Source organism: Diprion similis, chromosome 10, assembly GCF_021155765.1.
Source record: "Diprion similis isolate iyDipSimi1 chromosome 10, iyDipSimi1.1, whole genome shotgun sequence".
Taxonomy (NCBI): Eukaryota; Metazoa; Arthropoda; class Insecta; order Hymenoptera; family Diprionidae; genus Diprion; species Diprion similis.
In genome coordinates this window covers 7,511,120-7,633,452 of record NC_060114.1, presented here as the reverse complement: position 1 = coordinate 7,633,452, position 122,333 = coordinate 7,511,120, and the positions used below count along the sequence as shown (strand labels likewise).

Genomic DNA, 122,333 nt, shown 5'->3' with positions numbered 1-122,333 from the left:
CTATTCCGACGTAATTTTGCGAGAGGAATCGATTAAGCGCAGTCCCAATACGCTACGAGCAACGCTTCAAAAGTTACAGCCGAAAAACTGAAAATTTTCATCGTTATTTCTCTGCTGTTGATACGACGCTCTTTTTCATGTGTTTTTTGAGTTCCTAAAGGTCCAATTAATCTAAAGATGGTCATACAAATCGATCCCACGACCAAAAAATTTTGGCTCCGAAAATGAGCAAAAAAGTAAGGCTAACCCCTTTGGATTTTTCGCAAAAATTTCGACGATTCGGAAAATGTCTCGAATGAATTTTTCTAGGCACTATTCCGACGTAATTTTGCGAGAGGAATCGATTAGGCGCAGTCCCAATACGCTACGAGCAACGCTTCAAAAGTTACAGCCGAAAAACTGAAAATTTTCATCGTTATTTCTCTGCTGTTGATCCGACGCTCTTTTTCATGTGTTTCTTGAGTTCCTAGGGGTCCAATTAATCTAAAGATGGTCATACAAATCGATCGCACGACCAAAAAATTTCGGCTCCGAAAATGAGCAAAAAAGTAAGGCTAACCCCTTTGGATTTTTGGCGAAAATTTCGACGATTCGGAAAATGTCTCGAATGAATTTTTCTAGGCACTATTCCGACGTAATTTTGCGAGAGGAATCGATTAAGCGCAGTCCCAATACGCTACGAGCAACGCTTCAAAAGTTACAGCCGAAAAACTGAAAATTTTCATCGTTATTTCTCTGCTGTTGATCCGACGCTCTTTTTCATGTGTTTTTTGAGTTCCTAGGGGTCAAATTAATCTAAAGATGGTCATACAAATCGATCGCACGACCAAAAAATTTCGGCTCCGAAAATGAGCAAAAAAGTAAGGCTAACCCCTTTGGATTTTTGGTGAAAATTTCGACCATTCGGAAAATGTCTCGAATGAATTTTTCTAGGCACTATTCCGACGTAATTTTGCGAGAGGAATCGATTAAGCGCAGTCCCAATACGCTACGAGCAACGCTTCAAAAGTTACAGCCGAAAAACTGAAAATTTTCATCGTTATTTCTCTGCTGTTGATCCGACGCTCTTTTTCATGTGTTTTTTGAGTTCCTAGGGGTCCAATTAATCTAAAGATGGTCATACAAATCGATCGCACGACCAAAAAATTTCGGCTCCGAAAATGAGCAAAAAAGTAAGGCTAACCCCTTTGGATTTTTGGCGAAAATTTCGACGATTCGGAAAATGTCTCGAATGAATTTTTCTGGGCACTATTCCGACGTAATTTTGCGAGAGGAATCGATTAAGCGCAGTCCCAATACGCTACGAGCAACGCTTCAAAAGTTACAGCCGAAAAACTGAAAATTTTCATCGTTATTTCTCTGCTGTTGATCCGACGCTCTTTTTCATGTGTTTTTTGAGTTCCTAGGGGTCCAATTAATCGAAAGATGGTCATACAAATCGATTCCACGACCAAAAAATTTCGGCTCCGAAAATGAGCAAAAAAGTAAGGCTAACCCCTTTGGTTTATTCGCGAAAATTTCGACGATTCGGAAAATGTCTCGAATGAATTTTTCTAGGCACTATTCCGACGTAATTTTGCGAGAGGAATCGATTAAGCGCAGTCCCAATACGCTACGAGCAACGCTTCAAAAGTTACAGCCGAAAAACTGAAAATTTTCATCGTTATTTCTCTGCTGTTGATCCGACGCTCATTTTCATGTGTTTTTTGAGTTCCTAGGGGTCCAATTATTCTAAAGATGGTCATACAAATCGATCGCGCGACCAAAAAATTTCGGCTCCGAAAATGAGCAAAAAAGTAAGGCTAACCCCTTTGGATTTTTGGCGAAAATTTCGACGATTCGGAAAATGTCTCGAATGAATTTTTCTAGGCACTATTCCGACGTAATTTTGCGAGAGGAATCGATTAAGCGCAGTCCCAATACGCTACGAGCAACGCATCAAAAGTTACAGCCGAAAAACTGAGAATTTTCATCGTCATTTTTCTGCTGTTGATTCGACGCTTTTTTTCATGTGTTTTCTGAGTTCCTAAGGGTCCAATTAATCTGAAGATGGTTATACAAATCGATCCCACGACCAAAAAATTTCGGCTCCGAAAATGAGCAAAAAAGTAAGGCTAACCCCTTCGGATTTTTCGCGAAAATTTCGACGATTCGGAAAATGTCTCGAATGGATTTTTCTAGGCACTATTCCGACGTAATTTTGCGAGAGGAATCGATTAAGCGCAGTCCCAATACGCTACGAGCAACGCTTCAAAAGTTACAGCCGAAAAACTGAAAATTTTCATCGTTATTTCTCTGCTGTTGATACGACGCTCTTTTTCATGTGTTTTTTGAGTTCCTAAAGGTCCAATTAATCTAAAGATGGTCATACAAATCGATCCCACGACCAAAAAATTTTGGCTCCGAAAATGAGCAAAAAAGTAAGGCTAACCCCTTTGGATTTTTCGCAAAAATTTCGACGATTCGGAAAATGTCTCGAATGAATTTTTCTAGGCACTATTCCGACGTAATTTTGCGAGAGGAATCGATTAGGCGCAGTCCCAATACGCTACGAGCAACGCTTCAAAAGTTACAGCCGAAAAACTGAAAATTTTCATCGTTATTTCTCTGCTGTTGATCCGACGCTCTTTTTCATGTGTTTCTTGAGTTCCTAGGGGTCCAATTAATCTAAAGATGGTCATACAAATCGATCGCACGACCAAAAAATTTCGGCTCCGAAAATGAGCAAAAAAGTAAGGCTAACCCCTTTGGATTTTTGGCGAAAATTTCGACGATTCGGAAAATGTCTCGAATGAATTTTTCTAGGCACTATTCCGACGTAATTTTGCGAGAGGAATCGATTAAGCGCAGTCCCAATACGCTACGAGCAACGCTTCAAAAGTTACAGCCGAAAAACTGAAAATTTTCATCGTTATTTCTCTGCTGTTGATCCGACGCTCTTTTTCATGTGTTTTTTGAGTTCCTAGGGGTCAAATTAATCTAAAGATGGTCATACAAATCGATCGCACGACCAAAAAATTTCGGCTCCGAAAATGAGCAAAAAAGTAAGGCTAACCCCTTTGGATTTTTGGTGAAAATTTCGACCATTCGGAAAATGTCTCGAATGAATTTTTCTAGGCACTATTCCGACGTAATTTTGCGAGAGGAATCGATTAAGCGCAGTCCCAATACGCTACGAGCAACGCTTCAAAAGTTACAGCCGAAAAACTGAAAATTTTCATCGTTATTTCTCTGCTGTTGATCCGACGCTCTTTTTCATGTGTTTTTTGAGTTCCTAGGGGTCCAATTAATCTAAAGATGGTCATACAAATCGATCGCACGACCAAAAAATTTCGGCTCCGAAAATGAGCAAAAAAGTAAGGCTAACCCCTTTGGATTTTTGGCGAAAATTTCGACGATTCGGAAAATGTCTCGAATGAATTTTTCTGGGCACTATTCCGACGTAATTTTGCGAGAGGAATCGATTAAGCGCAGTCCCAATACGCTACGAGCAACGCTTCAAAAGTTACAGCCGAAAAACTGAAAATTTTCATCGTTATTTCTCTGCTGTTGATCCGACGCTCTTTTTCATGTGTTTTTTGAGTTCCTAGGGGTCCAATTAATCGAAAGATGGTCATACAAATCGATTCCACGACCAAAAAATTTCGGCTCCGAAAATGAGCAAAAAAGTAAGGCTAACCCCTTTGGTTTTTTCGCGAAAATTTCGACGATTCGGAAAATGTCTCGAATGAATTTTTCTAAGCACTATTCCGACGTAATTTTGCGAGAGGAATCGATTAAGCGCAGTCCCAATACGCTACGAGCAACGCTTCAAAAGTTACAGCCGAAAAACTGAAAATTTTCATCGTTATTTCTCTGCTGTTGATCCGACGCTCTTTTTCATGTGTTTTTTGAGTTCCTAGGGGTTCAATTAATCTAGAGATGGTCATACAAATCGATCGCGCGACCAAAAAATTTCGGCTCCGAAAATGAGCAAAAAAGTAAGGCTAACCCCTTTGGATTTTTGGCGAAAATTTCGACGATTCGGAAAATGTCTCGAATGAATTTTTCTAGGCACTATTTCGACGTAATTTTGCGAGAGGAATCGATTTAGCGCAGTCCCAATACGCTACGAGCAACGCATCAAAAGTTACAGCCGGAAAACTGAGAATTTTCATCGTCATTTTTCTGCTGTTGATTCGACGCTTTTTTTCATGTGTTTTCTGAGTTCCTAAGGGTCCAATTAATCTGAAGATGGTCATACAAATCGATCCCACGACCAGAAAATTTCGGCTCCGAAAATGAGCTAAAAAGTAAGGCTAACCCCTTCGGATTTTTCGCGAAAATTTCGACGATTCGGAAAATGTCTCGAATGGATTTTTCTAGGCACTATTCCGACGTAATTTTGCGAGAGGAATCGATTAAGCGCAGTCCCAATACGCTACGAGCAACGCTTCAAAAGATACAGCCGAAAAACTGAAAATTTTCATCGTTATTTCTCTGCTGTTGATCCGACGCTCTTTTTCATGTGTTTTTTGAGTTCCTAGGGGTCCAATTAATCTAAAGATGGTCATACAAATCGATCGCACGACCAAAAAATTTCGGCTCCGAAAATGAGCAAAAAATGAAGGCTAACCCCTTTGGATTTTTGGCGAAAATTTCGACGATTCGGAATATGTCTCGAATGAATTTTTCTAGGCACTATTCCGACGTAATTTTGCGAGAGGAATCGATTAAGCGCAGTCCCAATACGCTACGAGCAACGCTTCAAAAGTTACAGCCGAAAAACTGAAAATTTTCATCGTTATTTCTCTGCTGTTGATCCGACGCTCTTTTTCATGTGTTTTTTGAGTTTCTAGGGGTCCAATTAATCGAAAGATGGTCATACAAATCGATTCCACGACCAAAAAATTTCGGCTCCGAAAATGAGCAAAAAAGTAAGGCTAACCCCTTTGGTTTTTTCGCGAAAATTTCGACGATTCGGAAAATGTCTCGAATGAATTTTTCTAAGCACTATTCCGACGTAATTTTGCGAGAGGAATCGATTAAGCGCAGTCCCAATACGCTACGAGCAACGCTTCAAAAGTTACAGCCGAAAAACTGAAAATTTTCATCGTTATTTCTCTGCTGTTGATCCGACGCTCTTTTTCATGTGTTTTTTGAGTTCCTAGGGGTTCAATTAATCTAGAGATGGTCATACAAATCGATCGCGCGACCAAAAAATTTCGGCTCCGAAAATGAGCAAAAAAGTAAGGCTAACCCCTTTGGATTTTTGGCGAAAATATCGACGATTCGGAAAATGTCTCGAATGAATTTTTCTAGGCACTATTCCGACGTAATTTTGCGAGAGGAATCGATTTAGCGCAGTCCCAATACGCTACGAGCAACGCATCAAAAGTTACAGCCGGAAAACTGAGAATTTTCATCGTCATTTTTCTGCTGTTGATTCGACGCTTTTTTTCATGTGTTTTCTGAGTTCCTAAGGGTCCAATTAATCTGACGATGGTCATACAAATCGATCCCACGACCAAAAAATTTCGGCTCCGAAAATGAGCAAAAAAGTAAGGCTAACCCCTTCGGATTTTTCGCGAAAATTTCGTCGATTCGGAAAATGTCTCGAATGGATTTTTCTAGGCACTATTCCGACGTAATTTTGCGAGAGGAATCGATTAAGCGCAGTCCCAATACGCTACGAGCAACGCTTCAAAAGTTACAGCCGAAAAACTGAAAATTTTCATCGTTATTTCTCTGCTGTTGATCCGACGCTCTTTTTCATGTGTTTTTTGAGTTCCTAGGGGTCCAATTAATCTAAAGATGGTCATACAAATCGATCGCACGACCAAAAAATTTCGGCTCCGAAAATGAGCAAAAAAGTAAGGCTAACCCCTTTGGATTTTTGGCGAAAATTTCGACGATTCGGAAAATGTCTCGAATGACCTTTTCTAGGCACTATTCCGACGTAATTTTGCGAGAGGAATCGATTAAGCGCAGTCCCAATACGCTACGAGCAACGCTTCAAAAGTTACAGCCGAAAAACTGAAAATTTTCATCGTTATTTCTCTGCTGTTGATTTGACGCTCTTTTTTATGTGTTTTTTAAGTTCCTAGGAGTCCAATTAATCTAAACATGGTCATACAAATCGATCCCACGACCAAAAAATTTCGGCTCCGAAAATGAGCAAAAAAGTAAGGCTAACCCCTTTGGATTTTTCGCGAAAATTTCGACCATTCGGAAAATGTCTCGAATGAATTTTTCTAGGCACTATTCCGACGTAATTTTGCGAGAGGAATCGATTAAGCGCAGTCCCAATACGCTACGAGCAACGCTTCAAAAGTTACAGCCGAAAAACTGAAAATTTTCATCGTTATTTCTCTGCTGTTGATGCGACGCTCTTTTTCATGTGTTTTTTGAGTTCCTAGAGGTCCAATTAATCTAAAGATGGTCATACAAATCGATCCCACAACCAAAAAATTTTGGCTCCGAAAATGAGCAAAAAAGTAAGGCTAACCCCTTTGGATTTTTCGCGAAAATTTCGACGATTCGGAAAATGTCTCGAATGAATTTTTCTAGGCACTATTCCGACGTAATTTTGCGAGAGGAATCGATTAAGCGCAGTCCCAATACGCTACGAGCAACGCTTCAAAAGTTACAGCCGAAAAACTGAAAATTTTCATCGTTATTTCTCTGCTGTTGATCCGACGCTCTTTTTCATGTGTTTTTTGAGTTCCTAGGGGTCCAATTAATCTAAAGATGGTCATACAAATCGATCGCACGACCAAAAATCTTCGGCTCCGAAAATAAGCAAAAAAGTAAGGCTAACCCCTTTGGATTTTTGGCGAAAATTTCGACGATTCGGAAAATGTCTCGAATGAATTTTTCTAGGCACTATTTCGACGTAATTTTGCGAGAGGAATCGATTAAGCGCAGTCCCAATACGCTACGAGCAACGCTTCAAAAGTTACAGCCGAAAAACTGAAAATTTTCATCGTTATTTCTCTGCTGTTGATGCGACGCTCTTTTTCATGTGTTTTTTGAGTTCCTAGAGGTCCAATTAATCTAAAGATGGTCATACAAATCGATCCCACAACCAAAAAATTTTGGCTCCGAAAATGAGCAAAAAAGTAAGGCTAACCCCTTTGGATTTTTCGCGAAAATTTCGACGATTCGGAAAATGTCTCGAATGAATTTTTCTAGGCACTATTCCGACGTAATTTTGCGAGAGGAATCGATTAAGCGCAGTCCCAATACGCTACGAGCAACGCTTCAAAAGTTACAGCCGAAAAACTGAAAATTTTCATCGTTATTTCTCTGCTGTTGATCCGACGCTCTTTTTCATGTGTTTTTTGAGTTCCTAGGGGTCCAATTAATCTAAAGATGGTCATACAAATCGATCGCACGACCAAAAATCTTCGGCTCCGAAAATAAGCAAAAAAGTAAGGCTAACCCCTTTGGATTTTTGGCGAAAATTTCGACGATTCGGAAAATGTCTCGAATGAATTTTTCTAGGCACTATTTCGACGTAATTTTGCGAGAGGAATCGATTAAGCGCAGTCCCAATACGCTACGAGCAACGCTTCAAAAGTTACAGCCGAAAAACTGAAAATTTTTATCATCATTTTTCTGCTGTTGATTCGACGCTTTTTTTCATGTGTTTTCTGAGTTCCTTAGGGTCTAATTAATCTAAAGATGGTCATACAAATCGATTCAAAGACGAAAACTTTTCGGCTCCGAAAATGAGCAAAAAAGTAAGGCTAACCCCTTTGGATTTTTGGCGAAAATTTCGACCATTCGGAAAATGTGTCGTATGAATTTTTCTAGGCACTATTCCGACGTAATTTTGCGAGAGGAATCGATTAAGCGCAGTCCTAATACGCTACGAGCAACGCTTCAAAAGTTACAGCCGAAAAACTGAAAATTTTCATCGTTATTTCTCTGCTGTTGATCCGACGCTCTTTTTCATGTGTTTTTTGAGTTCCTAGGGGTCCAATTAATCTAAAGATGGTCATACAAATCGATCGCACGACCAAAAATCTTCGGCTCCGAAAATAAGCAAAAAAGTAAGGCTAACCCCTTTGGATTTTTGGCGAAAATTTCGACGATTCGGAAAATGTCTCGAATGAATTTTTCTAGGCACTATTTCGACGTAATTTTGCGAGAGGAATCGATTAAGCGCAGTCCCAATACGCTACGAGCAACGCTTCAAAAGTTACAGCCGAAAAACTGAAAATTTTTATCATCATTTTTCTGCTGTTGATTCGACGCTTTTTTTCATGTGTTTTCTGAGTTCCTTAGGGTCTAATTAATCTAAAGATGGTCATACAAATCGATTCAAAGACGAAAACTTTTCGGCTCCGAAAATGAGCAAAAAAGTAAGGCTAACCCCTTTGGATTTTTGGCGAAAATTTCGACCATTCGGAAAATGTGTCGTATGAATTTTTCTAGGCACTATTCCGACGTAATTTTGCGAGAGGAATCGATTAAGCGCAGTCCTAATACGCTACGAGCAACGCTTCAAAAGTTACAGCCGAAAAACTGAAAATTTTTATCGTTATTTCTCTGCTGTTGATCCGACGCTCTTTTTTATGTGTTTTTTGAGTTTCTAGGGGTCCAATTAATCTAAAGATGGTCATACAAATCGATCGCACGACCAAAAAATTTCGGCTCCGAAAATGAGCAAAAAAGTAAGGCTAACCCCTTTGGATTTTTGGCGAAAATTTCGACCATTCGGAAAATGTGTCGTATGAATTTTTCTAGGCACTATTCCGACGTAATTTTGCGAGAGGAATCGATTAAGCGCAGTCCTAATACGCTACGAGCAACGCTTCAAAAGTTACAGCCGAAAAACTGAAAATTTTTATCGTTATTTCTCTGCTGTTGATCCGACGCTCTTTTTTATGTGTTTTTTGAGTTTCTAGGGGTCCAATTAATCTAAAGATGGTCATACAAATCGATCGCACGACCAAAAAATTTCGGCTCCGAAAATGAGCAAAAAAGTAAGGCTAACCCCTTTGGATTTTTGGCGAAAATTTCGACCATTCGGAAAATGTCTCAAATGAATTTTTCTAGGCACTATTCCGACGTAATTTTGCGAGAGGAATCGATTAAGCGCAGTCCCAATACGCTACGAGCAACGCTTTAAAAGTTACAGCCGAAAAACTGAAAATTTTCATCGTCATTTCTCTGCTGTTGATCCGACGCTCTTTTTCATGTGTTTTCTGAGTCGCTGGGGGTCCAATTATTCCAAAGATGGTCATACAAATCGATTCCAAGACGAAAAATTTTCGGCTCCGAAAATGAGCAAAAAAGTAAGGCTAACCCCTTTGGATTTTTGGCGAAAATTTCGACCATTCGGAAAATGTCTCAAATGAATTTTTCTAGGCACTATTCCGACGTAATTTTGCGAGAGGAATCGATTAAGCGCAGTCACAATACGCTACGAGCAACGCTTTAAAAGTTACAGCCGAAAAACTGAAAATTTTCATCGTCATTTCTCTGCTGTTGATCCGACGCTCTTTTTCATGTGTTTTCTGAGTCGCTGGGGGTCCAATTATTCCAAAGATGGTCATACAAATCGATTCCAAGACGAAAAATTTTCGGCTCCGAAAATGAGCAAAAAAGTAAGGCTAACCCCTTTGGATTTCTGGCGAAAATTTCGACGATTCCGAAAATGTCTTGGATGAATTTCTCCAGGCACTATTATGATGTAATCTTGCGAGAGAAATCGAATGAGCGCAAGCTGAATAGGATGCGTGTGATGGATCAAAAGTTATAGCCAAAAAACGAAACACTCCGTTTTTTCATCCTAGTGCTGCTGGTGTTTCCTCTGTAACTCCTCTGCTGTTGGTCCCAACCCATTACTGCTGTTATTTCTGAGTTTTTGGGGTCGAAATACTGAAGAACAGGTCATACTTATCGATTCTTATACGAAAAATATTCGGCTCCGAAAATGACCAAAAAAGTAAGGCTACCCCTTTTGAAGTTTTGGCGAAAATATTCATGATTTTGGAAAGTGCTGGAATCAATTTTCCGAGGCACTATTCCGACGTCATTTTGCGAGAGAAATCGAACGAGCGCAGGCCGAATAGGCTGCGAGCGATGGATCAAAAGTCACTGCCAAAGAACGAAACATCATTTCCCTCATATCTTTGCTGCCGGTCTGTCCTCCGTCATTCTTTTGCTGTTGTTTCTACGCTTCTTTTGCTGCATTTTATGAGTTTCTGCGGTCCAATTACCCAAGAACGGGTCGTACGAATCGATTTGGAGACAAAATATTTTTGGCTCAAAAGAGTAAGACCCTTCGCATCCTTGGTCAAAATTTTGATTTTTTCGAACCGTGCCGCAAATAATCCTCACATGCTCCATTTCCTCGTAATTTCGCGAGAGATATCGATTGATTACCGTTCTGTTACGCCGCGATTAACGCATGAAAAGTCACAGCTGCGAAAATCAATTATTGCCATCGTTATTTCTCTGCTATTGGTTTTCACGCATATATTGATATGGTTTCTAAGTTTCTACGGGTTGAATCACTCAAGTTAATTCAGATATAATGCAAAATGCTGTGCTGAATTCTTTGACGCACAATGCCACGTAATTTTTTCAGAGGAATTGATTGTGCAGTCTCGACTCGCTGCGAACTAGAGATCCAGTAGAATTGTTGAAAAATACTCATGCGCACCAGGGCGCAAGAGAGATGGGGAAGGGAAATAATGAACTCATAGCTAAGAAGTTTTTTTTTCAGTTCAGTCTCAGTTTATTTATTTCGCTTCAATTCTAGTACAAGTGTTCGGCTGTCAGTGTATAATGCGTAACCAAGTTGCGTAATAGTAACAAAGTACATAAAAAAGTTTAAAATATCATCGAAAATTACATAATCAATCTGACTACTAACACATGAAGAAAAAGTCTGCAGTATACGTTGCATTGAGCAGTGTATAAACATTGTTATATGAAATAGTTATTTTTCTAGTTTGTAAACGCATTTCAGTTTCATCCCACGTGTAGGTTCAATGCCCCTTCAGGTTACAAGATGAATGATATTTTATTGTTATCATCCTGCGTAATCTGGAATAAAATAAATAATATCTACATGAATTTCGCCGTATTTACTTCGTATATTTTTAGGTCCTGGTCCCACGGTACTCCAAATGCTTGTTTTACCTCTTCGGGACCCAATTAGTCCAGAAAGAATTGTGTTAATCGATTTTGAGTCCAAAAGTTTTCCACTTGAAAATAAGGAAAGTTGATTTGAATTTTCGCATTTGAAATTTGGCAGATCTTTTGAAATCATTGAATTAATTCTCTAATGCACTATAAAAACGTAATCTTGGGAGAGGAATCGATTGCGCGCAGCCCAAATCCACTACGAGCAACAGATCAAGAGTCACAGCCGAAAAACGAAAGATTTTCATCGATCGTACGGAGTTAGTTTAGGACTGTGAGAGAAAAAAAAGAAAGTTTTAATCGACTGACTGTAGGTTGAAGACCGTGTGTACTTGTATATCGTAGAATACGTGGCAAATATTTCAAAACTAAGGTCGATGACGTGTGGCCTAGCCGCCACATTGAAAATGTTTTTCCAATGTGATGGTCATTCAGTCTCATTATTATTCATTCACAAAGCTGAATAACAATATCTGTCATTCTGATGTCATTCCCGAGATTGGAGAAATGTATTCAACCTCGTTATCCCAAATAACGATGTATATATAACATTATCTTTATTTATGTTACAGCGATACTTATAGTAACTATCACGAATGAAGTGAAGGTTGTTCTATGCTTGTTCTAAGTATTTCTCTCAACGTCAAAATGCACTTGTCATACGTATTGCATCGATCGCGGGTTTTCATGAGCGATCCGTTCGTGACAACGCTACGGTGGTGGATGTCTTCGACCTAAAGAAGTCATCAAGGAATTTTAATAATTATGCAAAAAATGGAGAGGAGCTCCTCATTGCAGTAAGGAAGTTGTTGGTTGGTAGTTTCTTGTTGAATTGAAAGTCACTGTTTCTAAGCAGATAACCGTGTTTCCTCCGCTAATTATGGCTTTTTTTACACCATGTAGCGTGCCTGATATCCTACTTTTGATTCTTATTTTGCAGATGCGGGATTCCACTCCTTTGCTGCTCCCTGGCTGTTTGTTTGATTCTACCAATTATTAACTAGTTGTCAGTAAGTAAAGTAGGAAATCTAAATTAACGTTACATTTGATCAACCAAATTAAGAAAATTGCAAAGTTTTGACAACAGTGGTGCCGCATGCTAATGCAAGAAGAGAAATAAAAATAAAAAAAATTAAAAATGCACAAAAATCATAAATTTACGCAATTGATCGGTTACGCTCCTAGCTTTAATGCAATGAAGTTTTTCTCAAAACTTCTATTACGTTTAACTACTTGGCGCTTTTCCCCGCAAATAATAGTTCGTAAGAGTGAGAGTATGTGTGCGACAAAAAAGCAGATATAAAGACATAGTTGTTGTGCTCTGATCAGCCCGACATAAGCTGACTTCACTTAACTCCCCAATTCCCCTTAACTTTTTCCCTTATATCATCGCAGCACCAGTTCTTGGTCTGCTTACATTAACTTCCTGTTTCGATTCACCAAGTCTGAATTGTCGAAATTCATTTCAACGATACAGTTGTCAACTTTCGTCAACTTGACCTTATGATCGGTGAGGATTTATAAATAACATTTGATTAAAATTTAGCAATTTAATTTGTATTCATATATGGATGGCTTCTTATCCTAAAACAGATATTGTCTTATGGATTTGACAGCAATTTGTCGAATGGTTGACGAATTTGGCGCAAAATTATCACTTCTCATCAGGCATAACTCGAATCGGAGTGTGAGACCTCCGCGCATGTTACAATCCTTGTGCAAACACATTTATGTTCTGAATAGCACTTTAACTCTGCCTTTGATCCATCGTAATTGTGAGGAAAAATCCAGATTAACGGAAGAGATAAGACTTCACACGAAAATTGTGAGAGGATTTCTTGTGTGTTAATGTCAAATAAAAAATAGCACTTATTCGCTTGCACTTGTGACACCGTCGTTAGATATCGCCTTGACTTCACCGCTTTGTTGATAGGTACGTTCAGCAATCAGAGCAAGTTTATCTGCCATTGCTTTCCCTGTTTGTTGAAGCATTTGCGAAAAGTGACCATTTGGATTTCTCAACAGCAAATGCGGATGGTCGAACTCCTGCGTAGAAAATGAAAACAAGTCAGTTTATAGTACTTTGAACATTTTACAGGCTTGGAAGACCAACTTGAAAATTTACACACCATGACACGGCCTGCTTCCATGACCAAAACTCGGTCACTGTCCATTATCGTGTTCAAACGATGAGCTATCGTCAGCACCGTGCAATCAGCGAATCTCCTTCTTATGGTGTTTTGAATCAAATCATCGGTGCTAGGAGGTAAAAAATAATCATATTGAGATACGGTTGATGAATATAAAATCAGCCTGATACTAGAAAGTATATCGATAATTACATTACATCAAGATACTAAACGTGACATGATCAATAGACCAACCTTCGATCAATATTGGCGGTGGCTTCATCAAGGACGAGCAATCGGTTGTTCCTCAGGATGGCTCTGGCCAAACAGATCAATTGGCGTTGTCCAACGCTGAAATTTGCTCCACCTTCAGCGACTCTGAAGTCAAGAGAAGGCATCGAGTCTCCAAGTTCTACTTCTCGTAAACTATCCCACAGCTTAGCGTCTGAGTACTGGTCGAAGGGGTCCAAGTTGTAGCGGAGACTGGCCGAGAATAATATTGGCTCCTGAGGAATGATCGAGATTCGGGGTCGCAGCTCTTGTAACCCTATCGACTTTGTGTCTATGCCGTCCAGAACAATTTCACCTTCTAATCCATCTCCAGTTAAACGAAAGAGCGCTGAGATCAGAGAGGATTTTCCTGCACCAGTCCTTCCTACTATGCCAACCTTCCATCCAGGGTTTATCTTCAGGTTTAAGTCCTATTCAGAAACGAAACCATGAGTGAATTGACATCAGGGAACTATTCATACGATAACACTCAGGAAATTCTCAAATGTACTATTTAGAACTGAATAAAGAGTCCGATGAACGTAATTTGAGATTCATTTTCACTGATTAAAAAAACCACGCTAAGGATTTTTCAATGCTACTGCATGAGACTATTTGACCTGTAGACCAAGGCAGAGCTCAAATGAGAACTTATGTGAAAGTTTCATACACATATCCATATTTTTTTTCTCAGCCATACCTTGAGCACTGGCGGTTTGTCATCGGCATATTTCATAGAAACATTTTTCATGACTAAAGCACCTTGAGAAGGCCAAGTATCGGGAGGAGGATTGCTAGTTGTGAAAGGTCCCTCCTTGGGTAGGTTAGTATACTGAAGAACTCTCTCTACTGAGGTCATCTGTGAAACAACCTCAGCACTAAGTCTCACTCCATATTGAACCATTCCAGTCAATATCAAGCACTGTGAAATGGCCAGACCGACAGATCCACCGGGGAAATCTACGAATCCACGGATGGGTCAAGATAACTTTATCAAACAATTTCTCGCAGCTATAAATCACGTGATGTAGGTGAGAATTACGAACCATTTATAAGAATGAACGAGAAGCAAACAAAAGCGGTAAAAAGACACGACACGAGATCAAGTGTGAACCCAAAGGCAGTTGCCGTCCCAATGGTAAGATACCAGGCACCAGTGTGCGCATCTTGGTGATGGTCAAACTCTTGCCTCAGCATATTTTGCACAAGGACACCACTGCTTCGTATCGTCGTCAATCCATCGAGAGTAGAGCTCACATGGGAGAATACAGGACTTTTGGCTGAAATTGATATGATGAATAATCGCGTGTTAGTATGGGGATAAAAGTATTACATCAGACCAGTTAACAGTTCGCTCAAAGTTTGTGATGTGATAACCGTTGCTAAAAGGTACTTATGTAGTTTAAAACTTACTAATTCCTTCAAGTCGCTTGATATCCTGGGCTGTCTTTAAGTAATAGACTCTAATCCAATAGAAAAGCACAGCCACAAACAACATCGGGATTATCGTCCATGGATTGACAATGCCGATCATAGCAAGAATTCCTAACATTACTGTGAAAACCTGAAGTGCTTCAAGCATCGCCCTCGGTAGCAGTTCATCCATTGCACCCACATCCTTCGAAAATCGGTTCAGAATCCTTCCTGCAAAATCAAAAGCAGAGAGATCAGAAAAATTCTGACAGTCCTTCAACGCCACATTATAGATAGAAGAGTCGCATATACGATAAAGACAAATTTAAAACTAAAATATTTCAGGTCTGATATAAACTATTCAACGTACCAGTTGGATTGGTGTTAAAAAATCTCATGGTAGCTCGCAAAAGGTTTGAAAACATGGAGTCGTGTATAGTGCGACTGGCGGTCATACAAATCTTCATGAAAAGCAAGCTGCGCAGCGAGAGGAAGAAAATAGCAGCTGCGATCAAGATTGTATAAATTTGAATGGCAACGTTAGAATGCAGCAGTCCATACTGGTCAAACCATGCGGTATCGGGATCCCAGAACATTTGATGAAAATTGTTCGAAGTTTCATTTTTGCTGCTCGTAATATTGAAAGCGGTTTCATTAGCTTTTATTGCAGCTCTTTTTGTATTTTGATTGGTCCAGTAAGTCACCCAGAAATCACTCAGATTTGCTGATAACTGACCACTGATAATAGTCAACGTAAGAAGGATCAACGAGCAGACGTTACCACCGGATAAAAAGTAGCCGGTGTAAACTTTAGTAGACATAGTTCCCGTAGCGACCTCCTCATCTTCAACATCCTGCAAATCTTCGAAGCTCACCGATCTCTCTGATGGCCTTTCACTGCTAACCGAAGTTAGCCGTTTTTTCTGCAACAACATAAACCTGTTGAAGGTATTTATTTGAAAGTAGGCATGATCAGACTGGACATTTGAAAGAAAACGACATGCTGTAGTTACCCTGAAGTCCGGTTTCTCCACGTGGCTAACCTCCTCCTTTTCTTCTTCAACCGTTTCGGATTCCTCCGATTTTTGAGAGGCTAGAATGGCGTGAGCGGATTGCTCCAGCTCTTCATAAGTCCCTTGATGCATCACGCTGCCCTGGAACAAACACGAAATAAGGAGAAAATATTGTTGTCTCATTCGAAAATGGGATTTCATTAACACTCACGCGGTTGAGAACTATCACACTGTCAGCTTGACGGAGAAATTGCAACTGATGAGTGACGAGGATCCGTGTCTTGCCCTTCAGGTACCCTTGGATGCACTCTTCGAACAAGTGACGACCGACATGAGCGTCAACTGCACTCAGAGGATCGTCTAGCAGGTAGAGATCGGCGTCTCTGTAAACGGCTCTGGCTAGATTGACGCGAGCTCTCTGACCTCCAGATAAAGAAGCTCCTCTCTCTCCGACGAAGCTCATGTCACCCTGAGGAAGCTGTTCGAAGTCCTTGACCAGCGCGCAAACTCTCGTCACCTGGAAAATTTTTTCGATCGTTAACGAAAATGTGAGAGAACATGATTACAAGTGTTTTTTTCGTACCTCTTGGTATCGCTTTCTGTTGTAGGGTTGGCCGAAGAGAATATTGGCGCGTACAGAAGCTGGAAACAGCCAAGGATCTTGGCTGGTATACGAGATGCGAATGTCCTGACTGTTGATTCTGGTTTTGTCATTGTTTTCACCGGTGAAATAGGATAGTCTTCCAGCACCGACCGGCAACTCGCCTAGCAACAGGTGCAGTACGGACGACTTTCCCGAGCCGACGGATCCCACGAGCACAGTTAAAGATTTGCTCTTCACTTCCATTGAAAGCTCGCATAAAGTTGGCGGCAGCTGTGCGCTCACCCAGTTCGCAGCGACGTTCACCAATTCGATGCTGATTCCATGTTCAAGTCGTTTGTCTGGTTTCTTCACTCCGTTTGTTGATCCGGATGTGATTTGTGCTGCAGATTTTTCTTTTTCCAACAACAAGGACTCCTGAGAAATAAAAAAGACTTGTATTAGTAAATAATATTAATAAATGATAATGCTGAGACTCACACTCCACTTGAGTACTAAAATACTTGCCAATTCAGTTTCCTTTCCACTTTCGAGCAGTTGGCTTGTCGTGTGCTTCTCTACTGGCTGGTCCCGATCGTTTGCTACAAATTCAGAACTCTCCGGTCTTTGCACTTCGTCCAGCAGCAAAAAGTCCTGGAAGAATTATGAATCGTAAATTTTGTATCGATGACGAAAGTATAGAAAAAAGATGCATTTTACTTACCGCTATTCTTCTTAAAGAAACTATCGCCTCTCCAGCCTGAATGATTGCCTGCGGAAATGCAATTGCACACGTCATTTGGAGCAAGTTGAACAGAGTTGCCAGTGGAAAGGTTATTTCCGCGGTCAAAGGGTTACCCATCAGCGCGAAAGTGATTAAGGTCAAATAAAGCGTGACTCGTTCCGAGAAGACCATAATACTCGCGAATATCCCTTTAAGATACGACGTAATTGAGATCAGTTTTATCTCCAGCCCTCGAACCTTCGCCACTATAATGTCGAACGGCTTCTCCCACGAGTACATCTTGATTACCTGCGATTTTTCAGTGCATGTCAATAATTTTCGTTTGTCAACCATAGAAGTAAGTAGTAATTCACGACGTCGTCGTTTTGAATGATCAAATCAGTGTTGATTTCTGACAACACACCTCAACCCCAGATATCAGCTCACTCATCAGCTGTACTCTTTCGTCCGTCTTCACTGCGATTTTGGATCGCAGCTTGGCGCTAAGATTACTGAAGTAACCCTGAATGGGTATGGTCTGCAGGATCATAGCCCCAATTCCCACCAACGAAGCCATACCGACAGATTGCCACATCACGTACCCTATCAGAGTCACCTGTAATCATGCAAAAAGTAAGAGCGATCTACGCGTGCGAAACCATCAAGTCTAGTCATTTTCGAGCATTACCTGTAACGGCATTATCCAAACGTAATGAAGATACATAAAAAGGTTATCAAATCGGGCCACGTCGTTGCTTATCAAATTCGCCACTTGACCCGCCGCTGTGTTGCTCACCGATGCCAAATCGAGGCGAAGAATCTAAAACACGTCAAGACCAGGTATGATAGCATTTCGGTAAATGCTGGCGGAAAGTATTTTCATCTTTTTTTTCGGTAATCAAGGTTTGGTTCTATATTCCAAGTCTGTTATCTTGCATATTGATGACTGAAAAATCGCATTTTTATTTAAGTATCGTAATCAGTGTCGTTACAAATTAGTGCCCATCACGAAAGTGTGACAGCGTAATGAATTTACGTGTGTAAAATAGGGTTTTGTCACCTTTCTGTATATCATCGAACAACAAGAGATCCTCACGCACATTCCCATCTCCTGAGTCCGCAGGCCTGAGTGGTGAAGCAGGAATATCGACGCGAGTGTGAGGAGGATCAGTTCTGCGGCGTAGATGAGGGCCTCGTTTTGCGTCAACGCATTTTTTTCCTGGTCAAAGTAGCCGATGACCCAACCCTGGACCACTGGCTGCAGTATTCGCACCGCCATTAGCTGCACAAAGAAGAGCAGTCCTTGCAGCATGAACTTGATCCAGAACATCCTTATCAGCGCCAAAGTCAGGCTCGGTTTCTTCTTCGGCTTCCTTTTGCTGCCCTCTCCCACCATCGGCGAATCTTTCGCCTTCGCCAACTCCTTCTGCCATTCTCTGGATTGAGACGTGAGACGTGAGTTGGTGATTTGCTTTGAGATTGAAAACCAATTTCTGCTTCACTCACCTTTCGAGACGGTTACCGAGACCCTCGGATTCATCAGATTTCAACGGGTCATACAAATCTGTTACTTGCAAATCACGTTTCGCCCCCTTCAGGAAAATTGGATACGCCCATCTGAAATAATTAATTATGACCTGTATTTACTTTTTCTTATTCGAAATCTCTGAAATTTTGTGAAAAGTTTTTTTCATGCTAACGAAACGACAAAATCCTTCGAACCGGCGCAACGCTTCGTAAAAATCTTTCCAAATATTTGTTGAAGTAAAATCGAATGTAAATCGAAAACTTGATTTATAACAGAGAAATAAATTTCTCCAAATTTTTATATTTTTTTGAAACTAATTTGCTTTCTTTTACTCTATTTTATAATAATTATTTCATCATACTTTCTAATAAATGACAATATACATGTGAATTATTTTGTATCACTGTATGTGCAAACCTACTATTTAGAACAAACTTAATGGTCTCGTATATTCTCTACAAAACGGACAAAGTCTAAATTCGATAATTGCTCATTGCCACAAGATATCGCTACACGGTACACATTATTATCTCCCTATAAATACTTACGACGATTTGATTACTATATTAACACCAAGTGTGAATGATTCTTGTTGAACAGCATGAAATTATCGATTCATCTTTAGATACAAACGTCTTGACTCGTCGACTGATTCATTATTATTCTTATTATCACTCTAACTTCCTTTTGGAGTCAACACATCGCACACCGAAAGTAATACGATTTCAAGAAAAATTTATTACCTCCTGACAAAAGAAATTGCGTATGTAGGTGTGTGAGATTCGTGTTATCATTTGATCGCGCTTGAATCCGAACTTGCTGCATGTAAAATAAAACAGCACATCACAATGTACATCAACATTCCTAATTCTTGGTGTCTATCGGATTGATCAGATTTTAAAATTTAATCAATTGTGCAATGGAATTGTGACGGATTATACAATTCGTGTCATATTTGATTTACGAACAGATTGTAGAAGTGTAGACTTATATTATATGTGGGTCATTCAATTTTGGCTTGACAACGTGGAACCCTGCCCACATCGGAATCGATCAACGTTTTGTTCTTTCAACATCATTGTACGTCGAATGTCTCAATCAGAGCGCTTCAATTTCAGCAAACGTATTAATCCTTTGAAGCATACATTTTTCCTTTGAGTTAAATTCCTTGAGACCGGGTATACAAGGGTTTTAAAATGCAAGATGGCGAATGCAAGATCGTGGACTGAAAATATAAAAATTGATCCTAACCGCACATTAGGTCCACCATCTTGAATTTTGAATTTCTGACATCAGATTCGTTTTTAGCGACCCCAAAAGCCCCGGAGTAACAAATTTCAAATTCAATTCGTCATCTTGCAATTTGAAATTCTGACGTCGGTTTCGTTTTTAGCGTCCGCAAAAATTTAAGATTACTGAGTTCCATTTCTTTAGTCTTCATAAGCTTCCCACAATTCGAGAAAAAAAACCTGTTTCTCGGATTCTAGAGGTTCGAAAACGTGAAGACTTGTTAAGATTAGAAAAAGTGATTTTCGACCGAAACCAATACTCTTCTTCTATCACCAAAGCTGATGAAGACTAATAAAAAAATTCGTTCTATATTTGAAAATAGGTTTGAAAGTGAATATTGTTACGATAGTCCAATCAAATAGGGCTTCAACCTCAAAATGAGAGCTAATAAGCTATAAAATTGTATTCATCTTTGTTTTGACTTTCCATAAGTTAGTTAAAAAATCTCATAGAATCTCTTCTACGCGAGTCAAGTTATTCAAAGTTGGACGTCGTAAAAACCCCGTTTTTGTAAAAATCTTGTTTCTTTAGTTCAAACTATTTTTAAAGTTGTTGAGTATAAAATTCTTTACAAATTCTTTCTTCAGAAATATTATATACAATTAACCGGTCTTTAGATAGAACGCGAAGAGTGAAGAGCGTTTAGCCGTATATATGATAAGGCTAGTATAGGTCAAATGTGGAATCCAAAACGTGGTACGATTGATAAGGTTAATTATTTACTAAAAATGTAATAATTATGAAGAAAACTCAGTTATTCACTAACTAGTAAATGATATTTACATATATTATTGACAAGATATTTAGTTAATTTATGTTAATTATAAGATATCAAAATGACGTAGTCTGAAGATATTTTAATGACATTTTTACTAACCATTAGTTGATCGCAAATCTATTATAGTTCAAGTTTCAATGCGAGGGAGGTTTTTTCCTGTTATTTTCATTAAGAATAGCAAGAATGCAGCTCGTCATTCCTCTTAGGAATTGATTAGTAAATAACTAAGGTTTCTTCATAATGATAATATTTTTATTAAATAATTATAAACCGTACTATGTATTGTTTTCCACAATCGACCTACCGTTATCAAGTCATACACATGGCTAAGCGCTTCCTACTCTTCGCGCTTTATCTCAAGAACAGTTAATTATATAAAATATTGCTTCGACCAAGTTCAGGCGAATTTTATGCTCTTGAACTCTGATATCTCCAAATGTCATTTAGATCAAAGGAAAAAAAATATTGACAAAAAAACGGTTTCCGCCACCTTCGACCTTGAATATCTTGACTCGCGTTCACGAGATTCTATGACAAGCTATTTTAAGCTAACTTATAAAATGTCGAAACAAAGATTCATATAATTTTATAGCTTATTATCTTCCATTCCAAGGTTTAACCTTTTTTTCACCTTATACGACTGTACTAAGACGTTATTTGCAGAAACGATCGAATGAATTTGTTACTTCGAGTAATGAAAATTTTCGATGGGTATAGAAAATGAACTTTTTATTGTTATAAATATTCACAATACTATGAGGGATATTGATGTTTGAAATAAGAAACAAAGGATCCAATAAGTAAAATTCCTGGTTCCTTTCTTACCCGAAAAAGAGCCGTTTTAGAAAATTTGAAGATTCCTCAGGACTTGGTAGGCTCTGTCTTTTTTTCGTGTCCATGTTTTCTCAATTTTCTATGTCCTCCCTTTAATTTTTTCCTTGCATTCGTGCAGTATTCTTCGACTCACTGCAGAAATAAAACAGAGAAATATATGAACACAATTCACTGAAAACGAATATGCCGATGAAATGAAGTTAAAATGTTCAAACAAGTTTGTTCCGATCTTGCAACTCGATTTTACAAAAGGCCTATTTAACAACTACAATATCGTTAGTAACACAGGTCGACAAATAAACTTTGTTTTCTGCGTTTCTATTTCAAAAAATAATTTCTGATGCCAGACATCGAAAAACACCAGAATATCTATTCTTACCTTTTAAGGCTTGCTTTTGTCTGTTTTACGTCGATAAGTAAGTTTTGAAAATTTTAATTGATTTCACGAGCTGCAGGTGGTAGAACTTCGATCAAAACGGTAGCAAATTGCATATTACTTGCGTAAGGCACAGTAGTGAGTGTTTGCTTTCTATCAAAGCTGTATCTAACCGTTCTTGTGCGTTACTGTGTTAGAAGATGGCGTCAAGACAGTGGAAACAAGATGTTGACTCATTCTGTTTTATTTGCGGTGAATTTAAAGAAAGTAGGAAGCAAAAAATTATTTTCTTTGTCAATAAATTAAATGCTTTGTCAAGCTTGTGAAGCCTACTTTGACCTGCAAACTCGGAATCAAGATAAACAATGGATGCCCCACTTTGCCTACGTTAACTGCAAAACCACTTTAGAAGGTAAGAAACTGAAACTTAAAATCTCAGAAACTTTTGAACATATTTAAATTTTTCTAATACTCAACAATTGTTATTCTTACACAGAAAAATCATCAGAATTAACCCCAATTGACTTCAATTCTCATACGAGAATATAAGAGAGAGGAGATTACATTTGGGGCTCAATACGAGAAAGTTTATACAAACATAAAATAATCACTAAAAACATTTATTTTTGAACTTAATTTTTCATCACTTTACATTTCTATGCTTTGTACTCATCATTATTCTTGAATTAAAAAGACTCCGATGTTCAGCAAAAGTTTTTCTGATTGTAATTTGAAATAAAATTATGAAAGATTCAGTTATTTTTTTTTTTAAATTAAACTTTGATGAGAAAAAATTATTTCTGCGTTAATTAGTAATATAGAATAAACAAAAATTTGACATTCATAAGTCAAAAAAATAAGTCCAATCATCCATGAAAATATTCAGTCATGTATGATAGAATGATGCGATAAATATAAAATATTGAATCAAGGTTATTAGCATAAATGATTTCGTGCAGAGAAATGATGCCAACGCGTGATGGTAGCTACAAATTATGGTATCAGCGGAACTGATACACGCAGTTTAATTGAACATAAGAATCAGGTTATCAATTTTTTTTTCCCTCAAGGTCTGATTGATTACTGACAAATTACGCGATTCAATGTATTACTATTAATCTATCCGTCACCTGTTCGAAGATTGCAAAACGTTATGCAACACCTTCGAAAACTCAATCTCAATACAGGTATCACGTATGTTTTTTCCTTATCGGGTATGCAGGTCTCTTTATCTAATACCCTTCGATTGATTTGGCAACTCTTAAAACCAGACGTAGCAAGATACACGTCGCCATTGCTTTATCGTCTCCGTAAATTTATCTCTCGTTTTTGTCGCTCATTTTTTTTTTCGAGTTAAACCAAAAGATAGCGCCGCACGCAATCGAAGGCCGAATGATCCTAACCCAAGGAAGTCGCTGTAACGTGTTCGGATATTTAAAACCAATCTTCTTTTCTCATTCCTCTACCGATTCAGTGAATTCATTTCATTTCCCTTTCTCAGTTTCCTTCGATTGACTATCGACTAGCTAGCAAAAACACTGATGAGTTGTACATTTTTGCATATTCCGTTTAATCAATAATTGAAGAGAAGGTCATCATTCCAATGTGCTTTGTTGTTGACAATTAAAATTTTTTCAACAAAACAAACGCGTGAGGATAAGGCATGGAATGAAAATAGGAATCATGTTATACGCCCAGTTTCTACCCACAAAACAGGGAGAAAAAAAAAACATCAAGATTGAGTATCACGAAATGGAAAATAAAAAATCGATGATACTGAACTAAACGTACAAGATCGATTTTTGCTTCCTCATTTACGTTTCAGATTTGAATGCTTTGAACAAAAATGTAATTATAAAAACCTTAGAAATGGAAAACTTTATTCTCAAGTTGAATGACTGAACCGATGATATGAAATCGAAAGTCAAGACTGGTTTACTTGAATGCAAAATATTTGTTCTATTCGAATAACTATCTGCCCAGTAGTGCGATGTGAAATATTAATAAATGCGATAAGTAGAATTGTGCAGCGTCGGTAAATTATTAGTGTTTCACATCAATATTAATCTAGGTTAAAACAATATTTTGTACTAGATTATACAATAAAAAGTACGACCACTTTGTTTTCGACTGTTTCGGAAGCAAAGAAATGATATTATTTTTCTTATTTTCTAAATCACAATTGGGTCGATGAAAGAAAATTTTCCACACGAAGTGAAAAAAATATTTACCTTTCAATGATGCATTCCAAAGAAAATTTAAGTGAACATCATATTGACAAGAAGCTAGTTGGAAATTGTATTTCATTTACGTACTTAAAATTGCATTCCGTACCGGAACCTTTTGATACATTTGAAACTTTTAACTTAACGGCAACGAATCTTTACCGTTACAGTGAACAAAACCGGTACGTAAGTATTTAAGTAAGCTTCAGTATCTTGTGTAATATTTTTAAACTTGACCTAAATGAACTTTCTTTTACCAAGTGTTCGTAGTTGTTGGACAAAAAAAAAAAAAAAAATTATTTCTAATGAGAATGATGATTTAGTAATAAGATTAATGACTATATAGAATCTCGTAAAAACTTACTAGAAACATTGAAGCGCCGATTGTATTCCTGGAGGTATTTGATTCAAGAAACAAGCAGCTAAAGAATGGTTGAATGGGTCTCGTACAGCGGAGTCTCGAGTAAAGATGTTGTATAAAAATAATACAAATGGGAGAAAGAACGTGACACAGATTGACAAGAGACAATGACTCAGTACGCGTGTTTCCGTTTTGTGTTGTTATGCAGCAAAGTAATTTTAAACTGGACGAGTCTTGGCAAGATTTTTTTTCTTTAAATTTTATCAATGCGAGCTGTGCGGTATCTTTATTTCACTATTTTATGTTCAGGCGGGATTTTTCATTGGTACAGTTTCTTCTTTTCTTTTTCGTCGCGCCTTTTTATTTCCTGAACGACAATGATCACCGTTCACCGTGCTCGACGAGCTCGGACGACGAACTAATCTTATTCCGGTCGAAATGTAATAACGGAGATTCATTTGTACGATAATGATGCCCCCTCTTTTCAAATGTCCAAACGCCGCTGCGGACGCTTCACGCTTGTAAGTTCGTATCATTATCGAATCGATGTGTATCACATACACACATACATACTTTTAAACACACCAAAATTGTTGATTTTTTTTTTTTTGTTTGTTTTTTGCGTATTTGAAATTTTAGAATTCAAATTTGAGTCACGATCGATGGAAAACATTTGTCTAGTGTTCGAAATTGCAGCTCGTAGTCAATGCCGATTCTAAGTTCGTATGATACCCGCACTCAAAATCAAAGTCATGATTTTCGCAATTTTGAACCTGATTCAAAAGCAGACTCAAAGTCACAGAGATTTTAAAAAAATGATGTAACTTCATTACTCATAACACCGGTCGACACGATTTTTGGATCTGACTTATGAATGTCAAATTTTGGTTTCTTCTACGTTACTAATAAAGGAAGAAATCATTTTTTTTCATCAAAGTTTACGTTTTTAAAAACCAAAGCAATTTTTCCAATTTCAAGAAAAATAACTGAATCTTTCATAATTTTATTTGAAATTACAATCAGAAAAATTTTTGCTGAACATCGGAGTCTTTATAACAATATAATTCAAGAATAATGATTAGTAGAAAGCATGGAAATGTAAAGTAATGAAAAATTAAGTTCAAAAATGAATGTTTTTAGTGATTATTGTATGTTTGTATGGACTTTCTTGTATTGAACCCCAAATGTAATCTCTCCTTAACATTCTCATATGAGAATTGAGGTCAATTGGGGTTAATTCTGATGATTTTTCCGTATAAGAATAACAATTGTTGAGTATTAGAAAAATATAAATATGTCCGAAAGTTTCTTAGATCTTGAGTTTGAGTTACTTACCTTCTAAAGTGGTTTTGCAGTTAACGTAGGCAAAGTGAGGCATCCATTGTTTATCTTGATTCCGAGTTTGCAGGTCAAAGTAGGATTCACAAGCTTGACAAAGCATTTAATTTATTGACAAAGAAAATCATTTTTTTGCTTCCTACTTTCTTCGAATTCACCGCAAATAAAACAGAATGCGTCAACATCTTGTTTCCACTGTCTTGACGCCATCTTCTAACACAGTAATGCACAAGAATGGTTAGATGAAGCTTTGATAGACAAGCAAACACTCACTACTGTGCCTTACGCAAGTCATATGCAATTTGCCATCGTTTTGATCGAAGTTCTACCCCAGCTGCTCGTGAAATGTATTAAAATCTTCAAAACTTACTTATCAACGTAAAACAGACAAAAGCAAACTTCATAAGATAAGAATGGATATTCTGGTGTTTTTCGATGTCTGGCATCAGAAATTATGCATTGAAATTGAAACCCAGAAAAAAAAGTTTATTTGTCAATCTGTGATAAATTGGGATGGTAGATTGCATTTTTTTTTTTTTTTGTCAGATATTATTCATGGAAGTATGGTGCATAACTTGTGATGACGAAAACTTTGCATCGCTACTCTACGCGTTTAGCGGTGTCTTTTTTTGATGCTTTTGAACCTAAATTCGGCGTGCGAGTGGCAAGCTGCTGGGTGCTGCGAATTGCTAGTATAACTGCTTCGAATAATTATCTTCGGTAATATAGATGTGTCTCTTTGACTTTTGTTCTCCATATTTGGCACATGATATCGACCCATCTATGGATAACAACGGTACTCGAGTGACTGCAGCATTTTGCAATACAGGCACAATAGGATAAAAATAAAGTCGCCGTACCAGGAGTCGGAATTTCTCAGTGATTATTATCAACGTAAGAATACCGGAATGACATTAACCTAGCGGTAGATTTAAAATTAGTAGTTATGTAGTTTACAGATACTGGTTTCGTTTGCAGTTATTCAAACCGTCCTCTCGCTAATTTTTCTTACTTGCAGAGAAAAAGAAGCAAACTCATCGAAATGATTGAAAATTTGATTACATCGCACTTGCTGAAGATTACGCGATACGATGTTCACTGATAACGGAAATGGAATCACCAAAATGAGGTTGCGTAAATCGTAAATTATAAAATTTTGTAAGTAATTTTTATACTACAATAAGACGATTTTAAAACGTTGATTTAAATCAGTCGTCGATAACAGATGGAATGTAACTAGTTCAAAACGTTAAAAACGGAATTTTATAGCAACGTTGGAACAAACTTTCTTGAATTTTCGGAAACCATAGTTATAAAATTCAATTTCCTATGCAATTGGTTTTGCCCTGTGTCACATCCTCGATGTCTACTACCCCCAAATACACACGGATTAATATATTATTCATTATCATATTCTATATTATGTTAATGAATTTGTGTTTTAGAACTAGCGATAAATTGTGTGGTGAGTTGGTTCTTCCGCAAATTAGAAATATTCGAAGCCGATTCGTCACATGAAAATTGAATAATAAAAAGTCTAAATTTTCTTTTCATCATCAATCTATTGGTTATAATTTTATTTTTGTTTATTTATGAATGTCGAGACTCATTGGTGACAGCAGTCTATAATAATTCTTATTATTGATTTGAAATTGGAGACCAATAACGCAAAATTCCAAAGAGAGTGAATTCAGAAATGCTTTTCTTTTATCCAGAGAATTATCAGAATTTAAAAAAAAGTTTGCGAAGAAAAACGATTACTAGAATCAGAACGCGCAAAGATAACAAATACGAAAGAACAATTTGAAGTAACAGAAGTTGCACAAGCTGATCAAATTAACGCCGTATAAAATAGGGTACGGAAATCCGAAGATCTTTCAGAATTACGGACATCAGTGTTATGTAGAAAGCTACAAGTATAAAAAAATTAGACGAAAATTTTGGAGCTAAACACAAACTATTCGAAATGGAACGGGAAAAACGTGTTAAAACGCAAAAACATCCTGAAAATTTAATAAAAAGTAAAAAACAATCAGGAAAACAAACAGAATCAAAATCTAGGGAAAAACTGGTAATAGTAACGGTACGTCATCCCCTCCGCTGCACACCAGGGTCAAAATGACCGACGACTGGACTCTTGGCTTGGAAAACGCGACGAGTCAAAACTGCGCCAACGAGCAATTGATGCCTTAATTTGGCAAAAACTAGAGCGACCTTTCACTTTTTAAAAATTTGGTTGTCACTCACCGAAATTGGGAAAATTTTCACAGTTGCACCATTAGGATCGAACTGTCTGGTCTGATGCTACTCGGCGGTGATGAAATACACACTTTAAGCCCAGTCTCATAAGATTTGATGGTAAAATGACGAAATGGCAGCTGATCTGGTTTTCGATTACGAAGAACACTGACATCTCATTTTGGCGACATTTTTTACCGACATTCATGTGAGGTTGGTAATAATTTGACACTTGATTGATCTAATGGAAGTAGGTACTCCTTAATTCACATGACGCAAGCGAATTCATTTCCACTATGAACAGTTGTTTCTCTGTCTTATATTAAAAAATAGTTGCAAATGAAGTAGATTCGTAGATGTTCAACTGAACACTGCCAAGCGAACTTCAATTTTGAATCAGTTTCGATCTTACTGTTAAACTCTTAATTTACTTCTACACTCTGAAGTTTTCGCACAGACTAGAGTTCATTGGCTCAACCTCCTAATTGCTTTTCACGAAATCAATTTCTCCAGTATTTCGTGTTATCAATATTGTGAAATACAGATTGACACAATTACTTATGGGGCGGATTAACAAATGGTGATGAATTATTGTCGTCGGTAACGTTATAGTTACGTCGATGGTTTTTCATCGACTAAACGATCCGTTTACAGTCCCCGCGCTCAAGGAGGCAACAAATCTCATTGTTACAGCTACGAAGTGGCGATAGATACAAAAAACATAAATCCACCGCTCCTTCCGTAATGTAACTAGCGTAACAATATTTATTTTCGACCATTAGGGAAATTATAGTGAGCGGAAGAAAAAAATTGCGTATTTTGAGTTTATTATTTTTTTCTTCGGCTCACCGTAATTTTCCTAATGGTTGAACAAAAATATCGCTACGCCAAATTGCAACGACACTATTCATAAATAAACTGAGATTTTTTTACCTCGCCGAACTCGCCAGAAATGTCTGGAGCATCGCCATTTTTTCGAAGAAGCTATTTTTCACCTGGTATTAAAAAATAAAAATATTTTGTTTGATACTGTCGGGCTTATGAATTTTCAAAAAATACACCTGTTTTTCGAGCGGCCAGGCTGCACGTCTCAATAGTTCGTGGGACAGGAAATCATGTATATTTGAATTCTGTGTGATATTATAGCGCTGATATGACAGAATAATGTAACGAGATTTCACAAGGTCAGCGATTCAGTGTCTTTTTCCGTTAATCGATGAGCGTCTACAAAGTATAATTTACAGGTAACTGATTGATTGATATGAGGAATAACTCATTGGCAGTGATGTAGTTCAGCGTTTTTGCTTCTGAATCTATTGGTGATCCTTCAACGTTGTAATACTGGCAGGAATAGTCATAATATCATCCATTTCTCTGTACTCGAGGCTTGAGTGATAAGCGCTTTCAGCGATCTTTGAGAGTCCTTCGGCTGTCGTTTTTCCCATTTGTTGAAGCATTTGAGAGAAACGGCCATTCGCATTTTTCAACAGAAGATACGGGTGGCCAAATTCCTGTGAAAAAAATAAGCGAAATGAGGTTTTCACTATTCTAATCACGTATAGTCGTAGCCGAAGATCTGATTTGAATATTCACACACCTCAATGCGACCTCTCTCCATGACCAAGACTCGGTCACTGTCCATTATCGTGTTCAGACGATGAGCTATCGTCAGAACCGTACAATCAGCAAACTTCCGTCTTATGGTCTTTTGGATCAGAGCGTCAGTTCTGAAGAACATAAATAAGTGTTAGGCATCTATCAAACTCGACGAATACTCACGAAAAGTGATTAATTTTAAAACGACGAGTCCCAATTACGGATGTCCAATTTGTTGACTATCGATAAAATGAGACCAACAGGCGAATTGGAACGACCATGAAGTTGTAACGATCAACACCAACCTTCGGTCAATGTTGGCGGTCGCTTCGTCAAGCACGAGTAATCGATTACTTCTAAGAACAGCTCTGGCCAAACATATGAGCTGCCGCTGTCCAACACTGAAGTTGGCACCATCGGTGGCAACTCGAAAGTCAAGCGATGATGACAAGTTCGCAAGTTCGACTTCCCGCAGGCTGTCCCACAGTTCAGCGTCTGAATACTGGTTAAAGGGGTCCAAATTGTAGCGAAGACTTGCTGAGAACAAAGTCGGCTCTTGGGGGATAATCGAGATGCGGGGACGCAGATCTTGGAGCCCGATTGACTTCGTATCTATCCCGTCTAATAGTATTTCGCCCTCGAGTCCATCTCCGGTCAATCGGAACAGAGCCGAGATGAGCGAAGATTTCCCAGCACCGGTCCTTCCCACTATGCCGACTTTCCAGCCAGGCTTTATACTCAAATTCAGATCCTGTCGTGAGATGATAGGAAGAGAGTGACGTATCAAAAGGATGCTTGGACTAACAAGGAAAGCACCCGAAGCATACCTGATCGATTTCCTGCATTTGTTGATATCTTGCAGGCCATTATAGAATGTGAGACTTAGGACGTGTGAGGGGTAAACAACATCCCTGAACCTTACCCCCAAAAAATTAGGGAACGACCATCGAGAGTAAAACATTGGGCTGATTATCGTCTATTGATGGCGAATTGTGTGCGATTTTTGCAAGCAGGCTTTGAGGGTAGCTTTCACCTTGTGACCGAACAGATCACTACGTGAAAAAATAACGTATACAATTTTTTTTAACGTACTACAATATACATATATGGGTTGAAGAAAATCGATGACGTAGACCTCGGGACTTTTCTTGTGAGTAAAAGAATATGGGAACTTATATTGCTGTAACATATCGGAAAATAATATAGAATACTTTCTACAGAAATGTCTTTCTCACCTTGAGTACTGGGGGTTTTCCCTCGGCATATTTCATGGAGACCCCATTAAAAACCAAACTGCCATCAGATGGCCAAGTGGGCGGGGGAGGCTTGTCAGTTTCGAAAGGTCCCTCTTGAGGTAAATTCGTATATTGCAGAAGTCTTTCCACTGAGATTATCTGGGCAATTGTCTCGAGGAATAACCTTACTCCAAATTGAACCATACCAGTCAGCAGTAGGCATTGTGAAATCGCTAAACCCACAGATCCACTGAGAAAGCTACCTAAGAAACAAAAGATACCAGAATTGTGTTTTAGTTCCCCGCTGCATCTCAACATCGCTGTATTGTTCAGCCTAAGACAGATGAATACGAACCGTTATTCAGGAGAACCAACGAGAAACAAACTGAAGCAGTGAAAAGGCACGTAATCAAATCGATTGAACACGCAAATGCAACCGACGTGGCGATGGTCAGGTGGTAGGCACTAGTGTGATCGTCTTGGCGTTGGTCGTATTCCATCTGCATCATTTTCGCAACCCTCATACCATGGCTTCGTATGGTCGTAAGACCATCCAAGGTAGAGCTGACTTGCGAAAATACTGGACTCTTGGCTGCAATCACAGATCGATGATTGAAGGCTCCGATTGATTCCCAAAATATTACCCCGGTGGAAATAACATGGCGTATGTGAAAATTTGATGGCTGAATCATAGACAGTAACGATGCAAGTGACATGTACTTTAAACTCACTGATTCCTTCGAGTCGTTTGACACCTTGAATAGTTCCGACAGAGTAAATTATGACGAAACATAAAAGTCCACTAATGACTATCACAGGTATGATCATCAACGGCATTATAAATGTAACAATTCCAAATATCCCTAACAGCGTAGTGAAAATCTGACATGTCAGCATAATTGTTGTCGGTAGAAATTCATCCATCGCACCCACGTCCTTTGAGAATCGATTTAAGATCCTCCCTGCACAAAAAATAGTTTACTGAAGTCTATAACGATAGTTAAACTTATGTGCGATCCAAAATTTATACTGTGCAATGACTGACAATGAGTCGATTAGCAAAAGATGAAAAGCAAGTTCATCTTGCGAACCTTCCTTATAAAGTTCAACGTACCGATTGGATTAGTGTTGAAAAATCTCATCGGAGCCCGCAAAAGGTTTGCGAACATGAAGTTGTGTATGTTGCGACTGGCGTTCATGCATATTCTCACGAAGATCAAGCTGTTCAGTATAACGAGGAAAATGGTGGCTATGATCAACGCTGTGTAAACTTCGACCGCTACATTTTTACGTAGAAGTCCGGCTCCATCGAACCATTGCGATTTGTCTGCGGAAAGTACCCGTGCAGCAACGTTTGTGGTGTGATCTCGTTCATGCGTCAGATCTTCAGAAACGGTCTCATTTGATGCTGACACGAGTGCGAAGACATTGTGATTAATCCAGTAAGTCAACCAATAATCGCCGGCGAATGGTACTGTCATCGCGATTGCGAAAGTTGCCACAAGCCAGGTTAGCCAACAGAGATTACCACCTGCCAAGAAGTAGCTCGTGAATACTTGGAATGCCGATTTTCTTGTTGTGACCTCCTCTTCACTGATATCTGCAGATCCTTTGGCGTCCTCAGAAACATCTTTTGAATCTTGAGTGTCGCTCCCAGTTGTGAATAAAGCCTGAATCTACACGGCACAGTTAATTATGCCTATGCGAGTCACTACATATATGGTTAAATTTCAACCTTCAAAATATTACATTAAACATTACATCGAATGTTTCAACATAATTATTGGTATGTGTAATCATCAAAGGCTCCGTATCCAATTACTCATCATAGGTACCTCGTGTTCCATGTTTTCCTCGTCATTTTCGTCCGCATTTTCAGCTTCATTGGAGGTCTTCTTCCCGAGAGAAGTAATTGCTTGCAGACTGTTCTCGGCTACCTCGTCATATGTCCCCTGACATTTGACGGTTCCCTACAATCATACAATGCTCTAGCGACATCAAAATTTGTCTATATCATATGCAAATTCAGCAAAGCAGGATCCTAAAAAGCAACATTAGTTCGGTGCACTCCTCCGATTTCTTTGTAACTCATGTATGTTTGTAGAACATGAGGAACTACAAGACATGTATTTTTTATTGGCGGAATTAGGGATGGTAGGGCTGAAAATTACTTCCAAAGATGGGCATCCTTTGGGGTGGGTTCTCAGTTCCGTATAAGGCACTTGATGTATTTGAATTAGAGAAACGCTCTGAAACCTTTCGTTCGCCAATAGAAACATTTTACGTTGGTTTCGTTTAAACACATCAAGCGCATCAATAAATCATCTCGTTGAGTGCCCGTCTTTGGGGGTCATTTTCAACTCTTCACACCGTTTTTTGGCTGGTAAAGAAATACGTGTCGTTTACTTTTCACTGTTCTGTAACATACATGAGTAGCAACGAATTCGTAGGAGGACACCGAAGTGGTGTGCCTTGGAAGTCACGAAACGGTTCTACTCACCCGATCAAGAACAATGATGTAGTCAGCTTGTCGCAGGTATTGCAGCTGATGAGTAACAAGGATCCGTGTTTTACCGCTTAGGAAACCTTTGATGCATTCTTCAAACAATTGACGACCAACATGAGTATCAACAGCGCTCAAAGGATCGTCAAGCAAGTAAATATCGGCATCTTTGTAAATGGCTCTGGCCAGATTGACTCGAGCTCTCTGACCTCCTGACAAAGAAGCTCCTCTTTCCCCAACAAAGCTCAAATCGCCTTGAGGTAACTGCTCAAAGTCTTTAACGAGTGCACAAACTCTGGTCACCTGAAGAATATGTAATCAGTTGCCAAAGTTGCGGAATCAATCGACTGAAAATTTGACCAACGTACTTCTTCATATCGTTTACTGTCGAAGGCCTGGCCAAAGAGAATATTGTCGCGTATGGAGCCGGAGAAGAGCCAGGCATCTTGGCTAGTGTAAGAGATACGGAGGTCTCGAATGCTGATTCTGTTTTTCTTATTGTTTTCGCCAGTGTAAAAGGACACTTTTCCAGCTCCGACTGGCAACTCGCCCAGCAAGAGGTGCAGCAATGACGATTTTCCTGATCCAACGGTCCCCACAACCATGGAGAGCAATCGACTCTTTACCTTCAACGAAACTTCGCATAAAGTTGGTGGCAGCTGACCAGTGACCCAGTTTCCAGCGACGTTGACCAATTTAACCCCAATTCCGTTTTTCAACTTATCGTCTGTTGTACTCGTCACATTCCTTCCATGCATGCTCACCAACAATGCAGACTTCTCGTTGGATTGTTCCTTGTTCTCCAGTAAAGACTCCTGAAACAGTGATTCGTTATGTTCCGGAAGCACAGTTGTTCAGGAAATAATTTTGCGCACTTTCGTACGCAATAGTTAGAAAGGTCGAGAAATTTTGCATTAAAGTTCATAAAATTCCTATTTTTGTGATTTTTACTCATCACTTGATTAAACTCATCAACTTCAAATCAAATGATAATTTAAGTGATATTTTGAAAGCCAAATAATTACAAGTTCTTCGATAAAACAAGGTCACAGCACTATAAGCAGCAACACTTACAAGTTCTTCTGTTGTTCTGTGCTCTAGCGATACATTTGTTGTATGTTCTTCGCGTTTCTGGATTTCATTGAGTGATTCAGCTTCAGAATTCTTTGCTTCCTCTACTTCCGCCAACAGTAAGAAGTCCTAACAAATACACAAGTTGCACGTACCAAATTCACAACGCAAAATGTAAACGCAGAGTGTTTAACTAACCGTTATCCTCTTCAAAGACACCGAGGCCTCCCCAGCCATATTGATTGCCTGCGAAAACTCGAAAGTACACGATAATCGCAGTATGTTTAATAATGTGGCTACTGTGAATACCACTTCTGCGGTCAATGAATTGTCCATCAGCGCGAAAACAGTTATTGTCATATAAACCGCGACTCGTCCAGAAAACACTGGCATGCTGAGTGATATTGCTTTTATGTATGACGAGTAGGCAATTAGTTTTATCTCCAATGCTCGAACTTTAGCTACTATCATCTCAAATGAACTTTCCCACGCGTGCATTTTCACCACCTGTGAAAACAGTCTTTACAGTGTATCATCAATGATTGAGGAAGTGTCATGTGTCAGCGTGATTCGAGCATAACCAGTTTGCCGTATCTCGCATTTGTGGACGACATTGAAGTGACAGTACCTGTATCCCAGAAATCATCTCACTCATCAGCTGAACTCTTTCGTCCGTTTTTACTGCAATCTTAGTTCTCAACTTGGTAGCAACTCGGGATAAAGTTCCCTGGATAAGTGTAGCCTGAATTATGATAACCACCAATCCTGCCAAGGTGGCCAAGCCCACAGCTCTCCAAATGATGTACCCATACAAAGTCAACTGTAATCAAATTCACAGGGCTCGCAGATCGGTTACAAAACACGGCTTAAACTGAAGGTGCAGATTCGACAGTTCGGAGTGCCCCAGTTTATTACAAAGTGCTACACATAATTCTTCGTGTTAAGTTGGCATTATCATTATTTTTACCCATTACCTGTAGTGGCACGATCCATGTCAAGTGAAAGTATACCAGAAGATTGTCGAATCGAGCTACATCATTGCTAATCAAATTAACGACCTTTCCCGCAGCGACATTGTTTACCGCAGCCAAGTCGAGGCGTAGGACCTGAAACCCATGGTGACAATGACGGACTGTCAGTGTGACAGAGATCACAATAACTCAGGCAGTAGTACCAGAAATGTGTTACCGATTGGCAGACTTTTTTTTACCTCGGAGTCATCAACTCCTTGCGTCGAATTTCGATATCGAGTATCATGAACAGAAATTTATTCGTATAAGATGGCCAATTCACTAATTACAAATTGTAACCAGTATCTGACGAAGATCGAAATTCGGCTAATCACCGAATCTCACCACCATCACTCACCTTTCTGTATATCACCGAAGAGCAAGCTATCCTCATGCACATTCCAATCTCTCTGGCACGGAGATTCGAGTGGTGGGTCACTAATACCATGCTGACAGTCACGAAGACCAGCGTAGCAGCGCTTTGAAGAGCCTGGCTTTGCGATATCTGGTTTTCACCGTCGCGGAAGTGGCTAATCAACCACCTTTGGCATAACGGCTGCATGGTGTTCAATATCAGTGCCGAGGTGATGCACAGTGTCCCTTGGAGTAAGACTTGAAACCAGAATACTCTGATCAGTGGCCAAATCAGATTCGGCCGTCTTTTTAACATCTTTCTTTCACCGTCCTGTGACTTCGCCTCAATGCTCACCTTCGCCAACTCCTTCTTCCATTCTCTGGATGAAACACAATCACGGCGAAAACGTTTGACTCATGTTAATGAACATTCGCCACCTGGGCTACTGAATTTTGAGAAGAATGTTGTTTCTCTTACCTTTCTAGACGATCCCCCAGACTTTCGGATTTGTTTGAATGTAGGGGATTGTACAGATCTTCAGTCTGTAATTCACGTTTCACTCCTATCAAAAAAGTCGGTAGCGCCCATCTAAAATCCAAAACAATTCTGCATGTGACAACAGTTAAGTAATACAGAATTCGGCTAGAATTCGGAAATCAAAACCTATCAACAAGACATTCGCGTGCAACATTATACGGATCTATGCACTGTACAAGAGAAATGAAAATAAAAAAAAATTGGGTTGAGGTTGAAATTTCGAGAGACTAAATCCCCGAAATTAGAGAGGCTACAGGACAATAAACATATGTATAGTGAATTGGTCCCAGAAGAATATCTGGATCATCTTATGAGAGTATGTTGGTACAAATGAGACACGTTGATCCTGCAAGTTTCAGGCTTCTATCTCTTTCGGTTTTTTAATAAATCGAGAAAAACGTAAAATCAGAAAACGTTTCAACCGATTCCATTGAAATTTGGAAACATTATAAAAGTATATAAAGGCCATACTTAGAAAAAATAACAGCTTATAACGTTTATGATAATTATTAGAAATAGCCGATTTTTCTAAGATTATTTTCCTCCTAATGATAACGTTCTAGAAAAATTTTAAAACTACCTTTTTTCATGTCTTTTCGGATGTTGAATAACCTTTGAAATCCCTCAATTGATCAAAAAGGTTCGCCCTATTGAAAAACATTACAATAGATTTATTTCCATGCTTTTACCTTTGAAACAACAAAAACGTAGTCTATTTGATGAATTCAAAATGACATTAGACATTGAACACAATAACGTAAGAACAACTTTTTTGCTATCAAAACGTTAAAATATTCAAAAATCAATCATAAACTATACTTGGAGGCTAATAATTCTATCTAAAATATCTTTCTGCATTTTAAAACATCAATATTCAAATATTATCGATCAATATATTCAGTCAATGCGAATCAATTTTTATTTTTCATGTAATGAATCTATTTTTTAATCTTCGTGGCTAATCTTCGTCGCTATCTTTTTCAATAACGGTTGTAATGTTGTCTTTAATCAATAATGTCTTCAGTATTGTACCTTGTCTAGGGATTGTGGACAAATATCGTCCGTGTTCTAAACAAAAAATTATTGCAGCAACATCTGAACAACTACCGATAGTCCTAAGTCCAATGGCACATTCACACCAATATCTTGACATTCCACTCCACCTAATTGCGTCGGGTTCATATTCAACTAGCTGACACGTAGACGACGTCGCACGGATAGACAAATGCAAAGTACAAGGACAAATGTACTCCTAATCACGTAAGTATTTCTCCGGTTGAAGCTTGCACAAAAAATGGCTCTGTAACCCCGAAACATAAAGTTATCCATCATATATATCACATCAATGTTGTAAATCACGTTTATTAAACCATTTGATTAACACATGCCGATGAAGTAGTCAAGCAGTGATTATTCTTACGACTTAACTAACAAAGATTGAGAATTCGAACTAAAAACTTATTTTTATCAAAATGAATTATAGCTCATATAACTCAGGGATAGTTCAGCCTTTTGTTAGTTAAAAAAAATTTCAAATCGGTTCAGTAGTTCCAAGGATTACCCCCGCCATACAAAGAAACAAATTTTACCTCTGCATAATATTAGTATAGATAAAACATCTGTAAGCCTTTCTACCGATAAACGTCTGATTTAAAAAAAATGTTTTTGCATTGTTGTTTTTAATGTCTAATGTTATTTGCACTTGATTTTTTTAATTTAATAGAAATTTTCCCAAAAATCAAAATAGATTAGGTCTGAAACTTACAGGATCAACGTGGCTCGTTTGTACCAATACACCCTCAAAAGATGATCCAGATATCCTTCTGGGGTCGATTCGCCATGCTTATCGTCCTATAGCCTGTTCCTTGAGCAAAGTTTCACCATCGCAAACCTCCGAACGTTTGAAATGCGGAACTTGCGAAGTCCGGAATGAGAAAGTCCCAGAACTGCACTGAAGTCTCGAGATTTCGAGTAGTGAGCGTTTGTGCGTGGATCTAAGTGCGCCAGGGTGCGTGAATCACAGAGTGTTGATTCCAAAAGATCGGTTTATAGAAACTTCGGACAGTCGGGGGTTTGCTTTAGTTGTTTGATGTTTTTTTTATTTGAAAATTTTGCATTTCGGAATTCCATCTTTCCCAACTTTGTAGATTCGGAAATCTATAATTTCGAGGGATTGTATATTCGGAGATTTGTATTTTCGGAATTTCACTTACACCCCAAAAAATCATCGAGCAAAATTTACCAGAAATAATATTATAAATTATGCAAAATCCACATTGCATGACTTTTGTATTTCATAATAACATCGCAAGTCTTGAAGAAAATCAATCAACAGAACCTTATTAATCTCAAGAAAATAAGTCGGTTTTTTTAATTCTCGATCAGTACGTGATGTAGCCTTTCATCTATTCTGATAACATCTCTAGAATCAATTGGGTAACTCGTATACGGTGGAGCGTCACTAGAGCGTCGAAGTCGCCATCCCTACTCCTCGGCGTTGTACGGCTCCCCACCACAAAGTGCTATGCACGCTAGCCGTTTCAAACGCGTTTGAGACGGAGGTGCGGTGAAACGTATGGCGGGGAAATATGGGCTAATAGCGAGACTTATATTGACGCTCCACTGTGCAAAGATCCACAAAATTGATGAAGCATATTGTTGGCACAATATGTGGATGCAATGAAGCAGAAAATGGATAGTATAGTTGGGAACATATTTTTTCACGCTTGGCTTACCCAAAACATAGCCGGCTCAAAAAGTTTGCAGATTCCTTGGGATTTTTCGGCCTGGTTTTCGTTTTAGTGTCCATATTTTCACCGTCCATTTGTTGACCTCGTTGTTTCAGACGGTTCGGAGTAAGTGTTTTTATCTCTGTTTTCTGCCAAGTAGAAAGAAGAAGATTCGATATTCAATCCAACGGCGCGTCAAAAAGTAAATACAGAGAAACCTTTTCTTTCAATAACATTGATAAAGTTTAGGAAAAAAACATTTCTTGTAGTAAGTTTTTAGTCTTTTAAGAAAAGTAGCTTCACCTTGCCGATGGACAACTATAGTTGTAACCAGGAAGGTGTCCCAGGTCGATCTCTCCGGTTTTATTTATTTTGTAATATGTAATAGTGGACAAAAACTAAGTGGCACGCATTTTTTCTATCTGCCATTCAATACTTCAAGGGGATGAAACCACCCTCTGAAGTAAGGCATGTCAAAGGATGATTTGGCGATTGTTTCTTTTTTTTCAATTGCGAAAATTACATTTTTTATTTCTTGTTATGAGAAAACTTTTCCATTTGGATTGGTTGAAAAGTACTATCTACTTGTGGATGAAACTACCAAATCGCCCCTTGACATGCCTCGAATCAGAGAGATCGACCTGGGATACTTTCTTTGTTAGTAAGCTGGGAATAAGATGGAAATTTTCTCACGAAAATTGGCAATCGATACTTGGTCTAAATAGTGCCAATTGAGTTACTTTACCAACACTTTGATTACTCCACACGGTTCCTCACATCATGGCAGCTGTGTGTGCAGAGCTTGACATTTCCGAAATATTTACAACCGAACGATAACACATCAACCGTTATACTAGTACCGATGATTATGTGTGATCTCGTTTTTATGAAGGTACTTATGCTCATTTTGTTAGTCTACATGAGTTAATATTCATCCAACAACAAAAGTTTGAAGTCAAAAGCGTCTTTCGACTTGTGATCCACTCTGGCTTTGAGGAGTTCAGCATAATTAGCAACAATATTGAATAATAATTATTTGCCACAAATTTTTTTTTTGTATATCTAAACTCTTTTCCAGAGCATCCTAATATTCGAGGCTTCGATGTGCAAAATAAGTACTACCGACGATCCACAGGCAAAAAAAAATGTATAACTAACATTTACAAGTAACTTTTTTGCACTTCGGTAACACCGTTTTATCTCACCGACGATGAACACTGCCCAGCCGTTCCGGCGTGCTCCACGCAAGTTCTAACTTTGTTACACTTAGGTGTCACCGTTTTATCTCACTCACGATGAACACTGCTAGTTCTAACTTTTTTCTACCACCACTACGGTATAACGATGAAGATAATTCTGGTGTATTCGTACGGATAACGAATCCCCCGCCTTCTTCATCAAACTATTTATCAATATTTATACTTGTATTCACTACGAATCTGATTAAATTGTACCGTTCCCTTACAGCTCTGTACAGAATTATTTGAGTATACTATTCCGATGTGTAATAATTCTTCAAAAATGATCCATTAAGACTTAGACAAAAGTAGGCAAATTAATTTATAACACACGTTATTGCTCAGTATGCTTTACGAATGACACGATTTACAGAGTTAAATAAAATTCTACAGTCAATAGTTGACCTAGCAGACGATCACGTGTTGATAATGGAGTTACATAATCGCGATTCAAGAACGTTTTTACATTAAGTATATTTTCTCCAGTGTTGGTATCCGTTAACTGAGTATAATATGTGTAGTAATATAAAGTAGTGTATGCCGGGAAGAAATGATTAGTTCTTATGATTTTAAGGTTTTGTTTTATTATATTACATAATTCATGGACCTATTCAGATTTCATTGGCTCTAACTATATTGTACCGGTTACTGATGCCAATACGATTTGGTCTTTCCGATTATTCATTTCTTCATTATCAATCAAGCTGATGCTGACAGGTATATTTATACGATTTCGTCTGCTGCTTTGCTGGGCCCCGGGCTTTATTGATAAGGGTTATCAGCAGCCTGTATAGTTATTTTCGAGGTCGTCTTTTCCGTTTGCTGTAGCATGTGCGTGAAAAAGCTGTTGGGATCTTCTAACAGTAGATGCGGAGGGCCGAATTCCTGTGTGAACAATATTAAGCTTGATTATTTTTGTAGCACAGATTCCTGGTATTTTCGAACTTCGTGACCAGGTTGAAAGAACTGCATACCACAATGCAACCTCCATCGATGACCAAGACTCGATCACTATCCATAATTGTGTTAATTCGATGTGCTATCGTCAGCACCGTGCAATCGAAGAATTTCCGTCTTATAGTGTTCTGGATCAAAGCGTCAGTGCTACAAAAAAATTGAGAAGAATTGATGATACTAACTCTGAGGAATACTTATCCAAAATTATCGAGGATTGATTAGGCAACCCACAAAATTAAAAAATTCGATTTAATTCATTCGGTGATCAATGACACGGTTCGGATCTGTAATCTACATCTTCGATCGACTTGACGTAATATACCCTAACCTTCGGTCGATGTTGGCTGTAGCTTCATCAAGTACGAGAAGTCGATTGTTTCTGAGTATTGCTCTTGCCAAGCAGATCAACTGGCGCTGTCCAACACTGAAGTTAGCTCCACCTTCGTCTACTCGGAAGTCGAGAGATGACACCAAGTCCCCAAGTTCTACTTCCCGTAGACTGTCCCATACCTCTGAATCCGAGTACTGATCGAAGGGATCCAAGTTAAAGCGAAGACTGGCTGAAAACAAAATTGGCTCCTGGGGTATGATCGAAATTCGTGGGCGCAGCTCTTGCAACCCAATAGTCTTCGTGTCTATCCCGTCCAGAACGATTTCACCCTCCAGTCCATCTCCAGTCAAACGGAACAGCGCCGAGATGAGGGAAGATTTCCCAGCCCCGGTCCTTCCCACTATGCCAACTTTCCAGCCAGGCTTCACATGCATACTGAGGTCCTGTTGTGAAATGATACAAGCACTGGAATTAAAGATCATCAGCTGTGACATTTTGTCCAGCATACCTTTAATACCGGTGGTTTGTCATCAGCGTATCTCATCGATACACGATTGAAAACCAAATCACCCTCAGACGGCCAATTAGGCGGCGGAGTATTTTCAGTGGTGAACGGTCCTTCCTTGGGTAAATCAGTATATTGAAGAATTCTCTCCACCGAAGTCATCTGCGAAATTATTACAGCAAATCTCTTCACTCCATATTGCACCATGCTAGTCATAAGCAAACATTGTGTAATCACAAGACCCGCAGACCCACTGAGAAAGTTGCCTAGTAATATCGGAGAAAAACTTATATTATTTCAATGTTATTCTAGTTCAAATACTTAGCGTGTGGAACCTACCTACCATCGTTCAAAAGGATTAACGAGAAACAAACAAAAGTCGTGAAAAAGCACGAAAGCAGATCAATGGCGAACCCGAAGGCAGTCGACGTAGCAATTGTCATGTACCATGCACCAGTGTGCAAATCTTGATGACGGTCGAACTCCTGCCGCAGCGTGTCTGCGACCTTTGCGCCACAGCTTCGTATTGTCGTTAATCCATCCAGAGTAGAACTGACGTGCGAGAAGACTGGGCTCTTGGCTGCGGTCATTATTTATCGGTTCATCGAGAGACAAGCGTAAAATATAAACCATCCAGTGCAACAAAACTGACCCAGAGAAATGGGCGCACAACGTATTAACGCAATGATTAGTATTTTTCATTTATCCGATTATAATCATGAATTGTTCTCGATAACTGACCAATTCCTTCCAGTCGTTTGATACTCTGGGCAGTTTTGAGGGTCGTGCTTGTCATCCAATACAAAAGTCCACTTATGGTAACCACTGGCACAATCGCCAAGGGTATGAAGAATATCACAATGCAGAAGATTCCAATCGTGACAAAAAAAACCTGGAGTCCTTCCAGCATTGTTTTTGGTAGGAATTCGTCCATCGCACCCACGTCCTTCGAGAATCGGTTCATGATTCTCCCTGCATGGAAAATCAATTTGCTGAATCAGATGTCTGGGAAGATAGAAATGCTCTGGTTAAGGTGTCTATACGACGTACCAGCTGGATTCGTGTTGAAGAATCTCATCGGAGCACATAAAAGGTTGGAGAACATGGAGTTGTGAATATTGCAACTTGCGTTCATACAAGTTCTCATGAAGAGAAGGGCGCGGAGCATTAGGAAAAAAATGTTGGCTACAAGTAACGCTATGCTCACTTGAATCGCAACGTCTGTACGAAGCAGCCCGTATTCATTGAACCAATACGATCCTGTTTCCTGATTAGCAATGGAATCGTTCGATTGCAAGCGATCTTTATGAACATTATGATTCGTCCAGTAGGTTAACCAGTATTCACTAGCACTTATCGTTATTTGCGCTATTATGCAAATTATAACGAGGAAGATCAACGAACAGATATTTCCCCCCGCCAAGAAGTAACTCTTGTATATCTGTATCGATATTTTTCCCCCCGCGACCTGCTCTTCGGTGAGATTCTCCGATTCTTTAATACTTTTCGAAGCTTCGATGGGCTCAGAAATGTCCATTGGAGCTGTATGTGTTGCCTGAAAGTACAAATCAGTGTGTGATCAGTGTAGCTTCGGAAAACTTTCCAACATAGAAGGCTTCCGTGATTCTATATGAAAAGAAATAAGGATTGAAGGATGAAATATGGAACGAAACAAATTTGTCTAAATACTCAATTGAGCCAAGAGAAATTGTTGCAATTTATTGGCTCACTGGGGAAAAGCCGCTGAGGCATAAAAACCCCTTATTATTACTGTAGTTAAGTTGTGTCAAGAGTGTATGAGGTGTTAGTGTACGATCAATGGTTGTGTCTCGCAAGTGGAGAGCTGCCGTGAGATTTATAGGCCGAAGGCGTGAATCTACGGAGGTTCAATCGGCTGGCGAGAACCTACTGTTTAAATTGGAGAGGAGAGGAAGAGAACAAGAGAGTTCCGAGCGCAACGGGAACGGCCGGAGACTCGAATCGGACTGACAAACCGAGCGGCGATTCCCGGTCAGTTATTTATTCTTCCAACGATCAGCGCCATCTTTGCGGTTAACGACGATCCACCCAATCGCGTAGCCCCGCGATTGCGCTTAAACTTACCGCGGCTTGTTGGTAGCGGTAGAGATTTCGGATATCAGATAGGGTAGAAAGTTCGCGCGGACATGGGAAAGGCAAGGATTGGTACGGTCTGAACAATCAGTATTCATAGAGATTAGCCGTCGGATTTTCCACAGAAATCCAAGATTACCTCAACAACCATCAAGGTTTTTGAAATTTTGACAATGCCAGGACAAACACTATACGTTGATGTAAGCAAATTAATCAATTATTTTCTGCGGCTACCTTTTTGCTCATGTTATCCTGGTATCTGTCTTTCGCTTCTTCATTTTCGCCAGTTTTTTCTGTCTTCAGAAAATCTAATGCATGCAAGCCAGCAGCGGCTATCTCATCGTAAGTTCCTTGACGTATGACGGTACCCTAAACAAAAATTCTTTCTATATACTTACCGGAATAATATTGAATTTCAAATATTGAGGAAGTTTTATTACTCACACGGTCAATGAAAATGATGTCGTCAACGTGCTGTAAGAATTGCAACTGATGAGTAACGAGAATCCGGGTTTTGCCATCCAGAAAACCTTTCAGGCATTTTTCGAACAAATGACGACCGACGTGAGCATCAACAGCGCTCAGAGGATCGTCCAGCAAATAAAGATCAGCGTCTTTGTAAATGGCTCTGGCCAGATTGACTCGAGCTCTTTGACCTCCCGAAAGAGATGCTCCTCGTTCCCCAACAAAGCTCAAGTCACCCTGAGGCAGCTGCTCGAAGTCTTTAGCGAGCGCGCAAACTCTTGTCACCTGAAGACGATAAAAAGCGTTTGAATATTAGTCGTAGCACTTGACTAAATATTCAATCGACATACTTCTTGGTATCGTTTTTCGTCGTAGGGCTGGCCAAATAAAATGTTTTCGCGTACGGAGGCAGCAAAAATCCATGGAACTTGACTTGTGTAAGATATGCGAATGTCTCGGCTATTGATTCTAGTCTTCTTACTGTCGCCGCCACTGTGAAATAATAGTCTGCCAGCTCCGACCGACAACTCGCCTAAGAGCAGATGCAGCAATGATGACTTTCCCGAGCCAACAGACCCCGCGATAACGGAGAGCGATTTACTCTTTATTTTCAACGACAGTTCGCATAAAGTTGGTGGAAGCCGATCGCCAATCCAGTTTGCAGCAACATTAACCAATTCGATACCAATTTCATGTCTGAACTCGTCACCTGTTCTATTTTCTACAATTTCTATTTCACCGTCCTCAGTTGTTTCAATTTTGTCCTCAGTTGGTTCAATTTTGAGCACAGATCTCTCTTTCCCCAGCAGAGACTTCTGAAAACAAAAATCTTTTTACATACTCACAACCTTTCGTAGCTGAACAAGTAATCAGTATCAGCACTCACCATTTCGACATCTGCCTCAGTCTCGAGTATTACAGTTGCTGCATCATGGGCATTGTGTTGTATCATGCCGTCAGTGACTGAATTTTCGGAATATTCCATTTCTTTTACTTCGTCCAACAGTAAGAATTCCTGAAAGAACCAAGAATGTAATCTATTGGTTTGACAATGATTGTGAAAGAGTTCGAAAATTCACATTGAACTAACTGTTATTCTTCTCAAGGAAACAGCGGCCTCACCAGCCAAGGTAATGGCTGTTGGCAGGTCCACAGCACATGTCACTCGCAGTGTATTGAGCAAAGTAGCTATGGGAAACACTATTTCAGCAGTAAGAGGATGACCCATCATTACGAAAGTAATCATGGTTACGTAGATTGTACTTCGTCCCGTGAAATTCATTAAGCCGATAAATGCTGCTTTCAGGTAAACCGATTGTGCGATTGATTTCATCTCCAACCTTCGAACTCTCGATACTATCAGCTCGAACGGTTTTTCCCATGCGTACATCTTTACTACCTGGAAAAATAGTCCACGCTGTCATCGGAGTTCATTGTTCGATCACATTGAATTCTGTGTACCAGTAGGTACCTGTATTCCGGAAATCATTTCGCTCATGATCTGCACTCTCTCATCAGTTCTTTCTGCAATCCTCGATCGTAGCTTGGCACTAATGTAGGTGAGGTACGATTGGACTGGCAAAGTCTGAATTACCATCGCTGCCACCCCAGCCAACGTTGCTACGCCTACAGATTGCCACATCACATATCCCATCAATATCATCTGCAATTAAGTCGCCATCGCCATCGTTACTACATCACGTGAGTCGTTGATGTTGGACGATCATTGGAAGGGTGCGGGCCGGAGTTCAGAATTGTCAAATTTCAGATTCACCGTTACGTTGACTGATCGAAACTCCTAATGTGGCGAAGGTTGGTGAGGCTTATAAGTCGACCTATTAGAAGTTTTGATCACTCAGAATTCCAGTCATTGGGAGTTTCAATTATTTGGAATTACGATCACTCGATGTAACGGTCGGTCTAAACTTTTACAATTCTAGTTTCTCACCCAAACCCTGACAAGAACTCGATAGTCACTCTCTCACGCATGGAATATTCCCATATCCAAATTTTTCTCACCACAATTGACCCTCATTACCTGTAACGGCATGATCCAAACGAGGTGAAGAGAGTTTAGAACATCGTCAAATCGAGCCACGTCGTTACTTATCAAGTTGGCAACTTTTCCCGCAGCGGCATTCCTTACCGTAGTCAGATCGAGACGTAGAAGCTGAAACATGCAGCAACAATTAGCCGCCAGTGCATCCGTCAGTAAAGAGAACCCACGATCAACAAAACATCGCTGAAAGTGAATTTCCAATCACTGCACGATTTAACTCTTTCCAATACTTGCAGAGAGTCTATACTTTGGGTGTAATTATACTGTAAATCTTTCTTTAACAAGTCCAACTTCTGTGGTGCTTACGATAATGTGCTCGAGTGGTGATCTTGATGCTATCAATTTGCCGAGTATAAATATCAATCTATGGAAGCAAAATCATCTACCTTTCTGTATATCATCGAACAGCACGCAATCCTGATGCACATTCCGAGTTCCCGGGTGCGCAGAGTGTTGTGATGATCGATGAATATTATAGCGAGAGTAACGAAAGTCAAGGTGGCAGCGTAGAGGAGAGCTTCGTTTTGGGGCATCATCTTATCCCCGGAATTGAAGTAGCCCATCACCCATCTCTGGCATAATGGCTCTACGATTTTTAGCCCGAGCAACAGAATTACGAAAAGCACTCCTTGGAGCATGAACGGAACCCAGAATATCCTGATCAGAGCCCACATCAAACTTGGCCGGCTCTTCGAGCTCGGGTCTTTTCCCATCTTCGTTAATTCCTTCTTCCATTCCCTTGTAGGTCAAAGACAAAAGCTCGTGAAAAAATTCTCTGTGCAAATGGACGATTGGTTGTCACTTCTGCTTGTGAACGTGAAATAAAAAACTATTTTACTTACATTTCCAGACGTTTACCGAGACCATCTGATTTATGAGCTTTCATGGGATCGTATAAATCTGTCATTTGCAAGCCGTGTTTGACTCCCTTGGAAAAAATTGGTAACGTCCACCTACAAGTCGAAAAATCCATTACGTAACCAATGGATCAGTTCTCTCAATTCACGGAAATGCACAATACAATTCAGGGTAGATTTTCATACTACTGATTGCATATTTACAATCTAGCTGATATTCGTGAAATTATAGTTAGCATCGCTTTATTAAGAATTTCAAATGCAGCTTATTGATGCGTTTCAAATTCGTCCACTTCATTTGCTGCTATAGTGTTTAATCAGACATACGATCAAACTTCTCGCTATTTGCGTGACTTATCCTTATCTTTGACGCGTCTGTTCGAGATCTGGCTTGTTTACATTTTATTGCCGTCGTCACTTGGCACTACCGTAATTTTTATTCATAGTTTATCTTCTAACGAACGTTGAAAAAAAGTTCGAACGGATACTACTGGTTGAACTGAAGACTGATATTTTAGAAAAAAATATTATATTCGACAAAGATAACTCATAACGAATGTAAACAGAAGTGTTTTTTTTTTCTCTGTATGGCCTACCCGAAACACAGCCAGCTCAAGAAGTTCGCTGTTTCTTTAGGGTTTCGTCGCGTGCGTTCCTTTTTTGTGTGCATGTTTGGTAATTTACCTCCCGTCATCTGCAAAGACAAAGAGAGAATAGAAGAAGTTGTAATTATATTCTGACCTGTAAGTTCTCTAAAAAAAAGTAAATGAGAATCTTTTATCTTCTAATTTGGTTAAGAATATCATTATTCTTTTCCATTTGGAAATTAATTGCCGTTTATGGAGTTTGGTTCGGAGCGGAAAGGATGAACAAATGACTTACCATTGCAGCAGTTTGGTGTTTTTATTCACAAAGGATGTGGAATTACAAATACGCGTTACGTTTTCATTTATTATGCACTCCGGCAGTGTGTTGTGAATTTTTGACACGTTTTCAGCATTTTGAGTTCACCATTTTTATGTTACGTTTCGGTTTACTGCGATATCATCCTCCAACTACTTTACTGTTCATGAGTATGAGGTGTAGCATAAAACACGTTTAATGAAAGACTAATATTCCTCCGTCTAGAGCGTGGCAATATTGATTACGATTACCACTGTCATAACCAATACTCTCACTTCCTCTTGAGTGACGATAATGGAATTCGAATTCACGCGTACAAATTAATTTCTGTTTCGAACTAATTTCTAGATAGCCATATACTAGGACCATCAAGATATAACTGAGGCTTCCAAACATTTCGTAACCCAATTATTTCTTGGTAATTCAACGACACACATACATTATTATTACTTCTAGTATATATACTAGGGTGCTTTATTTGAAACGAAAATTTTTTTTTTACTCTCGGACACATCAAAATTTTGTTCCTTCTATCGAAACAGAAATTCCCTGAAAATTTGAGCCCTTAATCTTAATTTTAAGAGGTTCCTCTCGTTGGATGTAGATTTCCCATTTGAATAACATGTAATTCATGATTTTTTTAATTTAAATTAACATAGCTCCGTTTGATTTCATGGTATTTCATTGCGATTAGTCAGAATTTGTAGTATATTAGTGACTCTTTGAAAGTACCCACTAACATTTTTTTATACTTAAACCCGTCTTATCGGTATTTCATATGAAATTTCATATTTTTTTTTTTTGATTTTAATACATTAAACTGTCTATACCTTTTGGACTACGCACTTTAGAAAATCCATACAGGGCTATTTTTGTAGGAAATTTAATTTCCTAGAAATTGTTCTTCGACAATTTTTTTATAACTTCAACTGTTTTCTTGATAAGTACGAAAATATAACAATTTTGAAGAAAATTGGGCTTTCGAGACCGACACCGATGAGATGGGTTCAAGTACAAAAAAATGTTATTGGGTACTTTCAAAGAGTCACTAATATACTACAAATTCTGACTAATCGCAATGGAATACCATGAAATCAAACGGAGCTATGTTAATTTAAATTAAAAAAAACATGAATTACATGTTATTCAAATGGGAAATATACATCGATCGAGAGGAACCTCTTAAAATTAAGATTAAGGGCTCAAATTTTCAGGGAATTTCTTTTTCGATAGAAGGAACAAAATTTTGATGTGTCGCAAAAAAAAAAAAATTTTCGTTTCAAATGAAGCACCCTAATAAATACACATACAAATGATAATATTTTATGACGATGATGTACGTATACATATAGATGTAGATCTATGAATATTACAAGTACTTACTATTGTGACGAAGGTCTCCGAAGCTCAATGAGAAAAGAAGTGAAAAATTTATTCTACGCTTGAAAAATTTATTCTACGCTAGTGTTGTCCTTGGTAGATCACTTTCCAGAGTAGACAAAATAAAATTTTAATCCCACCAATCTCTAGACAAATTCACAACGTACAGTAAGACCTCCGAATAGGCCGTCTCTGAATAGGGCGCCTTCACCTAATCCTCGCTCGAGCGCACTCCTCCCTCAGTTCTGTTTACTAGTGTTGGAACGCTTACCTCTGAATAGAGCAACTATTGGGAAATGCTTCGAATCACTTATCTGCTAAAAATTAAGCGAAAAATAAACTCACTGAGTCGATTCGTGCTCGCGAGCTGTTGGTGGGAGAAAGTTAGTTCCAAGTATTATACTTCCCTCATCGCCTTCGAAGTGCCCTGCTCAGAGGTTTTATCGCACATAGAAAAATGTGATCCAATCCCGTGAATAACTTTGTTGTAGAATTTCAAGGTCGGCAGCTGATTGTGACCGTTTGAAGAAATCGTTTATCTACGCGCGCTCGTCCGATAATATTCGAAGTATTGTGTACATGGTGTATGTAATATATTACGTAATATATTATTAGCAAAATTGTCTTCGGCAGAGTGGAAGATGTTTTTGATGAAGATGAAGAAGGTCACATGTTTGGCTGCATTTGAATATTTATTTCAAACTGTGCATTCTGATTGAAAATTATTACTCCCAAAAATTGGTTATACAGAGTATTCCTCCCCAATAAGGCCGTTTACGCCTGTACAAAATAGCCATGTGAATACTTTCGCTGTAGTATTCACTAGAGAAGGATTGGTTGGTAGCTCGAGAGACTTTTACTGTCACCCTTTCTTTTATTAGAACATTTTCAGTATGACTTTCGACCAGTTTGCTGAGACTTCTTCGTGTCTAGGACTTTGTTAGAAATTGCATTTAAATGTAATATCCAGTTATTCGTAAATTCTTATGCCGCCGCCTTAGATAATTTTGAATCATTTAAGCTCGTATAGATTTCTTTCAAGTCCGCCAGTTCTTCCTACATAAGAGTAGGAATAGGATTAGGGTTTGGGACGAGTGCTGTGTAGTAGGGGCAGTGTAGTATCTCTAAAAGTACTGGTACCATATGTCGAGGCTTATATTACTAAGGGTGGATAGTGCACTTTTACTGTACGGCTTCACAGTGACTCAGAATTCTTTCGAGCCAACCGAGTTGATTATTTTACCGACGGTGAGCTCCTTAATAAGTTGAAACATTCTTTGTTACTGTTTAGGTATACCTGCAGAGTGGCTTGTACACAAACCTTGTCTCTTTTACAGTCTGGTAATTTGGCATTTAAGTGTAGTCTACACTCCTCGTTTACCGACAATTTCCCATTGAAAGTTGGCATGGTGGAATTTGGGACCATGCCAACATGAAGCGCTTATTTTATAATGACTGATTCAAAATTTTTTCTCCTTTCGTCTAAATTTGCTTCTATTAGGGATGCTTGTGAAGATGACGACATTTTCTGCTTGAGGAAAACTGCTAGATTGTTTATCCATTTAATTTAAGGGGTCTGATATGAGAGGTGAGTTCGGATGTTGGCCAAATGAAAGATGACTTAAAAGTGAATACATGGAAGGAAGGATGCAAAGGACTGGCTAGTTGCAGTTGAGGAGTACAAGGGGCATTCAGCTGAAGTGCCGATACGGTATGGAAACCAAGGCAGTGAGGTGATGATAAGAAGATGATGCAGGGTGTAAGAGTGTGGGAAAAGAATCTAAGTATTAAAGAAGATATATCGAACCCTGATAATTCAGAAAAAAAATACAACTAACCGTGATCGAAACTATAATTTTGCGAAATCTCGAAACCGTGACTCCACTCTAAATTTTTTCAACAGACAAAAGCGGCTTTACGTGTCGCAAGAAGATCGGGAAACGAATTTCGAGCTCGTTTCAAAACTCCAATCTTCAAGACGGCTAGCCGTTATTCGGACTGCTGAGACTACTTCTCTTGAAATTCAATCGCGAAATTACAATTAACGCTTACCGCTATGTGGCCAGACTGGAGATTCACAAAATTTTTTGTACCTCTATGACAAAAGATAGCTTCGCCACATAAAATAATTTTTCTCTTAATTTCCCAAAATCGGCACTCCGAATTTCTCAAATGAAACCTTTAATCTGTACTGCAACCAAGATAAGAGTGGAGCTGGAGCTGGAAACTCAAACCATCTGCCTTCACGTATCGCAATATTGCATAATTCTCATTAGCTCAACGATTACGTATCTCTTAAATAGAGCATTTCACTGCGTCGCGTCGATTTTCGCTGTCACGAAACGCTGATAAGCGGTTGGACTCGTTGTGACTTCAAATTTCGTGCGTGGTGCAGTGACGGCTTCACAACGCGGTGGGGCTCTGGTGTCGCGAGAAAAGGCTACGAATCACTGGATAACGACGGGAATTTAGTCTGCTCCTGCTTCATAAGATTCTCGGATGCGTGACCCTCGTCCTAGCGCTCTTTTTCTAAATTATCGACAATTACTACCGCGCAATCCCTACTTTTGGGTTCCGCCTAGTGTTCGAGGAGCCGTTTATGACGTGCATTAAAAATGCCACGTTACAGTATGTATAAGAATCTTTCAGTTCAGTTTCAGTTTTTATCATTGTTACGTTAAGAGAAAGTAAATTTATCTATAGCGATACGAACAATACGTTATCTGTGATCACGTGTTAATTTTGTGATAGCCATGCAGTTAAGTAAAATTTCATAATTGCTTCGAAAAATGGAATTAATCATTTGCAAATGTTATTCGTATACTTACAAGATAAACCGTTGAAAATAATTCAAACAAAAACATTCATAACGAATCGGTATTAATATTTGTGAGAAAAGTGATGCAGCAAAAAACAACCGTAACGACAAAAACGTAGAATTTTGTCTTACCTAAAATACAACCAGCTGAGGTAGTTCACAGGTTCCTCGGGATTTCTTCTCCCGCATTCGTTCAAATGTTCGTTTAATCAATCTCGTAGTTTCTGAACAGCTTGAAACAAGCCTGACGCCTGCAGAAGTGTTACGTCCCAACTGATGATTACAGGGACACCCTCTCTGTAGTGTAACTTACCGACTTACCGACGTGCAATTAACATCACAAAACTTCACATGCACATACCATAGATTTAAGATTCATATCGACCTAGATTTAGTTACTATTTTGGTATACAACGGTCTTCCACCGACAATCTGCATACTTTCGCAACCAAGCTTATAGTCGTGTAATGCTATGCAGTATACATTTATTTTTCATTCTTAACTTCATATCTGTAACTTCAACTTACGTATAGACCGTATGGTTTACAATCGAAATTCACAGAACTCAGGTTCATAAACCTCAAGGATGAGCAGTTCGCAAGGTGATATTCGCGGAACTCAAAAGTGCATTCTTGGAACTAACTGTTTTATCAGCACTGCACTGATTGGCATCTTCAAAACCAATCGTCTTGCACTGACGCAGCTAAAGACCAATCAAGAGTCTTTTCAAGACTCCCACCTTTAAAAACAAACTCAACCCAAGAATATTTTACTATTATAAACGATTACAGCGAAACGATGTCGTCACATTGAATGCGCAGATAATGCATCGCTCGTTTCTCTTCCCCATTTCGTTGCGGATTGTAAATCGATCTTAGAAAAACAACACGAAGAGCAGTGTCCCAGGTCGTATCGAATCAGGATTTGAAATTCTTCATTGGTGTTTAACTTTACTTATGAATGTATGACAGCTTATACATATAGATATTTGTAAGTTATCCAGAAACGTTGAATATCATTTTGTTACAAAGTGAATTTCTTTTGAATAATTACATTGTTGTAGAGTTATAGGATGACGTTTTGTGTGGTAGGATTTTTTTATCGTGTTTATTGAGTCTGGCCTGATTATGACGTCAATCATCCATCAGATGTTATAGGAGATTTTTCGTCAAGAATTTTCCAAAGTCCTTTTTGAAGTTTGTTTAAGCATTTGCGTAAAGTAACCGTTTGGATTTTCCAAGAGCAAATTTGGTGGACCGAATTCCTGTGTGAGAAATGAAAAGCTTACTTGACCTGTTCACAAGTATTCTAAAAACTCTAACACTTCGATACCAGATTGAAAAAACAACGCACCACGATGCATCCTCCATCCATGACTAAGAGTCGATCACTGTCCATTACCGTGTTCAATCGATGTGCTATCGTCAGTACCGTACAATCAGAAAATCTTCGTCTTATGGTACTCTGGATCAGAGCGTCGGTGCTAGAGTAGAATTCAACATTATTGTGCTACCAGAATTCAAAATGAACAAGATCGAATTGGCAGCCGAGCAGGTTCTACATTTCTTAATTGACAGATAATATGACCCTGAAACGCTTGTCGCGATCTGCACTAACCTTCGATCAATATTGGCAGTAGCTTCATCGAGCACGAGAAGCCGATTGTTTCTGAGAATTGCTCTAGCCAAGCAGATCAACTGGCGCTGTCCAACACTAAAGTTAGCTCCACCCTCATCTACTGGAAAGTTAAGGGATGATACCAAGTCCCCAAGTTCTACTTCCCGTAGACTGTCCCATAACTCTGAATCCGAGTACTGATCAAACGGGTCCAAGTTGTAGCGAAGACTCGCTGAAAACAAAATTGGCTCCTGGGGTATGATAGAAATGCGGGAGCGCAGATCTTGCAACCCAATAGTCTTCGTGTCTATCCCGTCCAAAACGATTTCACCCTCCAGTCCATCTCCAGTCAATCGGAACAGAGCCGAGATGAGGGAAGATTTGCCAGCTCCGGTCCTTCCGACTATGCCAACTTTCCAGCCGGCCTCTATACACACGCTGAGATCCTTTTGTAAAATGATACATACAGTGGAATTAGAGATCATCGTCGGCTGCGACATTTTGTCGAGCATACCTTTAATACCGGTGGTTTGTCATCGGCGTATCTCATCGATACATGGTTGAAGACCAAATCACCCTTGGAAGGCCAATTAGATGGCGGAGGTTTCTCAGTGGTGAACGGTCCTTCCTTGGGTAAATCAGTATATTGAAGAATTCTCTCCACCGAAGTCATCTGCGAAACCACGATGGTAAATTTCTTCATACCATATTGCAGCGTGCTAGTCATAAGCAAACATTGTGTAATCACCAAGCCCGCGGACCCGCTGAGAAAGTTACCTAGGAATACCGGAGACAACCTTACATTATTTCAATGTTATTCTAGTTCAAATACTTAGTTCGTAGAATACCTACCATCGTTCAAAAGGATTAACGAGAAACAAACAAAAGTCGTGAAAAAGCACGAAAGCAGATCGAGGGCAAACCCGAAGGCAGTCGACGTAGCAATTGTCATGTACCATGCACCAGTGTGCAAATCTTGATGACGGTCGAACTCCTGCCGCAGCGTGTCTGCGACCTTTGCACCACAGCTTCGTATTGTCGTTAATCCATCCAGAGTAGAACTGACGTGCGAGAAGACTGGGCTCTTGGCTGCGGTAATTATTTATCGGTTCATCGAGAGACAAGCGTAAAATATAAACCATCCAGTGCAACAAAACTGACCCAGAGAAATGGGCGCACAACGTATTAACGCAATGATTAGTATTTTTCATTTATCCGATTATGTTCATGAATTGTTCTCGATAACTGACCAATTCCTTCCAGTCGTTTGATACTCTCGGCAGTCTTGAGGGTCGTCATTGTCACCCAATACGAAAGTCCACTTATGGTAACCACTGGCAAAATCGCCAAGGGTATGAAGAATATCACAATGCAGAAGATTCCGATCATGACGAAAAAAATTTGGAATACCTCCAGCATTGCTTTTGGTAGGAGTTCGTCCATCGCACCCACGTCCTTCGAGAATCGGTTCAAGATTCTCCCTGCATGGAAAATCAATTCACCGAATTAAATGTCAGGGAAGATAGAAACGGTCTGGTTAAGATGGCTGTACGACGTACCGGCTGGATTCGTGTTGAAGAATCTCATCGGAGCACATAAAAGGTTTGAGAACATGGAGTTGTGTATGTTGCGACTGGCGTTCATGCAAGTTCTCATGAAGAGAAGGCCGCGGAGCATTAGGAAAAAAATGTTGGCTACGAATAACGCTGTATACACTTCAATCGCAACGTCTGTACGGAGCAGCCCGTATTTATTAAACCAATATGATTGAGCTTCCTGATTAACAATGGAATCGTTCGACTGCAAGCGATCTTTATGAACATTGTGATTCGTCCAATAGGTTAACCAATAATCACTGGCACTTATCATTACTTGAGCTGTTATGAAAATTAAAACGAGGAAGATCAACGAACTTATATTTCCCCCCGCCAAGAAGTAACTCTTGTATATCTGTATCGATATTTTCCCCTCCCCGACGTTCTCTTCGGTGAGTTTCTCCGATTCTTTGTTACTGGTCGAAGGTTCGATTGACTCAGAAATGTCAGTTGCAGCTCTATGTATTGCCTAAAAGTATATGTCAGTGTTGTGATCAGTACTCGTAGAGATTAACCGATTAGCCACTAAGGTTTTTGAAATTTTGACAAGGCCAGAACAAACACTGTATGATTTTCAGTGGCTACCTTGTCACTTACATTATCCTCGTGTCTGTCTTGCATTTCTTCGGTTTCGCCAGTTTTTTCTGTCTTCAGAAAATCTAATGCATGCAAGCCAGCAGCGGCTATCTCATCGTAAGTTCCTTGACGTATGACGGTACCCTAAACAAAAATTCTTTCTATATACTTACCGGAATAATATTGAATTTCAAATATTGGGGAAGTTTTAGTACTCACACGGTCAATGAAAATGATGTCGTCAACGTGCTGTAAGAATTGCAACTGATGAGTAACGAGAATCCGGGTTTTGCCATCCAGAAAACCTTTCAGGCATTTTTCGAACAAATGACGACCGACGTGAGCATCAACAGCGCTCAGAGGATCGTCCAGCAAATAAAGATCAGCGTCTTTGTAAATGGCTCTGGCCAGATTGACTCGAGCTCTTTGACCTCCCGAAAGAGATGCTCCTCGTTCCCCAACAAAGCTCAAGTCACCCTGAGGCAGCTGCTCGAAGTCTTTAGCGAGCGCGCAAACTCTTGTCACCTGAAGACGATAAAAAGCGTTTGAATATTAGTCGTAGCACTTGACTAAATATTCAATCGACATACTTCTTGGTATCGTTTTTCGTCGTAGGGCTGGCCAAACAAAATGTTTTCGCGTACGGAGGCAGCAAAAATCCATGGAACTTGACTTGTGTAAGATATGCGAATGTCTCGGCTATTGATTCTAGTCTTCTTACTGTCGCCGCCACTGTGAAATAATAGTCTGCCAGCTCCGACCGACAACTCGCCTAAGAGCAGATGCAGCAATGATGACTTTCCCGAGCCAACAGACCCCGCGATAACGGAGAGCGATTTACTCTTTATTTTCAACGACAGTTCGCATAAAGTTGGTGGAAGCCGATCGCCAATCCAGTTTGCAGCAACATTAACCAATTCGATACCAATTTCATGTCTGAACTCGTCACCTGTTCTATTTTCTACAATTTCTATTTCACCGTCCTCAGTTGTTTCAATTTTGTCCTCAGTTGGTTCAATTTTGAGCACAGATCTCTCTTTCCCCAGCAGAGACTTCTGAAAACAAAAATCTTTTTACATACTCACAACCTTTCGTAGCTGAACAAGTAATCAGTATCAGCACTCACCATTTCGACATCTGCCTCAGTCTCGAGTATTACAGTTGCTGCATCATGGGCATTATGTTGTATCATGCCGTCAGTGACTGAATTTTCGGAATATTCCATTTCTTTTACTTCGTCCAACAGTAAGAATTCCTGAAAGAACCAAGAATGTAATCTATTGGTTTGACAATGATTGTGAAAGAGTTCGAAAATTCACATTGGACTAACTGTTATTCTTTTCAAAGATACACCGGCCTCAGCAGCCGAGGTAATGGCTGTCGGCAGTTCGGCAGCACATGTCACTCGCAGTGTATTGAGTAGAGTAGCCACAGGAAACACTATTTCAGCAGTCAGAGGATTCCCCATCAGTACAAACGTGATCATGGTCACGTAGTTTGTGCCTCGCCCCGTAAGTTCTATCATGCCGACAAATGCTGCTCTTAGGTGAGACGAGTGAGCAATGAATTTCATCTCCAACTTTCGAACTCTCGATACTATCAGCTCGAACGGTTTTTCCCATGCGTACATCTTGACTACCTGGAAAAATAGCCTGGCGCTAAGTCATCGGAATCCGTTGTTTGATCACATTGAATTCTCTGTACCAGTACCTGTATCCCGGAAATCATCTCGCTCATGATCTGCACTCTCTCATCAGTTCTTTCTGCAATCTTCGATCGCAGCTTGGCACTAATGTGGGTTAGGTACGATTGGACTGGCAAAGTCTGAATTACCATCGCTGCCACCCCGGCTAACGTTGCTATGCCCACAGATTGCCATATAACATATCCCATCAATAACATCTGCAATTACGCCATCATGTGGGCCGTTGATGTTGGGCGATCATTAGAAGCGTGTAGGTCGGAGTTCAGAATTGTCAAATTTCAGATTCGCTGCTGTTTCGACTGATCGAAATTCCGAATGTGGCGGAGGTTAGTAAGATTTAGAAGTCGGCCTATCAGAAGTTGTGATCATTCAGAATTCCGGTTATTGGGCGTTTCGATCATTCGGAATTTCGATCATTCGATGTAACGATCGGTCGAAACTTTTACAATTCTGATTTCTTACCCAAACTCTCATAAGAGCTTGATGGTCAGTCTCTCACGCATGAAATATTGCCATATCCAAATTTTTCTCACCACAATTGACCCTCATTACCTGTAACGGCATGATCCAAACGAGGTGAAGACAGTTTAGAACATCGTCAAATCGAGCCACGTCGTTACTTATCAAGTTAGCAACTTTTCCCGCAGCGGCATTCTTTACCGTAGTCAGATCGAGACGTAGAAGCTGAAACATGCAGCAACAATTAGCCGTCAGTGCATCCGTCAGTAAAGAGAACCCACGATCAACAAAACATCGCTGAAAGTGAATTTCCAATCACTGCACGATTTAACTCTTTCCAATACTTGCAGAGAGTCTATACTTTGGGTGTAATTATACTGTAAATCTTTCTTTAACAAGTCCAACTTCTGTGGTGCTTACGATAATGTGCTCGAGTGGTGATCTTGATGCTATCAATTTGCCGAGTATAAATATCAATCTATGGAAGCAAAATCATCTACCTTTCTGTATATCATCGAACAGCACGCAATCCTGATGCACATTCCGAGTTCCTGGGTGCGCAGAGTGTTGTGATGATCGATGAATATTATAGCGAGAGTAACGAAAGTCAAGGTGGCAGCGTAGAGGAGAGCTTCGTTTTGGGGCATCATCTTATCCCCGGAATTGAAGTAGCCCATCACCCATCTCTGGCATAATGGCTCTATGATTTTTAGCCCGAGCAACAGAATCACGAAAAGCACTCCTTGGAGCATGAACGGAACCCAGAATATCCTGATCAGAGCCCACATCAAACTTGGCCGGCTCTTCGAGTTCGGGTCTTTTCCCATCTTCGTTAATTCCTTCTTCCATTCCCTTGTAGGTCAAAGACAAAAGCTCGTGAAAAAATTCTCTGTGCAAATGGATGATTGGTTGTCACTTCTGCTTGTGAACGTGAAATAAAAAAACTATTTTACTTACATTTCCAGACGTTTACCGAGACCATCGGATTTATGAGCTTTCATAGGATCGTATAAATCTGTCATATGCAAGCCGCGTTTGACTCCTTTGGAAAAAATCGGTAACGTCCACCTACAAGTCGAAAAATCCATTACGTAACCACTGCATCAGTTTTTCTAATTCAAGGAAATTTACAATATAATTTATGGTATATTCTCGCTCTACTGATTGTTTATCTACAATCTGTCAACTCTTCAAACAGCTCCTTGATCTGTCTCGAATTCGTAAACTTCGTTTGCTGCTAGTACTAAATAAAACACATGATTAAACTTCTCGCTATTTGCTTGACTTATCCTTATCTATGACGCGTCTGTTGGATATCTAGCTTGTTTACATATTATTACAGTTTAAAATCATCATTTCGCTAATGTTTATTCAGGATTTGTCTTCTAACGCAGTCTGAAAAATAGTTCAAACGGATACTTCTGGTTGAATACAAATCTCATTTTCTACAAACCAAAAAAAAAAAAAATCGATTTGACAAAGATAACTCATAACGAATGTAACCAGAGATGTTTTTTTTCTGTGTATGACCTACCCGAAACTCAGCCAGCTCAGAAAGTTCGCTGTTTCTTTAGGGTTTCTTCGCACGCCTTCCTTCTTCATATCCATGTTTGGAAATCCACCTTCCGTCATCTGCAAAAGACAAAGAGAGAACAGAAGAAGTTGTCAATTTACACTGACCTGTAAGTTCTTTAAAAAAAAATTATATGAGAATCCTTTATTTTCATATTTGATTAGAGTAATATTATTTTTCCATTCATAAATTCAGACATATTAGACAGATTTAAAGGATGATATGAGGCGGAGGAAAATGAGTCTGATGCAACAAAGGGGTTGAACAAATGATTATGACTTACCAGCAGTTTGGTATTTTTATTTTCAGAGGACGTGGAATCACAGGTACGCAATACGTTTTCGATAATTATGCACTCCGGCAGTGTGTTGTGAGTATTTGATACGCCCTCAGCATTTTAAGTTCACCATATTCATGCTTTGTTTCGGTTCACCGTGACACCGGCGTCCGACTGCATTACTGTTGTTGAGTACGAGACGTAGCATCAACACGTTTAATGAAGGACTAATATTCCTCTGACTGAGGCACAACACTGATTACAGTAACCACTTCGATAACCAACACGCTCACCTCTTCTTGGCTGACGATAGTGGAATTCGAATCCACACATGCAAGGTACAGTCCATCCCATTATAGAAGGAAATGGAAAAACTTTGCATGAAAAACTATTGACTTGACATATTATATTCAATTTTTGTTTCGAAAAAAAATTTTGTCAGCTATATACTAGGATCATCAAGATATAGTTGATCCGCTTTTAAATCATTTGTAGCCCAATTATTTCTTGACAATTTAATTACTCACATATATTATCATAACTCCTACTATTTACCTATGAACGATGATATTATACGACGAAGATGTTCTATTGTGACAAGCGTCTCCAAAGCTTGATGAAAACAGAAGTACAAAATTTATTCCACGCTAGTGTTTTCCTTGGTAAATCGGTATCAAGATGCAAAGATTGTAATAGTAAACCCGCCGATGTCTAGACAGATATACAATGTACATAGCAAAATGTGGCGCAATTCCGTGAAAAAGCTTGTTTTATGATGTCAAGGGTGGAAGATGATTGTGACGATCTGAAAAGAATTGTACAGTCCGCTCCTGTAATTGTGCTGCTTTCCGTTATTCTCGCTCGAACGTAACCCCCACCACAGGCTCACGTCAGGTTTCATATTCGTTTCTCTCATTCGTGCCAAACGCTGGCTCATTGGAATAGCCAATAAGTCTTTGCTTTAAATTCAATTTATTGTAAGCATTTTTTTAATAATACTATTTCATCACAAAATTCATAAGATAGTAATAATATCATTGAAAATTTTTTTTTATAAATTTTCATAATCATCATTAAATTGATAATTGATTTTACTCAAAGAAATAGAGATTATATACATTTGATGATTTAGCTATACCTATCAACGTGTATTCTGAATACATTTTGTGGAATAAATGGATATACGTGTGAAAAGTTTTCTTAAAATAAAATTGATTGAAATTAGTAAATCCAAATAATCCATTTTTATATGACAAGGAGAAAAATGGGTAGAGTGAAACAAAAGATGTGTAGATCCAACAAACTTATGCATTTATGTAATGCACTATCACAGAAAAGTACATGGTATAAACATATTGGGTTGGGGTCAAAACTTGGAAGAGTCAATACTGCGAACGGCCTATATATGGAAACTTTAAACATGTAAACATAAAATAATGAAAGCTGAATTGTTCGAATTCTTCAGTCACTGGTTAGTATTCATTTTAATCAGCGACGCTTTCAAAAATCAAGATTTCGACCAATACATCTTTCGTTATTATATTTTCACTTGTTCGAACTTTCGATATAAAGGCCATTCGCAATATTGACCCAGTCAAGTTTTCACTCCCACGCAACATATTCTGAATATTTTACACTTATAACATTCGTTTTTACAATCGCAAGTACTGAATAAAATAACTTTTAATTTATCAAGTGAAACGAGTTAACTAGATATTGATCTCACTTACCGTTTCTGATATATGATTTCTACGTCGATTTCTATATTCGAAAAAGAAAGTAAAACTCAAATAATTCTAACCAAATATTCACGTCGTTATAAAAAAATCAAAATGACGCCCACGAAAATCGTCAGTTTATTTTAAAACTCATGTATCATTGAAAATTCTGGAATTACGTGACGAGTGGTCGTCACAGTTTAACCGGCGCGGTGGCACTGTTAGATACGAGAATCCGACCAGAATTCCGACGCCGGCGTGAACACGCGTCACTGGTGGGGATACCCGAGATCCAAAACAAATACTCCCCTCCCCTCCCCACCCCGCCCTCCCCCTTCCACCGGTCCGTTGCCGGCACAATTACGAGAGCGGACTGTATTTTACTTGCGCTTTGCCGGCAATGATCAAAATATTGTTTATATCACAGTGTGATATATTAATAGCAAAATTGTTTTCGGTAAAGTGAAAGATGTTTTCGATTGACGCACATTTTTTGATAATAAGATTGAGAAGGACACCACATGTTTTACTGCATTTCAATATTCATTCCAAACTGTGCATTCTGAATGAAAATTAATACTTAGGCTTTTCGAAGGCAGTGAAGGGAATATGATTATTGGAAATTACTACTTCTCATCAATAGTTCGAGCACGACGCGATTCAGCCGCAGGCTTAACTTTGGAGCAGGGTCTCTAAACGCGGTATCTGAACAGAGATAATTGTCTGAACACTCGTAATCAGAAATATGTGGTGGGGAAAGCATTTGTACATGCACTAGGAGTAGCGGCTTTATTTAGAGATGCCCCGTTTGGAGGTATTACTGTATACACTTTGAAATGACATTGAACTAATCAACTTTGGTTACTCCGGGTGATAATGATTTCTCTCCAGAGATATACGGTATCGGCAACTGGAGTGCCAAATAATGATATTTTTCAACATACCAGACTTGATCTGTGAAAATAATCACCAGCGATAATTATCATCAGTTTTATATTAGCAGGTTGCGAGAAATGTCCAAAATGTAACTAAATATGTGGAAAACCTTAGTATCAGACGCTTCTGATATATTATGAGTATTTTTAATTATTCATGTTCGATGTCTTTGACATAAATATTTCTGACTTTTTTCTGTGTTTCAGAAATTTTTCGATGTGGAAAGAAGGCAATTCTTCTTAAAAATAGGGACACAACCTTAAGGGGGTATTCTGGTCTAGAAATTTGAAAAAATTGATTTTTTTTTCTTAATATTTTCAAAGCTTAAATCTTCAAGAATATATCTTTAAGAGCATTTTTCAAAATTCATATTCTTTTCGGAGATATAGCTGTTTTAAGTGACGCGGCATCTAAACCGTCTCGGTTTCGCGCGTTTTTCTGGAAACTGTCTTTTTTAAAACGATACCCACGATTTCTCAAGTCTACTGAACCGATTTACTTGAAATTTGGTGTGAGTCTTCTTTATGGACTTTTCTATCGCACGACCTATCCTCAACCGTGGTACAAAAATGATTTTTTTTTCAGGCAGTTGCCATTTTGTGAAAAAAAAAATTTGTTCAACTTTTTTTTAGTTCCAACGATAGCAGCATTACTCTAAATTAATAATTCTCTTTTTCGGATAGCTAGTAGGGTTGGAATCGTGGGTATGGTCACGCGCCGTTTTTTTGACGTGATAACGTCTAATAAATCGATGAACGGCAGCTGCACTCACGAAAAAGCATGACTCATAACTAACGTTCCGCCTGAGCAGAGTGTGCAAGCGAGACCGAGGCACGAAAAAAAGTGCAAATAAATGTTAATTTATAGAAAAAATTGTAATTTTCAATTAAGTCCTTCTTTGTATTATACAAAATAATGATAATTCAGTGATAATAATTCAATTCAATTCATAAAAGTATACAATCTATCATCAATGTTTTCTTATGACGTTATCACGTAGAATTATCGTCTGTAAACCGACTTTACAGACAACCCGTTTTTTTGAGACCCCTCACTTCATCAGCCGCTAACTTTTTAAGTTTATAGTTAAATTTTTTCACTTTCTCTTTTCCTGTATTCTTGAAGCATTAATAAATATCTTACAAAAAAATGAATAGTAAAAATATTGATTGCCTTTTTTTCACAGCACTTCAAAAATTACCTAAAATTCATACCTCTAGACCAGAATACCCGCTCAATCGTTATCAGAGTTATCAAATAATAAACCTTCGCAGTAAATGATAACAATAATAATGCTAACACAATTCAAAGCTTTTATTTTTTGGTTGCACTCAAAATCCATCATCGCTCCACCGCACTGCTGTCAGTCTTGATGTCATTCGCTACTTCCTTATATTCAGAGATTGCTGAATCGGAGTTCGCAGCAATCTGTGCAAGTTTCTCCGCGGTCGCCTCTCCCGTTTGATGTACCATTTGGAAAAAGTAGCCATTCGGATTTTTCAACAGCAAATGCGGGGGGCCAAATTCCTGGATGAGAAATTGAAAAGAATTAGACCTCCGCACTACCTAATTCTCCACAATTTTTAATTTTTTATTTTTTCTTATTCTAGGAGGTGGTTGAAATTCTAGATACAAACCACGATGCAGCCTCCCTCCATGACTAAGATTCTGTCACTGTCCATAATCGTGTTTAAACGATGGGCTATAGTTAGCACCGTGAAATCAGCGAATTTCCGTCTTATAGTGTTTTGAATCAAGGTATCGGTACTGAAAACAGATGAATGAATATTGAGGATGCAAAGAAATCAGTCAATAACATTCTATCAATACACAGCAACAGCACTGAAAACAACACGCTTCCAACTGACCTACGGTCAATGTTGGCGGTAGCTTCGTCAAGGACGAGTAACCGATTGTTTTTCAGAATGGCTCTGGCCAAGCAGATCAGTTGACGTTCCCCGACACTGAAATTGGCTCCACCCTCGTCAATTTCCATGTCAAGGGATTTTATACCATCTCCAAGTTCGACTTCCCGCAGGCTGTCCCACAATGCGAGGTCCGAGTACTGATTAAAGGGGTCCAAGTTGTAGCGAAGACTTGCTGAGAACAATATTGGCACTTGAGGTATGATCGATATGCACGGGCGCAGTTCTTGTAGACCTATAGACTCAGTGTTGATCCCATCCAACAGTATCTCGCCCTCCAGACCGTCTCCGGCCAATCGAAACAGCGCCGAGATAAGCGATGATTTACCAGCACCGGTTCTTCCCACAATTCCGACCTTCCAGCCTGGCTTTATGTGCATGTTAAGATCCTAAGGCGAAGACACAGAAGAACGAAACTCAGAGGCAATCGTTTAAGGGGGTATTTTGGTTGAGAAATTTAGAAAAAATAGATTTTTTTTCTTCATATTTCCAAAGCTTAACCCTTTAAGAATATGTCTTTAAGAGGATTTTTCAAAATTCAAATTATTTTCGGTGATATATCTGTTTTAGTGACGCGGCATCCAAACCGGCTCGGCCGGAACGAGTCGGACAAAAGACTTTAGGGATTCTCCGTCTACCTGCGATCGTGTTTCCTCGCAAAACCTTTTGTGCCTTTATATATATACATATATATACAGGGTGTCCCAGACTAAAATACAAAAATTGATAGGGGTTGTAGAGAACGTTGGACTGAGTGAATTAACCCAAAGAACATGTGGTCTCCGAAGTCGCATTTGCGAGATACGACCGGTCAAAAAAGTTTCGCTAAACGCCGGCAATTAGGCAATATATATACATATACACATATCGCACGAAGTATCCTCATCCCCAAATTTCAATGTTTACTATTTTTTTTAAATTCGGAAAACTCAAAAAAAGTGGTACAAAAATGAATTTTTTTTTCAGGCAGTTGCCATTTTTTTGAGACCCCTCACTTCATCAGCTGCTAACTTTTTGAGTCTTTAATTTTTTCACTTTTTTTTCCCTTTATTCTTGGAATATTAATAAATATCTTATAAAAAAATGAATAGTAAAAATATTGATTGCCTTTTTTTTACGGCACTTCAAAAATTACCTGAAATTCATGCCTATATCATTTTTCGATGTACAAGGTTTGATCAGTTCGTGGCATTAGAGACTTGACCGTGAGACTCATTTTTAGCTAGATAAAGCGAAGATAAGTAACTTTCGAAAAAGAACATTGGAAATTGTTTGATTGACAATTTCATTCTGGTACCTTCAATACTGGTGGCTCGGTGTCGGCGTATTTCATGGAGACACGATTGAAGACCAGGTCACCCTTAGAAGGCCAAGCGGCCGGAGGTGGCTTGTCAGTGGTCAAAGGTCCCTCTTTAGGCAGGTTTGTGTACTGAAGAACCCTCTCCACTGAAGTCATGTGTGAAATCACTTCAGCACCTAGTCTGACTCCAAACTGAACTAAGCCAGTCAAGTTGAGGCACTGTGAGATCACAAGACCCACAGACCCGCCGAGAAAGTTTTCTGCAATAAACAGCGTTGATTAGAATCGCTGTATTCAAATCCCTGATTACTTTCTCCTTGAATCACGAGATACTCACTATTGCCAATGAACAAGAACGAAAAACAGACGGAGGTTATGAAGAAGCATGAAATCAGGTCTACGGCGAACCCGAATGCAGTCATTGTGGATAACGTCAAGTACCAGGCGCTGGTGTGCTTGTCTTGATAACGATCAAATTCCTTTCGCAGCATCAGTTCCGCTGCCCTGCCCCTACTCCTTATAGTTATCAGACCATCCAGAGTGGAGCTGACTTGTGAAAAAACTGGACTTTTGGCTGGAATTTGAAATTGTCATTAGTCTGATTTATGCAATGTACCGTTTAGAAAATATGTATTTTACAAATACACAAATCCTTGGCTTCTGTCACAAATCAACAGCTTCTACAAATTTTTAGTTTAAACATTGATAATGGACTGTATCTAAATAAACTGTGACTTACTGATCCCTTCCAGCCGCTTAACGTCTTGAGTGGTTTTGATGCAGAAGATTGTGACGAGACATAAAAGTCCAGCTACTATGAGTACAGGGACGATCGCCAATGGTATGATGACGATTGTGATGGAGAATATTCCAATTATGACTGCGAAAATCTGACACGTTTCCAACATCGCTTTTGGCAGAATTTCGTCCATAGTTCCCACATCTTTCGAGAATCGGTTTAAAATCCTTCCTAGGTTGTTGAAATGAGTTTAAAAAACCTGGCACCAAGTTTAGAAAATAATTAGTGCGCCAGAGTCAGGTTTGACATACCAGCTGGATTTGTATTGAAGAATCTCATGGGAGCCCGCAAGAGGTTGGAGAACATGGAGTTGTGTACATTGCGGCTGGCGTTCATACATGTTCTCATGAAAAGCAAACTGCGCGTTAAAATCAATAAAATATTCGCCACAATCAATGTTGTATAGACTTGAATCGCGATGTTTGTACTTAGCCGCCCGGATTCATCGAACCATAGTGATTCGATAACGGCAAACGCCTGTATTGTATTTTTTACATCAATATTTTGGGAAGACGCATTACCATTATTAATGGCAACGTTTGATCTCGGTGCAGCTGCGATTGAATTATGATTTGTCCAGTAGGACAGCCAATAATTACTTGTATTTGCCACCACTTGTGCGATTATGAATATTACGATAAGTAAAATCAACATGCACGGATTTCCACCTGCCAAAAAGTAACCCTTATATACTTGTATTGACATTCTTCCTTTTGCAATTTCCTCCTCGTTCAGATCTTCAGATTCTTCGGTATTCTTATCAGCTTTCTTCAATTCATCAGTGCAATCTTCAGTTGCGTCTGCTGCCTGTAAGCAAAGTTTGTAACGCGTTACTCATCGGATCCCAAATCCTAAAAAATGTATTCGGAATTTTATCAGTGATACCATGTCATCCACGTCATTCTCGTGACTTTCGTCTGCCTCTTTGACTACTTCGTCTACTTCCATTTCGGTAGAACTCAACTCGTGGAAAAGGCTGGTTTCGGCTAGTTCGTCGTAAGTACCCTGGCACATCACTTTACCCTGGAATCAAAAAAACTCTAACGAAATTAAGGACCTTCTTATCTATTATTGGTGTCTTATACTCGAAACAATAATGAATAAAGAATCCATTCTACTTACTCGATCGATAATGATAACATCGTCAACTTGTCCTAAAAATTGCAGCTGATGAGTAACGAGGATTCGAGTCTTGCCTTTCAGAAAGTCCTTGATGCATTTGTTGAACAAGTGACGACTGACTCGAGTATCTACAGCGCTGAGAGGATCATCCAGTAAGTATAGATCAGCGTCTTTGTAAACGGCTCTGGCCAGATTGACTCGAGCTCTCTGACCTCCTGATAACGATGCTCCTCTTTCACCAACTAAGGTCAAATCACCGTGGGGCAGCTGTTTGAAGTCTTTGGCCAGTGCACAAGCTTCCGTTACCTGCAGAAAATAATTTAAGTTCACAAGCTTGTGGCGGATTCACAGTAATCGAGGTACATCTCACCGATTTTTTTCATTTTATGGTATAGTGTATCACATCAAAAAACATTAGACACACCTTTTTTCTTACGTGCTAATTTAGCGATTCAAAGAGTAAGGACCACTTTAAAGTTTATATTCAAGAAAATGTGGAATGAAATCATCGAGAGTAAAAACACTGAGCATATCATTTTCTGTTCATACTGATTCATGTCGAATTATTTTGATCAAAACACCTTACATCATAACCGAAAAATCCTATGAAGTGGATAATTGGGGGTAAACTTCAGGGGTCATTCCTACCTCTCAAACAGTAACATTAGCATGTAAAAATAAATACGTCCTTAACGTTTTTTAGTGTACTGCAACGTTCAACAGAACGATGAAACTCGGTGAGGTAGACACGACCACGGATACTTTCTCTGTTAAGTTATTTGATTTTTGTAATTGCACCTGTTGATAGCGTTCCTCGTCGTACGGCTGCCCGAATAGAATGTTGTCACGTACGGAGGCAGAGAATAGCCATGGATCTTGGCCAGAGTACGAAATGCGAATATCTCGATTGTTGATACTCGTTTTCTCACTGTCTTCGTCAGTGAAGAACGAGAGTCGTCCAGACTCGGGCGGCAACTCGCCTAGCAGGAGATGCAGCAATGATGACTTTCCGGAGCCAACAGAGCCCACAATCATAGCGAGTGATCGACTCTTTATTTTCATTGAAACTTCGCACAAGGTTTTCGGTTGGTGCCCACTAATCCAATTGGCCATCACACTGGCCATTTCAATCCCAATCCCATGCTTGAACTTTTCATTTATCTTGTTTTCTATATTCTGCACCTCGTCGCTTGTGACACGTTCGATGTCTGTTGTTCCTCTTTTTTTATATCGCAGTAACGGTTCCTAAGGCAACTAATTGTGTCAGTTACAACAACACTTCGCAAATGTACCAGTCTAAAAATAGCACTAACCAGTTTAACTTCGTCGACGTTTTCCAACACATCATTTGTTGAACGATTTTCATTTTCTTGCGTCGCATCTTTGGGCATGGTTTGAAAATTTTTCAGTTTCTTCACTTCGTCCAACAATAAAAATTCCTGGATAAAATTCAGAATTGGTCGTAAATAAACCGTGAAGATGTATGAACGAAGAGAATGGACTAACCGTTAGTCTTTTCAAAGACACACCAGCTTCAGCAGCCTGGATAATTGCTTGCGGAAGCTGTATGGCACACGTCATTTGCAGGGCGTGAAATAGACTGGATACTGGAAAGACTACTTCTGCAGTCAAAGAATTCCCCATCAGTGCGAAAGTGACCATTGTCGCGTAAATTGTTACAGGTCCTGAGAAATTCATCATGCCGAGATGCGTTCCTCTTAGGTACGTTGAAAAAGCGATTAGTTTCATCTCCAGAGCTCTAACCTTCGATACAACCGACTCGAATGGTTTTTCCCATGAGTACATTTTCACTACCTGCAGTAAAAATTCACTCTATGAATACATCGTGAATTATTCGAAGGATATCATCACGGAGATCCAGTTCAAAACATGGGACCTACGTCATCCTCAATGTCCACTTTCATAATACCTGTATTCCAGAAATTATTTCACTCATGACTTGTACCCTTTCGTCAGTTCTTGTTGCGATGCTTGACCTCAACTTGGCGGCAACTTGAGTCAAGTACCCTTGAATGGGTAAAGTTTGGATTATCATCACCCCGATCCCTACCAACGTTGCGAAACCCACCGATTTCCACATCACATATCCTATCAACAAGATCTGTAATCATACTTCAATCAGTCACTTTATCGTGCAGTTGAAACTACAACTTCAAATTAGTCCCTAGTAGCGTTGCCTTCAGTTGCAAAAATTTGCACCCTATGGAAAGTCTTTCTACAAAGTCGATACAGAATCTTCCCTGACAGCAAGTTTTCGTCACCTGACAACAGACTTATGCAAGATTTGGAATAATGCAAACTCTGATGTCAGACTTGCAATCAAATGTGGAAGTAGACGTATCGTGTCCGCAGTTGCAGCCTGTAGGCAGACTTACAGAATCATACTAGAGGGTGTTACCTGCAATGGCATGATCCAGATGAAGTGGAGGTATATCAAAAGCGTGTCGAATCGAGCCACATCGTTACTTATCAAATTGGCCACTTTTCCCGCTGTTGCATTCCTCGTTGCAGCTAGATCGAGGCGTAAAACCTGAAGACCATCATGATAACAATATACTTTTTAGCATGCACCGTGAATTTACTCCATTCCTGTTTATCTATAAATTCTGCTGACATGCTATGCAAATCAAAATCTCCCTTTAACTGGTTATGTTACCTACGATAATGCATTTAAATGCTGTTCTTTTCGTTGTCAATTTCATAAATAGAAGCGTCAGTTTATGTTAGCAAAAGCGTCTACCTTTCGGTATATCATCGAACAGCAAGCAATCCTGATGCACATGCCAATTTCCTGGGTACGCAAATCGTTGTGATGCTCGATAAAAACGATGCTGAGAGAGATAAAAATCAAAATCCCAACGTTGAGCAGAGCGTCGTTCTGCGTGGTAGAATTTTGATCCGTATCAAAATAGCTAATCACCCATCCTTGGCACATTCGCAACATAATTTCCAGCACCATCAACTGGACAAATAACATCACTCCTTGGATCATGAATGGCATCCAGAATATTCTGATCAGTGCCCGCAACAAACTTGGGTGGCTTTTGGGCCTTTTCGCCAACTCCTTTTTCCATTCTCTGGGTCAAATAATAAATTGCAATAGAGTACACTGCGAGTAATCCGATCATAAGTTACAATGAAATACAATTTTCTTAACCTCTCGAGACGGTCACCGAGGCTTTCCGATTCATTGGACTTTAGGGGATCGTACAAATCTTCAATCTGCAAGTCCCGCTTGTATCCCTTTCGGAAAATCGGCAATGTCCATCTGTAATCCGCAAAAATTATCTACTACCAGATAGGACTTTTTCTCTATGTAGAAAACTAACAGATAATATAATAATTTCGAACTTGTTATTATTTTTATTATTGCTATTTTTTCATTTTATTTTTTTATTCTTATTTCAAAATCTTTGAGCAGTTCTCACCCGAAACATAGCCAGTTCAGTATATTTGCAGTCTCCTTCGGATTTCTCTTCGTATCCATATTCCAGACGTTTATAATTCCTAGCGTGGTAGCTTTTTATATGCATGTATCATACAGTTCGTAATGATTATACTGATTATTTCTGTCTCTGTGAAAAACAGAAATATTAAAACAAGTCTATAAATATTGTTAACAAGCCTGAAGAAATAAGAATTGAATATAAGTTTAAAAAAAACAGTGAATGAATAAAACTGTACAAACTTCTAATTTTTGTTGATAATTTCCACGTAGGTAAACAAAAGTGGAGACATCCGACAATACTCACTGTGACTTTCTGAAGTTGAATCGATCATTAACTATAAAACTCGGCAGACACCATTCGGCATGCTTATGAGATCTAAAATGAAGAGGCAACCTAATTAAGTTTCATCCGTGTATCGCGCCGCTACTATCTGCGATCTCTCAGATAACAAAACCCCCCCCCCTCCCCCCCCCCTCGCTCCTTCCCACCAGTTTTGCTAGACCAAGGCCTTCCACACAGATACAGAACGTTGTGTTTCACTTATTCATTTTCTATTTACTGTTCTCATTCTATGTACTGAATTATTGCGGCACTGTAAAATTTAAGAACCTAATAGGCCATCAGAACCCAACAATTATGTCGTTAATAAAAGAATTAAAACGTAATGTTAAGGCCGAGGTCGAGACTCATTTATTGAGTACGTAACTTTGTTTGTTCATTATGTGAATGCAAATGTCTGTTTATCCTTCTTGAGGATTCCTTAATAAATAATCCAGTCTTCCTTGATAGATTGCAAAGTAAGTAAAATATTATTACTACTCTGAAGAGAGCAAACATGTGTTACTTATCAATTTGTCAGTGAATATATAGGATGGAACGATACTTATGTGACATAAGTGGAGTTGGAATGACGTCACGTAGCCGTACAATTCAACTTTTTATGGTAGTAAAATATAATTAGAATTGAATCGCTGCACGAGTTTCCATATGTTACACAATTTATTACACGTTCGCAAATCATCACATGAATATCAAAAAGTAACGATAAAGTAATTCTTACTTAATATGTATAGAAAAAAGTAATCTGTTAGATTTACATTCGGTAATTATGTGAAAATTATGTGTAAGAGTTATTTACTATACAGTTGAATTTATATTCGCAAATATTCTCTCAACGTATCAACAAACCAGACTTGTTGTAAATTTTACTGTGCAAATTCTTCTGTCCATAAAATTACCGTTACACATGGAAATTCACCAAATTATTATTTTCCGTCTTGTAGTTTAATAATAATTTCCGCCAAGGTTAAATTCGCTTTTATTGCACTTTTCCTTAAACTATGTGGACAAGTTTCTATTTCGATAACACTCGCTATCAAACACGGCATTCTGGTAACCAGTTCCGCTAGTCTCTCCATAAAATATATTTTTAACGATAGACTAACCATCGAGTTACACGTGCATTTTTTCAATTTCAAGGCTCTAAAAAATCTATATTTCACTGTGAAGGCCACTCAGGATATTCGGAATCCTGACTCGTTACGAACACTCTATATAACACTAGTTCGGTCGCTGTTGATCTATGCAGCTAAAAACTGGTTTCCCCACTACGCCTCCCATTGAATATTAGTTACAGGATTCAGCATAAATACTTCAGGCAGATGGCATTTAGATTTGATAGACCTCTGATTTTGATAAACCACGACTAAACCTACATTGTGAGAACTCTAAGTATATGTTCCCATAGAATCGCTTCACATAGAAGTTACTATGATGCTGTTATCTTATTTAAACTTTTTAAAAATTTGATAGATTGCCTCGAGTAGATGGGCATTTTTGAAATGCATATTCTGGGGAGAATGAGAAGGGATAACTATCAAGAAAAAAAATGGTGAGCTGTGGGCCAGACTCCTCACGTTTGCTTTTATTTATGTTGTAAGGGGCAACCCGTACATGAATAAAATAAAACATAAATAAAATATGAATAAAATAAATCATAATGTGGTTAATATGCGATGAATTGGAATGCAAAAAATGAAACAATTCCGATGTTTAATCTTCCTTATACTCGGAGATTTTAAGATACGACCTTTCGGCCGTTCGGGAAAGTTTAGCCGCTGTCACCGTTCCTGTTTGTTGGAGCAATTGGAAAAACTGACCGTTGGGATTTTTCAACAGTAGATGCGGAGGGCCAAATTCCTGCGTGAGAAATTAATAAGAATCAGATTCAACCACTATTTACGCACCTAGAATTTTGATTCCCAAACTTTAGGGTCGGCGTCAAATCACTATACATACAACAATACAGCCATCCTCCATAACCAAAACTCTGTCACTGTCCATGACCGTGTTCAATCGATGCGCTATCGTCAGGACCGTGCAATCGGCGAATTTCCGTTTTATGGTATTTTGAATGAGCGCGTCAGTGCTGGAAAAACGACAAAGACACTTGCTGCTGGATAGGAATCATGAATACTGGCACTCAATTGGTGAGGGTTGAATCGACAGCTCACAAGAATGGCGAATAATTTTTTAGCCACACACAACACTAAACCGACCTAGTCAAGATAAAAACAAGGGTCTTGCAGTAATGTAGACTAACTTGTGGTCAATGTTGGCCGTTGCTTCGTCGAGTATAAGCAGCTGATTATTTCGGAGGATTGCTCTGGCTAAACAAATAAGCTGGCGTTGTCCAACACTGAAGTTAGATCCACCCTCAGTAACTTTGAAATCAAGAGATTGCACCGTATCTCCAAGTTCCACTTCTCGAAGACTGTCCCACAGCTCGGCGTCCGAATATTTATTCAACGGATCCAAATTGTAGCGAAGACTTGCCGAGAACAATATTGGCTCCTGAGGGATGATTGAGATGTGGGGACGCAGCTCCTGCAGTCCTATTGATTTCGTATTTATTCCGTCCAAAAGTATTTCGCCGTCCAGTCCATCTCCGATCAAACGGAAGAGCGCTGAGACAAGTGAAGATTTCCCTGCACCAGTTCTTCCGACTATCCCAATCTTCCAGCCAGCCTTGATCGTCACATTCAGATCCTATGGTGATGCGATGGACGAAAAGATACAGACATTCTGAAGCTGAATACATATACTCACACTGTTCAGGCGTTGAGCCTTTTGAACGAAACTAGTGGGATTTGTAGTCATCCTGTAAACCACTCCTTAAAAAACTTGGAAACGACCTCAGCGAAAAATCAGGTTTTTGAACAAGTCTTAGTGGGTAAATTACGATTGGAGAAATGTCCAACGGACGCAACAGCGCAGTTGCAGTATGTGTACAAATCGAAGTAATATTTCCGAAGTTACCTTTAAGACCGGCGGCTTGTCTTCAGCATATTTCATAGAAACACCCTTGAAGACCAAACCACCATTAGAAGGCCAAGTGGACGGAGGAGGCTTGTCAGTCGTGAAAGGTCCCTCCTTCGTTATATCCGTATATTGAAGTAGTCTCTCGACTGAGATCATCTGCGAGACTAGTTCCGTACTCTGTCTCATTCCCCACTGAACCATTCCGTTCAGAATAAGACTTTGGGTAATGGCCAAGCCAACAGACCCTCCGAGAATATTTCCTAGAAATATTATCGGTTAAGAAACTTCGAGAGTTACTTTAATCGCTGCTGATCTTCAGTCTCGCTTGTCACTTTATATTAGACCCAAAGAGACGTACCGTCATCTAACAGGATGAAGGCGAAACAAATGAACGCAGTATAGCCGGTAGAAATGAGATCGAGGAATAGGCCAAAAGCAGAAGATGTGATAATGGTGAGATACCAGGCACTTGAGTGCACGTTTTGAACGTGGTCAAATTCTTTACGCAGCATGTTTTCTACCATCGGACCTCCACTTCGAATGGTCGTTAGTCCGTCTAGAGTGTAGTTGATGTGAGTAAAGACCGGACTTTTCACTGCAATTATTAACGTATTCATCTGTTAGTTGAAAGATATTTGGAAATATTCATCGTAAATGTATTATGAATGCAGAGGAATAAGTATTTAAAAATTACGTAACCTAAATCGTCTAAATGTGCGCCAAGTCTCTAAGTATAACATAACTTACCTATCCCTTCAAGTCGCTTCATTTGCCGATATGTTCTGAGATAGTAGATCCTGATGAAATAGAAAGCTACTCCTAATATTAACACAGGTATTATACTCCACGGCATAATGATGGCTACCATAACAAAGACACCCATCATAGTAGTAAAAACTTGAAACACATCAATCATGGTTCTAGGAACTCGCTCATCCATTGTGCCTACATCCTTCGAAATTCGGTTCAAAATCCTACCTGTGTCAGGAATAGCATAATTAATCGTGATCTTCTTACCAAAAGGGCCGCCATTAAGGATAATACTCGTTTGAAGAGGCTCTTAAGGCGCTTATAAAGAAGCGTCGTACACCTCAAAAACGCGGGGAAGTTCAACCCAGTCCCATGAGATTTGTTAACGACCTTTCATGCATGCCGATAATTTTTTACCGACATTACACGCATACATTACCGGCATGCGCGTAATGTCGGTAATAAATGTCGCCAAAATAAGATTTCGGTGTTCTTCATAATCGAAAACCAGATCAGCTGCCATTTCGTCATTTCACCATCAAATTTCATGGAACTGGGCTCAAAATGTGTGTTTCATCACCGCCGAGTGGCATCATACCGGATAGGTCGATCCATTCCGTGCAACTGTAAAAATTTGGCCAATTTCTGTAAGTGGTAACCAATCTGTAAAATTTTTTTCAACATTTTGAAAAAATAAAAAGACGCTTCACTTTTTGCCAACATAAGGCATTAACTGCCCAAGTTTTACTCTGATCGCTTGAGCGGTATAGAAGTTTTGCATCCCCGCGTTTTTGAGGTGTACAACGCGTCTTTATAAGCACCTTAATATCACAATATGTTGACGAAGAGACAAAGAAAGAGAACAGGATCGTGAGTATCGAAATTTTCCAATGTAAATCTTGAATCTGAGAAATTTTCATGCGATGATAATCTTGCTGCTGAGTAGAACAAAACTTCTGAGTTTCATTTCTGTAATATGGACCTAAAATCTTTTACCTCTGGGTTGAAATATCTAACGTACCAGACGGATTGGCGTTGAAGAATCTCATGGGTGCCCGCAGAAGGTTCTCGAACATATGATTGTGTATGTTGCGACTGGCGTTCATGCACACTCTGACCCAGAGAACCCTGCTTAGTATGAGGAAGAAAATGCAGGTAACAATTATGGTTGTGTGGACATAAATCGCGACGTTTCTACGCAGAAATCCGCATTCGTCAAACCACTGTGACTCTTGATCATCTTGATCATGCCAGGTGTGGTTCGAGCAGCTTGCATTATCGGCAACACCTTTTAAACTATCCTGGTTTGTCCAGTAAATCAACCAGTAATCAGTTGTGTTTGTGGTCACTTGGCCAATTATAATTGTTGCTATTATAAGCATCAATGAGCATAGATTACTACCTGCCAAGAAGTATCGTTTATACACTTTGCTCGTTATTCTTCCTGTCGCAATTTCCTCCTCTTCCACATCTTCAAATTTCTCTTTGCTCTCAGAAAGTTCCGTAGCTTGATCATTCGCAGATGCAGTGATGTCCTATAAGCACACGAGACGCTTTTCAACGAAGGGGATCAACTGCGAGATGATTATCAACTGATCTAAGATCATCGCAACATATTTTCGACTTGCTTATATACTAGTTGACTTTAACCACCTTGTCTTCCATGTTCTCCTCATCAGTGTTTGTGGATTCTTTAGCTTCGTCGGATTCCTCCAAGTGCTTCGAAGTCAGGACATCGGGATTTGTCTGAGCAAGCTCCTCGTATGTTCCCTGGCACTTGACGGTGCCCTGCAATCAGACATTCCAAAGATCAAAGTATTCTGTGATCTCCTGAGCACGTCCAACCAGGAAAGTAAAGTGACGGTCTCAACTCACGCGATTCAGAACTATGACAGCGTCAGCTTGCCGAAGATATTGCAATTGATGAGTCACTAGAATTCGGGTTTTGTTTTTCAGAAACTTTTGGATGCACTCTTTGAACAAGTGATTACCCACGCGAGAGTCAACTCCGCTTAAAGGATCGTCGAGCAAGTATAGATCAGCTTCTCTGTAAAGGGCTCTGGCCAGATTGACTCGAGCTCTCTGACCTCCTGATAACGATGCTCCTCTCTCTCCAACGAAGGTCAAATCGCCGTGGGGCAGCTGAGCGAAGTCTTTGACGAGTGCGCAAGCTTGTGTCACCTAGAAAATACGTTGAGGTAGCGAAAGATATTTATTTTCATAGAATTTCGGCGAGAGAGACGAACTTCGATCACCTTTTGGTATCTCTCCTTTTCGAACGACTGTCCAAAAATGATATTGTCGCGAATGGTGGCGGGAAATATCCAAGGATTCTGACTTGCGTAAGAGATTCGAATTTCCCGTCTACCGATTTCAGTTTTCTCACTGCTTTCGCCAGCAAATAACGACACTCTTCCATATCCGACTGATAACTCGCCGAGTAAAAGATGGAGCAAAGATGATTTTCCTGAGCCTACAGGCCCTACAAGCACTGAAAGTGACTGACGTTTTATTTTCATTGATATTTCGTACAAAGTAGGTGGCAGCTGATCATGGACCCAGTTTGCGGCGACGTTCACCATTTCGATCCCAACACCACGTTCAATTTGTTCACCTGCTTTAGTCTTTTCTACAATCAGTTTACCACTGCTTTCTAAATGTCCAATTTTTTTGGGCAGAAGAGATTCCTGAGAACAAAGACATTATGGAAGATATAGTACGTCGTTTGATAATACTAGTATGACTATATCATTTCACGTAAAAATTCACCATTTCGGTCCCATTCCCATTTTGTAGACATGTTTCACTGATTGCATACTTTTCGACAACCTGCCTGCCATTCTTCACCGGGGATTCAGATTCCTTTAAAGTATCCACTTCATCCAATAGTAAAAATTTCTGAAAAAAATAAAATGAGTTGTAAATCCCAGGTGAATTGCAAACTTACTGTTTGCACGAAATTCAACCTCTTTCACTCACCGTAATTCTTTCCAATGTCACGCGAATCTCTTCTATCATGATAAGACCGAAAGGAAGTCGAAAAGCGCAAGCCAGTTGAAGAATATTAAAGAGAGGAGCTACCGTGTAGGTGAGTTTAGCGTTCAGGGTATTGCCACTTAGTACAAAGGTGACGAGCGTTATGAATAGTGCTAGTCTATCAGAGAACACCGCAATGCCCATGAATATTCCATTCAAGTACACCGTATAACCGATCAGCTTCATTTCAAACCCTCTAATTTTAGCCACCAATGTTTGGAAGGGTTTTTCCCAGCAGTACATTTTCATCACCTACGAGTGAAGAGGGTTAATTCTGCGTTATACGGAGATAAAAGGTCATAGCACTGTACCTGTATTCCAGAAACGAGCTCACTCATCAGCTGCACCCTTTCGTCTGTTTTGACAGCAATTTTGGCCCTCAACATACCAACAATGTGACTTAGGTACCCTTGAACAGGCATCGTCTGCATGACCATTACGCCGATCCCCACCAGGGCAGCCCAACCAACGAATTGCCACATCGTGTATCCCAGCAGCAATACCTGCAATGATTGTCGGAAAGTAGCTGTCCAGATCCACATAGCTTCCGAAAATTACCTGAAATGGCGTGATCCAGATGAAGTTAAGATGTGGCAAGTTGACGTCAAAGCGGGCGACATCGTTACTTATCAGATTCGAGATTTGGCCTACAGCGGTCCTTCCGAATGCAGACTGATTCAGGCGTAGAATCTGAAATAAGCCGGACATGTGAAATCCGTCTTGTCTTCTGCATATACAATTTTGCGACCTGAAGTTCACTCGCCTTGCGGTATATTAGGGAGGAACACGCAACTCGCAATCGCATTCCCATTTCATAGGATCGCGCAAAGTAGTGGTGATCGATCAGAACGTTGACCAAAGATAGGAAGATCATTAGACCAGCGTACATCAGGGCCTCTTGACGATCCATCGATTTTTGTCCGGGATTAAAGTAACTGATAACCCATCCCTGAAGTACTGGCACAATCAAACGAATCACCATCTCTTTGAAGAATACGGCTGCTCCTTGCAGCGCCAAAGGGACCCAAAATGCTCGGAACAGTGCTCGAGCCAGGCTTGGCTGCTTCTCCGAGTTCTTGCTCGATCTCTTCAACTCCTTCCTCCATTCTCTAGACCGAGAGTAACATTCATTTCACTACCATTTCCAAAAGTGAGCTATGACTTTGATCCTGCCTTGCTAACCTTTCGAGCCTGTTACCGATGCTTTCAGACTCATCGGACTTCGGGGGATCGGGTAGATCAGTTATCTGCAAATTGCTCTTCGCACCCTTCCAGAAAATCGGTAGTGTCCACCTGAGGTCAAGAAAATTTTTTGGTTTTTTAAATTTTATTCTGATCAGCTACGTGGTTGAAACTACCATAGGTATCGTTTTTACCAGAAAAACAGTTTACTCAATATGTTTGAAGATTCCTCTGGATTTTTTTTAACTTCTCTTTCCTTGGTGTTCATGTCTTTAATATGATTCAACGTGCCGGTCAATTCTTCACTATGAACAATTATGGAATGAATAATGTTCACGTCTGTATTTTTCAGTGGAGTATGGAGAAGTGCAATTCAAATATTGTTATCTACTGGCTATGTTGCCATAATTCCAGCCATCTCAATAAATTGTGGCTACCGTTGCTCGCTTATCACGATTAAATTCGCATCCTGACAATTGTTTGATATCAAATATTCATCAAGGTCAAGCTAAGTCATATTCGCATTTTGCAGTAATATTTTTATCTCATACTTGCAAACACGATTTTGAAAAAATTAAATTGATCGATTGAATCTGGTTATCATTTTTCATGTATTACCGATTTTTCAGACTTTCTACGATTTTTAATAATGTAAAAAAAATTGGACAAACTTGAAGTTAATAAAATAATCAAAAATGAATTATTTCTTCGGATGACAAACGTTATATAAACTCAAGATTTTGTAATCTATAAATTCAACTACTCTGTATTCGTGTCTCTTGTACTTGATGATAATAATCGTTCAATAAAAATGAATTTCACCAGTGCTTCAAAAGATTTAACTATTCAAGGGAAGACCGGCTGCGTTCTAAAAGTGCTTTCACCACGAATATCTGCTATTTTATCCTAGAGCCGTAGTTCCCTGAGGACTATCAAATACAAAGGTTACAAGAAATTTTCAATCGCATATGTATGCGCACCTACAAGCTATTACATTGTACATACATTCTCAATATTAATATTACGAGGAAACATTCAGTCAATTTTCATTATTCATTAAATGATTAAAGCAAGCAGCGCGAAATTCATTCAGATTTTGTAATGCTGTAATTTTAGGCGGTGAAGAGTTCCAAACGTTGCAAATACTAGGAACGATGCAGACGTGCAATTCTTTTCTCAGCGATCTTCGAAAGTTCTTCCATCACCACCTTCCCGATTAGTTGAACCATTTGGGAAGAGTATTTTTTTTTTTTTATATTTGTATTTTGGATCAGAGTAGCAGCATTTAATAAAAATGGTCTCCACTCCGTCGACTATCTCTGAGAATTGGAGGATTGCTCTGGCCAAGCAGATTAGCTGGCGTTGTCCAACACCGAGGTTTATACCACCCCCCTACCTCCCCCCCCCCCCCCCCCCCACGTAACTTTGAAGCAAAAAGTTAGATTTGGAACAAGTGAGCAGCTTAGAAATGACGAATCTTCCAACTAACGCAGCAGTGCACTCGCTGTGTGTACAGTACTTAATACAATTCTATCGAAGACACTCAGGACCAGCAGGTTGTCCTTAGCATATTTCATGGAAACATTCTTCAGGACCAAAGTACCATTTATAGGCAATTGGGCGATGGTGGATTGTCAATAGCAAAAGGTCTCTTCCGGGGTGTGTATTCGAGTAGTCTCAGCACTGCAATTACTTGTGAAACTGAATCGGCAACCTGTGTTATCGCGACTTATCAGTGTTTGAGAAATTTCCAGTCTCATTACCGTACTCAGCTGTACTGTACCCGTCAAGTTAGGGTTGAAGCATCTCATGGTTGCCTGGATAAGGGTTAGTTCTTCATACACCCCCTGAGATTTGACGATACCCAGCGATGAAGCAAACTTTGTATAACTCCTTTTCTAATATATAAATCATACTCTGTAAAGGAATCCAACGAAAATTCCTCCCAAGATTGACGACAGTAGCAGCGTTAGCTTGACGGAGAAACTGCATCTAATGAGTAATCAGTACTTGGGTCTTGTTTTTTAAAAAGGTTTGGATATACACTTTGGATAAGTGATTAGCGACGGGATTATCAGCAGCATTGAGTGGATCATCGAGCAAATATAAATAAGCATCTCTGTAAATGGCTTTAACCAGGTCAACACGATCCCTCTGGCCTCCCAACAGAAAGGCTCCTCTCTCTACAACCTGAATCAAATAGTTTGATTCTAAATTTTCAGAATAAATCAGTATGTGCAATTGCTTCTCCACTGTTATTTGATAATAAACAGTCACAATAAATTTACTGTTATAAAGTACTAATCGACTCTTTTTGACAGTTGAAACCGCAGTGGGGCAAAAACTATTCATCATGGAAAACAAAGGAGTTATGAATTTTTCGAAAAACAAAGATGTTTTATGTTCCCGGAGTTTTCTCAGGTAGGTACTGATCCGATCGGGCCGTTCGAAAGCTCAATTTCTTCGCATTTTGATTCTCTACAACTCAACAATTGACAGCATCAAGATTGCTTCATTAGTTTCGTTTTTATAAGCAAAAAAATTATTCAATAAACACGATCTTTTGCGTATAATTGTGAATAAAATATGCATAGACCATATAAGTTGCGAGTTGGAAACTTGATAAAATACAACTACAGACTACCTTTCGTGTAATGGCATAGTCGGAACTATTTTTGTCATGATAAAATCCTCCATTCCTTTGCCTACTTATTGATAAAGACCTTTTTACGCCACATATTCGCCCTATAACCGTTATTTTATTGGAGTGCAATATCTTTGGATAACGTTAGGTTGGTAAAAAAAATATTCTCGCAATCTCGGTTCATGAAAATGAGCTCTACCATATAAAGACCTGATTTGTCTCAAAGCCGAAGAAAAATAATTATACATATATGAGCCTTTAATCGCTCCATTCGTCTCCCTGGACCCGCACGAGTTAAAATACACCGTTTGGTCCTCTGTTGCTAGGTGCGTAATCAGTGGGTGCAAGTGATAATTTATAACTGAATTAAGTTATGTAAGCTATATGAAAACACGAGTATCATATATTCGGAGTTTAACCAAAAATGGTGTTAATTCTGGCCAAGCCCAAACACATACAGAATTCATTATGCAATTTACGAAATGTTCAGACAGGCATGAAAAATTATTTGTTCTCAAATTTTTTGGAGTATCCGTTGTGCCGCAGGTATCTTGTAGCGCTCTGAAGCAGGATAAATATATCAAACTTATGGAAATTTGACTGTAAGAAAATTTTTTTAAAATTGACAATTTTTCGGAGGTTCGTCGTCCCACATGTTACCCTATGTTGTGTGATAAGGCCCGAGTCACACGCAATACTTTTTATGACAACCGAATGAAGAGTGGTGGGGCTTTGCATGGTGGTTTTGCGAGAGCTGTTGGTCAATCGGTGATCGCCTCCTTGGTACGAGTGACGTCGCCTATGTCGGGTATCAGCGTCTTCCATCAGTCACCGTCGTATGTACAGACACAGCTGACGTTGGTGAGGCATGCGACCAGCTGTCCGTTACAACATATATGTATGTTGCACCGAATGTACATGGATATATCAGAGCATCAAGAGCCGAAGGCTGTCAACATCCAATTTTACCGACGTTTTTTACCGACGTTACACGCATACCGGTAATGCATGCTTGTAATGTCGGTAAAAAGTTACCGACATGCGTGTAAGGTCGGTAAAAAATCTCGACAGAATGAGATATCGGTGTTCTTTGCAATCGTAAGACCAGATGACTTGGCATTTTGCCATTTTACCATCAAATTTCATGGGACTGGGCTTAAAGTGTGTGTTTCATCAACGCCGAGTGGCATCATGCCGAATGGTTCAATCCTTTTGGTGCAACTGTGAAAATTTTCCCAATTTCGGAAGGTGGTAACTGAAAATAACTGTAAATTTTTTTTCCATATTTTCAAAAAGTAAATCGATTGTGAATGATACTTTACGCTACTACGGTCAATTAAAAGTTGTTTAGACATGATATGCAGTGTGAATTATTGCCGAAGATATTCGGTGATTTTATTCAAAATTGTATCACAACAGTTTGACGTCTTATAATTATTTTGATTCAATGATCGAGTTTGATTTCAGTTTCCCTGCCTTTTTGTTATTTTTAGGGTTCCGTACCTCAAAATGAAAAAACGGAACCCTTAACCTGGAAACGTCCACACCTTTTTTCTCAGGAACGGGTAAAGGTATCAAGTTAAAAGTAATACCAAATACTAAGGTCCACGGTCCCTTGTAGGTGTAAAAAATTCAAACTTGTAAGTCAATGCAATCAAAAGATACGGCCATTTATGTCACATATTTTGACACTCGCAAACTCACCAATCAACACGTATAGAGCACTTCCCGTTGACCTAGAATCGTGAAATTTGGAAAAAACCAAGGTTTCACAGCACGAGTAAGAGCCAAAGTCCGAAAATAGTTAATTTATAATAAGATAACCGCAGTGTTAATTGCTCAGTGATCGTGATATTCATGCAAGCGATTTTACCTTACCAATCGCAAATTGCACAACTCGATGCGCACGGAACCTGTTATAAATGAAAATGAGATTCTGCTGCATATTTCAATGGACAAACTTCAATTTCCGCATCATCTCATTATACACTAACTAGTTTATTGCTGACAACCTTGTGTCTCTTACCGCGGTGAACAGAAGATTAGCAACCGGTTCTCAGTAAATGTGAGAACAGTAGACAAGCAGCTACCTGAAATAATACTCGAAGAACTTTATATTTAAATTTTATATCAAGCACGTCGATAATTACGCAAAACTTTATGTGATTTTATGAGAAATTTTGTGCAAAATTCAAAAACTTTACGTTGAGTACTTCAGATCTTTCAACCGAATGATTTGGACACTGCTTCATTTTTTCATAAGAGGTCTTACTTCGAAACAAATCAATCGCGGATAAAAAAAATATCAGGTTAAAAGTTTTTTTAACTATCTGTCGAATATATGTGTCGAACATTTTGTAATATTTCTATCACCCTTTTAAGTTTGACCTTTCATTGAAAAACACAATATATTATACACTTTTTTTTTTTTTATTAAACATTGGTACATAAATTACTGACAATAATATTCGATGGTTGAATTTGGGTTGGTTTAATTCCGTAAAAAATCAACAAGTTCTATCACCAAAAAATACTTTGGAAAATAAGCAACGAAACAAACAGGAAATAAAGTTGAGTTGAAATATCCACGTACCGTCTGACTCAAAATAATTGATTCAGGGTGTAACCTTGACGTACCTGTCATTGGAATATTTACGAGAACGGACGTTGTGTTCGACGGAACGTCTCGTGAAAAGTGAAGGGACTACCTCGAAGTAGGAGGGGTATCTTATCTCGGATGCAGCGATAAATGGTGTCAGTGGAGAAGCTTTATCAAAATCAGTCACTTATGGAACACGTGTGAGTGGAACAGGTCGAGAAGGAAGTCGACAGATAAATCCTACGTGTGTGAAACTGATGGAAATTTTATTTTAATTGTTTTAAAAGGCTGCATGAGGAGCAATGAATATTTTACTTTCATTATACAAAGAGGTTGCAAGCGATTTTCTTCTCTTGTGAAAAGTGGCGGGAAATTTTGAACAGAAACATTGTTACAGAGGTGTGTATGCATTCTTTTTTCTTATCGTGGATCATTCTAAGTCTCTCAACGATTGAAACTGAATAAAAGAAAATGTGAAATATTTTAAATTCGCTAAACTAGTTTATTTGTCAACTCTTGCTTTGACTAAAACTTGGGTTATTGGTTAATTCAATTGAATAAAATTGATGAATAGAACAATGAATTGATTGATTCGATATTTCCATTTGTGAATCAATTCTTGTTTCTTATTTTCGGCAGATGACGATATCACAAGATTTCATGCCGGAAAAAGAATAACAGTCAAAACTGTCTCATTAATTGGAGGTGTCATTAATAAAATATGGACACCAAGGAGAAACGCAGCCTAAAAAGTCCGGAAGAAACATCGAGTTTCTTAAACTCGTTATGTTTCGGGTAAGTAATTTGTAGCCGCAAGGGATTTAAAAATTAAACGATTACTGTCGATGTAATTTTTATGAAAAATAGTATTTTTTTTTTTTTAATTATGACAGTGATGATACAATTTTTTCTTCATTTTTCAATTTGTTATATATATTACTTATCAGATTATTTACGACGAAAATCGTAAATAATGACTGATGATTATTGTTACTTAGACAAGTGAGGAGGTGTTTTCCCAGAGTTTTCTCAGAGTTTAGTGATCTAGACTTTGAATTTTGTCTATATAGTTGATTTCGTAGTTAATATCAGGAATATACCGTTGCAAGACCTTGTATCTCAAGTAGTTATCAACTAGTGTGTGCAATTATTTATCTAGTTTATCTAAGCATTCCACTATCTTTCTTGACACGGATGCAACATATAAAAATCATTCATAATGTTCGTTATAGCAATAAATTGTTTTGTCAATTTACGCTACACGAACTAGAGGGGGAAGTTAGGCAGCAGGTACTTAGGTGTAGAACCGTTTGTTGATCACGCGGATTTTCATCCGTGTTTACATTTCACGATAAGTAAAATAGACGAAAAATGAGACAATGAATTTGGGAATAATAACAGCTTTTCGTAAATAATTATAAGTACAGCCGACTTAGTATTCGAGACTAATGATACGAAAGAAACCCGAATCCTGCGTTTTGCGATATAATGAATTAAATTTCAGTTGGACGTTGCCAATTTTCATAAAAGGAACGAAATGCGACTTGCAGTTAACAGATTTGTACGATCCCTTAAAATCCGACGAGTCCAAAGGACTCGGTGATCGTCTTGAACGGTGGGTAAAGTCAATGACTTCTGTTCTCCGATTCAACATTTCTTTAATACTTCCTTGAACTTAGAGAATGGAAAAAGGAGTTGGCAAAAGTCAAGGAAATTCCGACACTTCGAGACGGCAGCACGAAGAAGAAGCCGCAGAGACAGCCAAGTCTGGCTTGGGCTCTGACTCGAGTCTTGTGGGCTCCGTTCATGGTTCGAGGACTGCTCATCTTCGTTCAGATGATGGTGCTGCGGGTTCTGCAGCCCCTGGTCCAGGGCTGGGTGATTAGCTACTTTAAGCAAGGCAAAAACGCGATGACCCAAAGCGAGGTACTCCTCTATGCAACCTTCCTGGTCCTCCTGATTCTCGGCAATGTTTTCGTGCATCAACACGTCGCTCTGCGAAGCCACGAAATCGGAATGCGCGCCAGAATCGCGTGCTGTTCCTTGATATACCGGAAAGTGAGTAGAACTTTCACTAGCAGCCGAGGTATCGACCACCCTTGAAATCAGGTGTACACCACTCTTTTAGTATTTTGCATTCTCGTGAAATGTTTTGATATCCCAAAATCCTAAGAAATTGTTTTAAATCTCGTGAAATATTGTGAACCATTTGAAATCTGTGAAATCTTGGGAATCAGTTAATTTGAAATCCGTAAAATCCTGTGGATTATTTAGAAATTCCATGAAATCTTATGAAATTATTGAAATAATTGAAATGTTTTGCTGTATTGCAATTCTAAAACCCGGTCTACGCACAAACTGAAAATTAGCCAACCCCTCACCCGCAATTAAAGATCACTATGACATGAAGGATACAACGAAAAAAGTCTTTCGCAAATTTCAGCTCCTATGCCTCAATCTAGCCTCAGTTAATAACATAGCTGCAGGTCGAGTGGCTAACTTGATTAGCAACGACGTGGCAAGATTCGACTACCTTCTGAGGTTTCTTCACTTCATTTGGATTATGCCATTGCAGGTGAGTTGTTGATGATTTTTAAATCAAGACCTTCTAAGTCACTTGAGGAAACTGTTAGAGTGCGTAAATTGTCACAGTTGCTGCTGGTGGGATGCGTGATGTGGCAGTTTGTCGGTGTAGCTGCGTTGGTAGGAATAGCGGTCATGATGATCCAGACGATGCCTCTCGAACTCTACTTCAGTCGCCTCAGCGCGAAATTGAGATCGAAAATCGCGGCAAAGACGGATCAACGGGTGCAGCTGATGAGTGAACTGATTTCTGGGATAGAGGTGATTTTCGGGTCTACGCTAAAAGGGGAGCAATTTAAAATGTGGTTTCACTTTCGCAGGTTGTGAAGATGTACGGATGGGAACAACCGTTCGAGCAGGAAGTGTCGAGGATTCGTTCACTGGAGTTAAAACTGATCTCCTTTACGTCTTTCCTCTCAGGTATACTCTTGAGCATTATGGAGTTCTCGAAGAGAGTCACTCTGTTCTCAACTCTGATGACTTTTGTCCTGATGGGAAACCTGCTCACTGCTGAAATCATCTTTCCACTAACTACGATGTTCGACTTTCTGCGGATCACGTGTGCTGTAGCTGTTCCCCAGGCAATCATCATGGCTTCTGAAGCAAAGGTCTCTTTAAAAAGGATCACGGTAAGTTCAGGGCAATTATTTTCCGTGATTATCACCGGTTAGCAAAATATTGTTCACGTTATTTTCAGGAATTTTTACTACTGGACGAAGTCAAACATTGGAAACATTCTGAATTTGTAGCCCCTGATGGAAACCGTAATCAACTGGGTGAGAAGGGACCAGGAGATGAAATGGTAATTGGTGTCATCAGTTTATATAGGTACATATAAAAAAAAACTATACTTCATACAAATTTTTCATTTAGCTGCTGCTGGATAAGAAACGTTCGGTGGAAAAATTCTCTTCAACGTCTAATAGCGACATTCACAGTACCGAAAAGATATCGAATGGACGCAGTATTGAGATTGAAATGACACAGGTTGCTGCGAACTGGGTTTACGAACAGCTGCCACCTACCTTGTTCGAACTTTCTATGACGATAAAGAGTCGAACACTTTCCGTACTTGTGGGGCCCGTTGGCTCTGGAAAGTCGTCGGTGCTTCACCTCCTCTTGGGCGAATTGTCAGTCGGTGCTGGAAAAGTGTCGTTCTTCACCACTGAAAACAACACCAAAACTGCAATTAATCATACAGATATTCGCATATCATATACTAGCCAAGACCCTTGGATCTTCGCCGCATCCGTACGCGACAACATAATTTTTGGCCAACCCTACGACAAGAATCGATACCAAGAGGTAAATGGACAAAAGTTACCATTTGATCAATCATGTGTTGGAAAAAAAGGTTACAAGCATTATCGACTATCAAATTACTGTTTTCACACATCAGCGTCGAAGTGAAAAAGTAAACCTTCATGTATCCTGAATACTGTTCGCAGGTGATTAGAGTCTGCGCACTAGTCGAAGACTTCGAGCAGCTACCTCAGGGCGATTTGACTTACGCAGGAGAGAGAGGAGCGTCCCTGTCTGGAGGCCAGAAGGCTCGGGTGAACCTGGCAAGAGCTCTTTACAGAGACGCCGATCTTTACTTACTCGATGATCCTCTCAGCGCTGTGGATTCAAGAGTGGGAAATCACTTGTTCAAAGAGTGCATCCAAGGCTTCTTAAGGGATAAAACTCGAATCCTTGTCACCCATCAGCTTCAATTTCTTCGAGAAGCTGACAGTGTCATTGTTCTAAATCGAGTTAGTGGTACTTTTCTTTGACTTAGAATGTCCATTCATGCGGTCGAAGATTGATCCTGGTTGGAGAATTCAAGAATAACCAACATCGTCTTATTCACTCTTCAATTTCAGGGGCATGTTGAGTATGAGGGTACTTATGAAGAACTGAAGCATTCTGGACTGGCACTAATGGATACTGAAAACTCAGAGGGATTCGATGAGGTCGAAGAAGATAAGGAGAATCACGATAAGGACATAGAAGACAGGGTAAAACCAGCAAATTAGTATACGAATTAGCTCAATCAAATGACATTTTAAAAAACAATAACGTTTTCTTTTGGGAGGGAAATTTCATTAGTCGTTACAGTGATGACGGTGCTTTCAGGAACTTACCGCAGTTGTGGATGACAATGACGAATCAAGCACACCTCCAGAAAGTACCAAGAGTTCATCTCAGTCATCAGATGTAAAACAGGAGGAGGTCGCAACTGGAGACATGTCAAACAACGTGTACAAAAACTACATTTCAGCGGGTGGTAATATGTGCTCACTGATTATTGCCGTTGCAGCCTTCATCATCACGCAAGCATCAACTAGTGGAAGTGATTATTGGATAACATATTGGACAAACCAAAATGCTCGCAGAGCTACGCTAATACTGTCAAACGACTCTGCTTCCGATTCTGCAAACTACCGGAATTCAACTGAAGATAACCGTGAGCAGATAGACTTGACCACCAAATCCCAGTGGCTTGATGATTATGGACTGCTTCGTAAAAGCGTCGCAATTTATGTCTACACAATAGTCATTGCATTCTCTACTGTGATTCTCACTTTTCGTAACGTGTTTTTCTTGCGAATATGCATGAACGCCAGTCGGAACTTACACAACTCGATGTTTGCTAATCTGCTGCGAGCGACCATGAGATTCTTCCAAACTAATCCATCCGGTACAGTGAATGATCATATATGTTGTGACTTTAGTTTCCAACCTCAGTCGCTGTACCATGGCTTGAGTGGTCATTCAGTTTTCCTTGTCACCATGCAGGGAGGATTATGAACCGATTTTCAAAGGACGTTGGCACCATGGACGAGCAACTGCCCAAAACGATGCTTGACGCACTTCACACCTTCGCTACGACAATTGGGATTTTTGCAATGGTGAGTATCGTCAACCCGTTGACGATCATACCAATTTTGGTTATAGCCGGATTGTTCTATGTGTTGAGAATGTACTACCTCAAAACGGCTCAGGACATTAAGCGACTTGAAGGAATCGGTAAGTTGCACTCATTTTTAGCACAAGATCGTAAACTAATCCAGTATGTCCTCAGCCAAAAGTCCCGTCTTTTCGCACGTCAGTTCTACCCTGCACGGGCTGACGACAATACGGAGTCGGGGTGTACCGGTTGCAGAAATGTTGCGGAACGAATTTGACCGTCACCAAGATGGCCACACTAGTGCCTGGTACTTGACCATTGCAACGGCGACTGCGTTTGGGTTTACCCTTGACCTGATTTTGTGTGGTCTGATGACTTTCGTTTGCTTCTCATTTATTCTGATGGACAACGGTTTGTATCTCCTGATTTCAGGGTATCAAATGTCACAAAAGAAGGTTCTTGAAAAGAGTTTTGCATGTGACCTCTGAAACTTCTAGGTAATATTCTTGGAGGTTCTGTTGGGCTGGCCATTTCGCAGTGCCTTTCCTTGACCGGAATGGTTCAGTACGGTATAAAGCAGAGCACCACCGTCATCGCACAAATGACAGCAGTAGAAAGGATCCTTCAGTACACAAACCTTCCAAAAGAGGGACCTTTCAAAACTGATAAACCACCTCCGGAAACTTGGCCTTCTGATGGCACTTTAGTCTTTAAAGACGTCTCTATGAGATATGTCCTCAGCAAGCCACCAGTGCTGAAGGTAATTTTTTGACTCATATTATTTTTGCCGAAAAGGTTCAGACTCGTTCGGTTCTGTTCTGAGAATCAAGGAAGATTTTGTCCTGATAAGTTCACAGTTTACTTCTCACTATGTCTTTTTAATGGAATTGTATATTGGGTTCTTCATATGCAGTACTGAAAGTATTCAGACGATCTCTCATCCCCATTTTTATCCTTGAATCTTAGGACCTCAATTTCAAGATAAATCCTGGCTGGAAAGTCGGAATTGTTGGAAGAACCGGTGCTGGGAAATCTTCGCTTATATCAGCGCTGTTTCGTTTGACTGGAGACGGACTAGAGGGTGAAATACTACTGGACGGAATAGACACGAAGTCAATAGGGCTGCATGAGCTGCGGCCTCGCATCTCCATCATCCCTCAGGAACCAATTTTGTTCTCGGCAAGTCTCCGCTACAACTTGGACCCGTTTAACCATTACTCGGACGCCGAGCTGTGGGACAGTCTCCGAGAAGTCGAACTTGGGAATTCAGTCCAAACCCTCGACTTCCGGGTAGCTGGAGGTGGTGCAAACTTCAGCGTTGGACAACGTCAATTGATATGCTTGGCTAGAGCTATACTAAAGAACAATCGAGTGCTCGTACTTGATGAAGCTACCGCAAACATCGACCGTGGGTTAGTATAAATAGTGTCAGACTCATATGCGATGTGGTTGTGGATCATTTGACAGTGTGATTTTGTTTCTGGTATCATGTCATGGCTTGTCAATGACTTTGTGGATAACGGTGGACTCAATCAGTGATTTCTGCGGTTGCAGGTCCGATGCTCTGATTCAAGATACCATCAAACGGAGGTTTGCAGACTACACGGTGTTGACAGTGGCTCATCGACTAAACACCATAATGGACAGCGATCGAGTCATGGTTATGAGAGGAGGTCACATAGTGGTTTGTAGCTTTCATGGTTTGATTCTTTAATGTCGTCGAGTATAAATTCACCCATGAGTGAATTTCTTGGTACTAATGGCCTGATTTATATATTTTCGATTTTATTGTGAACAGGAGTTTGATCATCCACATTTACTGTTGCAAAAACCGAACGGCTATTTCTCGAGATTGCTTCAACAAACGGGAAAAGAGATGACGGTAAAACTTTCAAAAATTGCCGAAAGTGCCTATCAGATGAGTCCTGAATTCAGAAAGGATGCTCACCAGAAAGACCTCACCATTACTAACAGTGAAAACACAATAACGAAAATGTAGCGACAGTATCTGTAGCATATAATGATTAAACATACTTTATACCATGATGCATTTATTCGTTAGCATGTTGTTGTTATTATTCTACACAACGAGTCTTCAATTGTGATCAATAAATCCATAAATCCATGAACATGTAAATTTTTGTTACGGAAGTATGTAATTACTTTTTCAACTTCCCGTTTCTATATTTTCAGAGAATTGTATTAGAGTTATAGAATTCATCCCGAAAGTAAAAAGTTGAGTTTTCACTAGATCTCGACGTTTCGATGTCTAGAGAATCATTTTCGACCATTTTTCGCCTGTACCGCGTGTATGTGCGCCTGCGTGTGTGAGTATTTATGCGTCAATGCCTGCATTCATGTGTATGATCAATTTTTCTGCCCAACAATATCTCGAAAAAGAGTAACCGGATTTCAATGATTTTGATCTCAATTGACGCGGCCTTTCCAAATTTAGAATTGATTAGATTTTGGCTTTGATCGGTTTGGTACATTTAGAATTATTTAAACAACAAAATTCCAAGATATAAAATAAAAATGATGATATCTTGAGGATGGATGCTTGGAGTTGAAAAACAATTGCTCGGGAAAGGAAAAAAATGACACGTGCTCCAATATTATTCAATAATTTTTAAAAATGAAATCGATGAATTGGAAGTGCGAACAAAAATATTCATCAAAAATTGATGCAATGAAAAAAAATTAGCTCAAAGGGTTTGTAAAGAATTCGTTTTTTATGGAACATATATGATTAATTGATCAGTTATAATTTATCAAAATTTTACCAACGACAGGATGGTTTTTCGATTTGAAAAGCAAACGATAAATGCATTCATCCAGTTGGAAGCGGCGTTTTCAAAATACACTCTTACGTCATAGAAAAAATTTCTGTTTGGATGAAATCTGAGCGGTTCGTTGCAAGCATTTCAGATTAGCAATGTAGCGTCGGAAAACTTTCCAACATAGAAGGCTTCCGTGATTCTATATGAAAAGAAATAAGGATTGGAGGACGAAATATGGAACGAAACAAATTTGTCTAAATACTCAATTGAGCCAAGAGAAATTGTTGCAATTTATTGGCTCACTGGGGAAAAGCCGCTGAAGCATAAAAACCCCTTATTATTACTGTAGTTAAGTTGTGTCAAGAGTGTATGAGGTGTTAGTGTACGATCAATGGTTGTGTCTTGCAAGTGGAGAGCTGCCGTGAGATTTAGAGGCCGAAGGCGTGAATCTACGGAGGTTCAATCGGCTGGCGAGAACCTACTGTTTAAATTGGAGAGGAGAGGAAGAGAACAAGAGAGTTCCGAGCGCAACGGGAACGGCCGGAGACTCGAATCGGACTGACAAACCGAGCGGCGATTCCCGGTCAGTTATTTTTTCTTCCAACGATCAGCGCCATCTTTGCGGTCAACGACGATCCACCCAATCGCGTAGCCCCGCGATCGCGTCTAAACTTACCGCGGCTTGTTGGTAGCGGTACGAGCATTGGAGTGTTTTTGTTCAGAATTGTGTAAAAATCGTGGCTGTTGAGCCCTTTTTTGCGTTCGGGACCCTACGCTATCAACACTTTCCCCTGTATAAGAAAAAAAATTCAATTTTTCTTTCATAACTTTTTTATTCGACTACCAAATCCTATCAGTTCTAGATTTTTCACGCAGCTGTTTTCAAAATCATCGCGGAAGTTTGTCGGACAGCCCGACAGAACTTTTCAGTTTCATGGTGATGAAAATTATAGCGAAGAAACTGTGGGTATTGCCGAATAAGATACTCAATATTGCGATCTATTGACTATTGAGTTGATTTTTTCTACCAACCACATAGTCCTGAATCTTGATCGAATTATTGATAACGAAATTTTTCTTCAAGTCCTATTCAAGTGATAAGTCTCACGTTGGACAGCCGATCGTAGTCAGGATAGGTGTTAAAAAAATTTTAAATACCTAAGTATGATTGTTCCACGTAATGAAATGTTTCTTTGTTCTATTTGTTGTTATTAAGTAGCAATAAACAGTGAGAAATGAAAAAAACGAATACACGTAACTTGATTGTGAAACAAGTTTTTCAATACCTTTGATGCAATTTCATATATATATATATACTCGTAATAAAAAGTAGAATTCAAAATGACAAGAATAATGATCATTGTATGCTTACAAGCATACGTGTATGCAGGCTATTAACATTTATGACAATTTGGACTATTTTTTTTTAATTTCGCTATAAATTGGTCAGCTGATCACTGCTGGTAACTGTGCTACCATTTGATTTTTCGCTGAATTCGGAGCTAAGTTGATAAGCACTCTCGGCAATCCTTGACAGTTTTTCAGCCATCGCTTTTCCAGTTTGTTGAAGCATTTGCGAGAAGTGACCGTCTGGATTTTGCAGTAACAAATGAGGGTGACCAAACTCCTGTATTTGCGTAGGTAAATCAAAAAGATGCATTAGTTTTTCAGCATTCAAGCTCAACAAAATTAAACATCTGATTTAAAGTTACAAACCATGATATTGCCCCCTCCCATGACCAACACTCGATTACTGTCCATTATCGTGTTCAGGCGATGGGCTATTGTCAAAACCGTGCACTTGGCAAATCTCTTCCTGATAGTGTTCTGGATCAGAGCGTCGGTGCTGAAAATTTAAACGCGCATTTGCAACTCACTGTCATAAAGGAACCCAGAATTAACACCTAGGAGTTAGGCAGGCAGATATCCACTGTGCACATTACTTCCAGACTACGTAATTTCAAAATGCTTCAAATGACCATGAATTAGGAAACTAAATGAATTTAAATGAGTTTGAAAGACTTCAAGTTACTTTATGATCCTTCATAAATTCAAAATATTCCAAATGAAGTCAAAGAACTTGAATTAATAGTGAATGGCTTCAATTGGATTTAAATAACTTCAAGTTACTTCAAATAACGTCATGACTTCCATAGACACAAATTTGGTTCGAATACCTGCAATTGACTCTAAGCGACTTAAATCTAATTCGAGAAAATATTAATTCATATCACTTGACTTCGAGTAATTCGAGTGTCTAGTACCCGGAATGCGTTCGACTGATGTAAAAGTTGAACACTGAAGTAACTAGTGAAAACGGGCCTGAAACACTGTTCATACTGACCTACGATCGACGTTGGCGGTAGCTTCATCAAGAACGAGCACTCGATTATTCCTCAGTATGGCTCTAGCGAGACAAATCAACTGACGTTGACCAACACTGAAGTTGGTGCCACCCCCAGCGACGTGGAAGTCGAGGGATGGAACGGCGTTGCCGAGTTCAACTTCACGGAGACTGTCCCAAAGCTGGGCATCAGAGTACTGCTCAAACGGATCCAAGTTATACCGGAGTGTGGCGGAGAACAAAATCGGCTCCTGAGGGATGATCGAGATCCGGGGACGCAGCTCGTGCAGTCCAACAGTCTTCGTGTCGATCCCGTCCAAAACGATCTCGCCCTCAAGTCCGTCTCCAGTCAGACAGAACAGAGCTGAGATGAGTGATGATTTACCAGCACCGGTTCTTCCCACTATGCCGATCTTCCAGCCGGGTTTTATGTCCACGCTGAGGTTCTGTGGAAGAATAATCGAGACATGGTCATCATCTCACGAGTCGGTGCTTTGAAGAACCCAATGATCCCGATAAACTCACTTTCAACACTGGTGGCTTGTTCTTCGCATACTTCATGGACACGTCCTTGAACACTAAAGCACCCTTCTCAGGCCAAGTGTCTGGTGGAGGTTTCTCAGTGGTAAAAGGTCCCTCCTGGGGGAGCCTTGTGTACTGTAAAACCCGCTCCACCGATGTCATCTGCGAGATTACTTCGGCGCTCTGCCTCACTCCGTATTGAACCATTCCGGTCAGTATGAGAGATTGCGAAATGGCAAGGCCGACGGATCCGCCCATAACGGTTCCTGCAAGGACAAGAACCGGAAATTTGAAGCGCACAATTCATCTCATGGACTTGTTTATTAGCTGCATAACAGAAGCAACCAACCATCATCCATTAGGATAAACGAGTAACAAACGCAGGCGATAAAAATGCACGAAAATAGGTCGAGGAGGAACCCGAAAGCCGTTGCAGCGGCTATGGTCAGGTACCAGGCACCGGTATGCGTGTCTTGATAGTTGTCGAATTCTTTCCTCAGCATCCCTTCGACGAAAGCACCTCGGCTTCTGATTGTCGTCAGTCCATCCAAAGTGGAACTGACGTGCGAGAAAACTGGACTTTTCGCTGAAATAGTCAAGCATGCCGTTAGTTTGGAAAAGGACATCACGAAGGCCGATACTTAAACGAAACTATGACGAGTTAATCTCATTCATGATGATAAAACACACAAAGGGCTCTAGTTTCATAATCTCTTGAAGAGGAGCTTCTGCCAGAGACCTGAAACGTCGATATTTGCAAACGAAAGGTTGTCTCTCATCCTCAACACCTCTAACCTCAAAGTACTTGGTGAAAAAAATATTGCTCACTTATTCCCTCAAGTCGTTTGATGTCCTGGGCAGTCTTAAGATAATAAACTCTGATAGTATAGAAGATGACAGCCATGATAATGGTTGGTATAAGCATCCACTGGTTGACAACTGCAACCATTACCAGTATTCCCAGCATGACAGTGAATATCTGAAGTGCTTCGAGCATCGCTTTCGGCAGTAGCTCGTCCATGGCTCCTACGTCCTTAGAAAATCGGTTCAGAATCCTTCCTACAAAAAATCAACCAACACTCTGTCATTTATAATTATATTATTCGACTTAATGAAAAATAAAATGCAAAATAAAATTGATTGGACAAAACTCGAACGCAGATTAACCTTGGAGCGAATTTTATTGCCCAGATGAAAGAAAACTTGATAATTTTTAGGTGAAAAGTTTGACGAAGAAAAGAGGAAGAATTTGAAACTGTTGCGAAGGCTTACGAATAGGTTGTGATTGCTTGATGAAGAAATCACCAAAAATTTTCGATTTCCATCATCCGCATTTTTAACAAAAAATGTGTAACGTACCGGTCGGATTCGTGTTGAAAAATCGCATAGTAGCCCTGAGCAGATTTGCGAACATGGAGTTGTGAATATTGCGACTGGCGTTCATACAGATCGTGACGAATATCATGCTGCGAACAGTGAGGATCAATATGCTGCTAACGATGCACCCGGTGTAAATGTAGATCGCAATGTCTTTTTTGAACAGTCCATATTCGTTGAACCAAACGGAATCAGTGTTATCAAATTGGCCGGTTGAATTTTGTTCATTAAACTTTCTCAACAAGGTGTTTTGATTCGTCCAAAATGTGACCCAGTAGTCACATCCGTTCGCCGCCGCTTGGCCGATGATGAATGCTAACGCCATTAACACTAGCGAGCAGATATTTCCACCCGCCAAAAAGTAGCCCCAGTAGACTTTATTCGACATGCTTCCCTTCGCCACTTCCTCCTCACTCATGTCTTTCACCGTCTGCTCTTCACTCTTCGGAGGTCCCGATTCCTGTTCGTCATTGCTCGCTACTACCACTGGTTCGTCCTGAAATTGGAATCGACACTTACGGTTACTGCTGTATTTTTGAAGCGGACTGAGCCCATGAAGACTGTCTTTCAGAAGACTCGAAAAAATTCTGCTGAATGTAACACTAGTTAAGAGAATCAGAGAGAATTGTAGGTGCCTACTAAAGCGAAGAATTCAAAAGGTCTTCGTACAAGAAATTGATTTCCTGATTACTGAGTATCCTTACCTTGAACTCCACACTCTGCTCCTTACTTTTTTCGACTTCCTCATGTTCCTCCGAATCTTCCGAATCCAGAATGTGGAAATTAGATTTGGCCAAATCTTCGAATGTGCCCTGACGTTCGATATTGCCCTGGAACAAAACAGTGTTTGACTGATACCACCCAAGTTTCGTGTAGTATGTAGGAACTTGTTTCAACGCACTTGATTAAGAACGACGACTTTGTCCGCCTGATTAAGATATTGAAGTTGATGAGTGACGAGGAGCCTGGTTTTCTCCTTCAGAAAACCATTGATACATTCCTCGAACAAGTGACGACCTACTCGAGCATCGACTGCACTGAGTGGATCATCGAGTAGGTACAGATCAGCGTCCCTGTAAACGGCTCTGGCCAGATTGACCCGAGCTCTTTGTCCTCCAGACAAAGACGCGCCTCTTTCTCCGACGAAGCTCAGGTCGCCCTGAGGCAACTGCTCAAAGTCCTTTAGGAGAGCGCAGACCCTAGCGACCTTGAACAGTGTCGTTATGGTTCACAACTGAAAATTCATTGAGAGTTTGCTGACCAGTTGAAGGCCAAGCGAGCTGACTGGTTACAAATTACTTGAACTCACATCCTGGTATCTTATCTCGTCGTACGGCTGACCGAGCAAAATGTTGTCCCTTATGGACCCCGAGAACAGCCAAGGATCCTGACTGGTGTACGAGATCCGGATGTCCTTGTTGGCGACCCTGGTCCTAGCACTGCCCTCACCGGAGTATAGTGTCAGACTTCCAGCGCCGAGGGGCAACTCACCAAGAACAAGATGCAGAAGAGACGATTTGCCCGAACCGACGGAGCCGATGAGGACCGTGAGTGACTTGCTTTTGACTTCCATCGATACTTGGCACAGCGTTGGCGGCAGTTGGCCGTACACCCAGTTTGCAGCGACGTTCACCAGCTCGATGCTAATACCTTGATCATGCTGCGGGACTTTCCCATTCGACTTTTCAGAGAGTTGAAGAGCCGCACCGTTGTTGAAAGTCAAGTGATTGGATTTTTCGATGGCTTTCACTTCGTCCAGCAATAGGAAATTCTGAAAAATAGAACCGAATTGGTTGCACAGAAAGTTTCTGAAGGAAACTCATTATCAGAGGAGTGGATATGAATTCTTACCGTCAATCTGTTCAAAGACACCACCGTCTCAGCGGACTGGATTACGGCCTGAGGAAAAGCGATTGCACAGGTAAGTTGGAGGACGTTAAACAGGGTGGCCAGCACGAAGGTGACATCAGCGGTGAGATAATTTCCCATCAGTACAAAGGTGATCAGGGTCAAATAGAGCGTCACTCTTTCCGAAAAAATCATTATACTCAAGTGGAATCCTCTGAGGTACGACGTGTAACCAATCAGCTTCATCTCCAAGGCTCGAACCTTCGACACTATCAATTCGAACGGCTTTTCCCATGAGTACATTTTGACCACCTGGAAGTGAAGAACGTCGTGAATGCATTTCCTCTTCGGCATTCAACGTCTCATACTGAACCGATTGTTACCTGAATACCAGAAATGAGCTCACTCATCAGCTGCACTCGGTTATCCGTCTTCACCGCGATCTTGGATCTGAACTTGGCGCTGAGACGACTCAAGTACCCTTGAATGGGTATCGTCTGCAATATCAGTGTGCCGATTCCGACCAAGGCAGCCGGGCCAACTGACTGCCACATCACGTACCCAATCAAAACGACCTGGAATCACGAGAACGGACCAAACGTAGAGCACAAATTTGGTGAAAAAAAGATGAGCGCAGTTATGCGAAATTCATTATTACCTGTAACGGCATAATCCAAATGTAGTGAAGAAACATGGGAGCTATATCAAATCGGGCAACATCGTTACTGATCAAGTTTGCCACTTGACCAGCAGCCGTGTTACTCACTGCAGCCAGATTAAGGCGCAGAACCTGAAACACAAACAACAGTCAGTCGTCAGCTGTAAGGTGTCGGCCAAGTTGGCGTTCGTGTGTTATCTGAATACAGTGGAAAATTGAAATTCCTCTCAAACCCTTTAATTACAATGTCGCGGTTCTATGCTGTGCGTTTTACTTATTTGCAATCATGTTGCACTGCGACAATACATTTTTGCTCCTTTCTCACGTAAAAATTCTACATTTCACTACCCATTTCATGTAGAATTTCGACTGTTTGACCTTTGCTTCATAATGTGATTTTATATTCTGGTCATTCGGCCATACTACAAGTCCACATTTTACAATTTCAAATTTTCACGCTCGTACATTATGATAAAATTCGTCAATTAATTAGCTTCTGTTTCACAGCGTGATTCTATTGAATAACCGTCAACACAAATGAAATCTCGATACCCTCCGAAATGTTCGCACATTGCTTCCCAAGAGAACATCGGTATTCGTACTTATTTTCTATCGGCACTGGTTTTTCTTCTCCCCTACAATCATAATTACGAAATCAATCGACACTTCACCTTTCTGTATATAATGGAGCAGCAAGCGACCCTGACTCGCATTCCGATTTGTTGAGTGGCCAGCGTCGTGTGATGAGTTATGAAGACGACACCAAGGGTGACGAGGATCAAACAAGCGGCGTATATCATTACTTGGTCTTTCGTTGTCGTTCCTTGGTCATTGTCGAAGTATTTAATAACCCAGCCCTGGATTGTCGGCTGTATTATCCGAAGTCCCATCAACTGTATGAAAAAGAGCAGCCCTTGAAGCATGTATGGAACCCAGAACACCCGCGCAATTGCCCAAAAAAGGCTGGGGCGACGCTTCACAGCCTTGTTGGGGTCTTTCTTCCTCGCCAATTGCTCCTCCAATTCAACTTTCGTCAGTTCTTTCTTCCACTCTCTGTTCGCGGTGAAAAAGTAGAATTAAAATTCAATGAACAGTGATCGATGAAGCGATAATTGTACACAGAATTATTGTAAACGAAGAAAAGCCCGAGTGACCAAAAATCGTCGCGATCATTCCTCATTTATTCGCGTTCGATTTTTGTTGATTCTCATTTCCTTCTATCATGTTTTTTTTTCTTTCATCTTTATTGGTTTGTTGCTATTGCTTATCGATACCTTTGTCAATGATTGTACAACAGCTTACAAATGGTTATCATTGTGTCTACTGGTCGACACATATCTGAAATTGTGTTTGGTAATTATGCGGTTGCTTTATACGGTTCGTTGACATTCACATTTTCATCGTCTGACGCATATATAATATCTATATTACACGTGCTTGTGCCACATAGCACAGTTGCAGAGTTATACTTACTGTGGCGACACTTTATAAAGAATAAAAGAAAACAAAGAGGAAAAGATTAAAATAGACAGATCTTACGACACTTGTGAACTTTGAGAAGCTTGACTGACAGCTAATTGAATTTCGAACAAAAATGAAAAGAAGAAAAAGAAGAAGAAGAAGAATCAATGAGAAAATAATGAAAAATAGCTTTTCTAGCGAGAGAGAAAAATTGAAACGACGAGAAAATGAGAGAGGTCAAGCTTTTCAATCTAAACTTGAGTTTCCAATTTTTGTTCCCGAATTAGATGAAAGCAAAAAAGGCAAAAAAATTCATCTCTTCCACCGAAATTAAAAAATAAAATCTCACCATTGAGTGATACTCAGTTGTAACTCATTATTATGCTATTAAGTAACGCCTTGAATCTGTCGAGATAATATGACGAGTGTAATACGAGCTTTTCTCTTATCTCTATGATACTTTCAAACACAGCAATACGAAGCGAGCGTTTGTAATTTTTCGGCATTAAGTAGAGTACAAACATAATGCATGTATGACCGAATCATACTCATCGTTATTATCACCACGAACTGAACACGAGGAGGATTTTTGCAACTCATTACGCCCGTATAAAATTCTGCAAACAATGAGCTACAGTCTGTTCAATAATCCTTGGCAAATATTTAATATCGTTATTTTCTACTTTGCGAGTCATTCGCTGTAAGAAATTCAAATGTTTCACCTAACGTTCTTAATTTTCAACAAAAGGAGTCCCTCTTTTTTATCGCTCTTTATTTACAAAAATTTCGTACGTAGAATTTTTTGACAAGAGATTATATTATTCCATTTGTCCTTACAATGCTCAAAGACTTCGACGATAATTTTTTGTAACAGGAATAAAACGGATCAGCAAAATAGTAATCGAATAATTACGAAATAATAATTGGTTTAAAAAAAATTTATCCCTACTTACTTTTCGAGTCGATCCCCGAGGCTTTCGGATTCATCTGATTTCAAAGGATCGTATAAATCTGTCACCTCCAAGTCTCGCTTTGTACCTTTCCAAAAAATTGGTACCATCCATCTGAAAAAATTGTGAATTCTTTTCGTGTTATACAATTTTATCTTACTAATAAAACTATTCACAGAACCCTTATATTTTTAACATTTTTACATGATTCTATTATATTATAAAAGTTTTTGCTTTTCCACTGACGGTGCAGAAGTTTGATTAGCCAATTTTTTATGTCCGCTCATATTTTGGCGTGGATATTGAAGACGGGGACAATTATATCACCTGTGCAAATTCGTCTTTTCATTTTCCATTATAATATCAAAATAATAAATTATCGGCTGGGCGGAGAAAGACGGTGTTTCAGCTGCTTCGTGAAAAAGATGTTGATTCAGCTTCGAATTGAAAAACGTGATGTTTCAAGTGTTTTAAGCCGAAAGAACACCTTCTTCCTCCTAGCCGAAGAAATTGTACGTGATGTTCAAGGTAATCGAGTAATATTCTGTGACTATGACATAAGAATTGAGTAATTTAGATATGAAAAAAATGTAGGTGATAAAGATGTACAAGAAATGTAAAAAAATTTCTGTTTACTCTTACCAATCAACATTGTCAGAACTCACCCAAAAAACAGCCGGCTTAATATGTTCGAAGTTTCCTTAGGATTTCTGAGGCTTTTCTTCTCTCTTCTGTCCATATTTACAATTATTTAACAGACCAGGGTTTTCTCTCCACTTACGAAGCAATGTCTTGCAAAAAATTTTCAATTTATATTCTACACTCTTTTCTATTTCGCCTGTGAAATTAAAAAATTCAAATCATGAAAATGTACAAAATCCGGTGTTTTTATTTTCGGAATTCGCTAAGTCATTTCTGACGACTTTTTACGTTTAATCGCTTGTCAAGTTCGAAAATATCACAATTCTTCATAGATGGGTCAAAGAACAAGTAGTCGAAATTTTCGTATTCAATTCGGCTCTTAATTTCATAGATGGTTTTGCGTTTCTTTCATTCCCTCAAAATTTGAAGAAAAATTTTTTACCGTCTAAAAATCGAATGTATTGTATAAATAAATCACGTTTTTTTTTTAACACATAAGTTTAGGAATCTAACAAGCCAATTAAGCTGTTAGCTTAAGTTAATTCAAGTTAGTCGCGAATTAATATCGAGAATTACTATTAAATTATTATTGAGAATTATAAAACCAATCCTAGTGCCTTATAAATTTGTCATTAAAATTAAATACGCATCGTCCTTGGAAGCTCGGTTTCGTAATTATCTCGTTGAACAATATTGCGCGAATTCTCTCGTCGAGATAAGAATTACTTCGAGGCTGGGAAAATGAGGAGCAGAATTATCTTCATATCGCCAGTTCAAGCAAAATGAGTTAACAACTCACACGAGGGTCGATCTTAAGATATTGTGTATTGACTGCAAATATTATATAATTATTTGATAACTCGTCCTTGTAAAATAACCCCAGCAAAGATAAAAGATAGAAAAGGCCACAATTGGAAAATCACGGAAGAAGTATTATTACATGCACATTGTGTAAGAAATTAGATGATAATTAGTATTATTTTTTTTTTTTATCTTCAATTTTTTTTTCTCTAATTATTCAAGAATAACTTAAGAAACGTATTCAAAACCAAATTTATGTCGCGTGTCTAACGGCATACGGTTGTAAAGATCAGAAATGCGATTTGAGTGGCAAAAGCGCGTTCATTTTTTGCTTTTTACCATTCGCTCTGAAAATGATCAAAAAGTATAATTCAATTGGAATCCATTGTTTGAAAACATAAAGGCAAAAAGTCGTATGTTAGGCAGCTCGATACAATCTTTAATTATTAATAAATATAAGTGAAAAAAAAAGATCAAAACAGAAGGTCGTAACCGCCATTTTTTTTTTTTTTTCCTACCACCAAGTTATAGAGTCGCAATAATGATTTTCAGAACATCGATTATCCAAATTATCAATTATCGGAATAACAGGAATAACGATATAAATTTAAGGGCGGTTTTGCCCTTATGGAATCACCATTCTGCATAATTTTTTCACAATCAGTTTTCACCAGACCCACAAGGTCGTAACTTTACCTTTTCTAACAGAAATTATGCCATTAGGCACGCGATATAAATTCGAGTTTGTATCGCGGATTGAAAATACTGAGGATGATGGTACTGACTTTGGATGGTAAAATTCTAAATAAATAACTGCTCAAATTCAAAAACTGAAATTACTTTTACGATACTTTGAAATTGCAATGTTAACATAATTCTATTCTATTTTAACGTTCTAACATTTCATTTTTCTATTCTATTTTTTATTCCACTTTAATATCCTAACATTCTATATTTAATAATTTTACGATTTCTTGTATCAAATTTTCCTGTATCCTCAGACATTGCGATAAATGGACAAATGAAGAAATAAATCGATGGGATATAAGGTACCTCAGGGCTTAGATTATATTTGACGTACAAGTGCGAACGCAAGGTGGACGTGAAATAATATTTACAATTCTCCGACTCTCCGAATTTCAAATTGGTAACGGACACTTGTGTAATCACAGTAAACGCTTAGAGAACAATCGCAAATTTCTTTTTGCGATTAATTCGATCCAATTTTTTATCGTCGAAAAAATCTCGCAACCGGCTTCGAAAGTTTGCATAAAAATACGTGATTTTAATAAAAATCGCGGATAAATTGATAGGAAAATATAGAAATGAATCAACGGAAGCCTTCACTGGTGAAATAAAACAGCAGCTGCAGCTCCATTATTATATCACACATCTTAAATTGGACTAATTAACGTAGATTAGAATTGTACTTGACTATATTGAATAGTAAGCTCTTCAATTTAATCGTTGTGATGAAAACATCTTCATTTATCGTCCGGTGAATTGAAAAACGGTTGTGGATTTTACGGTACAAAATAATAATAATAATAATAATAATAATAATAATGGTTGAAATTATGTTTCTTTTTTTTTCTCAAATTTGTCACGTAATCCGAGCACGTGGAAGATAATCGATCGAAAGATTTTTATTTTTTCACCTTTCAATCTAAATGATTGCTGATTTGAAAAATATGTACCTGTAACTTTGGTTTGTTGATATTTTCTTCTTTCTTGCACTGTTCCGTTTCTCTCATCTATTTGTTTCTTCAGTTATTATACAATACAAACGCAATCATCGTGAGAAATAGAAGAGAAAATTAATATGGAGCACAAATTAAATTCGCGAATCGATATTAAATTATCGTTGATAATCAGTTTCATATAATTAAGAACTACTGAACACTAATGAAATTTAAATCAGAAGTTATCGATACACAACTTAATGTGAAACGATTCGATGCAATACAAACAAATGGACAAGTTACAAATATATAAACATTCTTGTAGAGATAAATTCCTTTTAGTTTTGTTTGATTCGAAAATATTTTCGTAATTAATTGTTTCTGTCTTATTTCTTTCAACCGATCAAACCTCGCCGCGTGACTTTTATTGCTTAAATTTTACTTTTCAACGGTCTCCGATCAAAATTCAAACTATTCACTGTATCAACTTTGACGTTGATGCTTATGCGAGCTCGTCAGAAGTTAATGAGCCGTCTTCCAGACTCTGAAAACCACTGGCGGTGCTCCAGAGAGCAACATCTACTTTTATCCTCGGCTCGCGGTCAGGCAGACATGTGCGTAGATAATACATATCACACAAGAATACTTAATGTATACAAACGCATACGCGGCTATATTACACGGGAACGAAACCGATGATAAACAAACCCGGGCTTAGAATCTCGACACCAGAACGTGTATCTGATATTTGTTTGCACATTTCTTTTCATTTACATTTGTTTATTCGTTTTTCCACGCGTGTTTCTCGTACACAAAGTACCTGTTTCTGCGAATACGCATGCGCGGAGTACTGAAATGACTATTTTTCACTCCCAGGAGTTAAAAGTAGTCCTTTCAGTGCTCCGCGCATGCGCAGTCGCGAACAAATCTGACATTACGTAACCCTAACCTCAATTTCATGCTTCGTGAAAAAACGCATAACATATACTCTTGTTATGTAAAGAATCCTGTGCAACAAGAAGGCAACAGTCTTTTCGCCACGCGTATTTGTAATATTCGTCAATAAAACAAAATTCAGCCAACACAACAAACTTTTGTTTGTTTTTTTTTTTTTTTTTTCGAAAGGAACAGATGTTCCTTTTCGTTTTACGTCATATCTTCAACGCCAATCGCTCTTCGATATTACATTAATTTCGTATCACCTACTTCATTTCATGGGCGGATATATCGTCTAACGACCCGGTGATTCAGCCGGAAAATCATCATCGGCGATTTCATTTATTTTTTAGTATGATGTAGAGTGTAGAAAAACATCACTTTTCTGATGTCGCGTAAAGTTTATTACAACAAATCACCCATTCGCACATTTTCCCTCAGGACTTGTACGGGGTCACATGCTTGGAGCTGTGATAGATGAAAGGAAAATCACCAACCAATGCATTCTTCCTTTTAATTAATGCCTTTTCTTCTGCGCACTTCACAGTCATTTTTTAACGAGCATCATACATCTCCAACAATTTACTATGGTGTCTAGAAACATTATACAAAGTAGAAAAAAAATAATAAAGGAAAAAATGAAAAGTCTACTTTGCTTTGAAAGATTATAATGTCTTCGGCAAGGTTTCTCCATTGATACAAAACTGAATAGCACGTATTAAAAAAAATCTATTACACGTGTTTATTATATTCTTATACTGTATATTTAGGCTGCAAGTTTGCGAGCCTTATACGTTACTGCGGGATAATAGTCAATTTCACGAGTTTGTTACACACTGGCGAATACGGTTACGAATGTACCGAATAATGATTTTCAAATGGTAAATAACTGGTGCTCATATATAAATCAGTATCTCTATTCACTATATTAATTAATGTAATGTACACAACATATTTAACCAAGCACTATATCGATGCAATCATTTGTGCGATTATTATTCATCATTCATTACTCTGGATCGGCATTAATTATTGATTCGACCAATAAATGAATAACCGCAACACCGAGCTAGCTGCTACCGTAATATACACATTCTATATAATATATTTCAGACGAAGTGTTTCTTTGGTTCAAACAATTCTAAAAGTTGGTATTTGACACTTTCATTAATCGGACATCTCAATGAAACTGATTTAGTGGATTAAGAAAATCAGATTCACAGACGTGTCTCTCAATTAAATTCTCGTAAAACTTCACAAGAACAGATTTTAAGAACCGGAGATTAGTTTCACCCCTATTTTTTCTCAATATTTCCAAGAACGTCAAAGACATTAAATACACGGACAAAGCTTTGTCAATCTTCGGAAATTTCTAAAACAAATGTTGTACATAATCTAAAAATACGGCAGCCCCGAGGGCGGTAATATATCGAGAGTCCGCCGAAATGACGGACACCAAAATTGCGTCACCCTTCATCTTTGCCATCGTATCAGAGATAAGTGATCTGGTTGTTAGTGCCGTCTATGATGACGCCGCTTTTGTATGCCTGAGCAAACTCGGGATTCATTTGATAAGCTGCCTCAGCAATCTCGGCGAGCTCTTCTGCCATGCCTTTGCCGGTCTGTTGCACCATCAACGACAACGGACCGTTCCGATTTTTCAAAAGAACATAAGGGTGGCCAAATTCCTGTGGATTTGTACCAAAGCAAAATGTCGATTAACAAAGTGAGACTGCACTACAATTCTTTTGTTCGGCTTCACGTCGTTACACTTACCACTATCCGACCACCTTCCATAACCAACACTCGGTCACTATCCATTATCGTGTTCAGACGATGAGCTATTGTCAGTACAGTGCAATCGGCAAACCTTCGTCTGATTGTGTTTTGAACCAACGCGTCGGTGCTGAGAAATTGAAAGATTGATGAGATTGTCATCGGATTGGTGCATGAATATGAGCATGATTTTGAAAGCCAATGAATGTAACCATTTTTTGGTCAGACACAACCGTAATCAACATTCCAGTACACTGGTTACAGCGTCTATCGGTTCGTCCACTAATGAGTGGTTGGCTATAATTAAAGGTAATATATATTCACTCGAAGTAACATAAACTCACTTGAAGTCATCCGAAGTAATTTGAATTAAATCGATCTATTTCAAATTCATCAAGTTGTTTGAAGTCTCTCAAATTTATGTGGTCGTGAATTCAGGTGAATGCATACAAAATCGTATAACGTTACTTGAAGTCTTATTTTGATATTTTCTCAAGTTTTTTTTTTTTTTTTTTTTTGCAGTAATTCAAATTTATGAAGTCTTGAACTTGAGTGAATTCACATCAAGTCTTTGAATGACGTGAAATGAATTCAAATTAAGGAAATTCATTTCAAATCATTTCATTACAACCCAAACGACAAACTCTGCGTTTATTCTTGTCTACTGCATAATACCAAGGTCACACTCACCCTCGGTCAACGTTGGCGGTAGCTTCATCGAGAACCAGCAAACGGTTGTTTCTGAGAATCGCTCTGGCCAAGCAAATCAATTGGCGTTGTCCAACACTGAGATTGGCTCCACCACCAGCGACCTGAAATTCCAGAGATGGAATCGCGTCCCCAAGTTCGACTTCGCGCAGACTGTCCCAAAGCTGGGTGTCCGAAAATTGATCGAAAGGATCCAGGTTGTAACGGAGACTCGCGGAGAACAGAATCGGCTCCTGAGGAATAATCGAAATCCGGGGGCGAAGTTCGTGTAGTCCAATCGACTTCGTGTCGATCCCGTCCAACAGAATTTCCCCTTCCAGTCCATCTCCGGTGAGATGAAACAGCGCTGAGATTAGCGAGGATTTCCCAGCCCCGGTTCGTCCCACTATACCGATCTTCCAACCAGGCTTTATGTTCACGTTCAGGTTCTATAAAAACAGTTTTGGACGGTTAAACAGTGCAGAACTGCTGCCGAGCTTCTGGGTTAACGAGCTTCGAAATCTGATGAACAGTCTTCACTCAAAGCCTTCGAGAACATACTAGATCAGTTCAAATAGACTGAATCTCCACCCAAAAATTTCATGACGTAACAAATTCTTATGCTATCATTGAAATGAAAGTAAATCTTCCGAAACCTGATCAAAAAATTATATCAGATTGTTTGTGAAAGCTCGGTGAAAGTTCTCCGTGAAGTAGAAACCAGTCGACGAACTGTCATAATCAATGTACTGTACAAAATTTTGATAGACTTTTAAGCCCTTGTGATTCTCAACAATGTTAATCTGATTCCGTTCAATTCACCTTCAGCACCGGCGGTTTGTCCTCAGCGTATTTCATGGACACTTCTTTGAAGACCAGGGCACCCTTGGGAGGCCACGTTGGTGGAGGCGGATTGTCAGTGGTGAAAGGTCCCTCCTGCGGCAAATTGGTGTATTGCAACACCCTTTCAACAGACGTCATTTGAGCGATTACGTCAGTGCTTTGCTTGATTCCGTATTGGACCATGCCGGTCAATATCAAGGATTGAGAAATGGCAAGTCCGACAGAGCCCCCGAGTGTATATCCTGAAAACGGTCGAGCATTTATTGAGAAAGTCATTGGCTGTCAGAAGCTTGTGGTCGGGTTGAAACGAACCATCGTCCATGAGGATAAAAGAGAAACAGACGCAGGCGATGAAACCGCAGGAAATTATATCCAAGAAGAAACCAAAGGCGGTTCCAGAGGCGATGGTCAGGTACCAGGCTGCGGTGTGCGAGTCCTGATAATCGTCAAATTCCTTGCGTAACATTACTGCGACTGAATTGCCGCTGCTTCGAATCGTCGTTAGCCCATCAAGAGTGGAGGTTACGTGAGAGAAGACGGGACTTTTGGCTGAAAATAAATATGGCCGTTGTAAACTGTTATACATACCTAATATTGTTCACAGATATGAAAAATGAAGATTGAAGATTTCTAAGACTCACTGATTCCTTCCAGCCGCTTAACGTCCTGGGCAGTCTTGAGGTAGTAGACCCTGATTACGTAAAATATAGAAATCACGATAACAGTTGGTATGGCCATCCAGTAATTGACAACCATAACCATGACCAGAATTCCAATCATAACACTGAATATCTGAAGAGTCTCGAGCATCACTTTGGGCAGCTGTTCGTCCATCGAGCCAATATCCTTAGAAAAGCGATTGAGGATTCTTCCTGGATAGAAAATAAGAGGCAAATCAGTACTTCGTGCAATCTTGAAAACATCATTAATTTTGACGTACCAGATGGATTGGTATTGAAGAATCTCATCGTGGCTCTCAGAAGGTTTGAAAACATGGCATTGTGAACATTTCGACTGGAGTTGATGCAATTGCTCATAAAAAGGAAGCTCCGCAGCGAAGTGAGGATGACGCAGGCAACGATGCACCCTGTGTAAATGTAGACCGCCAGGTCTGTCCGGAAAGTTCCATACTCATCGTAGAATAGTGAAGTCGCATCTTCGCTATCGTTCCCAGTTCTGACAGTGCCGTTCAAGGAGTTCACGGCTTTGAGGATCTCGTTGTTCGTCCAGTAGGTCACCCAGTAGTCGGTGCCACTGGAAGACAGTTGAGCTGCGATGAAGACTAGCACAAGAAAGGCCAGAAAACACACGTTTCCACCGGCTGCAAAGTAGCCCCAGTACACCTGGTTCGACATGTCTCCAGTGGCTACCTCCTCCTCGCTCACGTCTCTGTACTCCTCAACGCTCTCCGCAACATTAGAAATCCGGTCAACGTCGTCGCCTTCCGATGACGTATGTGTCTGAAAAAGTGTCTCAAATTTTCAGCATTGATTTTAAATATTTTAATACCCTCAGTAACCCTTTTTACTTATCACCGCTATTTAACCTTTTTTCAAGTAAACGCATCAGTTGTGTAAGCCCATTTTATAAAATTGAGTACTCATTACCAGTGACTTCAAAACCATTGGATTACTTGATTCTTTGCTGAAATCTAACTTTAAATATGATTTATTATTATAGATATAAGTCTTTAGTACTTGATACACTTCATCATGTACACCTCTCGAGGTGCATTCTGACCGATTTAGGGCCACCGGTGTCATCTGCTACGCAGGTTGAATATGTGGTAGCAGATGACACTGGTGGCCTTAAATCGGTCAGAATCCATCTCAGGAGGTGTACCATTTGTGGTTGTGACCTTCGATTACACATAATGGATATAACCACATTCGCGGATTCACCCAATTCTGTAATTTCCTGGTTTTGAAAAAATGAAAATAGGAATACCTTTGGGTCATTGTTATCTCCGTCGCCAGTCTCTTCGACCTTGCAGTTCTCGGCATTATGAGAGTCCAAAACAAAGCTGATGTTTGACTTGCCCAGCTCATTGTACGTGCCCTGATGTTCAACGGTGCCCTGAAAAAAATCATTCAGTCTCAAGTGAAAGATGAGTATGACATTTTGTTTGTTGTGGCATGAGATCATGGAAACACAGAAGCATCGGTTAAATACGATAAAAAGCAGATCACAGACAGAAAAGAATCAGTTACTGGGAAATCTTACGCGGTCTAAAACGATTATGCTGTCCGCTTGCGAAAGATACTGGAGTTGATGAGTAACTAAGATGCGGGTTTTTCCCTTCAGGTATCCCTGGATGCACTCCTCGAACAAGTGACGACCTACTCGAGCATCGACTGCACTGAGTGGATCATCGAGCAGGTATAGATCAGCGTCTCTGTAAACGGCTCTAGCCAGATTAACCCGAGCCCTCTGTCCTCCGGACAAGGATGCGCCTCTTTCGCCAGCGAAGCTCATGTCACCTTGAGGTAGCTGCTCGAAGTCCTTAAGCAAAGCGCAGACTCTGGTGACCTGAAACAGTGTCACACTGGTTTACAACTCAACACTCATAATGGCTTAGCTGAGAGATTCAATACTTAGCAAGCTGAACGAGCACGAATGACCTTAACCCACCTCTTGGTACTTGATCCTATCAAAAGGCTGACCGAAAAGAATGTTGTCACGAATGGAGGCTGAGAAAAGCCAAGGATCCTGACTTGCGTACGAGATACGGATGTCCTTGGGGTTGACGATCGTTTTCACGCCGTTTTCACTGGTGTATAAATTCACGCTTCCAGCTCCCGATGGCAATTCACCGAGTATCAAGTGCAGCAATGATGATTTACCCGAGCCGACAGAACCCACGAGAACGGAGAGCGACTGAACCCCAACGTCCAGTGACACTTGACACAAAGTTGGCGGGAGCTGACCGTGAACCCAGTTCGCTGCTACGTTGACCATTTCAATTCCAACCCCATTTTTGAACCGTTGACCTGTCGTCTGCTTTTCCGCATACACTGTGCCATTCTTCAGTTTCTTATCCACCTTTTCCGGAGCTTTGATCTCATCCAGAAGTAAGAACTCCTGAAGAAAAATTAGATGAATTATTGTCTTCAGTGTTAAGGAACACAAAAAACTGCGTCAACCTTACCGTCAATCTCTTCAATGACACTGCGGTTTCTCCAGCCATGATTATAGCTTGCGGAAAGCAAATTGCACATGTCATTTGCAAAACATTGAACAGGGTCGATAGCACGAACGATACATCAGCAGTTAAGGTATTGCCCATCAATACAAAAGTAATTAGTGTCAAGTATAGTGTCATTCGTTCGGAGAAGACCATTATACTGAGGTAAATGCCTCTCAGATATGTCGTAACAGCAATTAGTTTCATTTCGAGTCCTCGAACCTTCGACACTATCATATCGAATGGCTTTTCCCACGAGTACATTTTCACCACCTGCGAATTGACCAAATTTCTTTCGTGAGAATTGAGAAGACGACAATACACAAGTACACAAGTACACAAGTACACAAGTACACGTTACCTGTATCCCGGAAATCAGTTCACTCATCAGTTGCACCCTGTGGTCAGTCTTGACCGCGATCTTTGATCTGAATTTCGCGCTCACATGGCTCATGTAACCTTGAATCGGTATCGTCTGCAGCATCATCGCTCCGATTCCTACCAAAGAAGCAATGCCAACTGACTGCCACATCACGTAGCCTATCACTAGCACCTGTAATCAAATGATCAGGTTGTCTTCAAGGCCAATACCTACTGCATTCTTGAAGCAATAACCTCAGTGGTCATTGCAGCAAAGCTATGAATCGGGGGAGTCAAATAATCGTCGGAAGAGTTGATCAAGTGTCGAATCAGAGTTGTCAACTTTCCTTACCTGCAGCGGCATGATCCAAATGAAATGAAGAAACATCGGGACGAAATCGAAACGCGCCACATCATTGCTGATCAAATTGGCCACCTGGCCAGCAGCGGTGTTGTTCAATGCAGCCTGATTGAGACGAAGAACCTGAAGAGGAAGAAGAGCGATTGTAAAAAGTGGGTCGATTTTTTAAATTCATGCCTGAACAAACAATTATCATTGACGTTTGTTGTGGTTTGATTTATTGAAAATTACGTAGATCAAGCTTCATTTGCCTATTGTTTTTTACTTCAAATTTAGAGACAGTATTCTTAGATAGATGATCCTTTTTGCCATTATATCAAATAATTTTTTTTCTGCTGGACAAAACGATGAACGTTAAGAGTTGAAATTTCATTTTTTTTATAAGAAACGTACGACTGTTTTAGTTAGTTGACAAAAAGAAAAAAAGCTGAAATATGCCAAAGAGGATAAAATATCCAAGAATACTGCATCTGACTCCAAATTTTCAGAAAATTCCCTGGTGGATTCGGTTCTACCATATTATTAGAATATTTTTTCGGTGGAAATATTAAAGTGATATTCTAGGTAATCACTTAAATTCCACTCAATTCTTCGGTGCGTTTGTGAAATTATTACACTGTGATTCTACCAAAATTAGACTGAGAAAATACACTCTGGTATCATCAAAATATCACTCATAAATTTTTTTTTTTTTTTTTTTTTTCCGATATAAAATATTCCGCACTATTTAATTTTAGTGGATTTTGAGTGTGATTTCAGTTGTAAGTATGAATTTAGAATACACTGTAGTTTCAGTGGAGTAAGATATATTTTCGATTTCAGTGTAATTCTAGTGATAAAATCCATCATTTTTATTTCAGTGATTTCTCGGTGGGATGTTGGTATGCTTTTAATGCAATTACAGTGAAAATACAGTGTAAAAAATTGCCGACTATGACTTGACCGTGAAATTTAAGTGTAATCGAAGTGAAATCTAAGTGTAACTTCAGTTCACTTTCAGTGGAACGGAATCCGTCAGGATTAGTTGAATCAATTTCGAGATATCGTGAACTCCGCAAAACGTGACATCGAAAAAAATAATCCCCAACCGAATTTAAAAATCGTTTGTCAAGGTATAAGTGAAAGTTGAAAGCTTGAAAAAGCTTCCTTGCCGATTTGCCTCGTCTTTACCTTTCTGTAAATCAACGAACAGCACGCTACCCTGATGCACATGCCAACTTTTTGCACTTGCAGATTTGTGTGATGGGTTATGAAAACTATTCCCAATGTGACGAGGATCAGGTAACCAGCGTAGAGAAGAACGTCGTTACGCGATATCGTATTTTCGCCCGGATTGAAGTAATCGATTATCCAGCCTTGCAGTATTGGCTGGAGTATTTTGAACACCATTAACTGGAAGAACAACAGCAGCCCTTGGAACATGTAGCGAACCCAGAACACCCTCACTATCGCCCAAGTCAGGCTTGGCTGCTGCTTCGCCTTCTTCTTGCCGTCTTTTCCAAGTACCAACTCACCGTCCGCTTTTATCAATTCTTTTTCCCATTCTCTGTGTGAAAAAATTCGAATTATTTTAATGCATTTCAGTTCCTTTTCAACTTGCGAATCAAATTTTTCGCAGTTTATGTCGTCGACGATTTAGTTGAATTTTTCTTAATCTCTTCTCGTCAAGTCATACAACCCTGACCATGATTAAATCTGGATTGGGAAATCGTGAATTAAGACAGGAATAATAAAAAAAATGTTAAATGTAAAATAAATGTCACGTGTTTGGAAGTTTATTTGCCTCGCACGAAATACGAATAAGAAAAACTGTAATCAAGATAAGTTAACACGAGGCTGAGGTGAGATACGGTATTTCACGGTTACGCTTTTACATAAGCTCCGTGGATTTTCTATGATATAAACGTACAAATCCTTCGATCAACATTATTATCTATCTCGTGTACTCGTATTCTGAAACCGGCCATCAACGTGACTTGCTTTTATCCAGAAGTGCTTACATTATATGACTTAAACGATATTACCTCAAAAACGGAAACCTAAAAAAAGATGTACAGTAGAAAATTTTCATACACCGAAAAATGGTTAGTACAATTCTAAAAATAGTGAAAATTCAGGTCGTCTATCATTCATTCACGTTCAATTATTATTTAATAAATCCATTGACTCGTTTTATTTTTCGAAGAACCGTTCCATTTTTTTTTTTTGTTTTTTTTTTTTTTTTTTTTTGTTTAGAATGATTAGTAGGTATGTTAAACACATCGCTTATTCATTCGCATACCTTTGCGTAACTTGTCAATATTTCCACAGATGTGTACAATTTTAACTGACACGTTATCTCTCTAGTATGTTGTTAATGGGGTTACTTTAATTTTTAATGCTATCGCCGTATGCACGCTTGTAATACAAGCTTAATTACAGGCCACCCGTGCGCAATTTGTCTAAAACCTTGTAGCAGTACGATAATATGTATAACAGTCCTGCAAGCATGTCCACATAATGCGCAAGCATCGAATTGTGCCGCGACTCTCGTTCCTAACCCTCGGATGTTCGCACACTCAATCAATTCTCAACTTTGAAGTATTTCGCTGACGGGGAATTACGAGCGAATGATTCTTGCCATCGTATTGTCTTACGCGAAATGAACAGCGAGAAATTTGAAGCACTAGAAGTCGTTTTTCAGTAAAAATAAAATCGCAGGTGGAGCAAAAGCGGCCATGTTGATTTTGTTTTCTGCATAGCTGCAAGTCTGTTCGATCAATGAATTTTCAGTCTCTACAATTCAGGGTTGATTACTAGTCGATTTTGTTCTTGTCAATCGCAATTATTGTTAGTCAAATGCTGTGAGGAGTGAGGAAAGTAGTCTGACTGTAAATTGAGTAAAAATCTAGACGAGCTATCGTCAAGCTTCCATAAACAGTCAAATTTTATACTTCTCCATTTCGTCTTATACTTAAATTTTTAAACAATAACAAAAAACCTACGTAATTGATATTCTTACTTCTGAAGTTGGTCCCCAAGGCGTCCAGATTCGTCGGATTTTAGCGGATCGTACAAATCTGTTACTTGCAGATCACGTTTTGCACCTTTCCAGAATATCGGTATCATCCATCTATAATTTGCAATTAAGATGGATAATTGATGAATTCAAAATTACATTTTTATTATCGTGATGACAAATTTTTCGATTTTTGGATTCAATTTTACTTCCATTTTGAAAATATTCAAAAATAAATTCGAATAAACATCAGGTGGATTGATTTATGCGTTTGACACAGTTCTTGCCGTTTTCTTATTGTTAGTTAGTTATTAACGTTTATGTATGTACACGCGTGTAATAAGTTGAAAATGACGTATATTGACATTCGCGTATAAATCATTATTGCAAGTAAAATAATAAACAGTTTCCGCCTGGTAAGCTGGTGTACAACCACTGAAAAAAATGTGGTAACTTGTGTAAAAAATTATTCAAGACACTTTTCGTTGGAATTGGAGTATCGAATATTGATTGCGTAGTGTTGTCGCTCTTAATTATATACAAATACTAGTTTTTCTCTATCAGTGCCGTCATTTTCTATTGCACGATAATGGTTTAAAATTCTAGCGTTAAAAGAAATGGAAAAATAGTAATGTTTCTATTATTCTTTGTTTTTCTTTTCCTTCATGTGTTTCGTTATTATTTATGGGAACGATAACAAAACGATATTTATTTTATACAAACGTGTTTGTGGACGAATTCTGAAATAACACGCGACGTTTTACATGCGTATGACGTGTCCCTTTGAAATGATAACATTCAGGCGTCGGACAGGAGACATATTTTGCAAAGTTAGAGTTATTTGTTGACCGTGAAGTGGAATATTCGGGAACTCGGCATTCGTAATGGATGTACTCAGTTTTCCATCATTTTATTCTTGTCATTATTTCCAATTCTTTTTACTGATATTTTTCCCCTTTCGATCCATTTTACACGTTTACCCGTCATGCGATACTCTAAAATTATTTATATCTTACCCAAAGAATAACAAACTGATTATGTTCGAGGATTCCTGGGGATTTTTACGTCCTTCATGTTTCTCTCTAGTATCCATAATTTTTGTTCAACTATTTTTCCGTTATCAAAATTCAAGGAAAACAATAACGGACTGTTACTTCCACTTTTTTCCCCTCTCCGCACAGATCATACAAGCCAGTAAGAATTTTATTCTCATAGAAGCACATAAAATATCTTCCTTTTACACTGCTGAAACAAAATTGAAAAATTGAACTAGAAAAAAATTGCATCGAAATATATTAAATGTATCCCAAATCGTTTAAAACCAATAGAAAAATTCTCAAATATTTTCGAGACTGAATTTCAAAGATTATGTAACAAATCATCACAAATAAGCGACCGTTGTATCGATTATTATTTAATCTCTGGAAGAAAAAAGCACACATGTTTGTTACAGCAAATATATAAACATATTCGACGTGAGAAATTGAATGAACAATGTTTATACTATTACCGAAGCAATTAAAAAAAGTACCGTTTATAATTTATGCTTGAATAAAGATACAAATATAGATATTATATTGGATATTCACGCAGTTGTGTAAATAATTACAAGTAGAGCAGTTGGAAATGGAATAAGGTTGAAGCTGAATACAAAAATTTGAATGTAAATTTGAATCTTGCATGTCGCTATTTTTTTAACGTTTGGTTTCCTACTGCGTCTTTGTTCATTTTATTGAACCATGTCGTATTTTTCATAATTTTCAAGAAATTCATATCCAGTTTTCAATATATCGCGAGAAATACCAAAAAAAAGGCAAAACGTGTAAAAGTGAAAAAGATAAATTAATAATCACGTAGCATAATGTAAATCGTATTATGTTCATGTGGAAAGAGGTTCTTGTTAGAATTTCGAACTGTAATCCATTCGCAACGTAAGATTTTCATGTCACATCAGATTTTAGTTTATCAATCTTTCGAAAGCATTTTACAATTCCATATTTGCGATTATAACAAAACAAAACAAAACGAAACAAAACAGAAAAAAAATTCAGCCGAAAAAGAAGAAAATGTATTTGAAATTAAAAGAGTACCAATAAGCAAAAACAATGTGAAAAGCAATTTACTTTGAGAGGCAAAAACGTGTGGGAATTTATTTCCATCGTTGTTTCAAATTCTATGGATTGAAAGTAATAATACAAATAAAATTTTCATAATCCATAAATTGTATTATGTAGAAAATAATCGAAAAGTAAATAATAAAAATTTCAAGACACGCACCTTAAATTTTTTCACCATTGATGCCTACCAAATTTTTCCTTAACGAAAATCTATAGTTATTCAAAATTATTATATCATGTCTAGTAGAAATAACTGACCATTATTACTATTATTCTTCTTATAACATTATCACATTACTTTTGTTATTGTTATCAGTACTTGATTAATAATTTTTTCTTATTTCACTTTTTCCCTCTCGTTTGAGAGAAAATTTTTGTTCCCTTCCTTTTTTCACTGTTACAACGTTAATTGTAATTATTTAAAAATATTGCAGAATTTGTTTATGAACACCGAGCAAAAAAATGAAACAAAAAAAAAAAAACAAAAAAAAAAAATTAAAATCCTAAACACTACAGGCGAGATATGATAAGAAAAAGAAGGAAAGGATTCGAAGTCGATAGAAGCGTGTTTCTCAAATATAGAATATCGATCCGACCACCTTCACTACCGATCACTGTCTGCACGTTGTCGCTATGGGCAATTACCTCATGTTCGGAATCGCATAAAGCCAAGGGACGGAACAAGGCCGTTACGAGCCATCGATTCCAGCACATATGCATGCCACCTGTCGAACGCCTTGTGTTCCAACACCGCGTCACAAATACCATGTTGATCATCTTTGATCGAAGGAATCGCAGATAACATCTGTACAATATCATCATCATCATCATCATCACCATCATTAATGCATCGTAAAGTAGATACTTTATTTTTTTTTTTTTTTTTTTTTTTTGCTCAACCCTATACAAGGAATTATTCATTCACTTTTATTTATTTATTCACATTCTTCGAATTTCTATCGCTATTTTCTACGTCCTTTCGATCGTTCCTTGAAATTATTCAAATCCTTAGCAGAAAGGTCGGTTCACCATTTTTACATCGTTATGGTAAGTACCATATAGTTGATGCATATGATATGTATATTCAAGCGAAACATTCCAAGTTTTATCGAGACCAGATTAGATCGGTGATTTTTTTATTTTTTTTATTATTACTTCGGTTTTCCTTCACGCTCTAAAAAGTTTAACACGTTTCAACCCGTATTTCGACGTTTCGAATTTGTTTTCAAATCCATTTTTTCTTTTTCTTTTGTTACCTGAAAAATCTCGTTTCACAATATCATGACTTGTTCCGTTCTTTTGGCTGAATTCTCTTCACATTCCATTTTTGTCTCTTTTCCGAACGTCTCAATTTTTTTGCCTCTCTATTTTTTGTTTTCTTTTGTTTTCTAATTACGTTTCTTAAGTTGAAACTTATCACACGAACTTCAGACTCATTAGAAACTAACAAAGTCATATAATTTCCCTCGAATTAACAATGTGGATCGTAATTTTTTCCAACATTTTCTTACCTTATTTTTTTTTTTTAGACTTGGAGTGAAATAACAAAAAATAAAAAACCTCATGCAACGTTAATCAAAGTATCTATTGAGAAAAAAAAAAAAAAAAAAAAAAAAAACGAACGAACGTTACAAAAAAATAGAGAGAAATAAAAATGTAAATAAAAAAAAAAAACCGGAACAAGTGAAAATCTGACTTTGAAAACTGTGTTTATTCGAAAACGAGATTCGGGGGGGGGGGGGAGGGGCGCTGGAGAACAGCAGGCTGCATCGATTTTCTTGTTAATTGTAAACGGATGCATCGCTTACCAGGTAAAATAGTTACCGAGGCATTTCAATCGTTGTGTAATCTAATCTGCATTGCACGGTGTGGTGTAAATTGAATTATATATGCATCGGTCGATGTTGTGTGGTAATAAAATTGACGATAATCATATATTACACTGCACCAAGCTTTAGCATACTAATCTATCTATCAATTAGAACCCGGACAAGGGAATTGATGATGTGGTGATGAGGATGAAGAAGTAAAAACGAATTAATGCAAGACGATCGGAAATCGAGAGAAATTATACCACAGCACGATTTATCTTTGATTTTTTCGTTATAATGATCAGGATTTTTTCAAAATACGAATCTACTAAACATCTGATTAGAATGAAAAATAATAATAAAACTCACCGAGGGTGAAACTTTTGTGTATGGAATTTACAAAAGTGTCACAGTATTTTTTTTTTTTTTTTCCTGTTTTGTACTCCAGAGAATAATAATCGAATCCGGATTGCTCCTAATTTCTCGTCAATTAATGATTTGATTGTCATGTAATTACGATTTCCGTGCATTACAGATAGCTTGAAAATTCCTCAGCATGAAATTGTATTCGGCAATGTTGGGCAATATTTGGCAACATAGAGCAACGTTCAGTGATCCCGGTTTGATTAAAAATTCAACACGATAATCCGACAGAGAAGAAAAAAAAAATAACATGAAAATATCTGAAATATATGAATAGGATCCAAAAATCAATTATGCTAAACTAATCGCGCTAGCATATTAAAATCTGGCCTTTAAGTATGATGGGAATTCACTTAAAATTGATTACTTCTCTTGGGTGTGAAAAAAAAATTGTATATATTTACACGTGTATATTTTTAATATATTTTGTACGAAGTATTTTTACGCCCCGGCTTCCAAGGCCGCGAGTATATTACATTCGTTTCATTCGTGATGGAATCATCTTTCTTTTATCGATTTTGATTTATATTCAGTTGTATGTATATACATTAGGGTGGTGCAAAAAAACCGACCATTTTTTTTTTTTTTTTTCTAGAGTCTCGTGTGACAAAATGTTAGTTTTTGATGTTTTAAGAGCCCATTTCAAAGGACAGTTCAAAAAAAAAAAATTTTTAGCGGTCGCTCCACAATTTTTTAAAACGTCAAGAATCGATTTTTTTTTTCTCTAATGTTTTTTCTCGTTACGTTATAATTTTATAGACAAAAAAAAAAAAATAAGTTACCGAAAGTTTG

At 39.0% G+C, this 122,333-nt stretch overlaps 9 protein-coding genes across 10 annotated transcripts; 1 reads left to right on the top strand and 8 right to left on the bottom strand.

The window, feature by feature from the left end:
* Positions 1–12,677: 12,677 nt before the first annotated feature.
* On the bottom strand, positions 12,678–21,766 carry LOC124411661 (ATP-binding cassette subfamily C member 4-like). Its single transcript, XM_046890921.1, has 17 exons — positions 21,693–21,766; positions 18,778–18,888; positions 18,332–18,707; positions 17,960–18,091; positions 17,696–17,887; positions 17,272–17,580; positions 17,076–17,201; positions 16,551–16,985; positions 16,179–16,484; positions 15,968–16,108; positions 15,325–15,877; positions 14,955–15,185; positions 14,588–14,821; positions 14,242–14,501; positions 13,527–13,972; positions 13,272–13,401; positions 12,678–13,188 (listed from the first exon to the last, which is right to left on the bottom strand). The coding sequence occupies exons 1-17, from the start codon at positions 21,764–21,766 to the stop codon at positions 13,012–13,014; spliced, it is 4,233 nt and encodes a 1,410-aa protein (XP_046746877.1). The 3' UTR covers positions 12,678–13,011.
* LOC124411660 (ATP-binding cassette sub-family C member 4-like) lies at positions 13,118–39,419 on the bottom strand. 2 transcript variants are annotated; one of them, XM_046890920.1, is made up of 18 exons: positions 39,282–39,416; positions 36,487–36,597; positions 36,013–36,388; positions 35,619–35,750; positions 35,273–35,464; positions 34,843–35,151; positions 34,648–34,773; positions 33,942–34,388; positions 33,571–33,876; positions 32,906–33,040; positions 32,185–32,740; positions 31,802–32,032; positions 31,426–31,662; positions 31,071–31,333; positions 30,141–30,586; positions 29,837–29,966; positions 29,744–29,750; positions 13,118–13,186 (listed from the first exon to the last, which is right to left on the bottom strand). In XM_046890920.1, the coding sequence occupies exons 1-18, from the start codon at positions 39,368–39,370 to the stop codon at positions 13,161–13,163; spliced, it is 4,119 nt and encodes a 1,372-aa protein (XP_046746876.1). In that variant the 5' UTR covers positions 39,371–39,416; the 3' UTR covers positions 13,118–13,160. The 2 variants fall into 2 exon arrangements, with proteins under 2 accessions (XP_046746876.1, XP_046746875.1); XM_046890919.1 differs by lacking the exon at positions 13,118–13,186 and having other exon boundaries at positions 29,531–29,750; positions 39,282–39,419.
* A 3,703-nt stretch (positions 39,420–43,122) lies between these two features.
* LOC124411409 (probable multidrug resistance-associated protein lethal(2)03659) lies at positions 43,123–45,772 on the bottom strand. Its single transcript, XM_046890501.1, has 5 exons — positions 45,764–45,772; positions 45,234–45,698; positions 44,863–45,168; positions 44,653–44,787; positions 43,123–43,278 (listed from the first exon to the last, which is right to left on the bottom strand). Exons 1-5 carry the CDS (start codon positions 45,770–45,772, stop codon positions 43,267–43,269), a joined length of 927 nt encoding a protein of 308 aa, XP_046746457.1. The 3' UTR covers positions 43,123–43,266.
* An 8,072-nt stretch (positions 45,773–53,844) lies between these two features.
* On the bottom strand, positions 53,845–60,947 carry LOC124411665 (ATP-binding cassette sub-family C member 4-like). Its single transcript, XM_046890930.1, has 18 exons — positions 60,709–60,947; positions 60,387–60,484; positions 59,810–59,920; positions 59,353–59,704; positions 58,946–59,077; positions 58,399–58,590; positions 58,019–58,327; positions 57,815–57,943; positions 57,279–57,743; positions 56,908–57,213; positions 56,698–56,832; positions 56,077–56,581; positions 55,768–55,998; positions 55,370–55,606; positions 55,032–55,294; positions 54,518–54,963; positions 54,254–54,383; positions 53,845–54,164 (listed from the first exon to the last, which is right to left on the bottom strand). The coding sequence occupies exons 2-18, from the start codon at positions 60,482–60,484 to the stop codon at positions 54,069–54,071; spliced, it is 4,137 nt and encodes a 1,378-aa protein (XP_046746886.1). The 5' UTR covers positions 60,709–60,947; the 3' UTR covers positions 53,845–54,068.
* Positions 60,948–64,692: 3,745 nt separating this feature from the next.
* Positions 64,693–72,030, bottom strand: LOC124411678 (ATP-binding cassette sub-family C member 4-like). Its single transcript, XM_046890949.1, has 17 exons — positions 71,952–72,030; positions 71,681–71,791; positions 71,264–71,600; positions 70,922–71,053; positions 70,433–70,624; positions 70,009–70,317; positions 69,816–69,941; positions 69,301–69,747; positions 68,503–68,808; positions 68,266–68,403; positions 67,632–68,187; positions 67,321–67,551; positions 66,919–67,155; positions 66,579–66,841; positions 65,225–65,670; positions 64,994–65,123; positions 64,693–64,883 (listed from the first exon to the last, which is right to left on the bottom strand). The coding sequence occupies exons 1-17, from the start codon at positions 72,008–72,010 to the stop codon at positions 64,698–64,700; spliced, it is 4,206 nt and encodes a 1,401-aa protein (XP_046746905.1). The 5' UTR covers positions 72,011–72,030; the 3' UTR covers positions 64,693–64,697.
* Positions 72,031–73,963: 1,933 nt separating this feature from the next.
* LOC124411679 (ATP-binding cassette sub-family C member 4-like) lies at positions 73,964–80,559 on the bottom strand. The gene is made up of 17 exons (XM_046890950.1): positions 80,456–80,559; positions 80,262–80,372; positions 79,843–80,188; positions 79,638–79,769; positions 79,391–79,582; positions 79,023–79,331; positions 78,813–78,941; positions 78,299–78,730; positions 77,919–78,224; positions 77,697–77,831; positions 77,065–77,578; positions 76,041–76,271; positions 75,652–75,888; positions 75,291–75,553; positions 74,575–75,020; positions 74,271–74,400; positions 73,964–74,171 (listed from the first exon to the last, which is right to left on the bottom strand). The coding sequence occupies exons 1-17, from the start codon at positions 80,527–80,529 to the stop codon at positions 74,025–74,027; spliced, it is 4,134 nt and encodes a 1,377-aa protein (XP_046746906.1). The 5' UTR covers positions 80,530–80,559; the 3' UTR covers positions 73,964–74,024.
* A 5,282-nt stretch (positions 80,560–85,841) lies between these two features.
* Positions 85,842–92,979, top strand: LOC124411408 (ATP-binding cassette sub-family C member 4-like). The gene is made up of 18 exons (XM_046890500.1): positions 85,842–85,903; positions 86,144–86,299; positions 87,009–87,119; positions 87,184–87,562; positions 87,948–88,079; positions 88,157–88,348; positions 88,408–88,716; positions 88,785–88,889; positions 88,961–89,392; positions 89,536–89,841; positions 89,953–90,087; positions 90,206–90,770; positions 90,869–91,099; positions 91,155–91,391; positions 91,478–91,740; positions 91,947–92,392; positions 92,535–92,664; positions 92,779–92,979. Exons 2-18 carry the CDS (start codon positions 86,226–86,228, stop codon positions 92,977–92,979), a joined length of 4,248 nt encoding a protein of 1,415 aa, XP_046746456.1. The 5' UTR covers positions 85,842–85,903; positions 86,144–86,225.
* Positions 92,980–95,081: 2,102 nt separating this feature from the next.
* Positions 95,082–106,602, bottom strand: LOC124411667 (ATP-binding cassette sub-family C member 4-like). The gene is made up of 17 exons (XM_046890932.1): positions 106,061–106,602; positions 103,586–103,758; positions 102,924–103,034; positions 101,181–101,562; positions 100,510–100,641; positions 100,235–100,426; positions 99,855–100,163; positions 99,313–99,774; positions 98,905–99,210; positions 98,708–98,833; positions 97,986–98,499; positions 97,455–97,685; positions 96,976–97,212; positions 96,630–96,892; positions 96,105–96,550; positions 95,477–95,606; positions 95,082–95,387 (listed from the first exon to the last, which is right to left on the bottom strand). The coding sequence occupies exons 2-17, from the start codon at positions 103,657–103,659 to the stop codon at positions 95,196–95,198; spliced, it is 4,107 nt and encodes a 1,368-aa protein (XP_046746888.1). The 5' UTR covers positions 103,660–103,758; positions 106,061–106,602; the 3' UTR covers positions 95,082–95,195.
* Positions 106,603–108,318: 1,716 nt separating this feature from the next.
* On the bottom strand, positions 108,319–118,429 carry LOC124411666 (ATP-binding cassette subfamily C member 4-like). Its single transcript, XM_046890931.1, has 17 exons — positions 118,207–118,429; positions 117,194–117,304; positions 115,363–115,738; positions 114,184–114,315; positions 113,833–114,024; positions 113,436–113,744; positions 112,919–113,368; positions 112,511–112,816; positions 112,235–112,363; positions 111,228–111,747; positions 110,929–111,159; positions 110,600–110,836; positions 110,267–110,529; positions 109,448–109,893; positions 108,758–108,887; positions 108,439–108,669; positions 108,319–108,406 (listed from the first exon to the last, which is right to left on the bottom strand). The coding sequence occupies exons 1-16, from the start codon at positions 118,281–118,283 to the stop codon at positions 108,472–108,474; spliced, it is 4,107 nt and encodes a 1,368-aa protein (XP_046746887.1). The 5' UTR covers positions 118,284–118,429; the 3' UTR covers positions 108,319–108,406; positions 108,439–108,471.
* Positions 118,430–122,333: the final 3,904 nt, after the last annotated feature.

Excerpts from the sequence above, each read along its gene's own strand:
- LOC124411679 (XM_046890950.1), bottom strand. The coding sequence starts at position 80,529 with ATGAACACCAAGGAAAGAGAAGTTAAAAAAAATCCAGAGGAATCTTCA. Across the intron at positions 80,189-80,261 it reads ATCGGTAACAGGCTCGAAAG|AGAATGGAGGAAGGAGTTGA; the intron begins GTTAGCAAGGCA and ends CTCTCGGTCTAG. Across the intron at positions 76,272-77,064 it reads CTTCAACGCCAATCCGTCTG|GTAGGATTTTGAACCGAATT; the intron begins GTACGTTAGATA and ends TTCCTGACACAG.
- LOC124411678 (XM_046890949.1), bottom strand. The coding sequence starts at position 72,010 with ATGGATACGAAGAGAAATCCGAAGGAGACTGCAAATATACTGAACTGG. Across the intron at positions 70,318-70,432 it reads AAATAATTTCTGGAATACAG|GTAGTGAAAATGTACTCATG; the intron begins GTATTATGAAAG and ends TTTTTACTGCAG. Across the intron at positions 69,748-69,815 it reads ACGTCGACGAAGTTAAACTG|GAACCGTTACTGCGATATAA; the intron begins GTTAGTGCTATT and ends TAGTTGCCTTAG.
- LOC124411665 (XM_046890930.1), bottom strand. The coding sequence starts at position 60,484 with ATGACGGAAGGTGGATTTCCAAACATGGATATGAAGAAGGAAGGCGTG. Across the intron at positions 58,328-58,398 it reads AGATGATTTCCGGGATACAG|GTAGTCAAGATGTACGCATG; the intron begins GTACTGGTACAG and ends CTATTTTTCCAG. Across the intron at positions 55,999-56,076 it reads CTTCAACACGAATCCAGCCG|GGAGAATCTTGAACCGATTC; the intron begins GTACGTCGTACA and ends TTTTCCATGCAG.
- LOC124411661 (XM_046890921.1), bottom strand. The coding sequence starts at position 21,766 with ATGGACACGAAAAAAAGACAGAGCCTACCAAGTCCTGAGGAATCTTCA. Across the intron at positions 18,708-18,777 it reads CTCGGTAACCGTCTCGAAAG|AGAATGGCAGAAGGAGTTGG; the intron begins GTGAGTGAAGCA and ends GTCTCAATCCAG. Across the intron at positions 14,502-14,587 it reads CTCGTTCATTCTTATAAATG|ATTTCCCCGGTGGATCTGTC; the intron begins GTTCGTAATTCT and ends GTGGATTCGTAG.
- LOC124411666 (XM_046890931.1), bottom strand. The coding sequence starts at position 118,283 with ATGGATACTAGAGAGAAACATGAAGGACGTAAAAATCCCCAGGAATCC. Across the intron at positions 117,305-118,206 it reads ATCAGTTTGTTATTCTTTGG|ATGGATGATACCGATATTCT; the intron begins GTAAGATATAAA and ends TGCAAATTATAG. Across the intron at positions 115,739-117,193 it reads CTTGGGGACCAACTTCAGAA|AGAATGGGAAAAAGAATTGA; the intron begins GTAAGAATATCA and ends TTTTTCACACAG.
- LOC124411409 (XM_046890501.1), bottom strand. Across the intron at positions 45,169-45,233 it reads ACGAAAAACGATACCAAGAA|GTGACAAGAGTTTGCGCGCT; the intron begins GTATGTCGATTG and ends TATCGTCTTCAG. Across the intron at positions 44,788-44,862 it reads ACATCATTTTCATTGACCGT|GGTACCGTCATACGTCAAGG; the intron begins GTGAGTAATAAA and ends ATTTTTGTTTAG.
- LOC124411660 (XM_046890919.1), bottom strand. The coding sequence starts at position 39,370 with ATGGACGGTGAAAATATGGACACTAAAACGAAAACCAGGCCGAAAAAT. Across the intron at positions 35,152-35,272 it reads AGATGATTTCTGGGATACAG|GTGGTGAAAATGCACGCGTG; the intron begins GTACTGTCACTT and ends CTGTTTTCACAG. Across the intron at positions 31,663-31,801 it reads CAAACGACTCGAAGGAATCA|CCAAGAGTCCAGTATTTTCG; the intron begins GTGAGTTTAAAG and ends CTGTGATTGCAG.
- LOC124411408 (XM_046890500.1), top strand. The coding sequence starts at position 86,226 with ATGGACACCAAGGAGAAACGCAGCCTAAAAAGTCCGGAAGAAACATCG. Across the intron at positions 87,563-87,947 it reads GTTCCTTGATATACCGGAAA|CTCCTATGCCTCAATCTAGC; the intron begins GTGAGTAGAACT and ends CGCAAATTTCAG. Across the intron at positions 92,665-92,778 it reads TGAGAGGAGGTCACATAGTG|GAGTTTGATCATCCACATTT; the intron begins GTTTGTAGCTTT and ends TATTGTGAACAG.
- LOC124411667 (XM_046890932.1), bottom strand. The coding sequence starts at position 103,659 with ATGGACAGAAGAGAGAAGAAAAGCCTCAGAAATCCTAAGGAAACTTCG. Across the intron at positions 99,775-99,854 it reads TGTCTTTGAACAGATTGACG|AATTTCCTATTGCTGGACGA; the intron begins GTAAGAATTCAT and ends TCTATTTTTCAG. Across the intron at positions 98,834-98,904 it reads AAGTCGTCGTTCTTAATCAA|GGCAATATCGAACGTCAGGG; the intron begins GTGCGTTGAAAC and ends GTTTTGTTCCAG.